General features: G+C 39.8%; 4 protein-coding genes across 5 annotated transcripts; 2 read left to right on the top strand and 2 right to left on the bottom strand.

The window, feature by feature from the left end:
- Positions 1-29,371: 29,371 nt before the first annotated feature.
- pnpla3 (patatin-like phospholipase domain containing 3) lies at positions 29,372-44,435 on the bottom strand. The gene is made up of 9 exons (XM_072377406.1): positions 43,890-44,435; positions 43,154-43,386; positions 42,999-43,064; positions 41,173-41,382; positions 37,196-37,256; positions 36,635-36,808; positions 36,414-36,546; positions 30,834-30,941; positions 29,372-30,378 (listed from the first exon to the last, which is right to left on the bottom strand). Exons 1-9 carry the CDS (start codon positions 44,074-44,076, stop codon positions 30,138-30,140), a joined length of 1,413 nt encoding a protein of 470 aa, XP_072233507.1. The 5' UTR covers positions 44,077-44,435; the 3' UTR covers positions 29,372-30,137.
- Positions 44,436-47,229: 2,794 nt separating this feature from the next.
- sult4a1 (sulfotransferase family 4A, member 1) lies at positions 47,230-98,591 on the top strand. 2 transcript variants are annotated; one of them, XM_072377219.1, is made up of 8 exons: positions 47,230-47,639; positions 57,349-57,479; positions 57,962-58,042; positions 61,006-61,132; positions 61,241-61,335; positions 86,991-87,129; positions 94,775-94,834; positions 95,214-95,296. In XM_072377219.1, the coding sequence occupies exons 1-7, from the start codon at positions 47,471-47,473 to the stop codon at positions 94,801-94,803; spliced, it is 771 nt and encodes a 256-aa protein (XP_072233320.1). In that variant the 5' UTR covers positions 47,230-47,470; the 3' UTR covers positions 94,804-94,834; positions 95,214-95,296. The 2 variants fall into 2 exon arrangements, with proteins under 2 accessions (XP_072233320.1, XP_072233319.1); XM_072377218.1 differs by lacking the exon at positions 94,775-94,834 and having other exon boundaries at positions 47,231-47,639; positions 95,214-98,591.
- Positions 98,592-107,918: 9,327 nt separating this feature from the next.
- b2m (beta-2-microglobulin) lies at positions 107,919-111,306 on the bottom strand. The gene is made up of 4 exons (XM_072377220.1): positions 111,166-111,306; positions 109,464-109,736; positions 108,728-108,762; positions 107,919-108,065 (listed from the first exon to the last, which is right to left on the bottom strand). Exons 1-3 carry the CDS (start codon positions 111,230-111,232, stop codon positions 108,749-108,751), a joined length of 354 nt encoding a protein of 117 aa, XP_072233321.1. The 5' UTR covers positions 111,233-111,306; the 3' UTR covers positions 107,919-108,065; positions 108,728-108,748.
- A 4,924-nt stretch (positions 111,307-116,230) lies between these two features.
- Positions 116,231-140,901, top strand: hspa14 (heat shock protein 14). Its single transcript, XM_072377213.1, has 14 exons — positions 116,231-116,354; positions 122,848-122,928; positions 124,336-124,418; positions 125,606-125,654; positions 126,086-126,191; positions 126,263-126,353; positions 126,452-126,556; positions 130,381-130,542; positions 132,075-132,230; positions 134,052-134,154; positions 134,230-134,445; positions 138,491-138,655; positions 140,588-140,655; positions 140,733-140,901. The coding sequence occupies exons 1-14, from the start codon at positions 116,298-116,300 to the stop codon at positions 140,809-140,811; spliced, it is 1,521 nt and encodes a 506-aa protein (XP_072233314.1). The 5' UTR covers positions 116,231-116,297; the 3' UTR covers positions 140,812-140,901.
- Positions 140,902-144,179: the final 3,278 nt, after the last annotated feature.

Raw genomic sequence — 144,179 nt, 5'->3', positions numbered from 1 at the left:
TGATTCAACAATAAAACTACAGAAGATCAGTGCACACATTGTAATTACTGGGAATGTTGATCAAAGTTAGTGCATCAGTGTGTTACTGTGATGAACAGAATCAACATACTTGCACAATGTTCCCCTTCATCGTGAGGAGGCCCTTGGTCCCCTTCACGTCCTTTATGGATGTGTGTGAAGACGGGGGAAAGACATCTGACCACCAACCAAAGAGTCAACAGCAGTTTGTCTCTGCTGGAGAGGAAGATGATGACATGCAGCCATGAAGGTGGAACTGATCCTGAGGAAACAACACAAGACAAATATTGTCATGAACTTTAGTCTTTAAAAACACAAGGTGAAAGGTCACATGATGCATGATAAGTATATACCTTGAACAGTGCTGCAGAGCACAAACCATCTCCTTTCAGTGAGGTTTAACATGTGAATGTTTCAGAAGTGTTGATGATAACTTTCTGTTCATCTGTGAGGGTCTCAGCTATGAAGGATTCACAGGACAGGAAGGCCTAAAGAAAGACAAGGGAACTGTGAATTAGATACTGTGATCTGTAATATGAATGAAGAGATTCATAATCATGATATTAACAGACGAATAAACAGCATACTCAGAGTATTTCAGTTAATATTTTGTCTTTCCAAAGAGAAGATCTCCACTCTACCTTCTGTCAGCTGAGAAGAACCCTGGTCTCTGGCAGGAGGAGGACATGTCTCTGTGTGATGCAGCAGTGCTGAGTTCACTGTTGCTGGTGGTCTGAGGCAGCATGATGTGTGGTTTTTCTCAGGGTCAGCCAGGTGGTCGGGTGAGGGTTAACAGGGGCCATTTTATCCTCTGCTTTGAAGAAAGGCTGGGATGGCAGGATGTGGAAGTTGCTCTGTGATGGCTCTGGTTTGGACTGACAGTTCATGAATATGATGTTGAAGTGTGTTGTTGTGCTGGAGCTGGTGCTGGAGGATGTTGTCATGGAGGATGTTGTCATGGAGGTTGTTGTCATGGAGGATACAGGAGAACATGTCTCCTGTCTGGAGGAATAAAGCTAAACATCTAAACAGTTTTAGTTATAAAACATAGTTATAGTTCTTTGACCGCCCACCCCACCCTCAACCCACTTTACCCCCACCCCAGTGGGGTATCAGCTGGTGTCATCAGAAAACATGAGCTCTAGATGCAGCTCATGTTTTCTGATGTTTCTTCTATGTTCTGGTAAATGTAGCAGCTTTTATAGAGCTGATCAGACAGTTGTGGCCTATGCATTTATCAACCCTGACCCAACCCACCCAGATAAATGCACAGGCCACAACAAGGTGATATATATAAATATATAATATATCATTTAATATATATCATCATCATTTCATTTATAGTAACATTTATATTATAACTATTATATCAGCTGTAAATACTCTGTTATGAGGAGAAACGTTCCATATTGAGAAAAATGACAGTATCTGATTCTGTTAAATATCAATAGCATAATTCAGCTCTTCAGATTTTGTGATAAAACTATTCTTTTCTTTATACTTTATACTTTCTATAACATTATCTTTTCACCAAAAATTCAAACTTCAGACAATCGTTTTTTATATTTTTCATGATTTCTAAGACTCACCGACCTCTTCATGGTTCACTGGTGGACAGGACACAGAACACCGGGTTGTGATAGCTGTAATACGTTCTCATGACACCTGACTGGAGACATCGCTGTGGCTGGGAAATTAAAATGAGATCAAGCAGTGTGTTCTTGTCTGTGGTGGCAGAGGTGATCAGCTGTACATATCCCTTAGACTGAAACAGCTCTCGAATTGGCTTTGTTGACCCGTGCAAATGATTCTCATTGAAGTCTCCACACACAATAACAGGGTGACAGTCCAACACCTCAAGTGCATCCAAAAGGCTTACCAGGTTTTCCAGGAACGGTCTCAAGACTGTAGTCAGGAGGTCTGTACACAGCTGCAATCACTGCACAGAATGGAGCCTCAACCTTCAAAGCCACAAACTCAAGATCAGTCACATTATGCAAATACTGTCTTTCACGCACCTGGATGTGGTTTCTCACATAAACAGCAACTCCACCACCTCCTTTGCTGGCCATCTGAGGATAGTTAGTGTAGGACGTGTGTCTGTTGCGTTTGAACATGTTGTAGCCGTCCAGCTGAAGACTGTCTGCAACAAAAGAGCCTTGCAGGTGAGTCTCTGTCAGACACAGAACATCTGCTAGACACAGCTCATGATGTCTCTTGATGTCACCGATGTGAGATGGCAGTCCCTCTGTGTTGTGATGAACAAGGGTCAGAGTGTCGGGCCTGTTTACTGTGTCTCTCACCTGAAGAAGAGGCATCATGTGATCCACATGGGCGTGTCTCATGGTCTCGAGCGCTGCAGTCACTTCAGGATTGGCGTATATTTTCTTTTCATCCAAATCTAGTAAATAAAGACCACTGAGAGACGTCACTCTGCTGAGAGATACATAAGCCATACCTGCTTCAAAGATTTTCTGCAGTGACACCACAGCTGCATGTGTTGTGAGGCCCTGGGTTTTATGGACAGTGCACGCGAACGCCAGCCTGACAGGAAACTGTCTACGTACCACTCCGTTCTGTTTCAGCTTCTCCTCTGCTCTCTCGATGATTGGCAGATTCTGGAGCTCCACTCTGGTTTCTCTGATTATCCATCCTCAGGCCCAGCTTAGTGATGTGTTGATCATCCTCAGAAGTCACTACGCTCATCAGTGTGGCAAAAGCACCGTTAACCAGACCATTCTGAACATCAAAGTTTCTGGTGAGCATGACACGAGCGCCTTCAGCAACTTTCAGAGTGTCTGCTAAATCATTTCGACCTCCCTTACATGGCGTGTCTTTTCGTGCCATTCTGCCTGTTCGGGGATCTTTCTGGAAGTCATCTGCATCTATCGTTATAATATTGGAATGGAACAAAGCCAGTGTTGCTGAGTTGTGTTCATCAACCAACTTATTTGTGGGGAAAATGTGCAGAACCTCAGTGGGACAACGCGCTGGTTCAGTGATGGCCTGTGACAACAAATCTCTGTCAGCCTGAGACAGCTCATCTGCCTTTTGTTTCACCCGAATCCTATTCAGCACGTCTGCAAAAGCAACATCATCTTTCTGCCTCATGATCTCAGTCAGAGTGATCATCTGGAAATGTTCCTGCCACAGGTCAATATCTGCTGGATCGTGTACACAGAGCGGTTTAGACTGTCGCAGAGGTGGCAGCTGATAAAAATCTCCAACAGCTAAAACTGACATTCCACCAAACGCTCTCTGATTGCCTTTGATCTGTTTCAGTCGTGCGTCCACATAAGCAAAAAGAGGCTTTGAAACCATCGAGATCTCATCGATTATGATGATTTGAGCATTAAACAGTTCAGATCTGAGTTCATCCAGTTGGTTACCAAGTCCTTGGATTGGTGGTTTCAGACTGCGTGGAAGCTTCAGGAGAGAGTGAAGTGTTGTGCCACAGATGTTGAAGGCTGCAGTTCCAGTGAAAGAAGAGAGTAAAACAGTTGGGTTTGATATGTCAAACTCCTCTGAGTAGAGCTGCAGTTTGCTCTGTATCTTAGATGCCTCTGAGTAAATGCATTTGATCAGGTGTGACTTTCCTGTTCCTGCACCACCGTTAACATAGAAGAAAAACTGCTCTGGATTTAGGCCACACACAAGTTTATTGCACCAGTCTCTGATCGCATAGAACACACAGGCCTGCTTCTGGTTCAGGTTCTGATACATCTGTCGTAGCACAGCTGGATCCATAGCGGGGGGTTCTCTGGTGGCTCTCATTTCTGTTACAGCAGCAGACTGAGGACAATAGTCGGGCACATTTTCCTGTTCATCGTCTGGCTCTCTTTCCTGCAGTTCATCATCACACTGCAACCTCAAAACTTCAGATTCAGGAGCAAGATTACACCATTCATCAATCACATGGTCTCTGCTCTCCTCAAACTCTACAAGTGCATTCTCAATCTCCTCAGTGTTTTTCTCATATTTGTCTCTGTTTGCTTTGACAATACTTTTCACACTCTCAGGACGGTTTGAACCTGGTAGCTGGACCCAGCCAGAGCTGTAAAAAGACTCGTAGGTTGGAAGATCAGCACTTCTTATTTCATACTCAGATCGGTGAGGAAGGTACAGTCTCGGTAATCTGGCATAAAATTGCTCAGGGTGTTTCTCCTTTGAACAGTGGTAATATCTGATGACAGAGGGCTTATCATTTTTCCTCCTTTAGACAAATCCCAGCTCATTCAGAGGTGGTAAAACACCATCACGCTTTGAGTGGTCTGCACTGACAAACCTGCAGGTAGCAGCAAAATCAGCCAAGCACATCTCCTCATACTCTGGTGTCTCAGGTCTGGCTTTGTATTTGTCACTCAAACTCGTCATCCACATATTACAAGACTCTGACGGGGTGTCCTCCAAGAATGACATGGGGCGGCTCATTTTCACTGGATTGTCATCAGTAGGAACGAACACAACACTGCGTGAACACTTTTTCAGCTTTATTCCACATGCATGAGTCACACACTCCTGAGCACTGATCTCTCTCTTTTTTGAGTAAGCCTGCATGACAGCTCTCATCTCATCACACTCATTAACTCTGTCCATGTTGGAATGCTCCATGACAGTTTTCAGGTACTCTGACAGACCACTTTCCTTCTTTGTGATGTATTTGGTCAGATACTGTATACACGAGTAAGCATTCAGTATAAAGGACACATCGATGTTACTGTCCCAGGCTTTAAGCAGATGTGGGTTGTACCCGTTTATCCAGCTGTCTTTGGGATCACGCTTCAGGTAGATTGCAGTCTTTCTGTTCATACTCTGAAGGCACCGTTCATACTCTGCCAGCGTCAAGTTGCATCGAGAGAGGACCTGCTCTAGACTCAAGGAAGCAATTTCAGGTTCATTCAGCAGCTGCAGCAGAGGTCTGAGTTTGCTCTTTGCAGTTCCAGTGTTATCATCCTCACCGGATCTGGTGATCATTGTGTTTGTGCAGGGTGGCTTGGGAAAACCAAACTGACAACCAGAGTTCACACTCTTGAAGCAGCTCTTAGTGTGGTTCTTACTGTGCTTCTGAACTTCAGAGACTTTCTGGAACAGTTGTGTTTCTGGGTCAGGCAGCTGTGCTGAGATGTATCTGTCTACAAAATCACACACAGTCTGATCATCACAAACATCCAGTTCAGGTGCTCCATCAACCCAAAGCATTGCATGAATATGTGGACTTGCTCTGTGCTGAAACTCAACTCTGTAGAAAAAGTCAATCACTTTCCCCAGTGGCTGAGCATCTGAGAGCAGCAGATCTCTGAATAGTGCCTCAACACGCTTATCAAACAAACGCATGCAGGTGACAGGGTTGGATCGCAGAATCTCACACTTTACAGTCCAGTCAAGTGATTCAAAATCAACCCGTTCTCCTTGCTGTCTCTTTATTGCTTCAATCACTTCAGGCCATCTGAACTCAGCAGCTGAAAATGTGCAGAAGAACGTCGGAGTTCCCAACTGTCTGATCATGGCAAACAGATCTTTAGTGGTTTTCTCCCAGTATACTGGAGTCCCTCTCAGTGGCTGCATGAATCTGACTGCATCTTTATTTCTCACCAGTCTCTCAACCTCTCGTTTGTCTTGTAACATGCCCGAGGTTATCATGCGTCCATCTCTGGTCATAGTTTTACCTTTTCTCAGCTGTATCATCATGCTGTTATTAGCCAAGTGTATCTCTATCACAAACTGTGCAAAGAACAAGTAGTTTGGGTCTCTGGCAAAACGATCATCCACATTAAAAAGCCTTGACTTGAAATATCCACTTGGACTGACTTTAATGTGTCTCATTTGGTCCAATGTGTTCTCACCCATAGGAAATTGGACAGGGAATGACATGGATTCCAAATTTGGAGTCCTGAAGAAGCTAACTGGACTATTTCTTTGCGCAGGTGCCACACAATAAGTGTTATCACTGTAACAGAGGATCTCTTCTGATATGTCAAGAGGCTGAAGGCATGATTCTAAAGCAAACCCTCCATTTGGCAGATCACCTTCATCTCCATCATCTCTCTGCTGCTGTGGTTGTTCACATTCACAGTTCTGATCATTTTCAGGCTAATTTTCTGCCTCACACAGTGCATTTCTCTCACACATGTCAATTTGCATCAAATCTGCATCATCATAGTCATCCTGCCCCATGCTGACATCACTATCCTCATCATCATCATCATCAGGAAGTGTTGGGTCACAGAGTTCCGCTTCATCTCTGATAGTAACGTCCTGATACTCTGGATGAACCTGCTTCAGTTTCAGTAATGCAGAGACTAGTTTAGACCAGGTTACTGTCTGAAAAAGCTGATGCCCTCTGTAAGACAAACGTCTTTTCAGTTTCACTCTCATCACCTGAGACTCACTCCTCATTCTGGGTAATGCATTGACTGTTTCTTGGACCTCAGATGGCACACACACAACATTTCCCCTGATCAGTCTTTGTCTGCCTCTTGGAAGAGGAATGATCTTTGCAAACGGTATGCACTTAGCAATCAAATGTCTTTCCAGAATATTCAGATCTGACAGTTCGCTGGGAATTTCAGACAACTGGAGCTTATTAGCTGCTGCGAGGCTTGGCATGCATTCTTTTTTTAGATGAGCGTGGCACTTGTGACAAATCCTTCTCTCATCAGGAACTGTGCATGGTTCATTTCTGCAGGCTTCATCACAAACATGAACATAATTTCCTGTCAGACACTGTGTAACCACATTAGGATTTTTGCCATAAATTGACCTTGTGCAGGTTCGTACCTGGTTAGGAAACAAGGCCTTATGACACACAGTGCAGACATAAGTGGGACCAGCCTTAATATTAGATCTGAACACAGATATGGCTTCATTGATCAATCTGTTCTCAACTGTCTCATGTTGCAGACTCTGTGCTTCTCTGGTCTCTGTTTCAGTGTTTCTGTTAATCCGTCTGTATTTTCTTTTAATGCTCATAGCACGTCTGATGTTATCCATCATCCTGAATGACAGACTGTTCCTGTATCTGTTTCTCATTAGTACTTTCATCAGCTGTCTGTGTCTGAGCCTGAATACTCTGTCATTTGCATAACGATGAGTGATATAAGATCTCCGTTTCTGTCTAAAAGCTTCCCTTTCACTGTATCGGTTTCTGATGTAGATCATCTGCTTCTGTCTAAAAGCTTCACTTTGACTGTAACGGTTTCTGATGTAGATCATCTGCTTCTGTCTAAAAGCTACACTTTGTGTGTAACGGTTTCTGATGTTCATCTTTTTTCTATCTCGAAACACTTTGTTTGTTCTATAATTATTAGAAACATACTGCTTCAGATACTGTTTTCGTTTCTGTCTAAATTCAGCATTTTCCCTGTAGGAACTCCTCATGCTCTCTCTCTTTTTCTCTGACTTTCAGATTTTTCCTGTAAGAATCTCTCATGTATGATTTATGTTTTTCCCTTAATTCAGAGTTGTGTTTATACTTATTAATATTGTGCAGGGTTTTCTTCTGTCTCATATCAAGATTATTTTGATATGTCACGTTTGAGTAAGATCTTTTCTTTGCTCTAAAAGTTTCATCTGAAGCATACTTTTCCCTTTCCTTTCTTTTTTGATTCTCTTGATGTAGTCGAGGTTTTTCTTTCATCATTAGTCTCCGCTTCATTTTTTGTCTGTGTTGTTTTCCAACCTTTGACAGTTTACAGGAGATTCCCATCAGTACAGTATCAGAGAGCTCAGTGGACGCATTGTTTCTTATTGAGGGTGAAACGTTTGATTCACAGGTAGCATCATGTGATGCAAGGAAACTGGATTCAGTTGTCGCTTCTTTTTCAGCACTAGTAGGAGGAAATGTGATGTTTTGTTGTGTAACAGCAGATGTTAAACTGATATCAGTGAACACACCTTCCATTACATCATCAGAAAGATCATCTACAACAGGGTTCATCACTTCTGCTGTCAAGTTAAACTCATGTGCAGGAGAAGCCAGTGTTAGGAGGGTAATTTCAACTTCTCGTTGAACAGCATTTGTGTCAGTTTCTGGTGAAATGTTCTCAGACTGATCAGTGGCAGTGTGTGTGTGTGTGTGATTCATTGACAGCTTCATCTAACAGAGGAGGTGCATCAACAGCTGTGTGTCTGCAGTCTGTGTCTGAAACAGCATTTCTCTGGTTGGATGTGTTCACACTGTAAAATGACAGAGGCTTGAGTTCATATATACAAGATGACTGGATGTCAAACATTGTGTAGCACAACTTGATCCTGTCAATCATGCCTCTCAGATGTGTGAATTTCAGCATCACAGCAGTACCAAAGTTCAACAGCCTGGGTGACAGTGGCAGTCCATCTTTGTTCCTGGAGTGTGGGTCAAAGTATCCGTACTGACCAGATCTGCATCTGAAAACTGCGACACATAACCCTGCCATGATCAGCAGCCCATACTGTACATCTGATGACAAAAAGCTCAGTCCATGTTCAAGGCTGAGAAGCCTCTCTCCACCTCCAAATGTTCCATACACAGACAGCTGAGTCAAGTCCACCTGATACTTTGACCTGCGTGCACTAACTTCATCTGGAAGTTCATCAGATGCCAAATGGACACTGTTAGGAAACCTTTCTCTGGCCTGTCTGTACACAGCATCACCTTTATCTAGAACTAGGTCAAGATCTGCTCTGCTAATCTTTTCATTCTCATGATGAAACGACAGAAACACCAAACTGTTGGCCACACACTGACTGTTCCTGTATTTTCCATATTTTAATGAAGCCTGACTGCGTGAGGCACAGACATGTGTCACTGATGGCTGAGGTTCCACATTCACACTGTGTTGATGAGACGCTCCAGCTGCATCACGTCTTCTCTTTACCATGTCAGCATAAGACACCTGAGGCACACTCTGCTTTACCTGTTGCTCTTTATCATGCTGGAAAGCATTCATGACAGTGTTCCTATCAGAAACTGCAGTCTGACCTCTGCTGTTTCCCTGCTGTCCATCAGAAGACTCTCCAACACACACATCATCACTGTGATGATCTCTCTTTACAACCTCAGCATAAGATACCTTCTGTGACACCAGGGTGCTGCTCTGACAGCTGATACCTTCTGCTTGTTCACTCCGAGATTCTTTCTCCTTCTGCCACCTGAGCTTCTGAGCCTGAGAACGTTGACCATTCCTTGGCGTTGTTACTGTGCTTCAAAGCCTCAAAACTTTATTTGTAGTGATGTCACCAACAAACTCAGGGTAGGACAAGACGTTAGTTATATGAAGATGTAAATAGACCAAACTTTTCGTTACATTTGGTTTAAAATACCAAAGAAATATACAATTAGGAGAGTTGCAACTTTTTACAGTCAGTGGTTCTTGGATATTTTATTCCAAATATCAAGTATGACACTGCGAAAACTGTAACACTGAAATGGAACTGTAAAGATCTACTCTGAAAATATACAATCAGAAAGTAAATTACACCAGAATATACGGTCTGTCAGATCCACAATCACTATCTGTGAGTTAGCTCACATGTTAAGTGTAAATTGTTCTTGTAGAACAGAAAAGTAAAAATATCTACAGTTCTGTGTTGTTTAATATGTAATATGCAGCAGATCGTACTCACTTTTAAAGAACTCTGAGAAATGTATTAAGTGTATAAAGTCTTGTTGAACACTGGTAAAATATTTATTCTTCAAGCCTTCAGTTTACCAAACTTACTTGTATAGACACTTTTTCTACCTTTTCACACTGATGGACACTGCTTTAAACTGTATTCAAATACTTCTGTATTTGGAGAACAAAATATTGGTTAATCTCTAAGCAAACCAATCTGGTGGAATATCAGCTTTTCAAGTTTAGGTCCAAGTGAATCAGTTTACTGAAAAATGCTGTCTTTAAGAAGCAAACTTCAAATTTATTTATTGGCCAATATAATGTTTTCAACTTTATGCCAAGAGTGGAGGAGTAATCTATGACTCGAGAAATGTTTCTGATCAAATTCAGAGATCTCAATATGTGGTGAGAGAGAGGGAAATATGACAGAAAAGGAGAGCTCAGATGCTCTCTTATCAGACAGTCAGAAGTCAAGTAAAGTGGTAAAACCCAAATCAAGCCCTTTTACACTTGATAAAGGTTGATCTGCAAAACTGTTCTCTTCAACAGCTGGTTTCTGAAAAGACTGGTTTCCAGTAAAACTGGACTCTGGTAAAATCAGTTTCTGGTGAAACTGGACTCTGGTAAAACTGGACTCTGGTAAAATCAGTTTCTGGTAAAACTGGACTCTGGTAAAATCAGTTTCTGGTGAAACTGGACTCTGGTAAAATCAGTTTCTGGTGAAACTGGAGTCTGGTAAAACAGGACTCTGGTAAAACCAGTTTCTGGTGAAACTGGACTCTGGTAAAACAGGACTCTGGTAAAACAGGACTCTGGTAAAAAAAATTCTGAGAACACTGGTTACTGATAAACTAGGTTTTTGAAAAAACTGGAAACACTGGTTACTGGTTTAACCAGGTTTGTAGAAAACTGAAAACACTGGTTACTGGTTTAACCAGGTTTGTAGAAAACTGGAAACACTGGTTTCTGGTTTAACCAGGTTTGTGGACAACTGGAAACACTGGTTACTGGTTTAACCAGGTTTGTAGAAAACTGGAAACACTGGTTACTGGTTTAACCAGGTTTGTAGAAAACTGGAAAAACTGGTTTCTGATTTAACCAGGTTTGTGGACAACTGGAAACACTGGTTACTGGTTTAACCAGGTTTGTAGAAAACTGGAAACACTGGTTACTGGTTTAACCAGGTTTGTAGAAAACTGAAAACACTGGTTACTGGTTTAACCAGGTTTGTAGAAAACTGGAAACACTGGTTTCTGGTTTAACCAGGTTTGTGGACAACTGGAAATACTGGTTACTGGTTTAACCAGGTTTGTAGAAAACTGGAAACACTGGTTTCTGGTTTAACCAGGTTTGTAGAAAACTGGAAACACTGGTTTCTGGTTTAACCAGGTTTGTGGACAACTGGAAACACTGGTTACTGGTTTAACCAGGTTTGTAGAAAACTGGAAACACTGGTTACTGGTTTAACCAGATTTGTAGAAAACTGGAAACCCTGGTAACTGGTTTAACCAGGTTTGTGGACAACTGGAAACACTCGTTACTGGTTTAACCAGGTTTGAAGAAACACTGGTAAATCAGACAGAGTAGATAGAAGAAAGACAAAGCCTTTCCAAATTAGAACTGGATGATGGGAGGAAAGAGAGAGCACCTGATAGTGATGGAAAAAGGGAGATGATGGTCCTCAGAACACCTGGAAGACACAAACAGAACATCCATTAGACACCTATGTTCATCAGAAGTATTTCAGTGAAGCAGCTTCATGTTGAGATATCATTTCAAAGTTCCCAAACCTTGAAAAGGTGTTTAAGTTGTATTTTTTATCAAATAAACTCAGAAGTGTAAAGGATGAGGGGTGAAGATTTGGAGTAACTTCTGCCTTTTTCTGCAAATATTCCTGCTTCCTGTCTTATGTCCTCACCACCAGCAACGGACCGCCCACACTGGATTTTTGCCCGGTGGTCCGAGACCTTTTTCTTTTTTTTATTCATCTATTTATTGGTGTCGCTTGCCCATAAAAGTCATAGCTCGGTAGGTCATTTGACACTGGACTAGTTAATTTCTTAGCTGACTATAGGCTGGCCAGATTACATCCCCTAACCTCCCCTTCTTATTCTCTGGTCCCTGTGGTGTATGATTTTGTGTGTGTGTGTGGAGGAACGCATCCATCAAGAAAGTAAATTTTGGTCCTCACCAGTCAGAGCAGTAGCAGGGGTCACAGTTCAGTCAGTCTAAAGAAAGTTGTCAGTTAAATTCTTCCAGCTGAGGACAATGTAGAGGGACGCAGCTTCATCTCGCTCTGCGTTCGCCATCTTTCTGAATGCCTGAGTTTGTTGTTGTTGGTGGTGAAGACGTCAACAGGAAGTGGCTCTATTAGCGATAGTTGAAACGGGTACAGCGCCACCTATCGTACCGGGGTATGACATGCTTTGTGCCAATGATTCGATTCATTCACCGCCAAGGATAATTACCCCCAGATAAGGACCAGAACCCAACTGTAGCTATAATCCAGTTAATCTCATCATGACACATCCCACAGGAACAGTACAGTAAAATGGGGATATCCAGAAATAAGAAAATACTTTCTGCTGACATGGGAGACCCGCTTTAACTGGAAACAGTTTAAATATTTCAGTCTGAATGGAAAGTTTGAACTAAAATGGTCTGTAAAAACATACATTGATAACTAGGGGTGGGCATTATGACGATATTAAATCGTGAACGATTGCAACGCGAAGACAATCCGTAACGATCTGTCAAACTGCAGAGATCGTCTGATCGTCTCGGGCACATTCCATAAATTGCAGTTCTATGCTGATGCACCGACACACCAGAAGCACAAAGGCACTCCGTATGACAAGTCAAGCAAGCGATAGAAAGCAGTAACAGACGCAGTTACCTTTTATCTTGCAAAAGATAAGGTACCGTTCAAGACGGTAGAAAAGTAGGTGGTTCGAACGTCTGCTTCAAGTAGTTGACCCGCGGTACAAGCTGCCCAGCCGAAAAATACTTCTGCAACACTGTCTGTTTTTCACTTTTTAATTTAAGACTATGATAAAATCGAAATCGTGATTTTATTTTTTTTTTTTAAATTGCAATATGATATTTTTGCCATATCGCCCACCCCTATTGATAATGCAGTATAATCATCACCAGTCAACACATTCATTCAGTATTTCCAGGTGACAGTAGCTGAACACAACAGTGGTGTCAGACAATCTACCAACAAAGTGAAGATATTTTCTAAAAGCTTCAGTAAGTGTGGACAGAATATTTTTGTGTTCATTAAATGTCTGTTCAGGAGGAAATTCACTCCTTTCATTAACTCCGATGTATCCCAAAATTAAGTTAATCTAATCATAGTTCAATTATCTTTAAAAACAGAAGATATTAACTCAGATCTACAGCCTGTTTAACTTTACTATAACTCTGTATTACCAGCCAAAGCAGGGATCACTTTCGTATCTCAGTGTGAGAAAAGACACACAGACTGTGTCCGAAATCACTCACTCATGCCCTACTCCCTATACAGGGAAATAAATGTAGTGCACTATATCGTGAGCTCAACTGAAAAATCTTTCGGACACTACTCTCGGCGCTGGTAATTACGTCATCGCTGTCGCAAAATTAAAACGTACCACATTAATGTCATCTCACACATCTTATTACTACTGGAATGTTTAATTATGTTCGTTTTACACTTTTTTTTCAATGAATATAATTTAAATCCCCCTGAGCTGTCACCTTATCGTGGTGGGGGAGTTTGCGTGCCCCAATGAGTCTGGGAGCTATGTTGCCCGGGGCTTTAAGCCCCTGGTAGGGTCACCCAAGGCAAACAGATCCTAGATGAGGGACCAGACAAAGAACAGCTCAAAAGACTCCTTATGATTAACAAAAAATTTGGACCTCGTGATCCCTTGCCCGGATATGGGACACCGGGGCCTCCCCCCGGAGCAAGGCCCGGGGGTGGGGCCCGGCAGCGGGCGCCTGGTGGCCGGGCCTGTGCCCATGGGGCTCGGTCGGGCATAGCCCGAAATGATGACGTGGGTCCCCCTTCCGACGGGCTCACCACCCGTGGGAGGGGCCAAGGGGGTCGGGTGCGATGTGAGCTGGGTAGCAGCCGAAGGCAGAGGCCTTGGCCGTCTGATCCTCGGCTACTGAAGCTAGCTCTTGGGACGTGGAATGTCACCTCTCTGTTGGGGAAGGAGCCGGAGCTGGTGCGCGAGGCTGAGCGGTTCCGGCTAGATATAGTCGGACTCATCTCGACACACGGCTTGGGCTCTGGAACCAGTCCTCTTGAGAGGGGTTGGACTCTCTTTCACTCTGGAGTTGCCCGTGGTGAGAGGCGCAGAGCAGGTGTGGGCATACTTATTGCCCCCCGGCTGTGTGCCAGTACATTGGGGTTTACCCCAGTGAACGAGAGGGTAGCCTCCCTCCGCCTTTGGGTGGGGGGACGAGTCCTGACTGTTGTTTGTGCCTATGCGCCAAACAGCAGTTCAGAGTACCCACCCTTTTTGGAGTCTCTGGGGGAGGCACTGGAGAATGCTCCTACCGGAGACTCCCTCGTTCTGCTGGGGGACTTCAATGCTCAGGTGGGCAATGACAGTGAGACCTGGAGGGGTGTGATTGGGAGGAACGCCCCCCCCGATCTGAACCAGAGTGGTGTTATGTTGTTGGACTTCTGTGCCGGTCATGGACTGTCCATAACGAACACCATGTTCAGACATAAGGGTGTCCATATGTGCACTTGGCACCAGGACACCCTTGGCCGCAGTTCGATGATCGACTTTGTGGTTGTATCATCAGACTTGCGGCCGTATGTCCTGGACTGGAGTTGTGGCCGTAAGGTGGTCGGTGCCTGTCGTGGCGGCAACCCTCGAACCTGCTGGTGGACACCAGTGGTGAGGGAAGCCGTCAAGCTGAAGAAGGAGTCCTATCGGACCTTTTTGGCCAGTGGGACACTAGAAGCAGCTGATAGGTACCGACAGGCCAGACGAGCCGAGGCAAAAACTCGGGCCTGGGAGGAGTTCGGTGAGACCATGGAGAACGATTTCCGGACGGCCTCGAAGAGATTCTGGTCCACCATCCGGCGTCTCAGGGGGGGCAAGCGGCTCACAGTCAACACTGTTTACAGTGGGGACGGGGCTTTGCTGACCTCAACTAGGGATGTTGTGAGTCGGTGGGGGGAGTACTTCGAGGAACTCCTCAATCCTACCAACACGTGCTCGGAAGAGGCAGAGTCGGAGAGCTCGGAGACGGGGCCTCCCATTTCTGGGGCTGAGGTTGCTGAGGTGGTCAAAAAGCTCCTCGGTGGCAAGGCCCCGGGGGTGGATGAGGTCCGTCCTGAGTTTCTCAAGGCTCTGGATGTTGTAGGGCTGTCTTGGCTGACACGCCTCTGCAGCATCGCGTGGACATCGGGGACAGTGCCTCTGGACTGGCAGATTGGGGTGGTGGTCCCCCTCTTTAAAAAGGGGGACCGGAGGGTGTGTTCCAACTATAGGGGTATCACACTCCTAGTAAGGTCTATTCGGGGGTATTGGAGAGGAGGATCCATCGGATAATCGAGCCTCGGATTCAGGAGGTGCAGTGTGGCTTTCGTCCTGGCCGTTATACAGTGGACCAGCTCTATACCCTCGGCAGGATCCTGGAGGGTGCATGGGAGTTCGCCCAACCAGTCTACATGTGTTTTGTGGACTTGGAGAAAGCGTTCGACCGTGTCCCTCGTGGAGTCCTGTGGGGGGTGCTCCGGGAATATGGAGTGCCGGACCCCTTGATAGGGGCCGTTCGGTCTCTGTATGACCGGTGCCAGAGTTTGGTCCGCATTGCCGGCAGTAAGTCGGATACGTTTCCGGTGAGAGTTGGACTCCGTCAGGGCTGCCCTTTGTCACCGATTCTGTTCCTAACTTTTATGGACAGAATTTCTAGGCGGAGCCAGGGCGTTGAGGGTGTCCGATTTGGCGACCTCAGAATCGGGTTTCTGCTTTTTGCAGATGATGTGGTTCTGTTAGCGTCGTCAGGCCGTGACCTTCAGCTCTCACTGGAGCGATTCGCAGCCGAGTGTGAAGCGGCTGGGATGAGAATCAGCACCTCCAAATCCGAGACTATGGTTCTCAGCCGGAAAAGGGTGGAATGCTCTCTCCAGGTCGGGAATGAGATCCTTCCCCAAGTGGAGGAGTTCAAGTATCTCGGGGTCTTGTTCACGAGTGAGGAACAAATGGAGCGGGAGGTTGACGGGCGGATCGGTGCGGCGTCTGCAGTGTTGCGGGCTCTGCACCGACCCGTCGTTGTGAAGAGGGAGCTGAGCCAGAAGGCGAAGCTCTCTACTTACTGGTCAATCTACGTTCCCATCCTCACCTATGGTCACGAGTTGTGGGTAGTGACCGAAAGAACAAGATCGCGAATACAAGCGTCCGAAATGGGTTTCCTCCGCAGGGTGTCTGGGCTCTCCCTTAGAGATAGGGTGAGAAGCTCAGTCATCCGGGAGGGGCTCGGAGTAGAACCGCTGCTCCTCCGCATTGAGAGGAGTCAGATGAGGTGGCTCGGGCATCTGGTTAGGATGCCCCCTGGGCGCCTCCCTGGGGAGGTGTTCCGGGCAAGTCCCACTGGGAGGAGACCCCGGGGGAGACCCAGGACACGTTGGAGAGACTATGTCTCTCGGCTGGCCTGGGAACGCCTCGGGGTCCCCCCGGAAGAGCTGGAGGAAGTGGCCGGGGACAGAGACGTCTGGGTTTCTCTGCTCAAGCTGCTGCCCCCGCGACCCGACCCCCGGATAAGCGGCAGATGATGGATGGATGGATAATTTAAATTGCCTCGTTTTAAAATTTGTAATAAAATAAACACTGGGATGACTGTTGTACTGCTCCACAACTCATTAGATTCTACCTGCTCAACTAATTCTAACAGTGTTTGCACAATTTGAGGGAGCGCCATGATCTGTGATGCGTCCTCTAAAGACACTGCAATTCAATCAATTTCCCGGCACATTTGCAATGTAATGCAATGCAGATGTACACACCGCCCCCTACCGAACAAGATGGGTAGCTCACTCTGCTGCGTCGCTCAAAAGCAATAATGTGCAGTCTTGAAGAAGAAAATGCAAATGCAAATGGAATGATTGATTACTAATTTTATTTATGAGTCCAATAATGCGGTCACATTCTTAAAATGAAAAAGCATTTCTGCAAATGCATTTTAATTTTCAAATTTGACATTTCAAATTGAATTTTGGTATCTATTTGCTGGGGCATATTTTGAAAATTAAATCTCAAATGTCTATTTCTTTTTCATTTTAATTAAGTGAAAGATAAGTGAAAGAGCGCTCTTGAAGAAGAAAATTAAAATGCAAATAGGATGATTGATTACTAATTTCATTTATGAGTCAAATAATGCAGAAACATTCTTAAAAAAAAAAAAAAGGCTGCGCCAAGAGTCAGACATATGTACCTGTTAGGAGTCGCCATAGAGAATGAACAGGGAGAAATACAATTGACGGTGTTTAAAGTATAGTGCGGGAGTACCATAATACATTACGGACATACTTCGGAGGGACATAGAAAATTATTTGGCAGTCCTTGCCCAGCCGTCGTGCCCAGCGGAACGTAGTTTGGGGACAATTGTATTAACATGATGTGGTTAGTTTCATAAAGTCCAGTTCAAGTGTCTTGAGCCAAACTCACTATCAAATACAGCTGCTTCGTCAGCTTTACCGGGTCTGTGTGTATTATTTTAATTCACAATAACTTTCAATGACACAGACACCTCCATGAAGAGACCTGACAGGTTTGGCTTTAACTGACTGAGACACTCGAAGCAGACATTACTTTGAATATTATTATTGGTTTCCCTTTATTAACTGAACAGAGGCTTAAACTACTTGTTCAAATTAACGAAGTGACGAATTTAAATGATATTCTTTGCTATTAAGTCATGGTCCGAACAATGGGAGCCGTTATTAGACACTAAAAAGCTACTTTTGAACGTTAGCATCGATGCAAACGCTAACGGCGCTAACTGTAGCTAGCCAAAATCGTACATGTTACATGTGGCTCACAGAAGAAGATATTTTGCTGCTTCTTACTTTATTTTCATTCGGCTGCATCTTCAAACTACTTATGTAAGTTATTTAAACAACAACAGTTTCACAGTTCATATATATTCAATTGAGATAGACCGAGTTAGACAGCTCCTTATATGAGGAAACTCAACGAAGAAGAGTGATATTTCCTTCAAGATGCACTTGAAGTTCAGAGACGTTCAAGGGCATTCGGAAAGGTCCGTCAAGTGACGACTGTGCACATTTTTGTGAAATATTTGAAGTTGAGCACATATAGAATTTCAAATTTTGTTAAAAGTACAAATTTTTGATTTATCTTTCAATGAAATCAAGTGTCAGGTTTAGTATTATTACAACTTTCATCTTTAAAAGTGTTTTCCACTTTAAATCCTGTCAATTTAGCACTGTTATGTATAACCTGTACCTCTTGTAGCTGTTGTACTGTTATTTAAGAGTCTTAGCCTTTAATTTCATCACTCGTCACATCACTCCTGTCTTCAAGAGTCTCCACTGGCTCCCAGTTCTACAGCATATTCAGTTCAAAATCCTTCTCCTCACACACAAAGCCCTCCATAACCAGGCCCCGTCCTACCTCACTGACTTGCCCCATCGCCACTATCCATCCCGCAGCCTCCGTTCATCTGATCCTAACCTCCTTACTCTTCCATTCAGAACCAAACACGGAACCTGGGGCGACAGAGCCTTCTCTGCAGCTGCCCCTTCCCTCGGGAACTCTCTCCCCAAACACATCCGTGACTGTACTGACTTGCGTACCTTCAAATTTCTGACGAAACACACCTTTTTACAATTACTTTTAATGTTTAACCTCAGTCTGTGTTTTTAGTGTACTATTTGATATTGTTTTGCTGATTTTCAGTTGTTTTTATGTAAAGTGTCATTGAGTATTTAGAAGAGAACTTTTTAAATCTAAATAAAGCTGCTTCTTTTAATTGGTTCTGTGTCAACTGAACCAATTTGGAATTGAATAAATTGGATTTAATTGGATTGGGTTATGATTGTATCACCTTGAATTGGACTGGATCTTTGAAGTGCCTGGAGATGACTGTTGTGATTTGGTGCTTTGTTTTTTTTTTTTTTTTTTTTTTTATTTCTTTTTTTTTTTTTTTCTTGTCCTGTTCAGCATTATGGCAGCAGAATTGTAGTCTGAATACCTTTGATGCCAAACAGATTTGCTTTGCCAAGGGAAGTTTTATAAATGTAAAGCTCCCCTTGATGCCCATTTATTTATTTTTGTTTACAATATATAACATGTAATAGAACTGAACCGGACCGGGGGACAAGGAAAGAAGAAGAGGAAAGAAGAGGAAACAGAACAAAAATAGAAACAAAAACCAGACAACCAGCTGCTACACCTGTAAAAACAAAACAGACAACAATCCATGGCCTCTGAGGGGAATCCAGCCTTAGCGCCACCAGGAGCACCTGAAAGCAGACAAGCAGAGAAAAAACAAACACACAAACAAACAAAAACAAGCACAAGAAGCGGCAATCGCATACAACACAGCTGTGGATATAGATGACCTGAGACGACATGATAATACATCAACTGCTTAGCGAGCATGCTACTGGGCTAATAAATGTGTGTGTGTGTGTGTGAGAACATGCAACACCCATGGCACAGGACCTACATGGTAACCGTGCTTAGTTATGAGTGTATAAGTGTACAGGGCCACAATCCACAGCCCCCCCCAGCAATCAGAAGCAGGCAGAGAGGGCCACAAGACCCAGGCCACCAGCAGCCCCCACGGAGCACAGAACCCAGGAAGCCCACCGCAGGGACAACCACGCATCCACCCAGAAGACTGCAGAGGAAGCCCCCGGACAGAGCCCCCATAAGCATAGGGCAGAGGCCCTCAGAGAGCCAGGGGCAACAGCCCACCGACCCCGCCAGGTCCCAGCCGCCCAGACATGGGCCGTGCACTGGACCCGGGCCCCGGGAGCCCGAGCGCCCCCAAACCCCCCGGCAGAGGCCCCACCCAATACCCAGGAGGGCCAAGCGCCCCAGACAGCCACACAGTGGGTCAGCGCCTGCCCCAGCGCTGCCAAGACGTGCCCACAGGTGGGTGAAGTCGCGAGCAGCGGGGAGAGGCAACGCCGCCCCCCCATCGGGAGAAGCACAGGCAGGCCAGGCGACAGCAAGTCCCAGATCCAGGCCCAATCATTTCCACACACACTTTCACGTCCCATACATCCACACGTCCTCCCTCCCTCAACTCTGCTGGGGTGTAGTGCAGCGGGCACACCAGGGGGCCAGCAGCCCCCCAGCCACCACAGACCCCGAACCAGCAGAACAATTAATTAATCCTCTTGGCCCCTCCCGCCCCGAGCAGCAACCAGGAAGCAGGGGTGTGGGAAGAAGACCCTCACCCTTCTGGCTCTTCAATATTTTCTAATAGTGAGATTTGGTGCTTTGTAAATAAAACTTAACTGAAATGACTAAATGAACATGTACATCTATACTGTTACATGTTACATTAAAACGGAGTACAGAAATATATCTTTATTGAATAGATTAATCAATCAATCTGATGTCGGACTCTGTCCAGAGTTTCTTCAAGGTGTCCTCCCTCTGTCACCATCTCACATCTGAAATTCCTGTCAGTAGTATTACAAGAACTGAACCTTGTCTGGGAGTTTTTATCTTCACAGACTATATTACCACAGCAATACAACTGAGCCAAATGCTGAATTTAAGTTGATTTTTATTTGATTTACAAAAAAACTTCACTTAATAATAAGCAGAACATAGAACCAAAAACAATATCAACAACAGAACTATTTGTAAACTATATACATAAAAGACACATTTTATTGTGCAGAAGGACAGGGTCTGTCCTCTGCCTCTATTTCAATTATTTTTTTACCAATAAATTTAATGTTGACAAAAACTTTACCCTTTCCAAGGGCAGCGTCAAATGGCTCCCACAAGTCCTGGGAAACATGGAATACCTTGCTGTTGGAAAGGAGGAGCTCCAGCACTCCGCTTGTGCTGCTTTCCAGGACACCCATCACCTCCACTCCAGCTGCCTCATCAGTAACAATCAGCACCTGCTGAAACAAACAGCACTTACGTCACATGATTCCTTGCAGCTTGATATTAACCCCTTTCTTACTCCTCGTTTATTTCTTTAATCTCTTTGTCAACTGTGTCAGATCATTTAATGTCTGTATAATATACACTATATTGCCAAAAGTATTCACTCACTCATCCAATTATATCAAGGTTCCCATCACTTCTATGGCCACAGCTGTATAAATTCAAATTCAAGCACCTAGGCATGCAGACTGCTTCTACAAACATCTGTGAAAGAATGGGTCGCTCTCAGGAGCTCAGTGAATTCCAGCATGGTACCGTGATAGGATAACACCTGTGCAACAAGTCCCGTCGTTACATTTCCTCACTACTAAATATTCCACAGTCAGCTGTCAGTGGTATTATAACAAAGTGGAAGCGATTGGGAACAACAGCAACTCAGCCACAAAGTGGTCGGCCATATAAAATGACAGAGAGACAGCAGATGCTGAGGCGCATCGATTGACTTTTCTGCAGAGTCAATCGCTACAGACTTCCAAACTTCATATGGCCTTTTACATTTTTAAACCAGAGAGAAAACAACTGCCGGCAAAGAATTCCTTGTATGTGTCTACGTACTTGGCAAATAAAGCAAATTTTGATTCCAATTAGGATGTCTTGGTCTTTACCTCTACTTTGCTGTAAGTCCCCTCTTGCATCCATGTTGCACTTCATGTGGCTGATCCTGCAGTGGCTGCCAAGCTCCATTTCCACAACTGCAGCTTCACGCCACAGCGTGAGGGAGACAGAAGCTTTATCCTGTACAAAACACAGTATGATATGTCAGAACTATAAAGGCACCAGAGATTACTCTGTAATGTGCAGCCTACAAATGACCAGAGTAAACATATGAACAACCAGCGCCACAGAAAGAGACAGTTATCACACAATCATTGACTACTGAGATAATCACTGAATAGTCACTTGGAAACATATCTTATCTTATCTTATCTAGAAACTACAGAGGTTGTCCTTCCTCTCCAGTCATCACATTCTCTGGTCTTACCTGCTGCAGCTTCACCTCACGCAGCGGGACCTCCTCTCTCCCACTGCGGACCTTCTTCACAGCTGAGAGCTAAATAAGAACAATTTCAATTACTTAGTGATCTAATTAGACCTAATTATCTAATTGCAACAGCTTTTCTGTAATAAAACATTTAAAATACTGGTCATTAAACAATAAAGCTACAGAAAGTCTGTTGTCTCTGAATTACAACAGGATAAGCAAAGAATACAAACTAACTGAGAACGTTAATTACTTGAGTGTATTAGTGTGTTATTCTGATGAAGAAAAAATCTAAATACCTGGACAATGTTGCCCTCCAGCGTGAGGAGGCCCTTTGTCCCCTTCACATTCTTTATATTTGTGTGTAGGGACGGTGGAGCTTTTGCCTCCTCCATTGGCCCGTCCCTACACACAACAGGCGAGCTTTTAAAAAAGCTTGTCTCTTTGGTCACCAAAATGTAATAGGGGGGTGACTGTCCCCGCACACTGTAATTACGCATTGCGTAATTTTTTCCCTCTTTTAATTTGGAGGAAAATTCCTCAAACAAGGTGATTTTAGTCACCTTTTCCCCATCTGTAATTACAGCCACTTTATTATATTTAACCATCTTTGGCACAGTTGTGTTCTCTTGAAAGTCCCAGGTGAGGACACGTGACTGGTCAACCATTTTTAATACATGAATCTGTATTGTGGGGTGATTTTTGTATGGTCCAGGTCTCCCAGCTTCCAGTACAGTTCTGAGTGACATTCTAAAAATGATAAGACAAAAATACAACACCATTAGTGTCTTAGGGCTTTTTGTTTATCATAGACAATCATAGATTTATCATAGATAGCTAGGTAAATAACCCAACTGCATTTCCCAACTACTTGACATTCTTTTTATTTATTAAACTCATATATGCTGTGAAAAACAAGAATATAACCTTCTATAATATTTAGAAATGTCTGAAAATGTATAAAACGGTTTATTTTGTTAATGAATTGTGTATTTCCCATGAGCACCTGGTAAAACATTCTTCTGAAATTTGGACGGAAATGATCGCCTTCATTTCCCATCATACATTGCTGCACTGAGCACTTTATTACAATTCCAATTGAAATTGCCTGACAAGAAATTATACCGAATGGTTAAAGGCTTCCCTAATGTGGCAATACCGACATATATTCACTCTAACACTGTTCACTTTGGTGTTTTAAAAAAAATTATTTTTCGTTCCCTCTATGTTGTACCGACCTGTCTAGTTAAATTTATCAGCCGGTTGCAACTGAAGAAGTGAGTACGTCAAAATTCCTGTCATAATGGAAACCTTGCCACCTAGTGTCAGAAATAGTTAATTCACACTCTCGGACAGTTCATTTTGTATTAATCATTAACATCATAACATACCTTATTAGGACAGGTTTCATTTTGTCACTATAGCTGAAGTTTAAAGTTAGTTAAAGTAACCGGGAATTCCTTTGATCTGAATCAGATCAAACCCTGTGGAAAATTGTTGAAATAGTATATATATATATATATATATATATATATGTGTGTGTGTGTGTGTAACTAATAGTTTTAAAAAACAATGCTTACCTGACAAGGTCGTTAAACTCCAGCGTTGAGAAGAATGAAAATGTCCCCTGCTGTGACTGTACATATATCACGCGCTAGGAGCAGTCTTTTGATCTTCAACGGCGGGAAGCACGTTCTTACAGAGTGTGCATATGGAATATTTTCTGTGTCTGTATTCTATAATTGAATTATTTAATAAGAATGTATTATTATTATTGCTAATATTATTATTTTTGTCATAAACAAACGTTAAAAAAAATAATAATTTTGACTTACTTGACTAATTTTGAATTTCCCCCAGTGAGGGATGAATAAAGTATCTTTCTATGCTACAGACAGATAGATAGATACACATATATATATATAGAGAGAGACAGATGGATAGAATACACACACATATATATAGAGAGAGACAGATAGATAGAATACACATATATATAGATAGAGAGACAGATAGATAGAATACACACGGAGGACATTTATCACTTGCTCCTGGATTGATCGCAGCAGTAAGTGCATTAACAGCTATGGCCCCATGCAAAATCCTCCACTGAAGATCTCCTGTCAGTTTTGTCAATGGTGGTTTGTATAGAACCCTCCAAGCTGGCTTAATCTTTCCATCAATTTGCAATTTTTCTCTCCAAACCATATCAGGTCTATCTTTTAGTTGTTTCTCATTCAGAATCTTCACCATCATTTTGTACATTACTTTCCCATCAGCTGAACGCAGGTTAAGGTTGCCACAGATCCCTAGGTCCAGCAGTGGACTAGTGTAGCTGGACTCACGGAAACCAGGACTAAAAATAATGTCAGGAAAAGGATCTTCATCTTTTGGCTGAAGGTTACCTGAACAGTACTCCTCTAAGAGGGCCCTCTCCCCACCATTCAAAAGTGCAGCCATTTTTTCTAAAAGCCTATGAGCATACCTCACAGACCTCAGTCCCAAAGAAGAGGCAAAAGCCTCTGCATCCTGTAAACTGTTCCCAGCTTTTTCAAAGACATGTCGCAATTGAAAGCAGTTACACGCACACAATACCTTCTTCAGTCCTGGGGTGTCATCCCCACACAAATCAAAACGAGCCCCCAAGATGACCGGTTCTTCAAGCAACCAATGTAGAGAAACCACTGGATTCAGCCAGCGGTGCTTGATCAGGCCCCGGACCTTGAAGCAACTCTGGTAGAAGGGTGACAGTCCACTTAAAGCAAGTCTCTTATGATCCACTAGGAACAAGGCACAATCCATTCTCAGCGTGTCCACCTCCCACAGAATAGCCAGCGACAGGGGGCGGCAAACCATACTTTCTGGCCCCAGCAAAAGCTTCTGGATGAACTGTAGGCGGAAGGTGGCCTTCCTGCTTATCAAATTGACGAGGCCCTGCCCGCCCTCATCCTTGGGCAGGAAAAGCACACTCTGAGGGACCCAATGTAGCTTGTCCCAGAAAAAGTCAACCATGAGTCTTTGGATTTGGGCCAAGAGTCCAGCAGGCGGTTCATCACAGGCTAACCTGTGCCACAGCGAAGAAGCGACCAAGTTGTTGATCACCAAGGTTCGCCCCCTATAGGACAAACGGGGAAGAATCCATTTCCACCTCTCCAGACGACCCTTGACCCGATCCACAGTGCCCTCCCAGTTCTTCTTAGGAAAAGCGTCATGACCCAAAAAAACCCCAAGGTATTTAAAACCATCCCTTTTCCAGTCAATCTCATTGACCCCATCACTATGTGTTTCCTGCACAAAACATACATCGATACGCCTCAATTTCAGAAACTCATAAAGCATCATTCTCTTTTTAATGTCCCTTGCACCATTTAAGTTAATAGTTCCAATAGTGAAGTTCCTCACAATGTTGAAACAAGCCTAGTGGAGATGTTATGAACCACGGTCAACCGATAAACCTAAATGTCACTTAGAAGCATCTTTACCGTGCAGTTGTTTTCAAATCTGGCTAACCTTTGCTCGAAGCCGATAAAATTCTGGCTTGGGAATGACACCCTCCCTCATCCATAAAGTCGCATCATTAACAAACTGTGGGAGATCAGGGAATTTCTTTTCAAAGTCAACACCTCTTTCCCCTTTATGGGTTCTAAGGAAACTCAATATTCCTTCAGACGTATAAACGGTGTTTGATGCATCAGTCTGTGAACACTCCGACCAGCTAGACTCCCCAGTGTCAGAGGGGTCAACACTATCCTGCCCCCTCGTCATTTTGCTGGCATTTTTTAGAGTTCTCTGTGGCTTTCTCTTTCTGTCGGGTGTCACCCGCAAACTTCATGGCCATGTTCAGGATCATTGGGGAAGATGTTGAGTCCCCTATCCGCACCACCTGAAGCCTGTTGCCCCCAGAAGCACAGTGATGCTGACCAGGTTGTGGAGCTTCATTACCAGCATGAATCAGTGTTAAAGGCTGAACTGAAGTCCACAAATAATATCCTGACATAGGTGTTGGGATGCTGCAGGTGAGTCAGGGCCGTGTGAAGTGCTAACGTGACAGCATCCTTTGTAAAATGGTTATCTGGGGATCCTCTCGAAGCACTTCATGATGACGGGTGAGGGCGACAGGACGGTAATCGTTGAAATGGATGGTGGCTGATTTCTTGGGCACAAGCACAATGGCACAACATTCTATGTAAGGCAAGGCAAGGCAAGTTTATTTGTATAGCACAATTCAACAACAAGGTGATTCAAAGTGCTTTACAGAGACATTAAAACAGAAGAAATAAAAAGCATGATTTAAAATTTAAACAAAAGAAGGAAATAAGAACAATAGATAAAATCAGAAAAAATTATATATATGAAAGATAAAATCAATAGTTAAAACATGATTCCGTTTTGAAACTCAAGCTTATTCAAATGCAGCTGAAAATAGATGTAGGTGTCTTCAACCTGGACTTAAATACACTGAGTGTTTCAGCTGATCTGTAATGTAGTAGTAATATTTTGAAAACACGTTGAAAGAATGACAATGGAATGTGTATGCCAGCTTAATTGGAACCTGAACCATTTAAACACACACAAAGATGAACAGTTCTCATGAAAAAGGTCAAACGTTTAATGGATCACCTGAACACTGATCTGAAATGGGAAACAGAGAAACACACAGAGAAGAAAAAAAGAAAGAAATGGTTTAATTCAAAGCAGCTAATGTGACACTGTGTCCGTCAGTGTGACATGGCTTAAGTGGTAGGAAACAGTTCAAAGCAGTGTCCATCAGTGTAAAAAGGAAAGAACTACTACTTTCAAAAACTAAAAATAGTGAAAGTTTAGCAGAAAGCCAGCTGCTGAAATCCTGGTTGAAGCAGTTTAAAGGTGAAAATAAAATAGTGCAATAATAACCTATTGGAAAAAACTGCAGAAGTCTGAGTTGAAGAAGTTGAAAGGTTAAAACCAACAAAATTTCAAGCAGACAGAAAAACAGTAAAACATCTTGAAATTTGAGTAATTTTAAAAGGGTGAAATGGAACGGAAACAGCTTAATTTGAACCTTAAATTTAATTTTAAAAGACTCCAGAAGTGACAGTTGAAGAGCACTTTAACACAAATGAACAGTTCCCATGAAAAAGGTCAAAGGTTAAATGGATAACCAAAATACTGATGTTAAATGGGAAACAGAGCAGCATGCAGAGAAGAAAGAAATGGTTTAATACAAAGCAGCTGATTTGAACAATGGGCTGGAATGAAATGGACAAGATGGAAGTAATGAAGACACCTGAAAATGCCAAAGTAGCAAAAGAAAAGCAAAAAAAATTTAATGAAGGGTTGAATTCATTTGAATGTTAAAATACAACAGTGGAATGATTTCAAGCTATTGGACAAAGTGAATAATTAATTAAAGAGTTGAAAAAATGCAGAAGTCTCAGCAGTAAAAGGTGAAGTGTTAAAAACAACAGAGGGAGAACCATGTCACTATTGCTGGAACCATATTCAGTTGGTGATCCGAGTCCTGTGAGCATACACGATAACTCCATCAAACAGGTGACATTTAAATATCGGATCAGTGTGCACATCGATACTGACTTCAGCTGGCACACACAGGTGGAAAAGGTCTGTACCAGGGTTCATCAGCGCCTCGAGTCGACTTGGACTGTTTGGCGTCTGTAGAAATATTATGGCTATTTTCTACAGAGCAACAATAGAGTACATAATAAGGTATGGCATAAACTGCTGGTTTTGTAACCTCACAGTCAAATACAGATCTCAGATCAACTCCCTGGTGAAGACAGCTTGGAAGATCATGGGCCCACCTGCCCTTTCCTCTCCACAAGACCTTTTTGAGCAGGCTGCTATCAAGCAGGCCAAAAACATCCTCACTGACACATCACATGTGCTCAGTCCAGAATACACATTATTAAAGTCAGGAAGAAGGTACAGGGTTCCACTCTGTAAACATAATCACCTCAAATACTCATTTATCCCCCTGTCCATTAAGATCATTAATGAGCAGCTAGGGGAGGAAGAAAAGGAAAGGAAGCTGAGGCCGAAGTAGTGGTGTATGGGTGTATTTTTCTGAATGTGTTTTGCACATTGTGTCAAATTGTTTTGAGTATATTTATTATGAGTTTTTGAGTGTGTGTCTATACATATGTTTTAGTGTTTTCTTTTTTGTATTGCACTGCAACACTGCTCTTTTGTCCAAGACAAATTTCTCCAATGGAGACTAATAAAGAAACCTTGATTTTTACCTTGAATTTTTAGGACCTGGAGCCAGTATGGGTTAAGAAAAATTTGGCATAAAAAATTAGGCATAAAAATTGAAAATTTTGTAGAAAGTCATTTGCTCAAGTTTCAAAAGGTCTGAAAAGTAATAAATTCTGAAGGCAGAAAATTGAAGCAACATGCAAAACAAAAAGGGAAAAAATTCAGAAAGATGAGAAACATTGCAGCACCGTTGCCTCACAGTCCTGGGTGGGTGTAGGTTGGGTGTTTGTGAAATGTGGGATGGAGATGTAATAAGGTATCAATTAGTTTAAATTAATATCATGTTCTTTTTCAGTTAATTACATGTTCAGTACTTGTATAGTTGCCTTTCTTTAGTTGCACTGGTTTATTGATATATGATAACCACAATTTTTTTTTAGCTTTTTATACTAGACATGAGTTGCAGGAGTGCGGAATTCTAACAGGTGGAACTTTCTTTCGGGAGTCAGTTTCAGCCGGTCGGACATTCTTTGAGACACAGCTGAGCTAAGCTCGAACGTTAGCCTGCCCAGGAGCAGGCTAGTTCAGCGGAACTCTCTTTTAAATGAGCCAGAATGGTCGAAATAAGCAAGCATTACTGAATCCAGCTTCGTTGAACACCTGGTCTGGTTTAAGCTGTTTGTTGTCCTCTCTCAAACCCCAGCTGTTCGAGGCAGATGGTCACCCTTCCCGAGTCTGGTTCTGCCAGAGGTTTCTTCCTCTTAAAAGGAAGTTTTTTCTTACGACAGTTGCCTCATGACGGGGGATTGGATCGAAGAGATGTTTCGGGGCTACTTTTTTAAAATTGACTTTTTAAAAAAAATTTAAGTTAAGACTTTATTTGTCTTGAAGATACATGAAATTTGTCCTCTGCATTTAACCCATCCAGGTTGACATCTGTTGAACATGCACAGGGTCACACACTCATGGAGACAGGTGACATGGACTGCAACAGCTGTCAGTTCACCAATCTTTGAGCAGTGAGAGTGAGAATCGAACCGCCAACCTTCAGGTTATTAGATGTTATTAGATGACCACACTCACCACTGAGCCATTTAATGAATGAATGTGCCCGTAACTATGAGTTTGACCGTCTCCTGCAAAATTCACATAAACATGGGCTAACAAATAGAATTTTTTTTACATTTTCTATAGATATTACTATAATAACATTATTGTCAATCTTTTGTCTACACTAATCATGCAGTGAAAATGCAATATCATGCCAACGTAGGTGAGATTGTTGTTATCTGTTTTATATAAATAATGGCAATAGTAAAATATTTCTTTGTAGTTCTCTAAAGCAAACTTGCACAAAGCAGAGCAGGAGCACACTCCACACTTATCTGTGTTTTAAACAAAAATTCATAGAAGCGTGTTTTCATGTGGTTTTTAATAATCAGCTAACTTAATGTTGACAAAAAGTACTCAGAGCTACTAAGTTCCAATCCTGGTAAGGATACGCAATGTTCGAAATGTTACAATTACTGAAAGATAGACTTCGATTAAGTAAAACTTCTCTGTGCTGCAGATCAAAACAGCTTCTGAAATACATCTATAACATATATATATATATATATATATAGATGTAACCTGTGAAAATGTGTTCCAGATAGTTTCTGGACATACACTGCCTGGCAAAAATAAAACACACCCACACACACTTAAATAACCAAAATGATCTGGGGTTACTTCAGTAGGTAAGGATTAAGCAATGTCAAACTTTTTTTCAAGATGACAATGTTAGGATTACTCATGCTCAAAATTTTGAGAAAGGGGTTCAGGGAACATGGGACATTTTCACACATGGATTGGCCACTACAAAATCCACACCATAATCTCATTAAGACTCTTTGGGATGTTACTTTACAAACGTAACTCTTCCATCATAAACAATCACAAGATGGTGGCAATAAATGAATGGAGCTGTGGATGGAGAGGAATGTTGCAACATTGCATAAGCTTTTAGAAACAATAGTATACTGAATGTGTGCTATAACTGAAGACAGTCTAAAAACATACAAATACGTGATTTTTTTGGGCCAGGCAGTGCATCACTAGGTGCATTCTGTCGTGTTCAGAATCAATTTGATGAACAGCTAAATATATAATATTGATAGGTGGTATCAATCCACCTGAACCTCATCCAGACAGGACATCACTAAGGTCATCCTGCGAGCTGACGTAGAAGCAAACTTTTTGTGGGGAGGAGGGTGCAATGAGAGGAGGGTGGTGATGGGATGTGGAGGTCGATTTTGGGATCTCCCAGTAGTTGCCATGAAGGTCAATTGATGAAAAAGCAGGCAAGATGTCATTCTGCTTGGGGTTTTCACTCTCTGAAGGTAGTGGCATCACACTCATGCATTTCCTCAGGCATGGCTCACTGCATAGTCAATGACAAAATGTGCTATCATATCATAGGTTCATGTTGTTCATGCAGAGCAGCAATAGGCAACTAAAATGGATTTAGTTGCAAATGGATTCTTTCAAAGACATCTACAAAATTGAGCATCATCACCATAAAACCTGTTGCAATGAAAGCTCCAAGCTGACAATGCCCTAGATCAACAAAACTGTACCAACATCTCTGACTCATGTAGTAAATAATGATATTTTATGCATTTTCATATACAACTGACTTGTACATCGTTGGTTAATATGTATATGTCAAGAGCTGTAAGGTATATAATGTTTGACAGTTATAATATAGTAATGTATAAAATTTTCATTTGAACTGTTCCTTATGATGTAGACCTGTGAGAGAAAAAAATATATTCTTTTCGTGTGTAATCCTAAGAATAAACCACTAGTATTTGAAAATCATCTGTCATTTATTACCTGGTGAAGCTGGCTGGTTTTGCTTTCCAGGCCTGTCTATAGACATCACCTGCCACACCAAACAGCCAGCGCACATCAGCAGGCACCTCTGGTATCCACTCCACAAACCTTTGGAAGAGCATAAATTATATACAACAGAAGTTTGATCATAAATCAGACTTTTATTCCTTTGGAAGTGCTGACATAATCTGCATGAAGGTCAGATGTTATCAGATGTTATGTGTAGCGGCAAAGCAATATTCCAATAGTAACCCGATTAAGACCTTACCCCAAGGAAGACACTCCCATGTTAACGACTTTTTCTGATCACCTTAATCCAAATAAGGTTATAGTCAAGAGTAAGCAATAATCTAATTAAACTATTAATCTCAATCACATTTTGTAGGCATATACATAGGCATGTGAGCAATGGAGAGAGTGGAGCAACTGCACCCCCATTATTCAAAGTGGGGGATACAGACTCATGTTTTTGCTCCCTCACTTTTTGTATACCAGTGTTTAAACCTGTAATTATAAAATGCAGTCAAGATCTCTCCCACCCAGTCTGATACAGAATGTACAGTGGAGCAGGACAGACATTAGCCTGCCAGCTTCTGTCTCTGACCCCCCATTACTTAATTTGTAAAGTCAACTTTACAAAAATCAACTGATCTAAACTCCTAAATAATAGTAATACCGAGTAACCATCTCTACGTTGTTGGTTGATAAAGGGTTGCCAAGATGTTCAAACATTTCTTAAATCAATCTATTTAAACCCACATCTGATAATAAAAAATGTATTTATTTTTCATAAAAACAATATATTAACAATTCAGTTCAAAGAATATATCTTCTCTCCGTTTCTTGGAAATCTCTTTACACTTATAAATTCTGGTTTGTTTTATGGACAAAATTTGTGTCAGTGGATGCGTTCTTCTCCCTGGTTTGCCAAAGAACATGCCAAACAAAATAAAGTACAAAGTGGAGGGAAAATAAATAATTCATTAGTTAACAAAGAAGACAACTGCAAGCATACAACATAATTTTCATATAAACTTCATTTCTGGTCTGCATATCTGTACCGAATCAGTTCCACATGTACCTTAACGACTGATAATCAGCACACTCCACCCATGTCCAGTGCAAAGCTGGTGCAAAGGCGCATGACAGATGTGACTGCTAAGCGAATCTGGCGACATGTGGACAGATCCAGTACAGTGTGGACTGCTCCCTGGGGAGTGTCTCTCACATAGGATAGTTTGCCGTAAGAGCCTGTCTTTCATTAAATGGCCGTTTAAGTTTTGCAGAGCAAAAGAAAATCCAAATTGACAATAGTTGATTTTCTGTAATAGATTACAAATCGTTGGCTCATGCAGTTATTAGTTATTATGATTGTATTTGTTACATTTTAGAGATAGCCTTTTGTGAATAAAAGCACTTATGTGAACATTTTTGGGCAGCTGTAGCTCAGGAGGCTGTAGCTCAGGAGGAAGAGCAGTCACCCAGCAATCAGAAGGTCGGTGCTTCGACTCTGGCTTCATATCGAAGCGTCCTTGGGCAAGACACTGAACCCCACGTTGCCTCCCGATGTATCCATTGGGGTATGAATGTGTGTATGAATAATTTGAAAGCACATAGTTATGTGTAGTATCCTAAGACGTGCTGTGTGTGTGAGTGGGTGAATGTGGCATGTAGTGTTAGAAGCGCTTTGAGTGGTCAGTTAGACTAGAAAAGCGCTATACAAGTACAAGTCCATTTACCATTTTTTTAAAACCATAGCATTTGTATTTTTGGTGGAGAATTATTCAAAATATTACGTATATTTTTCTACTTGTGATTTTATATGTTGATCTAAGCACTCTAATGTTTTGTAACACCCACAATCAAGAACAGTGTAGTCATTTTCCCAGAAGGTATGGGCAAAATCGGCCCCAGAAGCCAAGGCAACTGTAAAGATTCCTGCCACCTACAGATCTGAATTGCTGCTCTTACAGGTCTCATAGAAAGTTGTTGTGTGCTATATGACGTAGTTTGTAGTTTATGAGAGTGTATAAGTAAAGTCGTCAAGCATGTCTCTTGATGATTTTTGAATGTGCTTATTTCAAATCTAACCTAATGTATTTGTGTGGAATGTTTGCATAAATTACAAAACATAGCATGGACTGATAAAGTGTCTAACACAAGCTTGTATGTGTACATATGTCGGTGAAATCCCTTTTAAAACACACACCCCTGTCCCCATGCGCACATCCTCTCCCAGTAATTTTCCACACACCATGCCACGGCAGGCAGTATATTACCAAGTATGCTCCTGCATTTACAACAAAATCCGGTCCCCATAGACACATCTTTATTGCATCATTTCATCCTTTCATAGTTTTTTCAAACGTTCTGCAACACATGTCAGCTACTTTATAATTAATTCCCTAGAGATGCATTTTATAGCAACTGGAAGTGTAAATTGACAATGTTTCACAGGAAAATATCAAAGAAAGCAGTCCACTCCATAACTTGAGTAAAGTTTGCCAATTCAATAATCTCAGTTCAGCCATACTTTATTAATTCCGAATGGGAATTATATTTGTGCAGCATAAATTATTGTTATGAATATGTCGTCTTTATAGATAGTTAAAATTAAAAAGGTAGTGACACAGTTTTGAAAGGTTGATGTGTAGCAGTGATCAGAGATCACCACCAATAGATTAAATAACTGATGCTGACAACATGAACAGAAACTCATAGCTTATAGCTCAGAATCCTGTATGTAGGAACGGTTCTCAGGGCTCTCAGGTTGTCCTTTTTAATTTAATTTAGTGCTATTTTGTTATTCGTGATCTAATAAACCAGTGGATATCGCAATTCCAGTCCAGTCTGCTGTCTGTATTCCTCAACCACCTCCACCTCTCCACTCTTCACCTTAGATGGAGACAGCATTTAGCTTGCTCCTTCTACAATCTTCTAGATCTAGATCTTCTAATCTATTTTATTTTGTTTGTGCTTAATATGAGTTGATTGTTCCCACACCATGCCACAAAGTGATTGATCAGTTCCCTGTACTTAAAACCTTGTTCATCACTGATACACCCAACAACTGCAGACATCAGTATTTCTGTAGATGACAGGAATCCAAGTTGTAATTTAAGTCTGAGGTGTACAGAGTGAAGACAAATGGTGAGAGCACAGTCCCCTGTGGTGCTCCTGTGCTGCTGACTACCCTCTCAGACACAACCATTCAGTCTCAAAATCTGTGGACTGTTTGTCAGGTAATCAATAATGCAGGTGGTTTTGGAGGTCTCGACCTGTATTTTCTGGAGATTTTTTACATAACAGTGCTGACTGAATTGTAATTGTGGAAGAACTAGACAAATCAAAGAACATGCTGCTTGTTTTGCCCAGATGAGTGTGGGATCGCTGAAGCAGGTAGACGATGGCATCTTTAACACCAACCCCAGGATGATAAGTAAACTGAAGTGGGTCCTGAAAGGTTATCACTTGCTCATTTTGGTGAGCAAATAACAGTCTCTCCAGGACTTTTATGACCAGGGATTTTAGGGGACTGGTCTGTAGGTAGAAACATCTGAGCTATTTTTTTTTAGGTACAGGAACAAGGCAGGATGTCTTCCACATAACTGGAACTTTCTCCTGACTCAGACTGAGGTTGAAGAGGTGCTGTAGAATCCCACAGGTCTTTAAAACCCTGGGGCTGACACCATCTGAACCTGCAGCCTTGTCCTTGTTCTTTCCAGTTGATTCTTCACCTGACAGCTTTGGAACAAAGAGGCTGGAGGGGGAGGAAGAGGAAGAGGAAGAGGAGATTTTTAGTGAGTCCTGATATGGGCGGAGATGTTGGTGAGGCTGTGTTAAGAGCCATGACTGAGGTGGAGGGTGACATTGTACATGTAAGGTATGAGGTCTGTTGCTGGAGGTAGGGGAAGAGCATGCAATGTTGATTGGAGCTGAACCTATTGAAATACAGGTTCAGCTCATTAGCTCTGTCCACGCTTCCATCAGTCCGATCCTCTTTTATTAAAGCCTGTGATTTTTTTTCATATGACCACACACCCCTCACATTATTTTGCTACCGTTCTTGTGGGAATAATACTCTCCACGAAGAAGTCACGGCATTGATATATGCATAGAATGCATTCCAGTCAGTGGACTCAAAGCATTCCCGCAGTTCATCTTCAGCCTCCTGAGAACTTTTTAAAAGTTCGCACAGTGACAGTTTGCTGCATAACAATGGATGTAGTTGGAGGTGAGGAGAATCAGATTGTGATTGATTTGATTTTGGTTAGTCTGATTTTCCCAGTGGACAACGGGCAAAGGAGCTGTATGCATCCTTGACAATAGCATAGACTAAATCCAGCTTTTTGTTTTCTCTGGTGAAGCAATTGACAAACTGTTAAAAGGTTGGAAGTGTGGAACAGAGGGAGACTTGTTTGAAATCTACAGAAATCACCATAAATGCATTGGGATGTTTTGTTTGTAGCCTGGCAACGACTGAGCTGATGACATTATAGACTGTATTGACAGTGACTGCAGGTATAAACCAATACCAGAATAACACAGGTGAACTCTCTTCGTAGATGAGACTTAAACTTACAGCTAACAGTTTAATATCCTGGGTACAGATCCTCTCCTTCACAGTGACATGTCCAGGATTAAACCATCTGTTGTTAACAAGCACTGTGATACCTCCACCTTTGCTTTTGCCAGTAATGTCTCTGTTGGCTTGTACTGTTTTAAAGCCGGTGCGAGATGCATTTGAGTGCCTGAATATCCTCCTGCAGCCATGTTTCAGTGAAACATGCATTCTCAATATTCCTTCTGAATCTAAGCTCATCCTCATTTGTTAGCCAGTGATCTAGTATTTCCCATCAATATCAAAGACCTGGGGCCTCATGTATAAAGGGTGTGTACGTGGCGTATGCTCTTTTTCAAGTCAACGATCAGATGTATCGAGAGTGACATGACCATTGAAATATGCTGTGCCTCACACCAACTTCGTGGCTGAGGTTACGTACTTTTCTACAGTTGTTGATTCTTTGGCAATACTTAGAGGTGACGTTGGGAAACTGTTATAATAAATAAATATGAAAACAATTAGTCCTTAGAATGAGTGATGTGCACATTTGAGACACATGAACAATTAACACTGATAAACAAGTAACACACCCATGTGTCTGCAATTACACGAGTGGATATAAAAAAAGTGTGCATAGTGGTGCAATGCATACCATTAAAAACAATGGCTACTTTCGCGGTATTAGAAGAATTTGCAAATGGTACAATTCGAAGAGAGCGTGTGTTCAGAGCGGCAAGCGGCTGATGAGCCTCCTTGAACTGTGCGCAGAGCTGTGGCCGGGATTGGAGCACAACACAGCGAGGAGCCACGCGTTGCTTGTACCCACAGGTGATGAACACACTGGGGTTCCTAGCAACCGGGGCACTCCAGAGGGAACTGGCCAACCGACTGTGCCAGTCGACAATGCAGTTGAACACGCCAACATTAAAGCGCAATTTGCAACGAGAGCTGTAAAATGTAAAATTATTGTACAGCCATACATACAAACATAGTCATTAATGAGACATACACCTTACCTCTGGGCCACTGAATAAGCTGACTGAACAGGAAGAGTGTATGGCATGAGCATATAAGAAGCCACTCTCATTGGCAACATCCTGGACACCTTGGCGTACAGGCCTGTTTTGTCTTGGCAGGCCTTGCAGAACACTGATGGGCACAACAAACATGATCAGTCAACAACACAGCTTTTTTAAAACCATCACCATTTTTAAAACACTCTGGGAAGACGTCACACCTTTTTTTATTGGGGTAGGCAGAATTATCTGTTCATCCAGCCACCAGTGATGCTTATGCAGTAGCCTGAGTCTCCGAAGTACCCACTCTCTGGTTGTTTCAGTAGATTTGCAACAGCTGATGGAGGTCTCTGGCACAGAGGGGCCGAAGGTAGGACACACTTGCATCAGCAGATCTGGCAACAAAAACCATGGCAAGAAACACAGGCTTTCAAGATTCAATGGAATGTGGACTGAAGTTATTTCACTATTCTAGTCTAGTTAACACCTCAAAGCACTTTTACACTACAAGCTGTAGCCATTTACAAACACTACAACACTTCTTAACCTATACAGTATTTTTTAAACAATATATTTTTTTACTTTATCAAACACACACACCAGTGAATGCATGGGCAACGTGGAATTCAGCGTTTTTCCCCGAGCACACTTGAACATGTGTTCTGGGGAAGCCAGGGATCAAACCACCAATCTTCTGATAGTCAGATAACCGATAACGCTTTTGAGCTCCTTAATAAATTAATATAGAATATCTTGCTACGTCACAACAGTAGAGTACTCACTGTTCTCCTCAAGGAAGCGTAGCGCATCCTTATAACCGCTCTGACACATCTCTGCCAATACCTGTAGAGAGGAACACAATATAGGGGGTAGATGTCCATATATAACATTCATCAGTCCCTGTATTTTGTGTAACTAGAACTTCAACCATTAAGGTTGCCATTGCTTATTATTTCCTTTGTCATACTCAACTACAGTTAGGTCAGCTATTTTATTTGTTGCACAAGTTATATTAATGATTAACAACTTAGATATTACTTCTTTAAGATAAAAAAAACCCTGAAATTTCAATTCAAATTTTTTTTCCTAATTCAAGCTATTTTCATATTATGGGACATGTCAATGAACATGTGACCTAAAAGACATATGATAACACGCAGGCAGGACTTTCCAAAATAACATTCCCTCTCCAGCAAATATATACAGTATATACTATATTTGTGAAAAATTATAATGTAAGAGGACATTTTACAGGGATAATGTTTAAATATCTGAAAAGTTCAAACTCATCTGGTTTTGTAATATCCAATTAACAATAACCCTTATTGCTCGAGGCAAATGCCATCTTGTCTGTCAAAGCTCATTGTACAGAGTACACTGACAACCTGCTGAAAACTTTCTACAGCTAGTCTGCTTCCTCACTTTGCCACAACCACAAGTGCCAGAAAACTTGATAATTTTCTCTGTTCATCTAATGTGGACATATTATAATTGATCAGGAATTGATAGTTTTTCATGTGCAGGGACATTATGGATGAAAATTGACAGAAGAATTGCAGCTGTTTTAAGGTGTTGTTTTAATTTGACACATAGAAGGCCAGAGGAAGAAAAAAAGAAACAGAAGTGTAGAGCTGAAATATACTTTTAAAATATTCCTTCGATTAACAGAACTTGTGCCACCAAGAGCCTTATCTATCCTCTTTAACCCATTTCAAAATATCTTTTATAGTATTTATAGCACAAATCCCTGAGACACAAACAATGCTGGATGAAACAGAAACCCAATGTGGATGGTGCCTTCTTGGCGGTTTTCCTAGTTTCTAATGACTTTAAATATAATCACGTATTTTTTACAGTATCCAGTGTAGTTACGCTCTGTAACTTAGTTCTACCAATGCACAGTTAAGAAAACTTTTTTTATTTTTAGATTTAATGATACTTTGTGACAGTTTGCCATTCAATTAATTTTAATATATTTTTCCAAAAGGATAATGCATTTTTCCTAGCTTCTACTTTTGTAATTAGTACTTTGATCACACTTTATCGAATTCCTTTTCCACTTTGGTGGTATTGATAATCAGTGTTGTGCACGAATGAGTTTATAAGAACATGTTCATTGAACAGGTTCGTTTCCTTTTTTTGAATTGGCTTCATATATATATATATATGAATTGGACTAATTTTTAATTCAATTAATTAGATTTGATTGGATTATGATTACAAGGAATTGGACTGTATTATTGAAATGGCTTGAGATAGCATTTGTTGTGATTTGGCGCTATATAAATTAACTGAACTGAATTATACAGGACAGATTGAAGAAGTGGCTGATACTGACAAGTCCTATCAATAGCTAGAAAAGGCTAGTCTAAAATACAGCATAGAGACATTCATCATGGCAGCGCATGAGCAATTGCTGTGAACAAGCACAACTGATCAACAACACCAGACAGGACCCCAAGTGTAACCAGTGCATAGAGGCCTCCAAGAGAGTCCAACACAGTAGAAGATCGTAAGATGCAGGCAAGTATGGAATACATGGAACGCCATAACCAAGTGGCTGGAATAGTGTACAGGTACATTGTCACGAGGATGGGGTGGAAGCCCCCACAGAGTCCAAACACCCATGAAAAAGATGATTTACAAGGTTGAGATGATTTGGAGGTTAGCAGTGAGCTAGGTTATTGACATCTACAAATGATACGTTCTGAGCAGGGCTGTCGTGCAATAAAACAATTGATTCAATCAGTTAATAGCTTTGTAGCTAATCAAAATTGACTGCACATATTGGTTAACCATGATAAACAATGTTTTAGAGATTTAGTAAAATTTGGCTAAATTGTTAGCTAGCTCTAGAAAGTTTGTAGCTTATTTAAACACTGTACTGGAATTGATTTAAGGTGTTAGGGGGAGTATTAAATTGCTTTCAATTTAGGTGCAAGCTGAGGGTCAGTTCGTGAGGTACAACACCTGCAATTGGCCTATTGCAAAAACAAGTGATATCATTTGGCAGTCTTGTTGATTTGAGCTGAGAAAAATGTGCGATATACTTATGTGGAATGTGTCTGGGAGAGGAAATTGTTGCCAGATTGTCTAAGATGATACCACAAATTAAGGTTAGGAGTTAATTTGCAGTTTATGTTGATATTTATTTGCTTAACATTGTAGTTTTATGCTACTGAATTCTGTAACAATTAATTAAATCTATCAAAAGGTGCTAATATACATTTGAGGTAATTTGTAGTACAGTTTCTTAGTCATGTTTTTTTTTAACTCGTACCTTTGATGTTTTAGATTTGTCTGCTCCAACACACTTGATTGAAATAAATAGGGCTTTTGCAGGATTCTGACAGAGATTGCTAATAATTTGAACGATTGTACAGAGAAACATTACCGTAAATTAATTGTGGCAATAAAAGACTGTTGAGAATCTCAATTGCTATAGGAGTAAGCACTGGCATCCTTAACAAAGCCTGGCTGTTTTTTTCTGGGATGGTTGGATTTTGAGCCTAGAAACACCTCAGGTACAAAGCAACATTACTATATAGCTTTATCAAATTCCTGAAATTGAGCTAAAGTCAATCCATGCCAGATGTCTGCGTCAAATACAATGTCAAAAGTTTATTCATTTTTCATCATTTGCACCATAGACAATTGATATTGTGTATGTATACGCATCCTGTCACGATCTATGTATTTTATGTTTTTTTTCCATGTCTGGTCTCAGTTTTGCCATTTCCTCACTTTTTTCCTCAGTTCCCTCCTGCCAGTCATCAGCTGTCTCTTCTCGTGTACTGTTCCTTGTGCCTATGTCAGTCTAATTTATCCAAGTTTTCTCAGTGTTTGGATTTTTGTTTTCCCTGGTTAATTTAGTCCTTTCTGGTTTTGTCTGTATTTTGTATTGTTCTCTTCCAGTTTGGTTTTTGTGGATTTACGACTTTACCGCGCCTTCTGTTTTAGATAAATAGTTTTCTTTTATTTTGCCTCCTGTCTCTTCCTCAGTGTCTGTGTCTGGGGTCCTCCTTCCTCGCCCCCTCCCAAACGTAACACATCCCTTGCAAATCTGATAGTTTGCTTTAATTACATTGTGGCACAAGTATATCGACATGTCACTGTAATAGTATAAATATCTGTGCTTAACTTTCAAAGTAGACTCTCCTTATCAAGACATTTGATGGGTTGATGTTCATCCCATGTTATGTCCAAGCTTAAGGCAAGATTCATGATATGATGTTCATCACAACTGTTTTTATCCATGTCATGTCAAAATGGCTGTTGTGAAAAAACTTAGTTTGAATAATGTGATTGCTTTTACTTGTACTACTAAAGCCATTTTTATTTTTGCTTTTCTTATCCCCAGAAACGTTTCTTGAAATGTGTCTTTATCTAAGAATTATATCTTACCTTATCAACTGCAACCACTTTGTATTCTCTTCCTCATCACATGGAAATTGGTAGAATGACAACAGACAAGTACTTTTTCGCTAAGACCTATTCAAGCAACTCAGGACACAGCACTGGCATATTCAAAGCAGGGGACTGTGGCCCTGAAAATGCTGACATCATAACTTAATAATGGGAGTGGTTCGTGGAACTTGAAATCATCTTGTAATGTGTACAAAGAAAATATTAATACCAAGTCAGGATTCAGAATTATCACTGTGTTAAAAGTGATGTCATATTTTCCCATGTTATCAGATGCACATTCCATGCTATATAAAAAAGCAGAATGTCCCTAAAAAGCTTGTCTGTTACCTACCTTAGGTTCTGGTGGAAACAAAGCCTTGCTAAGGCGGTACATGTTGCCCATGTTCATCTGGATGCTGGTGTTAGTCAAGCGGAGCTCATGGAAGCTGGTGGAATTGTCTCGAGGACAGATGTCGCTTTCACCAGAAAAAGGAGAGATAGTGATGGTGTTCTTCAGCTCTGACTGTGGCAGGTTATCACTAATCCCACCATCCACATAACGCTAAAGACAAAAAAAGGAATAAAAAGACACACAAATAATGCATGTACATACTTTCATCTAAAACTTAAATTTCAAAACTTTCTTTAAAGCTTTGACAGAGACGACTGCAGCAGTTAACTGGACAATATCTATGAGAAATCTCAGTGATACAAAAGGATATGGTAGACAGACTGCATTTTGTTTTATAGTGCTTTTCTAGTCTTTTTTTTTAACCACTAAACAGTCTTTTACTGTCGTTTTCTGTATCACACGTTTACAAAGCATTGGCTTGAATTGGACAGTATTACTGAAATCCCTTGAGATGACAATTGTTGTGATTTGGTACTATATAAATAAAACTGAATTGAATTGAATTGAAAGCAGTTATTACGTTATTCAGGGGATGCAGGTTAGGATGTTTAACTGAGCACACATGCTCTTTAGTCATTTATATACCCAAGTCTGACATAGGATGTGTGGCATATGGACCCATTTTACATAGTTTAAACATTAGAATTATTTCGCAGTCGTTTGATAGTACAAAAGTCAGTCCTGTCAGAGATATGAGATTGGCTCAAATTTAAATTGCAGCAATACAGCAAAGCCAAAAGAAACAAAACTTCTGAGCCTAAAGAGGCACAAGCAGTCCTTGCAGACAATAATACCTAAATATCGAGACCTTATCCTATCATCATTAAGTTATTCTACCTGGTATTAACTGAGGAGACTGAAGACACTAATACAGCTTGAATACAGAGATGAGCAACAGAAGTTGCAAACATTTTCCTAAAACCTTGACAAATTTGTCCATGACTTTTCATTCCTCACGTGAATGCAGAGTATGGTATAAAGTTTGTGAGAGACACAAAAGTGGACTGAACTTGCAAGACCGTTTTTGAAGCTGAAAGTAAAAATATCCATACATAATACCTGCTGGCAGTATATCTTTACACAACGTTTATAAACACATATTTGTAATATGCAAACTGTTGAACTGAATCTGATAGTGGATGACTTGTCATGTGTTCCTTATAGTGTTTTGAAGCTGAAATCTGACACCAGGACAAAAGACAACAGGCTCTTTTAAGGGTGAAGTGCACCAAGATGTCTACAAAGAGGGTGTTTGTCCTTGGATCTTGTCTGTGCTACATAAGACTGTAGTATGATCATTCCATAAATCTTCATCAATAATTTGGTTGTCATCAAACACATTACGGTAATTTGTTTACATCTTTACTTTTTTAAAGTTAAAGTAAAGTAAAGTGTTTTAGTGTTATCGGAGAAAACTTTCAGGGCTGAATTTTTTAAAAAACTTTTTTTAAACATTGTGTCTGATGGTTAATCATCATCTGATTTCACAACAATGCACTGTACTATAAAATGTGATCTGAACCCAAACTGAAAGACTCGGGTATGATAGGGTATTTCCTGGAAACAAATGATAGGATGTTGGTTTGATTACTTGATGATGTCATCAGAAACTAGGACTTGCAGCTTGTATTATTATATTATCATATTTATGTTTTTAATGTGCAATGACACTATATAAAGAAACCAGATATGATCATAAATGAACTAACAGCAAAAAAAATAAAAAATCCAAACTTTTATTGGTACTGATTCAGCCAAACACCTACCACTCCTCTGAAGGATGGAGGAATCAGCCCGCAGTATACCGGAATAAATGAGCTACAGATCAGCGCCTGTGAACACAGCACAGGGTTAAACCACTGAAAATCAAAGCATTAGAGCATTTCTGGTGGCTTGCAAGACAACCAACAACTCCAACCACCTGTATGAGCTCCTCTTTGGAACTAAAGTCAGACACTAACACGTTCTCCCCATCTGAGACTCTGGTAAGAGAGACACACAGTCTCCCCGAGGCCAGGACATGTGCATCAGAAGGCAGGTCACGATTCAGACCAGACCTCAACACCTTTACCAGGTTGAAAGTTGGATGAAGTGGGCCCAGATTTCTCTTCCTGGCTTCTTTTGCCACCTCAAGCACATCTTCACAGCATTTAGCTGGAAAAGGCAAAGCAAAGATTAGCACTTTGAAGCTACATCTCTGCCTGGAAGGTTACCTGAAACAAAAACCCATTGATTGATTGTGTGACTGGATAAATATTTTGTAAAGCTAACAGTGGCCAATTGTGACCCGAGTAGTCCCTCTTCCTATTGTTGAGGTCACTGTTGCTTCTCTATCAGTCAGTGTACATAGGTCGATCTGAACACAGACAGTTCTGATGATTATGCTTATTCACGCAAGGGAAAGCTAAAGAGTCCCTCTGACTCAAGCACAAGTATGTCACCATATCATATGACTAAATACAGTAACTCCATAACAGCATTTACTTTAACATGAACAACCAGCCGGCTTTAAATACTTTCTTACGTATCTAACAGTGTCTCATAACTCCAGTTTATGTGTTGATTTTGTTTGTAATGAGTACATTATCCTAGAATTTAGTGTAAATTATCTTAAAAATTGTGCAGTGCATCAAATTGTAAAAAGCGGTTTGTTTTACCTATGCAAGCCTGGCTTGCGAGCACTGACGCAGTCAGAGCACCGGCAGAGGCCCCATACAGCTTTGTCGCCCCTTTGATAAGGTAGGGGGCTTTCTCCAGCAGGCAACTGGCAACTCCTATGTGGTAAATCCCCAGAAACCCACAGCCGGCAAAAGACAGATTCCAGCCATCGTTTAGGCCGAACATAGTGGTACATACCCCAGCTGGGACTCGGACAGGTCGTTGAGGAAGAATTATACAGTTGTCACTACCGCTAGACTAGGAAATGTAAAATTCACACGAGAACTAGCTCTATAAAATGCCCAAGATGCGTTCGTGTACTGTCAGAACTATTACAACTCCGAAAGTCAACAAATGGTTAGACTTCAATTATGCGTTTATCTTAAACAGACACTTAAACTACAGCAGCTAGCGTGAAGTCAAACTGTTATATATTGTGCCGCGAGTTGGTCCTCTAACGATAACCTGTTTCCTTTCCACTAAACGCACATTAGAGGGCATATGAAGTGTAGTTAACTATTCAAGCTTTACAAGTCACAAAAAGGAGAGTTGTTTATATGGGTCGCGCATGCGCAAACATGTACGGCTCTTTCGCAATCGGTTGCACACTGTAAAAGTTGATGGACTAATTTTTCTCCGTGTGGAGATGCGTTATCGAAATTCAGCTGCTAAATTCAGTACAGGAGAAATGAAGGAAGAATCCAAAGAACTTGTCTTTATTCATAATACAGTAACGTTGAACCTTAAATTGTACAAAGAAATGTCAGTGTTGCAGTAGCAATTGCCATAAATCAGAAAAATCACTTGTATTTCTACACAGTGAGCTACATCCAACCATTTTCGATACCTGCTTATTCTAATTCAGGGTCGCTGGAGAGCTTGGAGTCTATCCCAGCTGTCATTGGGCTAGTGGCAGGGTACACCCTGGACAGGTCGCCAATCCATCAAACAAGATACTAAAATAACACTTCCTAGATCACAATTAATTAAATATTCCAGTTGAAAATCGTTATTCATCGCATAGTGGAATGTGTTGAGAACAAAATAGCATAAAATTATCAAGGTCTGGATTTGGAATCCTACTCAAAATAGAAGTGGAAAATCACGTTGCAGGCTGATCCAACTTCAGTGGAAATTTCTCAAGACAAGTCAAAATGAGGCTCAGTAGTGTGTGTGGCCTCCACAAAGAAATGCCTCCACACACCATTACTGACCCTCCGCCAAACCGGTCATGGTGGAGGATGTTGCAGGCAGCAGAATCTTCCAATCTTGGTGTTCTCTGGCAAATGTCAATCACCCTGCACAGTGTTGGGCGGTAAACACAAGTCCCACTTGTGGACATCAGGCCCTCATACCACCGTAATGGAGTCTGTTTCTGACAGTTTGAGCATTAACATGCATGTTAGTGGTCTGCTGAAGTTAATTTTTCTGGGCTCTGGCAGTGCTCCTCCTGTTCCTCCTTGCACAAAGGAGGAGGTAGTGGTCCTGCTGCTGGGTTGTTGATCTCCTACGGCCCCCTCCACGTCTCCTGATGTATTGACCTGTCTCCTGGTATCTCCTCCATGCTCTGGACACTGTGCTGAGAGACACAGAAAGACTTCTTGCCACAACTCACTTTGATGTGCCATCCTGGATGAGTTGCACTACCTGAGCAACTTCTGTGGGTTGTAGACACCGCCTCATGCTACCCCTAGGGGTGAGAGCGCTGACAAAATGCAAAAGTGACCAAAACATCTGCCAGAAAGGATGAGAACGGAGAAATGGTCTGTGGTCACCACCTGCAGAACCACTCCTTTATAGGGATTGTCTTGCTAATTGCCTCTCATTTCCACCTTTTGTCTGTTTCATTTGCACAACAGAGCTGAGATTGATTCACAATCAGTGTTGCTTCCTAACTGGACAGGTTGATTTCACCGATGTGTGATTGACTTGGAGTTACATTGTGTTGTTTAGGTGTTCCCTTTATTTTTTTAGCAGTGTATATAGCTACAGTATGCACCCAGTTTATTTAATACGTCAAATTTGTACAGTGAAGTGGTCTGCACTGTGGGCAGCCAAAACTTTATATGTACAGTTGTTTAACTCCAGAGCCCCTCAGCCGACATGAGCCATCTTCACATGAAACATATTTCAGAAAGCTAAAAGTTCAACTCTCATCTAGTACAGTTATTAGTCTTAACCCATGGCAAATTCGGATTTACAGGGGCTTTATTTTTAAAAAATTTTGACTTCTGCAGGTTATTCTAATATCTATGTAATACCGTATGTCTTAGATACACACATTGGACAAAGTAACAAAGACAAACCATCAGAGTGACTATAAAAATACAGCTAAAGGCTACAGTAATACAAATTTAAGAAATCTTGAAAAAAAAACAATAAGAACACAACCAAACCATAAGCCAAAATGCCAAATAAGAACACAAAACAGAGTAAAACAATGAACTAATAAATAATCAAACCATGAAAAGACCAGAAACCTAAAGGACAAGAAAATCAAAACACAAATAACCATGGATCATGACAATAAAGAACAATGGCGAAAAACCTTACTGCAACATTATAATTTCTTGCTAGGATTAATAAAGTATTTCTTTCATTGAATGCAATTGTAATCATACACCATGCACAGGTTACCTCAGATCTGATTTGAAATGTATTTAATCTGAATTTACACTGTTTTTAGAAAAAAAAAAAATTTAAATCAACTGATGTCTCTCATTTACAAAAGTATTTAGACTTAATATTCTTGCTCTTAGCAGCATTTACAAATTTGTCTTTGTGTAGGCCTTAGTCTGTACAATCTTATTTGTGATTTGTGCCATTTATACTATTCTTCTTGGCAGATCTTCTCTTTCTCCATCAGAGAATGATTAGCTGTGGGTGGCCCACAGCCTCAGGTTGCTGAACTCTTAACCAAGCTCTGTTGAATGACATCAGAAGTTGTGTTTTTCTCCTGCCCTGAACTCTGACCAATCTTTCTAAAAAAAAATAATAAAAAACATTTAAAAAAGAAAATAATGATTTAAAAAATCCTGAATTTCTTTCTCACCTTGTTGTAGCATAATCTATAATATATAATTGAGTATTACACTAGTAGATAACTCTCTTATATCCTTTTCAGTACATTTGATTAAGTTAGTATAGTAAATAATGAATTGCTTTAAAATAATACAGACAAGATAACTGAACTGACTGGGATATATGCAACACTGAATCATCATTAGCAGTTCTGTACTTTTCAATAGTGCGTGTAAGCATATGTAATAGACTGTATCAGGACGCATCCTTCCTCTGCAGGCGCTTGCAATTTTGAGAGTGGTCCTGATGCTTGTATCCGTGTGCGCGCATTGCATCACTTCTCCATCGAATGATTTGCTGTATAGGCCAACTCCGACTGTTGAGCAGCATCCAGTGTGAGCCTTAGCATCCTAGCTAAAGTGGCAACGGCGTTTTAAGTCAGTTCCACCACCACCGCCCCCATATTCATCTTTGGCTTTATTGAAAGGAAAACCGTTTGTGTGGGATACCGCATTTTTTTAAATTCTTTTTATTCTCGCACGGGTGGATAGTTTCGAGGATGGCCGAGAGCGAGGCAGACACGCCGAGCACACCGATTGAGTTCGAGAGCAAATATTTCGAGTTTGATGGAGTGCGGCTTCCGCCCTTCTGTAGAGGAAAAATGGAAGAGATAGCTGACTTCTCCCTCAGAAGCAGCGACATATGGATTGTCACTTACCCCAAATCAGGTAAACGAATCTCTCTCTATCATTTTTTTTACGGTTTTGGCTGTGTTTGTCTTCCCTGTGTGGTGCTCATATCTGTTTCAGTGGTCTCAAGAGGTTCACCTTGTTGTTATTATGGAAGTTTTTACAATATGAAAACTACTGGTGGTCAAATGTACATGACAACAGTGAAACAGTTTATTTTGCTAAGGCTACATGTTGCAAACATGATTTAAGTTGTTGTGTTCCCATATTTAAAGTGGCCATGTCTTAGTCTATAGTTATTTAATAATGGTGCATGGATCGAAATATTTCTGTATCAGCATGTGCAGCAGAGTTATGTTATGTAATGCCACCAAATGAATAGTAATGTATTTAATCAGCCTTTACATGCAATCTTGTTTTCTGCATCAATCTCAATGACATATGTATTTGTGGAGGTTGATGTTTACATACACTTGCAGACTGGCAATCTGCAGTGCAAGAGCAGGCTGATGATTGCCTTGTGTTGTGCCCCTCTGGTTCGGGTCTGGCCATGAAATGGCTGGTGAGTTGCCAGAACTTTCTGTCAGTGCATGCAAAGAATAGGAAAGTGATTATTGATCGTCTGGATGAAGAATCTCAGTAAGGTACATTCAGGAGTGAGGATCTTTGAAGGAAAGTAAACTAACACTTATACAGTGATCATCAAACTGACACCTTGCAATGAGAGAACCTTCATTATTGACATTTCCTATAACTTTAATCTGGAGAATGAATTTTGAGGCCTAGTATAATAATGATCATATTACTATTTAGACATATGCTCTGACGATGATCCATCTTACAAGTTAAACAGTTGTTTGCTGTCTAATTAATGTTCAAGATATTCAAGTTTACACTTAGTTCTCTCAATATTCTGAAATTGGAGGACACAACACAAATGTATGTTTGCGGGGCAAAAATCAAAAAAGAAAGTGGCATGCTCTGTTAGACTCTGGGATTTGGCTCTCACACTCTCTTACGCTGTATCATCTGACAGAATTTGCACAGTAGTATGGAGCAACAATACTCCACAATCACCATACTTAAACATATATGCATCCATGCAAACCCTGCACTTTAAATGTTAGCTCAGTCATGTGTCTGTCATTTCTGGACCAATTTTCATACCCTTTTATCTTTCGCCATTGGCATGTTACAACATAACTTCAAATTTAAGCTAACATTCTTAATAATGTAGCCTCATCACCAAAAATGTGTTGTTGTTCTCCATTACTATACTTCAAGCTCTCCAGCTGTATTTCATATTAAAGATCAGCATGGTCAAGATGCCTTGTGTCAAGTGTTATTAAAATTAAATCCAAGACATAAAAAAATGTGGTTTTGCTTCATCCTAATACAGTAGAATTTCTCTACTGTAATAGCATCTAATAATTACATATAAAGTACAATAATTACATTATATAATTACATCTTTACTGTAATAGGTGATATAATTGGGTTAGTAGCTTAAATTTGAAGTTATGTTGTAACACGCCAAAGGCGAAAGATAAAAGGGTATGAAAGGGAAGAGTGTACAAAATCTCTGAATGGCTGCTAGTGGAGGGTCAGTGGACAGTAGATCTCTCCGTGGGGATTACTGCTCGACAGAAAAGGTAAGGCCAAACAAGGAGTGAGGTTGACTGAGGTTGAAATGGTGGAGTGTTCATGAGTTCTTCAACATACACCTCTGGGGGAGTTTTTCTGACCTGCCAGAGGAGGTTAGGGAAATTAAATCTGAATGGATCAAGTACAAGTTCAGGATCTCCACTGCTGATGCGGCTTCCAGGAGCTGTGGTCAGCAGGTCATTAATGCCTGTCATATTAGCAACCAGAGTCCCCGTTGGTAGACACTGGTGGTGAGGGAAGCTGTCAAGCTGAAGAAGGAGGTCTTTCAGGCCAGGATATCCCAGGGGTCACCTGAAGCAGCTGACAGACACAGTGTGGCCAAAAGGGCTATTGGTTGGCCTCAAAGATGTTTAGCGAACCATTTGATGACTCAGAAAGGGAAAGCAGGCCTGTCCCAAGCTTTGCTTGACCTGGGTGAACAGAGTTGATCCTCATTTACCTGTGGTTTGAGGAATGGGAAAATTGAGATAGTCAGAGGGAGTTGATTGATTAATGCTAACATGATCCTCCTGCTTTAGCCAGGTTTCTGTAAGACAAAATATATCAATATCATGATCACAAATCAAGTCTTTCACTAACAGAGACTTGGAAAGGAGAGATCTAAAATATTCAGAAAACCACATTTAATAGTTTTTGCTCAGTTCAATTTGTTGTCTTAATTTTTTTAGGTTTTCTGGCTTTGCTCCTCTTGTGTTTATTGATTTATTTAATTTGGGTGCAGACACAGTCCATATCCGGTTTTGGGGGGGTAGCAGCAGGTGGGAAGCTGCAGAGAAGTGCATAAGATAACTATAACTATAACTATATAACTCTGCATCCTGGTCTCAACCCTAGGTTGTCATGTTTTTGAATGACTAATAAATTTGTCCATATTTTTGGCTGCCCCTTCCTAAGTGGGATGGATGCCGTCTCTCCTAATCAGATCAGGCTTTCTGTAGAAAGATTGACAATTATCTATATAGCACACTTTGCTTGTTGGACAAAAACTAGACAACCAGCGGTTGAAGAATGACATGTAGCTAAACATGTCATCACTGGTCAGATTTAGCAGTGGTCTAGTGAAAATACTGAGTCCGACATTGTTTTGGTAAACAAACAATGGGTGTCATTACCGTCGATGTGAATAACTATTTTACTGTATTTACTTTTATCCCCAGCCAGCAGTTTCAAATAGGATTCAATGTTGCCTGCTCTGGCCCCTGGAATATATTTGACTGTGGTCGCTGCTGTCTCTAATGCCATGTTTCTGACTATAGAGCTGCCGTTTACCTGAGGTTTGTCCTCAGCGGGTGTGTCGCTGAGTGGGGGAAATCTGTTTGAAACATAGACGGGTTCATGGTGAACCACATGCTTGACTATAGGGCTATGCCTCCGCTTCTTGACACCCACACAGCCAGCCTGGGGTCCCGGCTGCTCGGGTTCTGCCAAGGGGAGGCAAGACTACATTTGACTACAGAAAGACTACATTTGTTACATGTGCCATTATAGGAGGCAGAGGAGTAACCAATGGCGTCGAAACGGGGGGCCAGGGGGCCACTCGGGGGGCCAGGGGGCAGCGGCTGGCCAATAGAGAACGCTATGGTGCCGCCCTCCCAACAGAAAGCATCATTCATAAGAATTTTACAAAAATGTCAAAATTTCAAATTTTTGTGTTTAAAATATTTATATACCCAGTAGCATGTGTCAAATATAATTTAAAAAATACAAACTACTGTGTAAAATCTGTTTTTTCTGCACGTCCACTATCTGTAGTCTCAAATTCAGCGATGGAGAAATAGCCCGAGGAAGCAGCATTTTGTAGCAGTTTAGCCAATAGCATAATCGTATTGTCAAAGGTATGATACAACCTTATCCAAAAAGCACTGTCAAAATAATTCCACTCAACTAAAGGTAGTTAGACTCTCAACAGGCGCCATTTTTCTATATGACAGCAAGCAAAATGAGAACCCTGATAAGACCGAGTCCTAACTCCCTAAGATCTCTCCTTCAAGCCCCATTTGAGAGGAGAACTTTGATGGAGAAGCTTCTGGTAAAAAAAAAGTTGGACCCAGATCCACCTGACCTCGCTATTAAACAGCCGGCAAGCTAGAAGGGCAAGAGGTACCTGAGAGATTTCTCTCCTAACTGGTACACCAGAGAGGCTTGGCTAGCTAGATGCAGCCATGCTTTTTAAAAAGACTGGGACACATCCCGCCTGGACAGTTACACGAGTAAGGAATATGAAACATCTTCCTGAGAAAATAGGGAAACACAACACCAGAGCACACATGGATAACTCCGTGAAGCTAAGCCATATTAGGATGGCAGAACATTGCTACGCAGCTGGATGACGGTCACTGGCTGGCGGTGAGAAACTGTGTTTAAGGGGACGTTGAAGACGGTCCAGAACGAGCTGCTCGACTGTATGTTGTTCGTGGTGAGGAGTTATATTCAGGAAGTGAAGAACGCTGTGGTCGATGGTCAGGATGCTACACTCTACCTGATGGACAACATCATGGCCTGTGGCTGGAGGGCTGTTGATACCTTTTATGTCAAACTATTTGAGTCAGCGCTCACCGGCTAAAACAAATAAAAGCCAACCCCCAGCTGCCTTAACGAGGTAACTCTGGGCTTTCAGTATCACCAAGTTGGCTAACTTTTTACTCAGTGTGTCACCATGGCAACGTGTACTGCAAACCTAACCTGCTCCAGAGCAGGTTTCACAATAAGAGATCAGCACATGTCGAAGCACCATCTCTGAGTTTGTTTCCTCTCCTCTCTCTCTCACAGAATGAAACTGTTGTTTGACTTTCACAGAGAAGCATCTTTATGAGACATGTGCCTGAAGAAGAAAACAGAGACTGATTACTGTACAGCTTGTTTCTGGTGACTTTTAATGACTTGAAAAAGATGTAATTTTTTTCTTTATCAAAATTACTGAACTATAAAATATTTACTTGTTTTAGTATACAGCCTTTCATAACCACCAACTTACATAAAAAATGCCTGCATACTCAAAACTGATTAAAATGACTGGACAGTTAAAACTCTTTTTGTGAACTTATTTTTTTTCTTTGATGCAAAGAGCCAGTGTTGTAATTGAAACTTTTTCACATGTTGCAAGAATGCTCCTGCAGCACATTCATTTAACATAATACAAATGTATATTGTCAGATGTATTCATTTCTAATGTTATATCAGTGATATTCACCATCTTATTGATTTACAAATTGATACAGTCTGCAGGGAGGTGCTAAGTGTATTCACAAGTCTTTCAGCCTTCCAGGTAAGAGTGTACATATTTAAATATATAATCTGTCCCTTAAAATGCAGCAAGCGGGAAGGAAATGTTGAACTTCTGAATATTTTTTCAATTCATACAATATGCCTATGTTCAAAATGTTGTTTTATGTATGATGGGAACTTTTTTTATTCTAAACAATTTAAAGACTGCATATTTTTCACTTTTAAAGCAATAAACTAATGAACTGTTTGTGTCTTGGTCCATGGTTTCTGAGTTTTTTGTGTAGTGGTATCCTGTCTTTTGGTCTCATATTCATTGCTCTGGTTTACTTTTTTTCTCCATGCCTTGGTTTAGTCTTTGTTCAGGGTTCTTGTTTGATATTTTGCGTGAGGTTTCTTCCTTGTATACTGTTTTAATTTTAAGTTGTCATTATTAGATTCTTCTGTGTTCTTGTTCCTTGTCATTACCTCTACATGTCTTGATTTTGTTTCCTAGTAATCACTCATCTCTTGTCACTCGACTCATCAACCCTTCCAGGACTCATACCTCTCTGGTTACCTCAGTCAGTTGCCAGATCATTGTTGTATGTTGCTGTCATAATTTCCCTACAGTAACTGTCAGTCTATTAGTCTGTCCATCAGCCAGTCCCCCTTTGTTTCTCTTAGTTGATTAGTTGGTTGAAAGTTGAAAGGTGGTTAGTTCAGTAACTGTTTGTTTTTAGTTTTTATTATCCTGCCTCAGCAGAGCCCTTAGTTGTTTTAATAAAACCGCCTTGATCATCTGTGCCTGTCTTCGCCCCCCGTCATCTGACGTCCTGCGTTTGCGTCCTTTTTCTCTTTTCAGTTTTTCAGCAAGAACTCTGACAGTGACAGAGTGGACTCAGTGGACTATTCTGCTCCAAAGGCACAGCCAAAGGTTGTCACAGGGGGTGAGACGATTTCTCTTTGAGTATTTCCGCTGGCTGGCAGTCAAGACAGAGAGGGAAAAGTTCCTAAAATCACAGCAGGAGCTGGCCCTGGCCCTGGCACAGCCCTCTGGGAGATGTTCCAGAAGGAGGCGAGGTTCTAAGTGGTTTTGCTTCACCTCCTCTGCAATGCATCCCACCTGAGCCACAGCCAGTGCCAGTGTCTGTGACCCCGCAGTCAGCACCTGCATGCAGGACCACACTGGAGCCTGCAGGCATTCTCTTCTTCATGTGTCTGAGGGGGTCCGCAAGGGTGCTCCTCCAGTTTTTGCCAGTCGGATTCTCCTTCTGTTCATGCTCCTGAGGGGGCCAGCTGAGCGCTATTCCTTATCCGTCTCATATGGTCCCCAGCCAGGCACTTCCACAGTTCCTAGTAGCGATGGCTTCTCTTATCCTCTAAACCCCCCTACTTCTTCAAACATTTTGAGGCTATTTCTCCAGTCTTACCAAAAACACACTACCTTTAAATATAGCTACAGACAGTTACTCTATTGATCGGAAAAGGAAATAGTTTAGTGTTGTAGCTATAAGTAAGTAGCAGATGCTAGTGAACAATGTTATACTACTACTAATGATAATAATGATTAATTTAATTTTGCTCTTAAGATGGCATTACATGATAATAACATTGTTAAAGATAAAAATAAAACATGATGAAAACAGTCAAGAAAAAATTCCATAAAACCCCAGAATAAAAATACACAAAATGGGTTGAAAGTGCTGTAGTTGTAGGGAGGAGATAAGGATCATGTGAGGTACACCAGGTGGATTTTGAGACATGACTTGAACATGGGCAGATATGTTGATTTACGAATGTCCAGATGGAGTGCATTCTAATGTCATTGGGCAGAGTGGCTGAAAGATCTGAGTCCCGTGGTGGACAGATGTGCCAGAGGAGTGGAGAGGAGGGAGGCAGAGGTGGACCTGAGCATATGGGACTGAGTGTATATTTGAAGACGTTCAATTCCATTCTATTTAATTTTATTTATGTAGCACCAAATACAACAAATGTCATCCCAAGGCACTTCAGAGATGCAAGCCAATTAGAATCCAATTCATACAATCATAAATCATGATTGTAGTTCGTGATTATGAAGGACTTTGAAAGTTCGTAGCAAGGTTTTAAAATTGATACGGAGGCAGACTTGGAACCAAGCTGTTTAAGGACAGGGGTGATATGTTGTGTGTAGGAGATTCTGGAGATGATACAGGCAGCAGAGTTTTTGACCAGTTGAAGTTTATGGAGGAATATTATGGGTAAACTATATAAAAGAGTAGTAGAGTAATGTTGATGAGAGGTGACAAGAGTATTGGTCTATAACTAGTATGGCAGTGCTGTTGAGGGTGAGTGATAGCCGAAGGCAGTTGATATTACAGAGGCGGAAGTAAGCAGACCAGGTGATGTTTTTCATGTATGCAGTAAAGGATGACACCCAGACGCTTGACCTGAGCGGAGGGATGGACAATAGGTAATTATTGTTATCAATTATTATTATCAATATTGTTACCTAGTTATAAATAATGAAAAACTCTCAGATTTGGAGAGTGTAGATTTGGTACCAATTGTCACATCTGTTGGTTTTGTTATGTTTTTAGTTCTTGATTTAGTCATCAGTTTTGTCATGTTTTCCTTTGCTTTCCCCTTGCCCTGTCATTAAGTTAACTCACTTCAACTGTGCTTTCCCCCTCAGCTGCATCACTGATCACCTCCTTTCAGTATTTAGTTTCCAGGTTCCCCCATGCACTCTGCCAGATCCTCACCGTCTTTCATGTGTGTCAGTTTTGTCATGTCAAGTTTGTTCCCATGTTTGTTATTCATAGTCACAGTCAGGTTTTGTTTTTCCCAAGTATTTATTTCATAGTTTAGGTTTTTGTGTATTCTGGCTTTTTGTTTTGTCTAAATAAATCAAGTTTTTACTTTTGAAATATCTGCATCTGGGTCCAACTTCTCCATGCCACGCACCCGACATCACCATTCCTGACAGAATGATCTGGCAGAGTGCATGGGGAAACCTGGAAACTAAATACTGAAGGGAGGTGATTGGTGATGGAGTGCTGCCGAGGGGGAAAGCACAGGTGAAGTGAATGAAGCTGATGACCAAGAGTGACTGAGGGAAAACATGGCAAAACTAATGACTTAACAGAACCCTAAAACATGAAAAAAACTTTAGTCGTGACACCAATGAGATTAAATTCTGTTATATTTCTATTGAGCTTGAGGAAATTGTCAGAAAACCCAGTTTGAATATCTTGTAAGTAGTCAAGGAGGGAAGAGGGAGGAAGTGTGATCGACTGTAGTGAAACAAGCTGGAGATGTACACAGTGTAATTTTGTTTATATTAACATGATTTAACTATTGTACTTGGAGACCTACATCTTTTTCAGAAACTTGCCAGTAATGTAATGCAAACACACCAAGAGTGGTACACAGCATTCAATGTATCAACAGTGAGAAGAGGACAGGTGTGAGGTTGTTTGAATTTACAGTTGCAGGCTGTCTGAATTTACAGAATGTAAAAAAAGCATTAGATTAACAAAGTAACGGTGTAACAATAAAATTTATATTTTTGAAAAATAAAACCAAACTTCTTAGAAGTTGGTTTATGTCATCTTCATAACATAAGCTGTTAGCTACAGCTAAATAATAAAATAAATTGATAAGCAAACCGTGAGGAATTATTTCTCAGATACTTGCATTTCCCTCATTTGAAGTTCAAACTAATCCCTCTTTGTGGCTCAGTTTCTTCATTCTAGCGTTGAACTGAACCAAGTTTGTTAAAACAGTCTGATGAAAAGTAGTTGCTGCACATACAGACTCTTTAGCTAACTCTTGCTGGAACCATGCTCATATATAGTTTATTCACTGAGCTCAGTACAGCTGACAGAACATTTCCAGGAGAAGCTGGCTTAATCGGTCTAGCAAGGTGAATTCCAGCAGGCGAGACTCAGAGGTCAAGGCTTTGCAGAAGAGGTGGAGTTAACTTAATTTTTCATAGTATGTCATCTTTAAAAGGGGAGTCAGACTAGTGGAAATCTGTACGGAATCAATAAGCTGATAAATTTTCAATAGGTTCACTCAGGACAACACTCCTCATATAGCTCCAGCTACACAGACTTACACTCTCTGTACAGACAGCTTCAACAGTTTGACCCTGCACATCAGTCATGGATCTTGACACACTGTCCCCAACGTATCCTCCCATATCAGGATATACTTTGACCTCATCATCCTTATCAGTCTGCCTCCAGACTAAAGGCCTGTCCGTCTAAAGGTGAAGAAATAACGAGATACTAAACTGGATCAAGGCAGCAGAAGTGAACAAGTGAACACCTTTCACGACCCACTACAGTTTGCTTATCATTCTGGGGATGGTGTTTCAGATGCCATCAAGTATTTGCTTCAGTGAGCCCAATCTCCCACTTATGCTGTCCACATGAAGGGACAGAGCAGACTGTACTTCTAAGGAAGCTTAGGTCCTTAAGTGTTTTCACCAAGATGCTGTATATATCTTTTGTGATCTGCTTTGCAGTCATCTGTCTGGGCAGCAGCATAAGAGCCTGTGACTTGAAGACACTGAACAAACTGAAAAAGAAAGTTGTGTCTGTGTGTGGGATTTAAAACCCCTACGTTGGCATGGAGACCAAATGTAGACTGGGTGTGGTGCTCTGTACTGCTGGACATACCGCATGGTGACATACAGGGTATGCTTGTACAAACAATGTGCCCAATATTCAGTGAAGGGAATTGTTGACACTCCCTTAATAGGAACGTTTGACTTGAATTGTGTCTTTCTATACTAAGTATATCATCTGTGTACCCAGCAATGACTTACTGTGTTCTTTTTCTGCAATTTTATTTCCTAATTGTCCTGTGGCTCTATGTTCTTTTCATGCAGGCACCAGTCTACTTCAGGAAGTAGTTTATCTAGTGAGTCAGGGAGCAGACCCTGATGAGATTGGCCTTATGAACATCGATGAACAGCTGCCTGTTTTAGAATACCCGCAACCTGGGCTGGACATCATCCAGGTACAAAGATGTTACTAACATTGGATTAGCATTTATTAAGTACCATAGCCAGGTTTGGACAAATGGAAGCCTGAATCATCTCAGGCATTTAGATTATGATTTTCTACAACATAGTGAAATGTTGAACAGCTGCACTGCCATGGGTATAGCTAGTGGTGGGTGTGAAAGTATGAGAAGAAAACTCCACCGTTGAATGTCAACCTTTTTTGGTTATGGTAGCAACCTCTAATTGACTCCAGTAAAAATCTCAGAGTGTAATCTAGATTCTGCTATTTGATTTGGAATCATTCCCATCACTAGCAAGTACATAATGTGTTGATATTGAGCTAAAAGTTATGTTTGATTCCAAATGCAACACAAGGTTGTTATAAATTTTACTGAAATTTAATAAACAAAAATGTGGATTACCAGTAGAAGGTTGTTCATTCAGGATTAGTCAGAGTTTGGTATAATGTAGACTGACTTCGTTTGTGCTTCAACAGGAGCTGACATCACCTCGCTTGATAAAAAGCCACCTTCCCTACCGATTTCTCCCTACAGCCATGCACAATGGAGAGGCCAAGGTCAGTGCTCTGTCTCTGGTTTCAGTCATATGTAATAACTGTGTAATAACCCTTTACTGTAGCAAGAAGTTAATCTCAAAGTTTTCAGCTGAATTTACTGTCTTAATATTTAGATAGATGTTGCATATCACAAATCTCAATTTTATGATATTCAAAATGGACATGGAATGATCATGGCATAGTCATTTAATTCTTAATCTTGAGTGCCACTACATTAGCTTTGCAGAAATTGTAAGTCCAAATAGTTTGTAATAAGTTCAGAATGAGGGAGAGCTTTTTCTTGCGGGAAGTTTCTTCCTGAGAATTGGAGGTTCCGCTTGTCTTTTGAATGGTTGTATACCTGGAGGTTTGCCAAGGGTGCAGGGAAGGGAATGATGGTGACTTGTCAAAGCACACAATTACAGTTGCTGGCCAGGAGGCTACAACAGAATACAACAAGAAAAAACTATGAGAAACAAGCTACATTCTCAAGCATTACAATGAATTAGATCCAGCCCTTAGTTTTTGAGCCAGGATCCATCCCCAAATCAAAGTAAGCAGCATAATGGACCTCCACAACAAGGATTAGAGCAGGATGTCTCTGTTTAGTAAATATACCTGTGATTTTGCAGTTGCTTTTGGGGGTAACTCTGTGTTTCTGAGTGGTTGAAAAATCAACGAATGAATACTTTAAGTTGTTTTTTGTATAAATCTATGAACACGAAGTACTGTTAGCCCCTTAGTTGCCTTTTTACTCAGTGTAACCCTGATGGTTGTTCTAAAATCCATTCATGTGTCTAATACCAACACAAGCTCTGTCACAGCTCATGTTTTGTTAACTCTTGTTTTCAGGTCATTTGTATTGTTTTCAGGTTTTCTGTTACGTTCTTAGATTCAGGTCTTGTCATTTTTCTCCCCTGCCATCAGCTTCACTCACATCACCTGTTTCATTGTCATCAGCTGCACGTCATTCTCTAATCACTCCCTCCACAGCATTTAGTCTTCTGGTTTCCTTTCACTCAATGCAGATTCCTCACTAACCCTTCATGCCACAGTCACGCCGAAGTTAAGTCTGGTTTTGCCTCATAGTCTTTGTTCTAAGTATTTTTTTCATAGTCTTGTTTATTTTTCATAGTCTTGTTAATTCACAGTTTGGTATTTTTGAGATCCGACTTTGCCGCGCCTTTTGTTCTTGCTCCCCTTTTTGTGAATAAACCTTGTTACTTTTGAAAGAACTGCATCTGGGTCCTACCTTCACCACCGACCCTGACAGAAGGATTCTGCCAGCATGGACCCAGCAGTCTTGGAGGATCTTCAGACCCGACTCGCAGCCATGACCCAGACGGTTGAAGCTATGAATCGGACGGCTGCAGCCATGTCTCTGCCGGCCCTCCAGCCGGGTTCCACGTCTCTGCCGGTCCGCCAGTCGAGTTCCACGTCTCTGCCGGTCTCCGCCGAGGTCGTCCTGCCGCAGCCGCCCGCTGCCGCCGAGGTCCATCCCCAGCCCACGACCACAGTTCCTGCGACCACGACCACAGTTCCTGCGACCACGACCACAGTTCCTGCGACCACGACCATAGTTCCTGCGACCACAGTTCCTGCGACCACGACCCGTTCCTTGAGGAGGGGGCTATGGGCATCGCCAGGGGTGGGTCGGGTGGGCGCACTGTCATCCTCACCGTCGCTCACGGAAGCCCAGGTGGGCTCATCAAGGCCCTCTCCCGCAACTATGGAAGCCCAGGTGGGCTCATCGTTGTCCTCGCCCACACCCAAGGAAGCTCGGACGAGCTCATCATTGTCCTCGCCCACACCCATGGAAGCTCGGGCGAGCTCATGCCGTTGCCAGTGGGAACTTGGGTGGATTCTCCACCGCTCTTTGCCGGTGGGTGCCCGGGCTGGTTCACGGGCTCTGTCACAGCTCATGTTTTGTTAACTCTTGTTTTCAGGTCATTTCTTATGTTTTCAGGTTTTCTGTTATGTTCTTAGATTCAGTTCTTGTCATGTGTCTCTGTCCCCTGCCATCAGCTTCACTCACGTTACCTGTTTCATTGTTATCAGCTGCACGTCATTCACTAATCACTCCCTCCACAGCATTTAGTCTCCTGGTTTCCTTTTACTCATCGCAGATTCCTCACTAATCCTTCATGCCACAGTCACGTCGAAGTTAAGTCTAGTTTTGCCTCAGTCTTTGATCTAAGTATTTTTTCATAGTCTTGTTTATTTTTCATAGTCTTGTTAATTCACAGTTTGGCATTTTTGAGATCTGGCATTGCTGCGCCTTTTGTTTGTGCCTCCCTACAAAGCCTCCCTACAAAGGGAGCTTAGTTTTGGGCTTAGTTTACTAAACAATTGTCTGTGAAGTGTAGTGAGCAAATCTAAACCTTTTTCACACCGGCACCCTGGCTAATAAAAACAAATTTCCTCCACTGATGAAAGATTGCTGGCCCTTTGGGGAAGATGAAATGGGTCAACTTCACTAACAACCAAAAACACATTTTCTGATACCGCTGTCTCGCAAAAACAAAGTACAGTGCTTTAAAAAGTACTGGAAGTGCACATTTTTTAAATGCTTCTTGTGGATAAAATGCAGGCTCTAGCTCCCGTGGGTGCACACTGCATGGAGAATTTCACCATAAAAGAAAATCAACTATGTGAAAGGGGTGTAGAAAAAAGGAACACAACTGAGATAAAACAAGCTCCTTCTACATAAATCTAGTACTTCACTTGAAAATACATCATTTTAACACTGCAGATAAAAAGACAGAAAACATGAATAACTATGTCATGCGACATTTAAAAGCCTTGGTTCAGGACTTTGCAATGTCAATCAATTTGGGTTTATATAAGTAATGTAACTTTTGTCACAGTGGTTGTGCTAACTTTGCACTTTCCACCTCAGTACAATAAAGAAACCCAAAAGGACTGAACAGCACAAAGCTGTTTAGTTACCAACTACATGGAATGTTGTTGTGACTCTTCTCCAGGTTATCTATATGGCCAGAAACCCTAAGGATCTGGTGGTCTCTTATTACCAGTTCCATCGCTCTTTAAGGACCATGAGCTATCGAGGAACCTTTCAAGAGTTCTGCCGACGCTTCATGAATGACAAATGTAAGTTTATCATTTACTGGAAGACTAAGGCTTCACTTCAAATAACTAGAGTACCATTTTGTCTTGTCCAGCTCTCTTGCTGAGGGATTTCCTTCCTTTTTTACACAGTGGGATATGGTTCCTGGTTTGAACATGTTCAAGAATTTTGGGAACATCGTATGGACTCTAATGTCCTCTTCTTGAAATATGAAGACATGTACAAGGTAATATCTCAGTCTCCTGTGACTTTTTTGTATGTTGATAGTATCCCTTTTTTGTAGCACTTTGTAACATTGTTAAGAAAATTGCTATAAAAATGTGTTTGTTTTATTTTTTATTGCTTATATAATGATGTTGACAATATGAAACTTCAAATCTTATAATCATATGATTACTGGTTAATCTGTTAAGACTGTTTTGGGTAATAAAAGTTTAACACTTTTTAAGGCATATTTATGATAGACATACTCTACATTTAAAGCTAAACTTAAAACCTGCTATTCACACTCGGTTAATTTGGTTAATTGTCGGTGCATGGTGCGGTGTGTACTGTACATGTACTGTTAAGTTTTAATTCAGTTTTCTACATGTGCTTGTACTTCAGTTTCTTATTGGGGGTTATCTACATATATATTTATATACATATGTTGTCTTTTTTATTTTGTCTTTGTTTTTTTAAATGTACACTTCTGAACTTTCTTTGTACTGTTGCCTTTGCCATTACCAATACCTATCTGGAGAACTGGTGGCAGGAGATCAACCTCATGCAAAATGTCAGAAAAATTTAAAAACTGATGGTGGACTTCAGCAAGAAGTAACATAATAACTTTCATCTACATAGGACAAATGGTAGCGGGTATCTAACCATTAAACAATACCTTAAACTCTTTATGCATCTTTTTTTGTAGCCTAAGAGTTTAAGAGATACAAACTCCAAAGATGCATTTACTTTTAAAAGTTAATTTAACTTAAATTTGCCCATTGGGGATGATATTGGATATGGATCATGGATACTGTGATCGGAAGAGAATGTTTTATCCTGGGGCCTGTTGTTCAAAATTAGAATAAAGACATCCAGGATAAGTTGGAAAGCCATCCTGGTTTAATTGGTTGTTCAAACTCCGAGCCAGGCTGGGGAGGGGCAGCATGGGTGCAGTCCAGTGCACCAATGATATTATGGAAAGCAATTATAAAAATAAACCTTTGTGAAAAACATAATGTGCAACCCATCCATCCATCCATCATCTGCCGCTTATCCGGGGGTCGGGTCGCGGGGGCAGCAGCTTGAGCAGAGAAACCCAGACGTCTCTGTCCCCGGCCACTTCCTCCAGCTCTTCCGGGGGGACCCCGAGGCGTTCCCAGGCCAGCCGAGAGACATAGTCTCTCCAACGTGTCCTGGGTCTCCCCCGGGGTCATTCCATTTTACCTACACATTTTTCTTTGTGTGTGTATTTCATATGAATTGCGATTTTGTAAAAAACCTCCTGGATGTAACACAGTTGTCTGTCGCCAGGGGATGTTACAAAAATGTGCACGACTGATTTAAGTACCAAATACACGTGGCGGATGGCCCGGCACACAGCTCCTTTTTTACAATTCTCAGCATCCTCGATGGAGTAGAGAAACGAGACGCTTGCAAAAAAACGGAGCGCAACACAGACCATCTGTGGAACCGTCATTGCGCAGCTCTGGGCTATGCGCCGCTGGATTTTAGGACCCAGTATTCCACACAGGTAGCGGATGCCCTCTCCTGAAAATCTGTATATTTCTAATAGATACTCGTCACTGAACGCCAGTGGTTCTGGCCTGTCTCTAACCACTCTCTGAGGTCGAAATGCCCACCGAACAATTGCTACCTCATCATCCACAATGTCCTCCAAAATAGGACACGCCCTTGCGAAGGAAAGGATACATGTTCATGGGACAATATAGTACTGTAGGCTATTACCCTAATCGTTGACTTAATTGCAAGCACCTTTGCAAGTGCATCCATTTCTAATTACTCTAATAACTGCAATAAAATAAGATTTGAGCTGGCAAACAATATGACGTGTGTTTATCTACAATGACGAACACAAGAATAGACTCCAATTATGAATTATGAATTGAATTATGTATTGTTTGTATAAAAACGAGGCCAATGCGTAGCCTAGAACACATCAATTTCTGATCCTCGCAGTAGCAGATTCCAAAGATAAGACAACAGAATCAACTAAGCCTGGCATTTAGGCTGGACTGGAGTAGGCTTGCTGCAGAGAATAAATCACCATGGTAACTTGACCAGGATAAAATTATCCAGCTTTTGAACAAACGACTGCAGGCTAAATTCAGCCAGGATAACCAACATATCTAGGCTTAATCCCTTATCTAGGTTTCGAACAACAGGCCTCTGATAGTGTTGCAAGAAAATTACCAAAAAACTGAGTTACATTTAATCTAATCCTCACACCTTTACAGTATATCTTTTTTCACAGACGTCTTCTATTGTAACTCCAGACTTCATAAGTTTTGATTTTCCTCATAGCTATTTTTGTACAATGTGGCAGACATGTATCCTAACTAAATTTTTCACCATCTATTCTTGTCAAATCAATATTCACTCTTTACTTTTGTCAAGTGGAGCGGTGATGACGTGATAGGACCTGGATGCAGATATAAATTAAAAAAACTGGATTTATTCCACAGAGCTGTAACAAAAAGTGTGGCTGAGCTGGAATTCACAAACCTTAATAGCTGACCAAAAAAAAAAAAACTACAACTATAAAAATAACTTGGATCATAACCCAAAAAACCTGACAAAACTTGACAGAACCAGACAAAACGACATCAGTGATTGTAAGGATCTGACAAAGGACATGAACAAACCTGGAGACTAAATACAGAGGAGGGTAATTAGTGATTCAGTGCAGCTGTTGAGAATGAACACAGGTGAAGGGAATGAAGCTGATGACCAGACCAGAGGGAACTGAGGAAAAATGTGAAGACATGGCGAAAGACTAGACATAAATTTCAAACACAGAAGATGACAAAAAAAATGCAGAACATGACCGAAACATGACAACTTTGCTAAAGGTCACTCTTTAGATGATCTTGATCTATGCTTTTACAAGGTTTGGACTCTTTTGAAAGGCTGTATCGTTCCATGTTTTGGGGGTTATTTATTGTCTATATGCAAAAATTGCAATAAGTGATGCAAATACAGGAGCTGTATTTGAGACATTATACATGGTATATAAACATGCAGTCTATTGCATTTTATTTCATAGCCTTTAAAATCAATATTTCAACATTGACTCTGTAAGGATGTCTCTCATAGTTACATATCCATAAAGGGGACTGCTTTGGAGCCCCTGGTACTGATCGTTAAAAGAAGAATGCTGCACAAATTGGTTGATATCAAGAACAACACTGACCATCCTCTTCATAACATGGTGTAATCAGTTTGAGGCTTCCTCAGCTCTGATGCAAAAAAGAAAGATACAGGTGGTCCTTCCTGCTAGCAACAAAAAGTGTTTATAATGAAAGATTTAGTATTGATTGCTTTAAAAATTTTAGTTAAAAACATACTGCAACTATATAATTTTCTTTTGGGATAAATTAAGTATTTTTTCATTTAATTTCAGCCAAAGAGGACTTCCACATTTGAGGTGTGAACTTAAGAAAACTGTCAGACATTATATCAAATGGTATCCCATGAGGATGTAAAACATGATTCATGACTAACTCAGTGATTTTTTGGGGGGTTATGAGTAGCTTGGATAAGGATATGAAGTGAGAAGCCTTTAAATACCATGGTGAGTATAACTGGCAATCTACTGACAAAATCCATAGCAATGTGGACATGCAAGGACAGAACAAGGCTGAGGAAATCCCTGCACTGGATCAGAAAGGCGTCCTGTTACAACCAAAATGAGAATACACTGACACAGTGATTCAACAGCAAAACTGGAGTGGAGGGCTACAGTTGCAATTTGATTTATATTGCACAATTTATTATATGTAAATCCAATGTGCTGAATAAAGTCTGACAGAACTACACACACAAATGAACAACACAAAAGAGAAAAATAGCACAGGACAATACAATACAGATTCACGTACAAAAAATCTAACAATTAGTTATTCGTTCTAGACTTGTGAGAATATGAATGGTTTTAGTTTAGTTTTGAGTGTATATATAATTGTAATGAACCTCAGATCAGCAAGTAATTTGATCCAGAGAACTGGATCACAGTAACTGAAAGCATCATTAGCAGATCTGGATTATTTCGGGGTCCAATTAAATTCTGGAAACAACTAAAAGACCTGCATTTGATGACCTGAGAGAGTTATACGCAGAGAGCAAGTCAGAGATGCACTAGGGTTTCAAATTATTAGGTACTTAATGGAATAGTAAGAGAATTTTAAAGGTGATTCTGTAATTAACAGCTAGTCAGTGGAGGGGTTAACGCTTGTGATATGCTCAGTTTTCCGTGGTTGTGTAAGAACTGAAGCTGCTGCTTTCTAAACTAGTTGAATGAAGCCATCCTACTGATTGTTTGGATAACCTTGCAAACAAAGCATTGCAGTAGTCCAACCTGCTTGATATAAATGGATGAATTGATTTTTCAGTTTGAGATGAAATTTTAAAAAATTCAACTTTAGCTATATTTTACAATAATCTCTAAATTGGTCACTGTGTTTTAAACACTGTTAAAACAGATTTGAACAGACAGATTTTCTGCCTCTGACTATTTGGACCAACAACACAAATCTTTTGTTTTGTATCCATTAAGCTAAAAACAAAGTTTCTTGACATTCAGCATTTGATATAATTAATACGGTTTAGCAAGTTGTGAATAGAAGTCAGATCATCTGATGAAAAACACAAGAATAACAGTATCATTAGCATGTGAATGGTAAGATATATCATGATTCTTAATTGATGTTAGCAAGAGCAAGCATGTGAAGTATCTTTCTGTTTATTTAAAACCATCTATTGAAACATGAAACTCCTCTATCGAGGATAGATGCAAACCAGTTAAGAACCTGACCTGTTAGACTAACTGAATCTGTTAGACCAACTGAATCATGAAAGCCTTTAAATCAAAATGTCATTATCAACATTAGTATTCAGATTATAAGGCCATTATGACAATATAATTCAAGAAAACTGGATATTCTTTACAGCATTGTGACAAGAGGCCAAAACTAAAATTATAGAAAAATAAATTCTTCTCATAGCCAATGGGATCCAGGAGATGTAAAACTGAGGCTTTTTGTGAGTTACTATTGATCAGATCAATGATTAATTAAACTGTCCCACAGTTGGCTCTGAAACTTGAGTGGGGAGTATGTTGTTATTCTAAAAATATTCATCCAGTTGTTTGTAGACAATTTCCTCATATATTTTACTAAGAACGGGAAGATTGAATGCAGGTATATAGTTAGTAATTAATCAAGGTTTGTCTTCTTCTGTAGAGGTGTGAGTATGTCACATACTGAGAGAAGAAGGGAAAATGCCAGTCTATAGAGAGTTATTGATGCAATTTTGTAAGTAATATATAAACCAATTACATACAGATTTGAATGGTTTAGTGGGGTTATGATCAAGGGAAGAGTTGCATGACTTCAAGTAATAAACAACATCTTCCAGATTTCTGGAAATTACAGGCAAGAAAGTGAACATTGAGCTTGTGGCAGTAATTTAGTAACAGGTTGAGGTAGCTAAAGGTATGTGATACCCACAAAATAAGTGTTTTTGTTGAGATATTATTGTTTAATTTCCTCTGAGAGTCACTTTTTAGTTTATTGCTATTGTATTATTTTATTATAGTCTGTCCAATTCAGAATTCAGAATAAGAAGTCATCCAGAGAAACACACAATAACATGCTGTTGCATGAAATGGACACTAATTTACCAGCAGCGTCACCTGGGCTCTTTGAAATGCTTCGCGAGTGAGGCTCATAATCCAGATGAATGGAGAATGAGCAACAGTTGTCCTGCTTCGCTGATTTCTGCCTGATATTTCCAGGTTGGTTACTCATCTTTTCTGTGACTAAAGATGTTTATAAGCTAATATGAAACCCTGATTGTTAACCCGATTCTTTCATTGGAAGCCCAAGAACAAGCTGGAGAAATCGTTTATTGAATAAAGTATTTATTAGTGGTCACAAGTAAAGTATATTGCAGCGCTGGACTCGGAGTAACAGAGCTCCCGCAGGAAATCCGTCAGGCCTAGCCCCGATATCCGGAAACATTTAATATTTATATTCAGCTTTATCTCACAGAAGTTGTATTCAAACTTGTCAGAGTATAATTGGCCAGTTTTTAGTGCCATGATCAGGCCAGCCGCTGTCCTTGTTGTGTTCTTTGGATGTGATAAACAATGTGTGTGTATGTGTGAGTGCTGTTTTAGGCGTGGATCCAATGTACCAGACCTATCTGCCCTAATAGAGATGTTTTGTCTGACCCATTTGTTTATGTCATTCTAAGGTCTTGGACCATTTTAAGGTCATCAATTGTGCAGCATGAGCAGAGTGGAAAAGTACCAGCTAGGAACATAGGAAAATACAGAATATGAATACATAATGTCTAAGAACAAAGCCAATTATAACACTGGTGATGTGTGGTCCTTAAGCTAAAAGATCGCTAAGTGTGTAAATAAAGTAAAGTGTCGCTGTACGTGATGATTGCATTGGAGAAAATGGCGTCCGACGCCGTAGCCAAACGGTTACTTTCTTTTGTTTCTTTCGGCTCCTGGGCATTTGTGGGTTATTATTGTATGTGTGTAAATTAGTTGTGTGTATGTGTGTGTGGTACATTGCTCGGAATGTTGAAATGAATGCTAATGTGAAGTCAAATACCAGCTACGGCTGTATTCTTGATGGAGAGCGCACAGCTAAAATTGGAAACAATGATAGAGTTCGAGTTCACAGTTAAAGCGGCAAGCTATGAGCCAGCCATGTTTATTTTTTAAGTTTGTGTTCATATAGAGTAAATGTGAAATAGTTTAACTGCAAGAGAGATTCATTATGTTATATTAAGTGAGCGCTTAATGTACTTTGCGTACTTTATGTGCAGTTATATAAAGAGAACACTCTTTTAAGGAGAGGATAAAGAGGATGTGTGTAAGGGTGAAGCGCATACATGGTTGACGATAGACTGATGACATGATTAAAAGGGAAAATGTTTCTTTGGTGTAAAACTAATTTTGATAAGTCTATTTTGTAGAAATATGTAAAAGTAGACATTTAATGTGAATGTTATCTAAAATGGTTCATCCTAATGCTGTAATGCAGACAAAATAACAGAATTGCAGTGAAAAAGTAAAAATGAATGTGAGAATAAAACGATAATCCAGATGAATGAGCAACAGTTGTCCTGCTTCACTGATTTCTGCCTGATATTTCCAGAAAACTCCTATCAGAGAGTTATCGTTTTATTCTCACATTCAATTTTACTTTGGATAAAAGTGTCAGCCAAATAAAAGCCAGAATTATACAGATTATCTATTTGTTTATTTATTTGGCTGACACTTTTAACCAAAGTGACTTACACTCATATCCCAGGTAGGCAAGTAGCGTAAGGGGGTCGTGCCTAAGGAACACTACTGAAGGTAGTACCTTTCTTGCGGGTTAGGATTAGCTATTACCACTACACTATACAGTCACTTTGTATGTATGTTTTGCTCTCCTGACTTTTTCACAGTTTCTTCAAGGTGCTTTTGGTGGTCCACATATTTTGATCAATGAACCATGGCATCAGTAAAGGTTTAAGATTAGTTTTAGTCCTCAAGTGACTCAGCAGGTCAGATGATTGAAATGGCCCCATTGGAGAATCTGTGATGAAACTAGTTCAGGAATTAATCAATTTCCCAGGTAAGGTCTGCAACAACACATGTGGGTGAAGGATTTCTGTTTCCCTCCTTCATTGACATAGTTAGCATAGGGCATCATGCCTCATGTTGCAAGAGCCTGGGAGAAAAGTTTAATTGTTTAAAAAAAAAAAAATTCCCCTTCACTCCGTTCAATACATTCACTTCCAAGATGAACTGCCAGTTTGTCTTCTGTTGCATTAGGATGAGTGCAGTAGTAAGCACATTACTTTAAATTCTTTAATACAAACTCAGTCTCAGTTGTCCATCTGAAAGGTACAGCTTTAGTAACAACTGAACTCTAATTTTGAATGGACCTTTTGTAGAAGTTGTTAAAACCCAAAAGCTGTTTCATCTACTTCTTGTTGGAGGAAGTAGGCCACTCAGAAACCTGTTACCTGAGGTGCCTTGAAGTACAACTTGTTGAGGCTGGTTGTACAGAGACTGAAGATCTTATCGCAGCTGGCCTAGTTTCAAATCCCAGTGGCACTTTGCTGCATGTCATGCCTTACTCTCTCTATCCACTCTCCTGTCTCTCTAACATCACTAAATCAGGACTACGAGTAACTAAAAAATCTTTTAAAAAGTAACTGCAGTCACCTTGGCTCTATTCGCATCTCCACTTCTGAAATGGCATAACTCAAATCCCACGTCGCCTCCGACACCTCCCTAGTTTCTCGGCCATGAAGTGAAATGTTGGATCTCTTAGGTAGACTGACCTGGAAGATGGGCTACATCTTTATCTCTTTTGCTTACAGTTATGGCAGCAGATCCAATATCTGTGTCCTTCCTGAAGTACTCTTGGAAAGTAAAGGATGCATGCAAAACCGTGAATAACAAAATAATCTTTATCTATAAAAATGTCATCTTTAACAGGCAACAAGCAAAAATACAAAAAATTTAAATAAACAATTCTCTTTCTACATTTTCTTCATACAATTTCCAATAAACATGGCAAGCACGGTCAAAAAACTGTTTTGATCCGTGATTTTGATTTTGATTCTGAGATCCTTCCTTCGTATCAGAGTTCTTTTCATAATAAGCGGATATATATGAAGTAATGCTTTAAAAATGAAAGTCGTAATTTCACAATACTTAATAACAAAATGTAAAGACAAAATGTTTGTACAAAATTAAATCTATATAACCCTTATTTATGTCTCTAACACTCCGGCCCCTAATTGTATCGGCAGGATGCTTAACAATTACAACTTAAAAAAGAACCATATACCTATCATTTCAACATCTACTGTACATAACTCAATGATCAATCAGGTTTTCTTTTTATCAGTCAGCAGTCTTTTTCTTGACTCATTCAGTTTATTTGTAGGTCTATTTTACCAGACTAGACTTGGTTTGAACTTGAACTTGATTGCACAATTCCTCTTGAGTCTAGGAAGGTGTCCTGGATTCTTCCAGTCACCCAGGCATTCCTTGGGGCTGAACTGTCAACAATGAGCACAAGGTCTTGTGAGTCTGCCATTTCTGTCGCTCTTGTAGTAACGTAAGGTATTCCTGCGTCCATCTTTTTTTTTTTTTCCATGACCTGTCCAGCATTATGGCAGCAGAATTGTAATCTGAATACCTTTTATGCCAAACAGATTTGCTTTGCCAAGGGAAGCTTTATGAATGTAAAGCTCCCCTTGATGCCCAATCAACTGCTCATTTATTTATTTTTGTTACAATATTTAACATGTAATAGTGCTGAACCGGACCGGGGGACAGGGAAAGAGGAAGAGCAAAGAAGAAGAAACAAAACAAAAATAGAAAGAAAAACCAGACAACCAGCTGCTACACCTGTAAAAACAAAACGGACGACAATCTCTGTGGGGAATCCAGCCTTAGCGCCACCAGGAGCACCTGACAGCAGACAAGCACACAAAAAACAAACACACAAACAAACAAAAACAAACACAAGCTCCCCGTGTATTCAAATAGTCTGCATTTCCCTTGTCTTGTGCCAGTGTGTCGCCACAATCTTATGAGAGTTCGTCATCCTAGCCATTTCCAGTGTTCCATAGTCACGATTACCTTGTCCTTTGAAGTTGAGCGTTCCTCCTTCAGGGAGATCTTTTGTTTGTAAAGTTTTGAACCATAGTTTAGATTCGTTTAAAGTTCATAGTCTGTTTTGGTTTCCTCCATTTGGGAGTGATCTTTTGTTTATGTTTCATAGCACCTCCGTTAAAGGAGCGGTTGCGTTTAGTGATTTGTAATTTCATAGAGCCTCCATTAGACGGAGAGTGTTTTGTTTTCTGTAAAGTTTCATTGTGCCTCCGTTTTCGGGAGAGCGTAATTTGTTTGTTCCGCCTCGTTAGACGAGTGCGCAGACTTTAAAGATAATCTTTTATAGTCTTTCGTTTTCCTCCTGGCGTGGAGTGAGTTTGATTTTCATTAAGATTTATAGTTACACTAGCCTCAAGCCTAATTATTGAGGATAGTGTATCAGGATTTAATAGCCCCTTGTTTTCTCTGTCAGGAGACCCATAAGAGGTTTATTTAATAAACTGTCTTATACTGAAAGATCCTGCATCTGTGTCCTGCCGGGTTCTGACATATCTATGGCAATCTTTGCTTGTCTCTCGATGTAATTCACCAAGTCCACAAACCTTCGCTCTTCTTTTTCTGCTCTCTTCTATTTCAAATGCCACACTACACCATCTCTCTCTCATCTTATTAGGCAGTTTGGACAGTATGACTCTCATGTTCGTTGGGTTCTCCATTTCATCCATATAGTCAATATTCTGCATTGTGTTTTGACAACCAATCAGGAAGACAGCATAAACATTTAAGCCCTTACCATCATCTGTCTTTATCTGTGGCCATTTCAAAGCTTTTTCAATGTAAGCCATGGCTAATTTCAAATAATCGCCATATTGTTTATGAAGCATTAGCCTGGCTTCTCTGTAGCCTTTCTCTGGAGGCATGTGCTCACAGATTCTCACCAGATCTTGTGGCGTGTGTACTGCACCAGAAAGAAGAGTTTGTTTTTGTAATTTTGCGTCTTGCTGTCAATAGCATTATCAAAGGCTCTGAGGAAAGATCTATATGTGAGCTGATCACATGAAAACACAGGGATGTCTCTCTTGGGTAACAGAGACAGGGTTTGCTGCTTAACCAACATCTCAGTAATCAGATTTTGATGATGCATCACTTCGTAAATCCTTTTACCTCTTGACGTGGGATCCTGAGGATCTGCAGGTAGGGCTCCATCTGTGCGATCCTGATGACACAAATATGCACAAGACGAATTATCTGTGATCTGACAGCATTCGTGTCAGCAATTTGATTATCTTCATCCTCCTCATCATTACGTGTTGTTCGAACATGAACTGCACGTACAGATTAGGCTCAGGAAACGCTGGACAGTGTTCCGGTGGAACATTCAAGGTAAACACAAGAAACTTGTGCAAAAGAAAAAAATGGACCAGACTCGGTGAATCATTTCCTATAATCCCTATATAGACCAGTGAGCAGTGCTGACCAACATGTCATTTGGGTCATCAGGTGTGAACCTCCTTTCATCAGTGTTTCATCTAGTTGGGCCCACAGCACCTCCAGGAGGCTAGACAGTGATCACTGGCGTCCCAAAGTCACTCCCCTAATGCCAGTCATCACTGCTCCTCACACCACAACAGCCATCTTTTTTTTCCACAACCACAAGCTACCCCAGCCTCTCACCAACTGCACACCAGTCATGGCGTGGTCGGGATACAAAGCCTGGTTCAGGTAGGGGTAGAAATAGAAGCGGTCATGATAAGTAGGAATGGGATTCAAACCCTGGTTTGGGTAGGGGGTAATGAAAGTAAAGAGGGTGCCAAAAGTAGACGCAGGACAAGACAAAAAAACAAACAAGGCCATACAGGCCAACTCACCAAAAATGGCCACCTGGTTTCAAAAGGCTCACATGGGCCACACCCTCCACTTAAATATCCAGAATTTCTTCCTTTCTTCTTCCAAGAGTATGTTTACTCTAAGTGCTCCCCTGCTGCCCCCCCAGCTACTATTGCTTCTTCTACTCCAAATCCACTGACTGGACTTTACTGCCTCATCTGACACTTCCTTCACTATATTCCTCACACTCTGTCCACTTACACCCAACTCCCTCAACAATGAGACAACAGACTTTGCAACAAATCGTCTACAACCTACTTCCACTGGACACTGAACAGAGTACATCTTTGCTTGACAGCCTGGATTTCACATATTTATTCATTGCATCACGAGGACTTTCATAACTCTGAAACACCTTCAGCTTGGCGGTAGAAGTGGCTATTACAGTTTCTATCTCTAACTGCTCTATCTCAACTTTTAGTAAGTTTTGCTTCCTGGAGCTGTATTGCTTTCTTCTTTTTTAGCGATTCTACTTGTGCCAAAAGAGCTACTCTGTTTGCCTCTTCTTTCATGCGTGCCACTGAACTAGTGCTTGATACAAATGAAGAACGCAGAGTGCTGGAAACAGCTTTGCTCTTATACCTTAGATGAGAATTATCAGCTACTACTGAGACACTGTCATGTGAAGCAACCCCATCCTCTTCTTGAACATTGTTGTGTTCTTGAATCTTGAATTTTTCAGTCCTAAGCAAAAATCCTTTAATAACAGCTGCTCTTGGCTCATTCCAATTACACTTATCTGTACTAGCTTCATCTTCTGGTAGCATCTGCACAACATTGTAATTGAGCAAAATGAACTCTTCGTGCAGCTTATAGAAACCTTGTAGCATTTCTGATTCCACTTTATCAACATGCTCTTTATTTTTTTTCATGTTGTCTATTCCTTTCATTTTAGTTGTAATCTGAGCCATTTTTGTCCTTCTTTGGCCAATTAGCCTGTGGAGCTTCTCTGCAAGTGCCTTTTGCTTATACTTGGCCTCCCTCTGTTGGTCACCCACATCATATGTGGTGTGTCACATGCTGCATCAATCAACTGCTCATCTGCCATCTTTGAAACTCAACAATGTCCACTTAATTATTAAAAAAAAAACTTTGACACTCACAAGAAGCTCCTGTAACTCAATAAACTTGCAAAATATTCAGTAGCTTTCTTTTCAACACTCAAATAGGTAGTATGAACTCCTTACAGCTCATTTAGCATCGTTATTAGCTTGTTAGCTACTTACAACACACACCATCCTTGCGAATGGCTCGTATCCTTTCATCCTCGAGCAGGTTCATCCGACCCGTTTCCTCTTTCCAGGTTAATGTCCATGTTTCCATTTGGAAAAGTTTTTTGACTACTGTAATGCATTCCTGAAGCACTCTTGGAAAGTAAAGGATGCGCGCAATAGGTTGCTTTCATGTGACGTCACATTACTGCATAGAGAGAGCGGGAAATTCAGGACAAAGTGAACTGAGGATCTGTCGTCTGAAAAAATGCCTATGTTTTGTGTGGTTTACAGTTGCTCTAATCGTTCTAATCAAGAAAAGGAGAAGGTTTTTTTTAGTACCAAAGATAGTTGTTCACAAAGGTGAGAAATTTAAAAAGCTCACAGAACAACGCCGTTAAAAGTGGATTTTAAATCTACGTCTGCGGTCGGGAAGAGCAGAGACTGCTAATGCCTGTGTCTGTAGCAACCACTTCGTCAGAGGTATGTTAGCTTGCTAACTTGGTTTTTGTGGGTGTTTATATCGCATTAGTTTGTCGTTAAATGCTTACTTAGTAATGATTATGAAGTTACCGGTAGTCTAATATGGGCTTCATTGGGACTTTTTAGGATGCCCTAGCGCTTTGGGTAACGTTGAGTCGGTAGAATGGGCTCCGACTGTTAACATCGGTCACCAAAAGAACTACGCCGAAATCAGAGTAATCTTTTCAACGAGAACAGAGGCTGAAGCTCAAGGAAGACCAACAAAGACCGTCGGAATGTGCAGAGGCTATGTTGGATCTGGAGCAGACAGCTGAGAGCCCGGGAATGAACCCGGATCTGAAGCAGACAGATGAGAACTCCGAACCGAACCAGCCAACTGACAACCCACAATCAGAGAACATCAGTGATGAAGGTAATTTATTGTACTAAGATGTGTAACCAGCATTATTATTAAATATTACAAATGTGATTGTCAGAAAATCCACGCAAACCTCAAATTAGGTTTTCAAAATAGACCCTAATAGCCTTCCTCCCCCCTGACAGACAGGCCACATATTAACGATAAGGGTTAGTATGTGGCCTGTCTGTCAGGGATGCACATAATATGGGTTAGGAGTTAGATACTGTATAAAAATAAGAACTTAATAATAATACAGGGTGACCATAAAGTCTCTTTACAATTTAACAAATGTATTACAAAAGCAAATGAATAGACATATTTGTGGTTAATTTTTTTGTCTCATTTAATACACCTCTATATAGTATTTGGCTCGAATGCCTGTCAGAGTTGGACTTTGTATTGTATCAAATCTGATAAACATATCTCAACTGCTTTTGTAATACATTTTTTAAATTGTAAAGAGACTTTGTGGAAACCCTGTATAATTGGACCAGAGAACTTGCATGTTTGTAAAAAGGTTGTCGAAAAGATAACTTCACATCAATTCACATAATTCATATTCATGAATTAACTAATAATGCTCCCCACTGCTATATTGCAGGCTATGCAGATGCTGGATGCCAGACCGAGCTAACAATGGCTGACATCAAGAAGATGGAGGATGTTCTGAGACAGAACACAACAGAACTGGGAGATCTTCAGACCAAGGCACTTTACACACAGTTCAACGAGGAGTCCTTTGAAAAAAGTGAAGACAAGACAAAGTTCTACACAGGGCTCCCCAACGTCTTAGTTTGAATTCAGATTTTTGAGCTGTGCGAGGCCTACATCACCTGTGGCCCTATGTCTGTGCTGTCTACAACTGAACAGTTCATTTTAGTTTTGCTGAGGCTGACTAAATCTCCCACTGAAAGATTTAGCTTTCAGGTTCAAGATCTCTGCCCAGTGCTTCTAGAGTTTGGGATAAAGTCATTGACATACTTCATGAAAGGTTAGAATTTCAAATTTAAATGCCCAGAGCAACATGCACTTCAAGCTACAATGCCAATGGCATTCATACAGGCATTTGGATGTAAAGTTGCTGTGACAATTGACTGTCAAAGTTTTTATTGAGAGGCCCTCTAATTTACTAGTCCAAGAACAAACATGGTCCAACTACAAGCATCACCATACTGTAAAATTTCTGATTGGTGTTGCACCCTAGGGCTATGTCACTTACATATCTTGTGCCTGGGGAGGGAGAGCCAGTGATAAACAGATCAAAATAGAGAGTGACCTACTAAAAAACCTATTACCTGGAGATATTGTCCTAGCAGACCGTGGGTTCAATATTTCCGATAGTGTGGAATTTTACTGTGCTTCACTACAGATACCTGCATTTACCAAGGGGATAAAACAGTGTATGAGGTAGCAGAAACTAGAAAAATAGCTAATTTGCGTATTCATGGTGGGAGAATCATAGGTTTAGTTAGAAGAAAATATCAGATACTGCAAAGCAGGGCTCTGCACATAAAGCACATGGCAACAAAACCAGGTGAGGCACTAGCATTGTTTGACAAGATTGGGGTTATTTTCTGGGTCTTGTCTAATCTTTTGGAGTCTGTCATCCCATTGGAGTAAGGAGGAGAGGAGGTAGGGGTGGGGGGAAGGGAGAATCAATCAGTTCAGTACCTGAGCCCTCACACATGTTGGTCTGGAGCACCTGCTTGGCTCACAGGAGGGGGGAAGGGGAGGAGTATAGTAGTAGTGTCCGGTACCTGATCTCTGATGATGATGATGAGTAGGAGGACAGGGTGGAGTAGTAGTAGTATCTCAGCCCTGTCACACATCATTCTGTAAATATGTTTGTAATATATGTACATATTTTTCGCCATTAGTCCAATTCTACTGGCAATATGTATTATATATAATGAAATGGATTCCAATTTATTATTGCACTTGCACACCATGTTCTTGTAGGTATTATAACAATTGTTGAAAAATCTAATTTGTAAATAAACCACCATGTATTTTTCTTTCTTCTCAATGACATTTAATCTTTCCAGTACACAGCTTCCAAATACTCTACTCAATACTACTACTACTCAATATACAACTCGATGACAATAGGTGCTCTTCCAAGATATGAACCTATTCTGATATCTAATGTGACTATAATGACTAGAATGTAAAGGTGGGTGTTCGCCCAGGGCGCACAACAAGGTAGGACCGCCACCGACCAGAACTCACAAAGACCACACTCAGGTCATAACAATATTCAAAATGTCATCTTGTCTCATACAACTGTCACGATTTACGTTCTGTTCCATGTCTTGACTCGTCATTTCCTGTTTTATTTTGAAAAATTAACTTCCCTCTCGTTTCAGGTATCTTGCCCTTCCTCCCGTGTCAAGCGTCTTCCCTGATTCCCAAGTGTTTCCACCTGTTCCCCTTGGTCCCTCATGTGTTCAAATAGTCTGCGTCTCCCTTGTCTTGTGCCAGTATGTTGTCTCTTTCCATGAGTCTCATGACTAGCCTCTTGATCCATACTTTTCATAGATTTCACAGCCATAGAATCCTCGAGCCTGCAGTGAGCGATCATCCTGCAGAGTTATCTTGCTTGTAATTTATTCCTAGCCATAGTTTATTTATTTATCACGGTAAGTTTTACGGCCTTGGAATGTTTTCTGTTGTAACCTTTCATACTCATCTCCGTTAGCGGAGCTTTTGCGTTCGTTCAAGGTTAATATTCATAGTTCCTCCTCTAGTGGAGCATTTTCTGTTTTTTGTTCTTGTTAGATCTGTCACGCCTCCATTAAAGGAGTGCTTTAAGTTTATAGTTAAAGTTTCATAGTGCCTCGGTTTTTAAGAGAGCATCCTTTGTTAAATCCGCCCCTTTAGGAGAGCGTGTCTTTGTTTTGTCATATTTAAATATGTTTCCCTCCCAGACTGGAGCGGTTTATGTTTGATAACTTTCATAGCAGCAATCTCCCCAGCCATAGTTATTGTGGAGAGTGCTCTGGGAGTTTCACAGCCTGTTACTTTGCTCAGCTTGGAGATCCTCATCCTGCCTTGCCTTGCTATGCTCGGTTTATTTAATAAACATCATCTCTTTGCATCTGAACCGACCCTGCATTTGAGTCTTGAGCTTCCTGACAACAACGGTATTAATATAACGAGTGCCTGGACGTAAGTTAATATCCTTTCATCACATTACACATGTAAGTTTGTAACTTGCTGTCCCAGTATTTCTGGAAGTACATCGTCTCTGAAAAAGCATTCAACTTTAGTAATCACATCATCTCAAAACTCAAGATCAGGTAAAACCCTTTCAACAAAAATGTCATTGCGGTTCCACACATCCAAGTCGCAGTACTGTGAAGCTGTGCCTGACCTTGGTAGTAGTAGCCATGACTCCGGTCCAGCATGACATTATCCCCATCATTGATGAGCGGTGTTGGGGGTAATGCGTTTTTAAAAAATAAAAAAAAAAGCTTAGGCAGTAACGGGGTAATATAACGTGTTACTAACTATATTTTGGTAATATTACAGTTACTGAGTCCGGTAACGCGTCACAATCCAAGCTGTTGCGCAGGCGAGGTTTCGAAAAAAACAACCCAGGTGCAACAGCCGTAAATAAAGAGGAGAAGAAGACTTTTTTTTTTTAATAAATAAACAGAAGAAGACGGCAATATGGCAACAGCAACTGATAATTGAACGTTTTCTAAGTGGTTATACTCGCACTATTTTGAATTTGTCACAGAAATGTATAAGAACCTCACCCTAAGGTGCACTTTATGTGCATGTGGGACGCTGAGGGAACTATCTGTGGCTAAAAAATAGTGTTTTAAAAAAAAATTTAAAAATTAAAAAAAAGTACCTTCAAGTCACACCGGGAGAGAGTGCACAGTAACCTTAAGCTAAAGGATAAACAACCTCTTGCTTGCAAACAGACGGAAGATGACGGCGCGAGCAAATTGGATTTCTCCAGACCAGAGGTGAAGATGTTTGACCAAGGAGAAGTGAGCTGGCTGGTGGCTGAGTATAGTCGCTTGCTCAAGCTTCAAAAGCTTGTCCGCAAAATCCCTGTTCGATCAAGTGACAAGGTAAAAACAAATCTATAATGATATAGTCCTATTAAGGTTTAAACACATTTCCACAGATGGTTAATTTAAGATGAGACACTACAGGTGGTGTTAGAGGTAATTCCATTATTTAAAAATGGTTTTAATTTGTTAAGTCAGTTGTGTTTGCAGAGGGATTTTTCATGGTTGTTATTGTCACATCATCTCAGAATACTTCAACAGTTAAGTAAAACAATAATACATCTCCTTGTTTTACAATACTAATAAATGAGACTGTGGGTGGTAATGAACAAAGCCCTAACTAAGAATATGGATTGAAATGTATAAAGCCATGATTCACTTGAGATTTGTGTCTCAGTGTCTGAGAATAAGGAAAATATCGCGCATCTTCATTTTGTAATGCCTTGTCCTAAATATTTATTTTAGGGTCATGTCTGCTTTGCCAGATTCTAACATAATTGTGGGTAGGAATCTGAATGGTGTATTAGACCCCGTTTTAGATGGGCAGCACCCTCAGCTAGGCTCATTTAAAGTTAGTAGTACTTTCAATAACCTTATGTAATCCTGATATATTTTAGACAGTTGGAGGCTTCTTTATCCTACAAGAAAGTATTCATAATCGTATTCAAGGATTGATTAATTCCTGCTAGATTCAGCTAGGATAATGGGTGTGAAGTCACACTGCATGTCCCTCACAGACAGGTCTGAGAGATGTTTGTGAGTAAGTAAGGAAAGAATGGAGGGGAATTGTGAAAGACAAGGCCCGTGTGGTTTCTGTACACCAGTAAAACTCATCTGCCCCCATTGTCCCCACTCAGAAGTTTCGTATGTGAGCACAACTTCAACACTTGTGTCTCTGTGTGTCTCTTTAACTGGTAGACTCGAACAGCTTGGCTTTACATGGTATAAAACAACAATAAATACCCAGCGACGTGAGTACAGTTAAAAAGCTCAAGTATGCAGTGGTTGACAAGCTACAGCAACAAAGGAAAAGAAACACCAAACACTGTATCTATCTATACTCCACTAGCTATACGACCCTTCATTGCAACCCGGCATTGTGTTTTGAACTAGTGTTGAAGGAGCTCTGTCCAAAGTTCATAAGCATACATAAGTTCATACAACTGATTGTATGATAGCTAAAAGACTGAAAGCAGCAAATTGGAAGGTCGTAGATCTGACTGAAAGAGGGACTTTGTGGCTTCATGCATTCCTAAAAATGATTGCTATGGAAGGGGCCCTATCCCATCTAACTGAACATTAAAATGAGAAACAATAGTTGCGGAAAACTTCCCTTAGAACATTGTTCCTAATTTTCAGTAATTTTTCCAGAACTCTGAAACAAAGTGTAATGTAAACGGTCTATATTCCACAATGCATGGCTCTAAACCATGGATGCAGATGGCGCTGGGGACATGACCAATTTACATTGCAGCGTTCTTTGACAGCCCAGCGTTGTGTGCTACAACTAATGTGTTTCGGTTGTACACGGATGTCGGAATTTCCTGGATCCAAGTGAGATTTTTTTATCTGAACCCCATGTGAAGTCGGATCTGGCTCGGAAAGTTGGATTAATTTTAGAATAGAACATAAATTCTTTATGTATCCCAAACAGGGAAAATTCTTTGCAGTAGCAACATATGCACATGAGACGATGAAATAAACGTAGAAAGCATAACCAACCTAGATAAATAAAAAAGCATCTACTATTAAGTAGTAGTATAAATAAAAGTATAACATTCAACCTTTTGAAATAGAAATTACAAAATAAGATTCAAGTAAAAAATATCCATCCATTTTCTATACCCGCTTTATCTGTCGGTCGGGTCGCACGGGGGCTGGAGCCTATCCCAGCGGTCATCGGGCAGGAGGCGGAGTACACCCTGTACAGGTCACCAGTCCATCACAGGGCCACACAGAGGCAAACGAGACAAACAACCACACACGCTCACTCAAAAGGACAATTTTAGAGTCACCAATTAACCTAACATGCATGTTTTTGGACAGTGGGTGGAAGCCGGAGTACTCAGAGAGAACCCACGCATACATGGGGAGAACATCCAAACTCTACACACAAAGGCTCCAGGTGGGGATCGAATCTGGAACCCTCCTGTGTAAAAAATAAATAAATAAATATCGTAGTACATATATACAACAAAATGTGCAGTTGTGCAGTTTTAAAGTGTACCATCAGCAGTTATATGTACAATAAGCAGTATGTTTAACAGATGTTAAAGTGCATATAGAGAAATAATGACCAATGATTTCAGCTTTTATTAAACCGTGTGATGGCATTTGACAGGAATGATTCCCTGTATCTGTCCCTTCGACAACAGAGCTGAAACAGCCTGTGTGAGAAGGTGCTCTGCTGTCTGACCACTGTGTGACTGAGAGGGTGCTGTTTATTATCCATGATGGACAACAGCTTATTCTGTGTCCTCCTTTCCACCACGGTATAAAGACTCCAACCTGAGACCAAGTGCAGTGCCAGCTTTCTTAATGATTTTGGCCAGTTTGTTAGTGTCGCTGGCTCGTAAACAGTAGTTACATGCTTTTTTTGTATGTTTGTTGGGCTGGGATGAGCTGGGAGCACACAACTTTGGTGTCACATTGTTCTTTACTTCAAATTCCGAGTTTCATTGTAAATTAACACACCAAAGGGATGACTGTCACTCCCCAGGGTCCTAAAGAGGAACATGTTGCTACACGTGTCATTGACGGAGTGGATGATTTCTAATAGTAATTCCTAATAGTACCACTAATGTCATTAAAATGTGAGTTTCATTGACAGTATGCATACCTATTTTTATTTATAAAAAATGTTGTTTCCACTCCTGAGTTCACACACAAACATTTGAATAAAATGTATTTTGCGTAAAGCACAAGGTTTTGGTTGGTAATTGGTATTCCAGACAGCTTCATAATGTATGGCTGGTGTAAATCGTGTAGGCCTTTGTTTGACGGTGTTCATTGTTGTTTACCCATGATTTCAAATAATTCTACAGTAACACTTGTGTGAGAGACCGAGCTGGTCAAGCACGAGGACGCAGATAGATTAAAAAAGAAACAGGTTTTATTTACCCAAAGAACATAATATCAGGGCCCTTAAAAGAGGTCAAATGAACAAAACAAAGTAAAATCATAATAACTTCAAACCAACTATTCAAATGATAAGTAACTTAACACAGAAACCATACTAACTTGACAAAGAACCAAACTGACCTCTCAAACAGGAAACAAAGGAGAACTTAAATACTGGCTGATCAGACCACTTTTGAACACAAGAGGGGGTAACACATACTAACAAATAAAGAAACAGAACCTAACAGTTAATTTAATAATTACTCAAACAAAGAATTAACAAAATAACTAAATAAACAAATTACTTAAATCTACTTAAATCTAAAGGAATACATCTTAACATCTAAATGATGTAAACTACACCATGTGTCCCCCTGATGAAGCTGCCTTGGTACAGGCTCATTGCACTTCCTGTGCATGTAGCTTTGCCTGCAGCTTGTGCTCACTTTTGCCCCCCCCAGCTCTCATATGGCTCCCCCCAGCACCGATAGAAGAAAAGAAAACAGGTTTAACATAACACAAATTTAACAAAGTTGAAAATACAATTAGATCTAAGTGTGCACGCTTACAAACAGAAATAATGATTTCAACTTAGTTTAAACATATGTAAACAAAATGATATCAAGGAATACACAGAACATAACTGAAAGTGTCGGTGTATGGGGTTACCGACTATTTAGCTGTGCGGCTGTAGGTGCAGCCGTCACAACTTGGTACCCCATTCTTTTTTCTGCTTTAATTTCTTTGTTGAATTTAGTTAAGAGACAGGGAAACTCGTGGTTTCCAGTGTGGCTTGGTACAGTTTGTCCCCACTCATATTGTCTTTATATAATTTCCTTTTCTTTACAGTATTTTGACATCTGTTGTTATATAAATGTAGCACTCCAACATCTCCTTTTTCTATTTGTCGAAAATAGGTCAAATTGAGGAATAACCTGGGTGATGTCACAGCTGAGTCAGGGATACAGTAGACTATCAGGCTTCCTTGCCAATGAGGTGTATTTCACACCTAGGTGTAAACTGCAAAGTCTTCCCAGACTTTCAGAGCCTGTTCACACAAGTACGCAGCCTCACCCAATATGCTGTCGTTTTGAAAAAAGTCTTCATAAACACGGCGTCGTTTCCAGAAATATCGACCCCAAAACGCTATAGTACATATGCCAGGCCTGTATATGGAGCTGTGACGCCGCCACACCAATACACTAAAACCGGAATAGAAGCCATGGAGCATGCGTATAAAGACAGACATTATAAAGAATCTTTTTAATGTCTATATATAAAGGTTGTACAAGCCTGTAGTCTGCCATTGTTGTTGTTATGACCATAGACATAATAAATTTCGGGAAAAATACAAGTATAATGGACTTGTTAAAGTTTTATTCTTTATATGTCTATGGTTATGACGCGTCTAGCAACGGCGGCTGAGGTTAATGGTTAGAGAGGCGGGGCTTATACCTCATCGTTTCTGAAAAAATCCGCAATCGCCGTCCACACGACTTCGGGCTATCTGCCGTTTTAGGATTTTCCCACTCTGGGACCCATTTTCAAAAGATACCAGTTTCACACCTCGAAAAAGCCGGATCCGTCCAGACACGAGGCCGATAAAGTATTTATGCGGATTTGACAAAAACATTCTTGTGTGGACAAGAGTCAGACTAGTTCTTTGTCCAAACTTTAATTGCGTGACACTTACCAGTCTGTCACTCAAATGCAGCAGCCAATATAAGCAGGTTGCGGCTGAAAATGGTGTGAGTGTGTGTGCTCTCAGCTGTACTTTCCGCCCTCTTCCTGGTTGCATAACCTTGGACATTGCTGCAGCATGTTTCAGTGTAGGCCCTCTCTTGGATGATAGTGGATCACTGCTGGCCTAGCTGGTTGAGCTCAAGCTCTTTGTCTCTCCCTGGAGCCTGGAGCTAATTCTGCTGTGGCCTACACCTGTTAATCTGCAATTGAACTTTGCTTCTGTTTTTTCTTTTTGTTTTAATTTGTTTTGACTCCCTTATACTGATGAATTGTGTGGCAGGCTCGCATAGCATGCGATTGTGAATGACTCATAAGTGGCTATCACTGTGTGGAGCTTATGTCTGTTTGAACCAGAGTCAATCAGTGGGGTTACATGAGTGTCGAAGGAGACAATATTACTGTTGTTGTCGCCACCGTCGGAAAGAAATAAACAATGCGATGGAGAATGCGCCATTGTGCATCGCGTTTGTGCCATAACCATGCTCATCATAAACGAAATGTAGAGGGACGTAGTTTCATCATGCTCTTCGTTCGCCATCTTTCTCGAATGCCTTAGTTTTGTTGTTGGTGGTGGTGAAGACGTCAACCAGAAGTGGCTCTATTAGCGATAGTTAAAACGGGTACAGCGCCACCTATCGTCCTGAGGTATGACTTGCCAGTGATTTGATTCATTCACTGCCATATAGCCAAGGATAATTACCCTTGCTCAGATAAGGAGCATAACCCAGCTATAATCGAATTAATCTTATCATGTAAACCCACTGAATGAGCTACTGGAGAGGTTTAACCAACAAGGCTGCAACAAGACATCAGTGAAGGGTTAGTTTCTGTATGTTTGTAGGTTGGCCAAGTACACAGTGTCATGCTAGCTGTCGCGGCTGTCTCTGACAGATCATACATTGTGTTTACGTGCCTGTCTGTTTTAATGCTGAACTTGGAGGTGAATATGCTTATACCTGTTTATAGCTCATATCAAGTTTTTTCAGTGCGCATGTTATAGCATTCTGATATTGGAATTTGTTTTTATAGTACAGACTCAGAACTCGTACCATTGTGGTGAATTTTTTTCTCCTAAATTACAGCTCAATGAGTTCTGAGAGTTCCAAGAAGAGATTCCATTACCATCTGTATTTCAAACATTTTTGCGTTGCAATTTCAACATGAACCTGTCTTGATCACACATAGAAGCACAAACTGTATGTCTGTATCTGAGGGTGCTTTCACAGCAGAGCTGTTTGGTCTGCTTTAAATAGACCAGAGTTTGTTTCCTCAGATAGTCTGTTTCGTTTGGGCAAGTGTGAGAGCTCATTCAATCTCTGGTTTGGAACAAACAAGCAAACTGGTCTGAAAATGTGGATCTTGGTTTGCTTGCAAGTAAACCCTGGTGCGGTTCACTCACAGTGGCAAATTCTTTCAATAATCCAAAGAGAGAAAGTAATGTACTACGATGACATCTGTGTAACCCAAGCAGCACATCATAGTCTCTCGCTCTCCCCCGTCTTTTTTGGTGCTGCTGCATTCGTCTCATGTACAGACAACATGCTGGATAGCTCACTGCCTTGCCTGCTATGAATACTGGGTACCTTCTTTTGAAAAAGCAGTTAGGTCCGAACAACAAAGTAAAAACAGAAACCCTATGACTGCATAAATTTGGTGTTGCTCCATTGTTTGCTTTTGTTGTGAACAAGCTAGCAAGGGGATGGATTTCTGTTTTTGACCCTGACTAATCGAAAAGCTGGGTTTTCTTCTTCCTTATACTTTTTTCCTGTCCCAAAAAAGCAGCTGTTGTTACTGCGTAACATTGGTCCACTTTCAAAAGTGCTGTGTGAAAATGAACCAAACCAAATAAAGGTGTGAAATTTTTCAGCACTATCCCTCCAATCGAACCAAGTCCCCCAGACAATCCTGGTGTGAAATTGGAGTTCAATTCACTGTAATCATAATCCAATCAAATCCAATTAATACATTTCAAAAATTTTGAAATTTTGATGCAGAGGAGCAGTTACTCTACTCTGAGCTCCTCATAGATGACTGCGCTCCTCGCCGTCTTCCCTAAGGGTGAGCCTAGCCACCCTTTAGAGGAAACTCATTTTTGCAGCTTGTGTTTGCAATCTCATTCTTTCCGTCACTACCCACAGCTCCTGACCATAGGTGAGGGTTGAAACACATATTGACTGGTAAATCAACAGCTTCTCCTTCCGACACAGCTCTCTCTTCACCATGACAGACCAGTACAACATCCACATCACTACAGACACTGCCCCTTGTCCATCTCCCACACCTTTCTACTCCCACTTGTAAACAAGACCCAGAGGTCCTTAAACTTTCCCATGTGAGACCATGACTCAACTCCAACCTGGACTGGGCACCCTTTTCCAACTGAGGACCATGGCTATTGAAGGTGCTACAAATAATCCTGGTTGCCTCACATTTGGCTGCAAACCGATCCTGTGTCTGCTGGCAGTGTCTGATCAATGAAGCCAACATGACCACATTATCTACAAAATATAAAATCCTAAGCTGACTGAACAGGAAACCTCTGGCTCTTGGCTGCACCTAAAAAGTATTTCCATAAAAGTTATGAACAGAATCAGTGAAAAACGGCAGCCCTGGGCAAGTCCAACATACACTGGAAATGCGACTGACAGACTGCCAGCAATACAAACCAACAGGGACCGAATGACCCATAAAACAGGCCAGATATTGCATACAACTGGAGGGCGAACTCCCATGCAGCCTCCAGTATCCTTTAGAGAGTAAGTAGAGAACTTGTCCAGTGTTTCCTGACCAGGTGTCCATCTGGTTTGGGTGTTGCTATCTTGACAAGCATTAACCAGCTTATTTTGAGCTGCATCCATAAGGATTCAATGGATTCAATATATCCTGCCTCTCTTGGAATGTGGGAGTAGCTCTGCTGGAGATAGGAGTTATTGGATCTCCTGGACTGGGCCCTCAGCCAAACATTTCCAACTCACCTGAACTAAACTATTAATATTAATGTTGTTATATCTGCAGTTTCTCATGGTTTATTTGGTCTTCGTCTAAATTCAGATAGAGAGAGCCACAATTCTCTCATATGCATGTTGGTGATTATTGCTTTTGAGTATTTCACAGTTTACTTCTCTTTACTTTTCTTTCTCTTTTCTCTAGGACCTTGGGTCAATGGTGGAACAGTTAGCCAGGTTCTTGGGTGTCACCTGTGACAAAGCTCAGAGGGAGAGCATGGTGGAGAACTGCAATCAGCTGATCGAGCAGTGTTGCAGCTCAGAGGCACTGTCCATCTGCAGGGGTGAGTGGAAGAGGAAACAAAGGCAGACATGAATATCTTGGCACGGACTGCTCCCAACAAATGTAACTATGGATGAAAAGGTCTTTGTTTATATCAATTCCACTAAAATATGTCTTAAAGTGGATGTGACATAATAATTTTCCCTTGGGGGAAACATTTTCCTGAGAATTAGAAGATCTGGCGTAAGTGTCTTCTGACTGGGCAAACTCCTGGGGGATTACCAAGGGGACGGGGAAGAGGGTGACCGTGATTTGTGTAATGCAGACTACTTCAGCTACTGACTAGGAAACTGCGACAGCACATGACCAAGAAAAGACTGAGATGTTTTCAAGCATGACAACACATGAGATTCTGCTTTACACGTTCGAGCCAGAATCCCATCCTGAATATCAAAGTGAGCAGCAAGACGAACCGTATTTAAGTTTACAGCAGGAGGCTACCTGGAAAGCCAGCATTGGTATTGGTCTTGTTAATAAAACTGCCGTTTGTAAAGTATGGCAAATTAATTCAAACCTTTTCCAGACTGTGTTGCTGGTCAGGAAAAAAAAAAACATGTCCACCAGTTCAAGATTGCTGTGTGAACTTGAGTGAAAACTCAAACCCCTCACTCTAACATTGCAACTACCACGTAGTTTAGCTGAAGCCAGTATGATGTTGATCCCATTAGATCCCATGGATGTATGGAAAAATGCAGCATCTGGAAATGGCAAAAATATCAAATTGTTGAACTTCTTGTTAGAGTCACAGGATACTTCCAAGAGGATTTTTTGTAGCTCTTGTGTTTCAGAAATTTCCAAGAAAATTTCCAAGAAAACTTGGGCATCAATTATGCCATTAAATGCAGTAAACGCAAACATTATCAAGCTATTCCTCCAGTCATGCCAAAAATAGTCCAGCTCGAAATATAGATATCGACAGTTACTCTATTGATCTGAGAGAGAAATAGTGTAGCAGTGTAGTTGTAAGTTAGCAGCAGATGCTAGTTAACAACATTTTGTGATCAACTGTGGTGAAGCAAGCCATAGATGTACACTGCAGAACTCATAGTAATGCAAGAGTGCCATATATTACTGTGTTTAAACATTTTGTAAACAATTGTACTTGGAGACCTACATCTTTTCAAAAACATGCCAATATTGTAATGTTAACACACCAAGAGTGGTACAAACCATTCAGTGTAGCAAAGACAGTGAGGAGAGGACCTGTGTCATGTTGAAAACATACCTTATCCACACAGCTGCAGGTTGTCTGAATTACAGAATGTACCTGTTCAACCAGAAAGCATTTAATTAACAAAGTAATGGTGACGCATATACCTACTAAGAAGTTTGTGTAAGTCATCTTCATTTCCTAAACCATTGGCTTCTGCTGAACAAAAAAAATAAAGAGATAAAACAGTCATTAGCTAGCTAGATTCACTGTCTTTGCACCGTGCAATGAACCCACTGGTGCGGCCCAACATAGCAGGCACCCCCATCAGTTGTGATGGAGATCAGCTTGAAGAGTGGCAGTTTTGTCTCGCTAGCAAATCCCATGAAAGCATTGAAAATATCCTCACCTCTAGTGTGTCCTTTTAATGGCAAAATGGTGAGTAGCTCTTCCCTGGCGCTTTTCCATGTCTTCAAAAACCATCCTGATGAAAACACACAATTGTGCCACATCCACCAAACGCACTCACGCGTGAATATCCTTCCTCAGTTGCTCCTCCACATCCACAGCCATTCCCTCACATCTCCTTGTAATAGTATTGCGGGAGAGTTGCACTTCTTTAATGTCCTTCATGAGCTCTGTTTTATTTTTAAAGTCATCAAAAAGGCTATCTGCTGCCTTGAGAAAAGCTTCCTTCACAAGCCGTCTTTGAATGGCTTCTTGTATTTAGCAAGGTCGTGACTGACGCGATAGGAAGCAATAGTTGCAGCCTTACCCTGGGTCTTCGGTTTGGTGAAAATTGACTGCCGTGCTGCAAGCTGTGCTTTCAAATCCCGCACTTTTGTGGAGCGTGAAGGCGTTTTTGCAGGGAAATCCCTCTCGTAGCTCCCGTGTACCATTTAAAATGCCGCTCCAGATTCCCTTTCTTTGCCAACGCCACCATTGCATTGCAGATCAAACAAACAGGCTTTGAATGAGAATAAACAAAAAAAATAATCTTCCTCCCATTCTGGGTGAAAATGGTAGGTCTTGGTAACAGTTAAGTCCTTGGAGAAAGGAGGCTGAAGGTTGTCCTGTGTCCAGTTAAGGTCCAGTCTTTGTTGCAAATCTTTTGTGCTTGCGAGAAGAATTCTGGTCACTTCTACAGGTCTTGGTGGAGTTAGTGCTCAAATTAACTCTAGGCTGCCTCTCTTTATGGACTCTTAGCTGTACGCTCATCTTAGCGTGGTCAGCTGCAGAGCGGTCCATGCAGACTTTGTGTTGCTGCAAGAGGGGGATAGGGGCCACTGGCAGGCCACACCAATCCTGAAGAATTTGAGCCTTTGTTGTCCCTCCTCACTCAGTGGGGTTACATAGCACTGTAAAGAATCGGATTAATTGTTAAATTACAATAAGATTAAGTTCATGTATACACCTTAGTTTGACTAAAAATTGGACCGGATCGGGTTACTCGCAGTCGGATTAAGACCCCGGGATAACTCTGTTGATAGTCACACTAAACGTGCTTGTAGACAGAGAAGCACGTGGTGAATTGGATTTTGAGTTCTGTGCATGCTTGAGATTTCTTCCCGTCAGTCAGCTCCTAACTGCGCTCCCTTTGCTCGTGATTCTCCCTCTCAACTACCTCTCGAATTCCCTTTCTCTTTCCACTCTTGTTGATTCTGGTGCTGAAGCAAATTTTATTGATGAGGAGCTAGCTGTTAAATATGGTCTTCCTATCTTTCCCTATTCTCAGACAGTTAAAGATCAAGATGCACAGGTTATCGCAAATATAACTCATTCCACTGATCCCCTGTCACTGATCCTCTCTGGTAATCATCAAAGGAAGTTGAGCTATTCCTTCTACTTCTAGTACTCCCTGGTGTTGTGGTTTCCTTGGCTTAAGACCCTCAGTCTCCACATACACTGGCAAGCTGGGAGAATTCTTGCTCTGACTGAGTTTTGTCATTCCTCCTGTTTGCGTTCAGCTAGTCCTCATCACTCTGTTTCTGGTTCTAAGATTTCTGTGGATCCCGATTTGTCTGTGGTACCAGCTGTCTATCATGATTTAGGTGAAGTCTTCAGTAAAGAAAGGGCTCTATCTATCTTTTGAGACCCTGGATGGTGTCCAGATTTTCACCAAGTTAGACCTCAGGAACGCCTACCATCTTGTTCGCATTTGTGAGGGAGATTAATGGAAGATGGGTTTAAATACATACCATGGCCATTTGGAGTGCTTCGTCATGCCTTTTGGAGAAACCAATGTACCAGCAGTTTTTAAAGTCTTTATTAATTATGTGTTAGGAGACTTTGAACCATTTTGTTTTTATGTATCTTGATGATATTTATTTATTTTTTCTTTTCTTGAAACAAGACTGTACATGAGGCACATGTCCACAGACTTTCGGCATCTTCATGAGAACAAACTTTGTTAAAGCAGAGAAATGTGAGTTTCATGTGGAAACTGTATGCTTTCTGTAATCCAACAAGGTGTAATCCGACAAGGTTAGATCAAGGCAGACCTGACCTTGTTGGATTACGTACCCCTCAAGTTAAAGCAGTTGCAGAGTGGTCAACTCCCAGAAATCGCAAATCGCTTCAGAGTTTCCTGGGCTTTTCTAACTTTTACAGGCATTTTGTCAAGGGCTTTAGCACCATCGCTTCACCCCTGAATAGGTTGACATCTTTTAAAGTTTCATTAGTTTGGACTGAGGAGGTGGAGCAGTTAAAGAACCGTTTCATCACAGCTCCCATTGTAACCCAATCCGACCCTGCAAAACAGTTTATTGTGGAAGTGGATGCTACAGAAGTTGGGGTTGGTGCCGTTCTTTCTCAACGAACTGAAGCAGATCAAAAACACCCTCCTTGCGCCTTTTTCTCACGTCGTCTCACATCCACCGAACAAAATTATGTTGTGAGCAATCGAGACTGTAATGGCTGTCAAACTGGCATTGGAGGAATGGACAGGTACTTCAATGGGGTCAATAAACCTGTCTGATTTGTCATGAGAATCCCTTGAGGGGGATGTTAGGGAATATATCACTGTTTCTTCAGTCTGTTCCCAGAACAAGAATAATTCCTAACCCCCCTCAGGTAAATTACAACCTTTGGCAAACTCATGCAGTCCATGGTCGCATACAACTTTAGACATTGTCACCGGGTTGCCACCTTCACAAGGGAAAAACATACGATCCATAATCGAAAAGATTTTCTAAGACAGCGCATTAAATTACTTCCCTCAGCCACTAAACCTTTAGTCGAGCATGTTTACAGGTTACATGGCATACCCTAAGAAATTGTTTCTGATCCAGATCCTCAGTTAATTTTCCTCACTTGGATTGGGAATTGTATAGCACTCTAGTGTTGTAATTTAGCTATCGGTGCAATTAAGTTATGTTTTATTATGAACTGTAATAGACTAATCAGAAGATGTGCATAGTATTACACTTAGAAAAGCAAATATTTGGCATATATATGAACATCATTGAATGATTGTATTTGGAGACTGACATAATTCTGGAACATGCCAATAAACTACATGTGCAACATTAATATACTGACAATGTCATTCAATGTAGTGTAGATTGAGAAGACTGGGCACTAGTGAAGCAGCATTGCTGCAATGAAGAGAGCCTCGTAATATACCTCTACACAATTTGAAACTGTGTGAATAACACAGCTACAGGTTGTCCAACTTACGAAACATAACTTATTGTTTACAAAGCAATAATTTATCAAAGTAATGGCATGACAATCGTCAATTAGTCTTTCAGACAGTAACAGTCATAACTGCATGGACGTTTGTACATCAAATGCAGCTGTAGAGTTTGCAAATGCTAAAGAGTAAAAAGAAAAACAATAAAAAAGTCAGAAAGGAGACATATAATATCCTTTTCAACAAGTTGACACAGTTCCCTTAGGTCTTACTGAAATGTATGAGACAGGCTTTGGTCAATATATCTGTTGGTTTAAGCTCTGTGGCCCTTCTGTCACACCTCTGCTGAGACCAGTGGAGAGTGAGCAACCTTATTCACACCGCTGTAGTTTGTCCGAATTCCAGAACCCTTCAACTAAAAGTATTGATGCAACGATAATGGCAATATTTCAAAAAGTAAGAGCTCCTTAGAAGTTAGTGTAAGTAATCCTCATTACCTAAGTTGTTAATGTTGGCCACTGTATAAGCAAAACATTTTTAAAAATCCCGATTAATTTTTTTTCTCAAAACATAGATTTCCCTTGCATGAAGTTCTGGCACAAAGAGTTAGAACTAATCTCTCTTTGTTGCATAGTTTCTTTGCAAGTCCAGCAATGAACTGGCCCAAGTTGGTAAAACAGATTGATAAGAAGTGGTTGCTACAAATACACAATGTTTTACTGACTTTTACTGGAACATTACCAGTAATGAGATACATGCTGTTCAGTACAGCTGACAACAGAATGTTTCCATCACTATAGGAGGTTGGGTGTAAGTGGGTGGGCCTAAGAGGTCAGGCTTTGGAGGGGAAACGGGGTGAACTTGACAAGTGACATAAGTTTGCAGTAAAAATCCAAATGTCTTGTTGTGTATAAAATTTTCAAACCTAGGAGGTCAAAAACAAAATGCCAGTGTTGTGTTTTTCTGAGTTTTTGAGTTGTTAGTTACTTCACCTTATGCTGATTGAGGTCCAATATTTATATAATATTTATCGCAATTTACTATTTATAACAGCGATACATTGCTGTAAACGACCAGAAATCATACCAACATCAGAATTTTGTGGGTTGGTGGTTTAAAGAAATAGAATTTTTTTTTTAAAATGTTTTCGTTTCGTTTAATCTTTTTCCCCTGAACAACAGAAGGGGCAACAGACTTTGAGTACACAGACCTTTAGTGAAATAAGTTAATGTTTAAAGTAGGACAATGAAGCTCTTTCTTTCAAATATTATACAACATGTCTCCTCATCAGAGTATCAGCAGCTAGTTCAGCTGTTCCCCGTCTTCGTGTTTCTTACACCAACAAAACATATAGACATAATGATAAGACAAGGATTTGACAGAGAGACAGTGACCGAAGTTTCTCAAGACCAGTTCATAAATGTTGTTCACCTTTGACCTCGCTGAGCTGTAATGTTTTATCATTTAAACACAAACACAGGTTGTCCAAGAATGTCAAAGTTAGCATGTCAAGCTTCTTAATAGCAAGGATCACCAGCTTCAGAAAGCTTTCTTTGTTGTTTAGAATATCATGGCTATTGGTTGTTAAACAACGTAGGTAAAATAGGATCTTTGGTAAATGGACTTGTACTTGTATAGCGCTTTTCTAGTCTAGCTGACCACTCAAAGCGCTTCACTACATGCCGCATTCACCCCACTCACACACATTCATACAGCACGTCTTAGGATATAACTACGTGCTTTCTAAGTATTCACACACATTCATACCCCCAATGATACACTGGGGGAGCAATGTGGGGTTCAGTGTCTTGCCCACCCCTTTGGGGTCCAGCCATAAATAATGGGTGTCATATCAGACAAGGTTATAAGTCTCATGTCAGACAGAGCTGTCATCTCATTACTTTATTTTCAGTCAACTGTAGTAGTAGACAGATTCATAGGTCTGGACTTTTCAAACAACGTTTAAGATGATTATAGCACCATTTTGTGGCTAAATGTCACATATGCACCAGTGATAAAGGGATTCAACCTGTTGACTTTTTAAAATTAACCTTAGTTTTAAAAAGTAGTTTTATGTCCATGCCACTTACATTTGTTTCCTACTTGCATATATATCTTTCTATTGTTAAATTTCATGTTGCTATTCCTATTTAACTTGTGATTTCTTTCTGTTTTCTTGGTAATTAGTCATTTAGTGCATTAAAGTCTTGTTTACTATAGATTTTACAGAGCTGGCCATATCATCTGTGTCATACATGCTATAGCAGGTGAGTGGAGTAACTATGGGGGTAAATCCCTATCTTTAATCAAGAGCATATGTCTTCGATTCAATGGAAGGATTCCTTGTTTTCATGCTCAGATTTTGCTCTGCTCACTCTTTAAAGACTGTCCTCATACTCAAAACCTCTTCTGTTCATGAGCACATCTGCTCTGCTCCCGTTTGAGACCTTCCTCTCACACTCAGATTGTATCTGTGCTCTCATGATTTTTCTTCGTGCAGTTTTTTTTGCTCCTCGCAAACCGTTTTTTTTCTCCTCGCTTGCAAATTGCAACGGAACAAAATCTTAGCCAATAGAAAGCCAGCTTTAACGCTGATCTCACTGTCTCCTTAAGGGTACGATCGTTTTACTTTAGCGTCCCCACTAGAAGTTGAGAATGATCTGGATTTAGATCCTTTCATCTAGGGGTTTTATTATCATTATGATCAATTAACACTTCAGGGAATTTTAGAGATGTTAAAATTGTTTGAAATTTTCTTTGAATGAAAATAAATACCCAATAGACCCAAAGACAAAAGTGATCATGTTGTGTAAACTAAGGAGGAAATTACGCCTTTTCTGTCCTTACCCATGTTTGGAATAGATGCAGGAGTCCAGCTGCAGCGGATCTGACAATATGGATCAAGACAGCCAAGCAGCTCAAGTAAGAATTTAATTACAAATGGTGCTGTTTTTGCCGTCATTTGTAAGAAAAATCGCAAGGGCACAGACACAATCTGAGTGCACGGAGGAGGTCTTAAATGTGAGCAAACCAGATTTGCTCACGAACAGAGAGACTTTGGGTGTGAGGGCAGATTTTTAAGAGAGAGAAGAGCAAAATTTAAGCATGAAACAAGGAATCTTAAACATATGCTATTGATTAAAGATAGGGATTTGCATCCATAAATAACTGCTGTGGCAAGATCCATTCACTCGGTTGGCAGTTGTAAAATGTTAAATGAGATGGGATGTTTTTAATGTGTAAAAAGTGTAGTGAGTAAATGTGTTGGTGAGAATTCTGATAGTCGCTCCTGTCCCTGCAGGTCGTGTTGGTCTGTGGAAGGACATCTTCACAGTCTCTATGAATGAAAAATTTGATGCCTTATATAGACAGAAGATGGGAAAGTCTGATCTAACCTTTGACTTCTATCTGTGAGGAGCACTTGACCTGATCTTCACCATGGACTGCCACTTTGCTGCTCTCACTGTCCTCTACAAGTGCTAACCCTCCTGCTATAAACCACTCTCCTACATCTCCATTAAGTTATTTAGTCTAAAGTTCAAAAGTGTAGTCTGACTGTGGAATCACATTGAAAGACTTTTTCACAAAATGCATTCTTGTGAAACCCTTGTGGTCTGACAACAAAAAAAACAAAGTCACTTTAGAATTGTACAAATGTAACTGAATTTCTGAATACTGAAGTTATACCAAACCTCCCTCAATCTCTACCTACACTATATATTCAGTCTTCTGTGTACATTATGTGTTTACACTGGATATTCTTAAGGATTTTGCCTATGTCCACATATTTACACTGGAAATCACATATTCATATGAAAGAACAGTTAAAAAAACAAAAAAACAAGGGAGGGTTAGCATAGTTTAGTGTAATAATGTGTCTAAGCCCACAAACTTCTAACCTCTTGAACAGTTCAAAAATAGCTGAAACAAAAATCCCAAGGGCATTTTTTAGCTATTTTGCAAAGTCTCACTGTGGCACCTACAGAAAAAAAACTCACATTCAGATTCCTTTGATTTATTTGAATATAGTCAAATTCAAGCGAATAGTCAATACATTAATATCACATTGATTGAATAATTAATCTAAGTGTGTCTAGGCTAACAGAGTAACTTGTGAATAGTATCAGTGCTGAAATAATTCTAGACCTAACTGTAATTCAACAAGTAGATATTTGAATATCTCAACAAACAGTTGCCTATTTCTTTAGCAGACATGGTGGAACATTTATTTATGCTTTGGGACATTTGTCAAATGGAAGCTGTCCTTGGACCTCTGCTTTGGTCATTACCAAAATTACATATCTAGTGTTTTGATCACTTATTACAGAGTGCATCGTGTTCAGCAGCTACTGGTTAACACTGTTTTCTGTTAAGAGCTGGGCATGTTGTGAGAAGACATTTTTTACAGAGCTTGAGATGGTAGATAATTCTCTTGGAGTTCTATTAAAGTACACATGAGCAACAACTTTCACATTGCAAATATGTTTTTATCTTGTGCAAAAATTACGCTGTTTGACTCTCACTAGTCATGTTTCCATCCAAAAGTGATTAGAATCACTGGGGAATGCGCATTAAAAGAAATTAAAATCGTGTGGTTCCATCAAAAGTACGGACTTTAGTGAAATCTTCTAACTCGCACGAGTTTCCCACGGGTTGGCATGACAACCAGCCTGTAAACGTTTGACCAAGCCGGGGTGTATCACCATGGAGAGAGGACTTGAACTTTTATTAAGAATCGGGCAAGTGGTGTTGGAGTTGTCAGCCCAGTTAGTCCTGGCAATTAGAGGGGCGATCATGAGGAGAAGGCGGCAAGAGGTGTTATTTATTTATCTTAATTGCCCAAGAGATCGGGGTGAAAGTGCACTACGTCAGACTTGATGCGAACACAGCTGTTTCCATTCCTTTCAAGTCAACCAAAACCCGGCTCTAGCAAACGTATTTTCATTTGTGCGAATCAGGGGATTTTAATTCGAATTATGGTGTTTCCATCATAATTTTCCGATGCCATACTTCTCGATGCGCATCTAAACAGGCTGATGGAAACGCACCTACTGAGAAGTCTCCTTAGCCATTTTCACACATGCACTAAAGTCCTGAAATGTTAAAGAGATGTTCTGGAGTGATGGCATGTGAAAATATAAGTGTCCATAAGTGTCTGGACTTTCTGTGGAGATTTTCTCCACAAACCATCATAAATTTTCCAGAGTATCAACAAGTGGGACAATTTATGATCATGTTGGCAAATATGCCAGAACATTTGCAGCCACTGTGCAAGTAAATGGACTGTACTTGTATAGCACTTTTCTTGTCTAGCTGACCACTAAAAGCATTTGTAGCACTACATGCCACATTCTCCCATACAGCACGTCTTAGTCTATACAGGTACGTGCTTCCTACTATATTCACACACATTGATACATCGGTAGTTAATGTGGGGTTCAGTGTCTTGCCCAAGAATGCTTTGACAAGTGACCCGGGGTAGCCAGAGTCAAATCACTGACCTTCCGATTGGTGGGCACCAGCTCTTCCTCCTGAGCTACAGCCACCCCAGTGAGCATCTGTGTGCTGGTGAGAGTTTCTCCTCTTTACTGAGTGCTGATTTCCTATCACTCTCTGCCATTGTGGATATGTAAAGATACATGCAGTCCTCATATCAACACAAAAAGGAACCTCACCTGCTATTCTCAAACAAAAAATAAATATCTGAACAAAAAACAGTGATTTCTGCAGCATAATTTCTGCATCATGTGCTGTATCACGTGCCTCCTCCTGAGGCCTTTAGACACCTATTCTTCCCCCTATCTGACATTCTAGCCAGGACAGTGTTTCTCCAGAAGAAAGCTTCTCACTGTGATGTGCTTGTGTGGACAGCATCTGCAAAAAAAACAAAGGATGAAATTGTCCACAATATCTCCAGTGTTAATGTGTGAAAACAGCTTTTAAGAGATATATATCAGCCGTAAGGAATGCTTATGTAGCTTAAGACAGACTAATATCTCTAGCTACTTTGTTCCCGCTGAGATATAAAGATATCAGCATCCATCTTATAATTTTTATAAAAAAATTTAAATAAAACAACTTGTAACTTGCTTGCATAATGCTGTGGCAGTGATAATGATCAGCTTATAAATAAATAGTTTCATATGTTTGGCTTTCTGCTCTGCTTTGCCTGCGGCAGTTGTGTTGCTATTCAGTCTGCGACAAATATGATATATGATTGTACACAGAGCCGTGATATAGCTTTTGACTGCAAGAGGCCTATTTACATAAAATATAACATAAACTGATGGCTGTAGCTGATGTTTATCTAACGTTGCATTGACTTTGCACTGAAACTGACAGGATTAGCCTGCAGCTGCAGGATCTAAACATATCCAATAGGAGGCAGTCTAATTCCATAGCATGCAATACATCTTTTAGAAGAACATTTTGTATGGCCAATAAAGTACTGAAAAATCATTATTAGACAACAGTTGAACAGGCTCGAAGGGGTTTTGAAATTTATTCTTAGAAAGGAATTTTTCTCATCAAAGGTTATAAAAAAAAAAAAGGTACATTTTTTATGAAAGAATTTGTGCTCATTCAAAGAAGGTGTAATGAAGGGCTGAAAAAGTAACTGTTCCATTTCTTTTTTTATTATCCATATTTTATTGTTTCACTGAAATTAAAGGATAAAAAAAAAGTCCGCCAAATTATTGTGTTCAACATTTGTATCTGTACTCACAATTTTACAATTGTTACATTTCTATTTGTGATTAGTTGTTTGATATAAACTTCTCACATATATGAACATGTACACATTCGGAGTTGGGTAGCTTGGGTTGTCTTACCGAGTTGATAACCAAAATCATCGTACCACTTCATCAGATCTATATTGTAAGGGTAAGATAAGCCATATCACCTAAAGATACTCTGAAAAAGTTGAACCTACTTTACAGTACAAATCTTTGTTATGGGAAAGAAGAAAGAGAAACAGCCCAGCCAGCCATAACCATAAGATTTACAAAAAAAAAAAATTGAATGGAAGCCTAGTCTTCAGGTTTGAGAAGGTGTCTGCCTCTGGAACTCTTACTGGGAGCTATAGGTCGAAGGAGGTATGGTATTTAAAAACTTCTGAATCTACTTTTGGAATCTCTGCTCTGTTGGAAAAATATTGAGGTATGAGATATTTAAGATACAATGGCGCTTGGTGATTGAGAACTATATTTATGAGAAGAATAATTTTGAATGCTGGATTTATAGGTAGCTAATGAAGAGAAAATAAAATCTTAGAAATATCATCTCTTCAAAAGGAGCACAAGTGTAATGGTTCTTGCATATTTAATTTTTAACAGTAGATTACCTTCAACAATTGTATCTAAATATCTACATATTACAATATTTATTAATAAAATGGAATAACACATTTTTATTATATTCAAATAACTGTAAGTGGACCATTACACTCATGCTGTATGTAAAGAGTATGAACCTGATTCATACTATTTAGGAGTTTATGCTACATCAGCATAATATGACATGAGCATATACAGTCTTCAAGGCCAATCACATTAAGAGTTATTTTCATAATTTGAGCTAGTGTAGGTAGTTTAGGTACTCTGTTAGGTTGGTGCTCATCAAAGTGCCTTAGTGGCACAATCTTAAATCCACCATGGCAAATTTTCTCCTGTAGGTTGTTGACACAAAATGGTAAAGGTTACTATCATGAGCTCCTGAGTCTAGCATTAACATAAAAACAGTTACACAAAAGGAATCTGCAAGGGAAAAAAAAGAAAAGGAATAGTGGGCTTAATTATCGCTAACCTTTCAAAGATTAAAGGAGGAATGGAGCTCATTTATTCATTTACAGCTTTTGCTGGTGAGAAAAATAATAATAATAAAAAATAATAATTAGTGAGCTCCAGCCCTTTGTCAGTCCTTAGTAATGATGTCCTTTAGCTGAGATTCCAGTTATTATCACTAACCTTGGTCTCCCATCTCTAATAGATGACTGTTTACCCTGTCACTGATGCGTCAAAAGTATCTGCACCTATTCTTATGTGTGAGGCTCCTACCAGTTGTGGTGGATTTTACTTGGGAGTGACACAATGAACAGCTAATGAAATTCTGAAAACCACAATATGCAGGTTGAGAGGTGGTCTCTCCTTCCATATGGTAAATGTAATGCGTAAAAAGCGTCACAGAGAAGTAGTTTAGCTTCTTGAGTTGCAAATTATGCATTGTACGTAATTTCAGATTCTGCAGTTTATTAATTTATTTTTAGGTTATTTCAAAAACAAAATACAGTAAGGAGGACGCCTCGGAGGTTTGTTTGCGATGGGACAGTGATGCTCCTGACGTCAGAGGGGACAGTAATAATGACTGGAGGAAGCATCTGTAGAGGGAAACGTTGCTGTCGACAAGTGAGTATCATTTATATTTAATTGTTATTTTACTTATGTTTATGTTTATGTATTTAGCAGACGCTTTTATCCAAAGCGACTTACAAATGAAGATATAACAAGCTATATAAAAAGCTAACAATAATAATAATAATATAATAATATTATTATTGATTTTTCAGTCCACAGCCCCATGCTAAAGTCACTTTTTTATTTTTTCCCCCTTGTCCTATCCAGCATTATGGCAGCAGCATTGTAATCTGAATACCTTTTATGCCAAACAGATTTGCTTTGCCAAGGGAAGCTTTATGACTGTAAAGCTCTCCTGGGTGCCCATCAACTGCTTATTTATTTATTTTTGTTACAATATTTAACATGTAATAGTGCCGAACCAGATCGGGGGACAGGGAAGAGGAAGAGCAAAAAAGAACAAAAATAGAAAGAAAAAAACAGACAACCAGCTGCTACACCTGTAAAAACAAAACAGAAGACAAACCACGGCCTCTGTGGGGAATCCAGCCTTAGCGCCACCAGGAGCACCTGAAAGCAGGCAAGAAGAGGAAAAACAAACAAAAACAAGCAGAAGAAGCGGCAATTGCATACAACACAACTGTGGATATAGGTGACCTCAAACCACAGGATAACACAACAACTGCTTAGCGAGCGTGCTACTGGGCTAATGATTGTGTGTGTGTGCACATGGCACAGGTCCTACATGATAACTGTGCTTAGTTATGAGTGTATAAGTGTACAGAGCCACAATCCACCGCCAACCAGGCCTCTACTCCAAGTGGTTCAAGAACAGCTTTCAATTTACTTTTGGTATGCTTTTTTTTTTTTTAGGAGTTGCAGGCAAAAATTGCCCAACTGTTAAGGGGTTAAAAGAAAAGGCCAAGTCCGAATATTATTTATCAATCAGTGAGTGATTAAATCTCAGTCCTTTCCTAGTTACATTGGAAATGAGATATCTATTGTTGTAGATAAACATGATTGTTTCAGTGAGCACTTCATACATTCTGGTTATACAAGAAATTCTTGTCCTTACAACTGTATTTCACAGCCAAGTTCCTGCTACAACCGACCAGTGTACTTTCATCTTTCAGCCCATTATGGTTGGCGAAGTACATGAAGCGCTTAAACTCCTCGACACCAAAAAGGACATGGTCAAGATCTTGTTGACCCATATTTTTTTTAAAGTTGCTGCTGACTTTATAGTAGAACCCTTCCTTACATTTTCAATCTCAATTTATTAAATAATGAAATTCCTAAGATATTGAAATCTGCTTTTGTATTTCCTATTTTTAGAAGGGGAGACTCTTCTGATCTAAATGACTAAAGGCAATTTTCAAAATTGCCTGTTTTATCTCAGATTTTAAAGGTTGTGATTAATGATCAACTAAAGGATTACTTAGATTCATGTACTGCAAAACATCAGTCAAGGTTTAGGAAAAAACATGGCACTATCACAGCAGCATTAAAAGTGGTAAATGACATAGTTTCTGCTGTTGATAGAAAGCAGCATTGTGTTTTTGTTTTTTTCTGTCAAAAGTGTTAGATGGACTCAGTGGACCATCTAATAATGAAACAAAGACTTTTTTTAAAAAATGGGACTCTCAAAAGAAGCAGGCTGGTTCTGCAACTATCTTTCTAAAAGAACTCAACAGTGTCAAGTGTGGCAATCTCTGTTCTGTCAATTCAGTCCAGTTTTATTTATATATCGTCAAATTACAACAAATGTCGTCTCAAAGCACTTTAATAATATAGTCCAATTCAAGCCAATTGGAGTTCAATTCATTGTAATCATAATCCAATCAAATCCAATCAATTAATTTCAAAATAATCCAATTCATTCATACAAAGCGAATTCAAAATCAATTTCTTAGCTAAGGAAACCAATAGATTGCACCGAAACTTCTCTTCAGTCCAATCTCCCGTCCTGAGCATGCCTGAGGTGACTGTGGAGAGGAACGACTCCCTTTTAACAGGAAGAAATCTGTGGCAGAACCACTCAGGGTTATGATCTGACTTGGCTGTGGAGGTGTTTCTGAGTTTCAGGCTGGGTGAGCTGGTTTCCCTGGTTACCAGGACGGAGTCTGGTTGCTGCCTGCTGTCACGCCTGTTTATCATCTACAGTCATCAAGAACCATACTTAAGGAGCAGCAGGAGCACCAGTCTTCGCCAGATCGCTTTACCATTTCCATGGTAATCAGGCCATCTAATTCTCTCCGAGTTTAAGTAAAGACTTCAGCTTGTACATACCTTATTTCCATAATTTCAGCCAGGGAAAGAAAAGTGAGGAAAGGTGTGACTGATAAGGCCCCCCTGCAGTCTAGGCCTTTAGCAGCTTAATTATGGGTTGTTTCAGCCATCCCTAACTATAAGCTTTATAAAAAAGAACGTTTTAAGCCTAGTCTAAAAGGTGGAAAGGGTGTCTGCTTCCCAGACATTTACTGGCAGCTTATTCCACAAGAGAGGGGCCTGATAACTGAAGGCTCTGCCTCCCATTCTACTTTTAGAAACTCTGGGAACCACAAGTGAACCTGCAGTTTGGACGTGCTCTGTTAGGAAAATATCTTGCAATGAGATCTTTAAGATATGATGGAGCTTGGTCATTAAGAGCTTTATATGTGAGGAGAAAAATCTTAAATTCTATTCTCAGTTTAACAGGGAGCCAATGAAGAGAAGCTAAAACTGGAGAAATATGATCTCTCCTGTTAGTTCTCATCAGAACTCTGGCTGCAGCATTTTGGATCAGCTGAAGACTTTTCAGAGAATTTGTGGGACAGCCCAATAACAAAAAAATTCAGTAGTCCAGTTTTGAAGCAACAAATGCATGGACTAATTTTTCTGCATCACTCTGAGACAGGATGTTCCTGAGGAAAGATGTGCGAGGAGGATTCTTCATTTACAAGAACAAACTGAAATCTATCAGACTTAAACCAGCCTAATGCAGTTCCTTTAACCCCAATAACATGTTCAAGTCTCTGTGACGGAATACTGTGATCAACCTTATCAAATGCAGCACTGAGATCCAACAGGACAAGTACAGACACAAGTCTGCTATCAGAAACGGAGACGAGATCATTGGTAACTTTCACCAGTGCTGTTTCTGTGCTATGATGCACTCTGAATCCTGACTGAAACTTTTCAAACAGATTATTTCTACGTAAATGATCACAAAGCTCAGCTGCAACTATTTTTCCAAGAGCTTTAGACAAAAAAGGGAGATTGGATATAGGTTGATAATTAGCCAACACTTCTGAATTAAGAGTAGTTTTTTAAATAAAGGTTTAATTACAGCAACCTTAAAGGTCTGAGGTACATATCCTATCAACAAAGTCAGATTGATCAAATCCAATATGGAAGTGTCAATTAAGGGGAAAACCTCCTTGAACAGTCTGGTTGGGATTGGGTCTAAAATACAAGTTGATGGTTTAGAAGAGACTATTTATTGTCTAAATACAAATCAGGTTCTAAAGATACTTCTAAAGCTGCTGTACTTGATGATACATCAGTGATAATAGTGGGAAGGATTCCATTAATCTTCACTCTAATAGAAAAAAAATGTATTGATAAAGAATCTCATGAAATCATCACTGCTGAGAGTTAAAGGAATACATGGCTCAACAGAGCTCGGACTCTTTGTCAGCCTGGCAACAGTGCTGAAAAGACAACCTGGGATTATTCTTGCTCTCTTCTTCAATGATGAAAAATAATCAGTTCTAGCTTTACAAAGGGCTTTCTTATACGTTTTTAAACTATCTTTTCAGAATAATTGAGACTCTTGTAAATTAGAGGAACGCCACTGTCTCTCCAGCTTTCTTGCAGTCTGCTTTGAAGCACACAGCTGTGAATTATACCAAGGAGCCAACCTCTTCTGACTGATTACCTTGCTTTCAAAAGGGCAACATTGTCCAGTGTTGTACGCATTGAAACTGTAGTGCTGTCAACGAGAGAGTCAAGTATTTCTGGTATAAAATTTGGGTAGTCGTCATATTTGCAAATGGCAGTGAAGAAAATGATAATGGAATTAAGTCTTTAAATCTTGCCACAGCATTCTCTGATAGACACCTTCTATATGTAAATTTCTTCTCAGAAGCTGTATAGTCAAGTAATGTAAACTCGAAAGTATTCAAAAAATTGAATAGACAAGACAGGGTTATGAGGGAATACTGTTAACTGTTAACTTGTCAGCACAAGATCAAGGGCATGATTAAGGCGGTGAATAGGTCTGTGAACACTTTGAGAAAGTCCAATAGAGTCTAATTTAGGATTAAACTTAATACTTAGGCTGTCATTTTCAACATCTACATGGAAATTACAGTGACCCACTACTTTATCTGTACTCAGCACTAACTGGGATAAAAACTCTGAGAATTCAGACAGAAACTCAGAATAAGGGCCAGGTGGACGATACACAACAACAAAGGCAAGAGGTTTTTGTGATTTCCACTGGGTGTGAAAAACTAATTTTGGCTCTAGGACTGATGAGTAACCGTGATCTGAAAATAGCTGCAATTCCTCCTCTGCCTGTGGTTCGGGGAACGTGATCATTTAAATAGTCAGAGGGAGTTGATTGATTAATGCTAACATGATCCTCCTGCTGCAGCCAGGTTTCTGTAAGACAAAATATATCAAAATGATGATCACAGATCAAATCATTCACTAACAGAGACTTTGAAAGGAGATATCTAATATACAGCAAACCACATTTAATAGTTTTAATAGTCCACCTCTGCAGTGGCTCGCACCGCCAGACCTCCTCTGCCCAACTGCACCTCCACCTCTGGAGCAACTCCCACCGCCAGACCTCCTCTACCCAGCTGTTCCTCCACCTCTCCATCAGCTTCCACCGTCTGGCCTCCTCTGCCCAGCTGCACCTACACCTCTCCAACTGCTCTTTCAAAAATATCATCTCACAGTAACTTCACCCCCACCCCCATCTCTGGTGACTGACACCAACATCAGTTTTGCCTCCATCCCTCCGCTACAACCTCAGCAGCTTTCCTTGTCTCTAACTATAGAGGAGGTGAGAGTTGAGCTCAGGAGACTTCAGTCAGGCTGTAGGCCCAGATGGAGTGTGTCCAAGGCTTCTGCAGGACAGCTTGCAGTCCCTTTTCAGAGGCTCTTCAATATGAGCCTTCAGATGGAAGAAGTCCTGTGCTGTGGAAGACTTCTCGTCTATAACCGGTACCCAAATTAGGGCAGTTGGTGGAACTGAGAGGGCAGCATGGTGGTGTGGTGGTTAGCACCATCACCTCATCGCAAGAGGGTTCCAGGTTCAACTGTCACCTGGGGCCTTTCTGTGTGGAGTTTGCATGTTCTCCCTGTATATAAGTGGGTTCTCTCCAGGTACTCTGGGTTCCTCCGACTGTCCAAAAACATGCATCTTAGGTTAATTGGTGACTCTAAAATTGTCCTTAGGAGCGTGTGTGTGGTTGTTTTTTGTCTCTGTGTGGTTCTTTATATGGACTGGCGACCTGTCCAGGGTGTACCCCACCTCTCGCCCGATGACCGCTGGGATAGCCCCCCCGCGACCCGACTGACAGATTAAGCAGGTATAAAAAAAATGGATGGATGGATGTTGGCATTAGCATTGGAAAGGCTAAAGACTACAATCTGTATGCCGGTGGCTCACTGGATTAGACACAGACTCAGCTGGGCATTAGTTTAGAGAGTTCATTATTCTTAGTATATGCTTCAAAATTTAGATATCTTCTGGAATTTGTCATTTTTATTATTTCTTCTATTAGTCTTGAAAGTTGCAGTGGGTTATTGGTTGTATTTATTTATTTTTAATTATAGGTAATGAGGGAACCTTTCTTCCCCAACTCCAAGCTTACGGATTATTGTTTTGAATGATAAGTTATAATTGACTGATTGTGCTGCCATGAAGAAAATTGGATGTTGCAGTTGTGCAACTGGAAATCAGTGTTATACCAAATTGAAGTGTATTTGAAATTCAATGAAATTCTATTAAATTACTTTTTTATATATATCCCAAAGAGAAATTATTTTGTTGCAGTAATTTTTACAGTAATTACATTCTGTTGTTTCATCATGATGTTACGAAGAGGATGGTCACTGTTGTTTTTTACTAATCAACTTGTTCAGCATTCTTCTTTTAAGACTCATCTCCAAGGGAGCTTGTTTTTTTTGTTATTCTATCTAATAGTTGCTATTCTAATTTTGAATCATTATCACTATATATTGTTTATTTTCTGACTCTAGGCTTCTTGGTGAGCTATCATTTTATGTCATAGCCAGACAAATTTGTTTTTTTTTTTCTTCACCATTCAAATTAAGATACCAATTAATTAATTGGCTTAATCTAGATACTCTAGACAAGATAATATAGACACTGAGATATTTGATTTGTTACAATATTAAGACACTATAATCAGACTTATCACTGGCAGTTTAAATTTGAATTTTTAATCTGCATTACAATTGCAATAGGCTTATCTCAAATTTAGTCTGAACGAAAACTGCATTTTGTGCAATGGCAAAATTAAAAAAACAAATGCATGCAATTTGTTAGTGGAATCAGACGCTAAAGAAGAATTGTTGCTCAAAGTAACATTATGGTACAAGGTCATGAAAGTCCAAGAAAATTTCAGAAATACTGGTATGTAGGTGGCATTTTTGTTAAGGTTTTAAATGCAAGCTCATTACACAAAACAGTGATTTTTTTTTGCAAAGTAAACCAAGATGTCACATGACACTGTTTATCGTGAATCCACTAGATACACTATAAACTTTAAAAAGATTTTAAAAAGTTTACTTTGGAAACTTATTTTTAAAAATCTGGATTTCTGATTTAAAAACATAATTTTCATGTGGATGATAGGATGAGAGAAGAAAAAGTCTGTGATAGTGTGGATGGTGCCAAAGATGTACTTTAGGACCAAAAAATTAAATGTACAGATTTCATGGTTTTTTTTCCCACTCAATTAAGTTGAAGCAATTTGCATAGAACTCACCCCTTTGTAAATACATGTCTTAGCTTGATCACTGGTCAGTCTCTTTAGCCTGAGCAATTCTTAAGAATCTGTTGGGAGTTTTCACAATAAAACCCTTAGAAATGTTAGAATCTTATGTAGTTCCTTTACCAAAACAGGAGACCAGTTGATAGAATAACATGAGGCTATGTCTGTGTCTGATGTAAGTGTTCATCACTGTTTTAAAGAAAGTGGAGCCCCTCTGTGTTACTAAGTCCAGACGTTGCCAAACCAAGTATTTTGTACCAATATCCCTCAAATATAAAATCTTAAATTGTAAAGGTTGGTAAAAAAAAAAAGAAAAAATTAGATGTCAAAACATTTTTGAGAGAATTTTATTTAGTAGAGAATATTGAAAAATGACAACTTTAATAATAATAATAATAAAAAAAACTGGAAAATTAGAAAGAAAACCCAATACAGTCTGGTAAAATATATATAATTCCCTCTGATTTGTATGAAAAACTGCTGAAATTGTTAAAGCTAAACAAACACTTTGCTCAATAAAAGATCATTTTGGCATTTCATGCCTTTCAGCAGACAATTCAAGTCAAGCAATTTGAGTAACACACTAAATTGACAAATGACTACATGAGTTGCATTCAATTCAGTGATTGCATTGAGTCACACAAATAGATGAAAATAAACCATCACCTTAATAATTTTTTTTTTTTTTTAGAAAGTAAGAGAAGAAACTGTCATGAGAAATTATGTTGTGGTTGATTGAAGACATGAGTAGACTCAGCAGTAGCTGATGCATCTGGGAGCACTCTTTAAAAAAGAAAAAAAAATACATTATAGCATCATACATCCCCATCTTCTTTGACAATCATCAAATTCTACATTCTGGTGGAGAGACAAAGTGTACGGTTGGATAGTCAAATAAATCAGTTTGTAAATGTTCTAAAACAATTTTACTAGACTTTAATGAAAAATGGCAAGCTTAGAAGGAAAAATGAAAGGGGTCACTCATAATGACTAAAAAAGAAGAACAAAAACAAGCTGCAAGGGCTGTCCAACTCCCTGCGGTGCTGTGTATATGCAGTATGAAAAAATAAGAGCTTATAAAAGACAACTACTCTACAAAATAACAAAATTCAGCAGTTTAAAAATTATTACTTTTTCTAATTAAATAAATATCACTTGTTGTTCATACCCATATAATTTTTCTTACATTTAAATGCATTTTTTAGTCGGTATGACAACATGAAACTAGCATTGCATTGAATGTTGCAGCCGTTAGGAAAGCAATTGTGGGACGACACAGTCCTCTTTCATGGTTCTGTGCCAAGAGATAATAAAAGCATTGCACTTTCACTAGCATGAAGAAAACTTCACCAGTTCTCATCACATCACATCTCATAAGCAATCAAGACAACTTGATCACACCCATGGAGTAGTTTCAGTAGCAGCAGTCAAATCAGTAAACTCACCAAGGCAGGCCTCCATGACAGTTACATATTTGACTCTGTAAAAATACAAACAATAGTTGTCAGAAAACAAAGATTTTATTGTAGAGATTTGAATTTGTCATTTAATTGTATCTGTTTTTAGTATCATCATGAACAATATAATTACGTTTTGTAGGGCCTAATGGCTATCAGGTTGCACTGCTATTGTTGTATACAAATGTAAATAAAAAATGCTATGAAAAATTTCTTCAAATAAATCATCTTAAACCTTATTAAAAACAGTATGAAGCCTTAAACTGAGATATAACATTTTGTATTTTTGTTCAGTAAATATATTGTCATGATAAAACTGATGCCTAAGACTTGCACAAAGACAACAAGACCGGAAAAGTTGTGTATTGCAGTAGAAACAAAATAACTTATTCAACCTATTCTCACTTTTAGGATTCTATTTTCTCTTAATTTTGTATAATTTGTATTTAGACATGGTTTAAATAATTCATATATTGACATAAACTGTTTATATTCACATTTATAAAACATCATCATTTGGAAACAAGCCTAAAATTCTATTTACTTTTTGAAAACATACCTTTGTCAAGGTAAATGCATTCTTAAAGTTTATCATAATGTCAATTTCTTCCGTCTTGTTATTTTTTCTTTAAACGCTTACGATTTCTTTTTTTTAATATTTAATCTTTAATCTTTAAGAAATCTTTAATATTAGACACAGATATTTTAAGTAGCCACAACTCACCCCAAGCATATTCTTTAGTAGTCTTCCCATGAGTCACCCGGCAGTTGTACTTGTGTCCATCCACTGGTGTAAAGGCAACACTCTTGGTCAGATGGAAGTGCCAGTCCTGCTTGAAGGCAAGGTCTGTCTGCTTGGCATCAGGGAGAACGTTTCCATCCTCCGTTAGCTCGATAGTAATGTCAGGGGGATGGAAGTTGCTCACATGACAGATCAGTGTGTTCTGCTTTCCAAACTCTCCTGGGTCACGGCTGTACACCTGAACCTTGGGTGGAGCTAAAGGCAATATAGAAAAAAACAATTAGATAAAATTAGCACAAGCCACAACTCCCAGTTGGGTCATTTCTGTGTGGAGTTACACTACCCCCACTGTCCAAAAACATACATGTTAGGGTAATTGACTCTAAAATTGTCCCTAGGAGTGAGTGTGACCGTGTGTGTGGTTGTTTGTCTAGTTCGTCTCTGTGGCCCTGTGATGGACTGACGACGCCCGATGTATCATTAACTTGAGTGAAAAATGGGGCAATGGGAGAAATGCTTTTGTCTTTCAATTTTAAAAAATAAAAGGAAAAAAAATTAAACATCAAGATTTAATCAATTCACGTCATATTGAAGCCAATGGGGTGTAGTGTCGCAGCAAGTATTGCAATACTGAAAATCGAAACTAACTCAAGACCGAGGGGAAACCCATCCCACAGTCTGATGGGATTGGCTTCACCTTGCCCTGTGACCCAACCTACGGATTAAGCAGGTATATACAATGGATGGATGGATACCACAAACCACATAATTTTTCCCTTTATCTTAATAATGCACTGAATTAAGCAAGAAACGTCAACATTTATGTGCATAATAGCTTTTTGATGGCACTGTCACAGCACAGTCTATCAGAGGAGCATGGATTTTGTAAAATGTTTTTATTTCCTTGGCTCAATAGGTTATTACACATTAATGTTTAAAACTGCACTCAATACAATATTAGTTTGTATTAGCACCCATTGCAATGTTACATTATGTTGGCATCGTGCCAGTCTGTTAATTTCCACAGTTGTTAAATTGAACATCATATCTGTCCTGACTGTATATCACATATGCTTGCACAACAGGAGCTGGAAAAATAGGCTACCTTAAATTAGGTAATTGTCTTTATTGGTCTCAGATAATCTGCTTATTAGAATTTTACATATAGTTTTTTCCCTAAAAATAAACCTGGATTTAACAAAGGGTCATTCTGACAATGTATCATTAACTTGAGTGAAAAATGGGGTGAAAAATGAAGTCAATGGGGTGTAGTGTCGCAGCAAGTATGGCAATACTGAAAATCGAAACTAACTCAAGACTGAGGGGAATCCCATCATCAGATGTGTATTCGTCTTTATTTGCTTTTAACCCTAATATTCTCAAACACTCTTTTAATTTTTGCTTTATTGACCTACTGTTTCTTTAAGTAAAATGCGTTTTTTTCTGTTTTGTTGACTATTATTTTTAAGTAAACTGCGTTTTTCCTGTTTTGTTGACTTTTTCTTTAAATAAAATGCGCTTTGTAATCAAATGTAGCATTGCTTCGATTTTAGTAATAGTAATGACAAATAGTTTTCTTCGACTGAAAATATTTAATGTAGCAATGAAGGATGAAGGACGTATGATATTCGTCGTTGAAATGATCGACTTAACAGGAAGCCTAGATAAAAAATAAGGTACTTACTTTCCTTGGAGTCCACTGAACTGAGGAGAGTTGCAAAAAGAGCTACAAGACACAGAATCGGCTTCATGTTGAATCAACTTTCTTTTCCTGTTCGCGAGAGTGAAAATGCGTTAAGAAGAAGCGACTGCCCTCGTTCTACCAAGGGAGCTAAACTAAAGTGAAACAATGAGGCAGATCAAATTAATATAGCGCATGAAGACCGCCCACTATATGACGCTCGCCAATGATTATTTTGTATCATGTTGTTACTAGGTAAAATACGAGCAAACATGTTTGGTTCACTGTGGACAGAGAGGTGGAATGTCAGCAAGACCCAGTTACCACTTTTATAAGATTACTGATAATCTGATATTTTAGTTAATAATACAGTGAAGACGTTTATTGCAAAGTTGGGGTTACAAATATTGGGGTTATTTGTTGATACTGATAATTGTGCTAATTATAACATAACAGTGTGGTTATTGTTGTTGTTATTTTCATTAACAACACATATGTCACCAAAAGACACTAATCTTAATATATTATGTTTTCCAGTATTCCAGAGGGCTTTGGTATAGATAGATAGATAGATAGATAGATTTGTTGTGATTTGGCACTATATAAATCCAACTGAATTGAATTTAACTGAATTAAAGCAAATGAAAAGCGCCTGCAACACCAAACAGCATGATCATTGTGATTGAACACCTTACAAAAGCACGGTTTTGCTCTACAACTGTACCACCAGTCCCGCTGCCAAAAATAGCTAAACTGATGACCTCTTGCTGCATGACCTACAGGCTAACATAAGTACAAAAATGACAAGCTAGAAAGCCCGATAAACTCCAATACAACTGGAGAACTCAAAGGGTCAACAGAGTTCATATCAGTAGAATTTCATTACACTAAACAGGAAAAGAACATAGTGATTGAAAAATCGAAAAAAACTGCTAAATGCGATCAACGCCCTGACTGACATTCTGTTTGAAATAGAGCATTACAAGATTAAGTTTGTGGTTGTATGCATAGACATTATAAAGAGTTAGAATTGTTTATGTCTATGGTTGTATGGTATGGGCTGCATTGGGATTGCAACTCAAATATCGCGTGAGCTTTGCTGCGGGCGAGAAGATCGGGATGTAGGATAGAGACAGGATGTCAATAAATGATGTGTAATTGAAGCTTGAAGAAGGTCTTTACAGCACAAAGATAAAGCAAGGCAAGTCTGACATTTGGAAAAGTTTCTCAATTCTCTGTGACAAAGATGGAAACGAACTGGACTTTGTTAGTTAGTATGGTTAGTAAAATATATATACAATATAATATATATGAAAATATTAGTCTACAACGGACACAAATCCAGCACCTCTGGGTTGAGGCGATGCACCTGCTCTGTTCTCCCCGGTTAAAGCAAGCTGCTTTTCAAGAATAAACAACTTCTCCCTACACACATTAAACAAGAAACTACTGAGAAGTATGCTGTCTAGACATAAGGTCATGTATGACTTCGTCGCCGGAAAGCGTCTTATAAAATCACCTCACGAGAGCAGACACAAAATCCATGCATGTCTATTATTGTGCGGGCATAAATTCTCAAAGTTTTGCAGGAGAGGGCGGAAGTGTAAACACCAATGGAAAAAGATGAAAGGGCTTCTCTATGGTCAGCCGTTGAAAACGCATGCAAGTAGGATCGGAGGGCTTAGTTTATTGTACCAAAAGCATTCAACAAAGGAAGAGCCTCACCCTGATCAGTATAAAAGAAAAAACAAAAACTTAGCTCCTTAAATAAGTACTGAAACGATTTGCTAAACCCATCTTTAATTTCACTTTCTCTTCTTCTTTTTTGGATGAAAGGTTATGTAGCCTAGCGTATTCTGTAAGATGATAGGAGAACAACAACATTCTCTTGTAGAATTCCAACTCTTACAACATATAAGCTGAAGAAAAAAAGGCAATTGATTTGTCACAAAGTTATCACTTATTTTTTCTCCCTATGTCTGTATTCAAAATGGAAACTCCTAAAACACTATAAAAGTTCAGTGTGCATTCCATTATGTGTTACTGCTTAAAACAGCAATTTATTGATAATATAAAAGTAAGTTGTTGTTTTTTCACGTTTTCAAACATTCACCTTGAAAAACAATACTTAAAAACTCGCTGAAACAATCATTTTTGGGCCTCGACACTATCTGTAGTAACTTTGTGGCGTTAGCGCAGTACATTGGGCACGCGCTTCTTTAGCCGTGAGGACGGGGCGGAACTGGAGGGGAATGGACCTCGACGGGTAAACAATCCTTGACACAGCACTGGTATAAAATGTTATGGCATTGTATTGACTTCACAAGTCGCTCTTGCAATTACCAGTACGACGAACATAATCACAGTTGTCAGCTAAAGCTCAAGTTATGGTATTCAGAAATATAATTTTCCCTTATTTCCGGTCATGTGTCAAGGTATGTTTCCCCGTTGAGATCCGTTCCCCGTCCAGCTCGCGCTCGCTGAAAAGTCGTTCCCGACGTATTGCGTTCTTACCAGGGCGCTACCCTGGAAAGTGTGAAAGCCAAAAGTTTTCTACAGCTGTTAAAAAAAAAGGAACCGGACTTTCTTCATTTTATATTGTCAACAAACTGCTGTCTTTAGCAGTGTGACAAAATGTAATGTTCACAATACTGTTCACAATAAATGTGTACTCAAAAAAATAAAATTTCTCCTAGCTAAACATAGCCTTGTTCCAAACCATATGTTGCTTTTTTCCCTTCAGCTGATATGTTGTGAGAATTATAATTTTAAAATAAAATCTTGAATTTAATTTTTTTCACGAGTTTTAAGCTATCTTACGTTTTGTCTTAAAACATCACTTCCTCCCTCACAATAAATAAGTGTAGAGATTGTAATCCTTTCTTTTGTCCATTTAAGCATCCTAATAGCTGTGAAATTTGCGATCAGACACCATTTCCACGAGATTCACACACAAGTTTTACGATATATACATCTTACTTGTTACCTCTCCAGTTATTAATCCTGAAATTGTCATTCTCTTATGTCTGAATTTATCCATTATAGCTGGGGGAACACATCCTGATGGTTGGGAAATTCACGATCAGATATCGATCAGAATGAAAAAATTATTGCAGTCATATGACCTCCCATCTATGTCCAGACAACACATCCCATTAATAACAGTTTATTCTGTCCAAGTGTGCATTTGCCTGGATACATTCAGTTACATTACTTAGTAAGAGCATTGTAAATCTTCAGATTTGTCTATGAATATGATTACCTGCAACTGTCATATTAAGAAAGAAATTGTCCTTTATTTGTCCAAGCTTGTTTCCTGGTGTCTTAATCCATTATCTATTAAATCTCTTGAAATCCTGGTTTATACTATCTAATAAAATAAACTTATTTCAGTGTACAGAACTGTGAGTTTTATTTGATAAATTTGTCAAATGTACCATTTCTCAGTTTTCCATACAACCTTTCACTGTATCAGTATCTTTTGCAGTTGAAAGATGGTAGTTAGTACGGCAGGTGAATTTGCACACTTCCCTTCGCTGCCAATAAAACATTTAAGCCCTGTCAGAGTCCTAATGACAATTAATACATTTTGTAAGACTGCATTCCATTCTGTTAGTGTAAAAAAAAAAGGATGCAGTATTTGTTTTCATTGCTTTGTTTCTGGCTCATATAGTCAGTCTACCCTTCCCCTAACATTCTGTATCCTTTCCAGTGACCTGATTTAACTGCAGAACACTCCTTTCTTTTCAGACTTACAGAAACTTAGAGGCAAGATAGCACTTGATTTCTATAGGATAACCTCTTTATACTGTCAATGGACAGTGTAGTGGTATGATTGCTACCCTCCATGTGGGAGACCTGAGTTCAAATCCCCTGCATCACTCCAGTAGGGCTCCTTAGGCAAGACCCCCTTACCCTACATGCCTACCTGTAAGTCGCTTTGGATAAAATGCCATTTCTTTCTTGATCTGTCTTCTGTCTGGGCATTTACGCTACATGATACGCTACTGGATAGTGTAGTGGTATAATTGCCACTTTTCGTGTGGAAGATCTGAGTTCAATTCCCCTGCATGAAAGGTACTGTCTTAGACAAGACCTCCTTACCCTACCTGCCTATCTGTAAGTCGCTTTGGATAAAAGCATCTGCTAAATGCATAAACATAACAGTACCAAGGCGATATAAACTCTTCTATACTATGATGGCCTACACAAACATGATGAAACCAATCTTTCAGAGACTACACCAAGCATATGGCTCACTGGGATCATTTTGCTGCTTACAAACATAAAATTTAGAATCATTGCTCATTGCTATTAACCTCGATGTATTCAGTCATTTCATCTCAACTGACTCAACAGTCTCTTCTTTCTCTCCTCTGTATCACATTCAACTTCATCCATCTATATAATTTCTCCTTGCAAATAAATTGTTTTTTCACATTAGCCATATTCTGCATTTTGTTCTCCATCCCTTGTTTGAGCATTGTCTTCAGTATCTATTACATCTGCATTGTGACTTGTTTCTCTATTCTCTGGCATGATGTGACCATCAAGAATTTGAACATTGTTTTTGGCAGAAAGAGGGTCAGCTATGGTCCCCGCTGGAACTACATTTGTGTCATCTTGACCCTTCTCTTCAGACATCTGCATATTAGTTGATAGTGTTCCAAATCTTAATTTTTAGGTATTTCCTGAAATATTTTTTTCAGCCTCAATAGTGTTCTTGATCTCATAAACTTTTCTGTCACTTTGCCAGTGCACAGGCATTTTTTAAACTGACTTATGCGAAAATCTTATTCCTGCATAAAGTATGTTTTAAATAACCTATATCCTCTGTAGAATAATTCAGTCCATATCTGACCAGTCTTACTATTGTGGTTTTCATACAGGACCTAGTATATGATAAGCTACATGCTAAAACGACTTTACATAAAGCCTTTAAGTCGTGAATCGGAAGCTGTAAATCAGAAGTGAGGGAACGCGAAAAGAAAAACAATATCCTCATGTCCCTTAAGGTGCTCCGTAGTTCATATATTTGTTAATAAAGAAAAAAAAAAAAGTTCTACCGGAAGTTGATACTCTTTGCAGAGCAGTCGCCGCGTGGATAAGCTGCCACTGAGTCGATATTTTACAATATGGCTGCGATCGGGGTTCACTTTGGGTATACATGTGCCTGTGTAGCGATATTTAAGGTGAGTTCCACTCAGTTTGCAACTTGACTGGATATTTACGTCCCTTATTATCGACAGCGTAGTCTTCAATCTAGTCTTAAAATCGTATAGCCACACAAATGGCGTTGGCCGGTAACCTGGCGGCGAGCTGCATAATAGAACGATAATTCAAATTATATTAGCCTCATAATGTCCATTTAAATCCCACTTGGGATATGGTAGGATGTCACCAGTGCAATAACTTGAGAAAATATTACATACGGTCTTCCTGGCTGGTTCATTGGAACATCAGTTCGTAACCAATTTAAGGCCTAGTGTGGAGAACATTTATTGACGCTGTTACCGATGTTATAGAAACGCTTAACGCTCCCATCAATTCCCTAATTTGTGCCTCCTCGTCTCCTCCCTCCTCCGTTTTTCTGCATGTAGCCCTGAAAGAAATTTCAGCACAACAAAACAAAAGTCCAAATTTCTGAAGTTTACCTGGAGGAGAGATGATATTGAATTGAGGACCTTGTCAGAGGAACTATGAGCATGGATAGACAGGTGTATTCTTGGAGGAAGGTCTTTCTGTATGTGTGGTTTGTGAAGGAGCATGACTCATTATTCCCAGCTTTGAATGGAATAAAAATGCTAACAAGTTGTCAAGAGCATCTTCATTCTCATCTGGCAGAGATCATAGAATAAAGCAATAAGATATAATTAAACAGTGATCAAGTGATGCCACTTTGCTATTCATTAATGAAATCTATCTTAAATGACAAGTGAAGGTAAGGATGTCTCGTTTTATCAAAATCTTGTTACCTCAACACCTCTTTCTCCATTCTGTGGGGGAAGCCTAAAAAGTCAGCACTTTGGGATGTGCAATTTAGGAAATGGAAGGAGCCAGTCCTTGGTTGTTGTTGTTGTAACAAAGTCAAAGTCACATTTATTTGTATAGCACATTTTATGTACAAAACAATTTCAAAGTGCTTTACATAAAATAAAAGCATTGCAGCAGGGAGTGGAAGAAGCATTAAAAATACATAAAAGAATATAAAGAGAAAGAAATGAAATAATGTAAATGAAATTAAAACTAGAAAAAAAGCTGTTCCTGCGAAACAGCTGTGAGAATGCTTTTTAAGTTGAATGGATTAGTTGACCATGCTCAAAAAGTTGAAAATAGGGAAAATTTAGCAGAAAACCAGTTGCTGAAATCTGGGTTGAAAGAATTTGAAGATTGAACATTTGAACATTGGAATGACTTGAACTTACTGGAAAAAAGGCAGAATTGATTAAATGTCTTAAAAAAAAAAAGTTACAAGACCTAGCAGAAAAAAACTGAACGTTTAAAGAAGGAGATGTGAGATGAATTCTGTTCATAATGCAGACAAATGTGAATGTTTAAGCCACCTGAAGCTAGATGAAGGCATAAAGGTACAGGAAAGAGAAGAAAAATGCTAAACTAAAAGGGGAAAAAGATCAGAAAGATGACAAACAATGCAGGAAAATGTGAATATTTAGCAGAAAATGATTTGCTGGAGTTTCAAAAGGCCTTAAATGTATGTTTGAAAGGACCTGGAGCTTGTTTGCAGCATAACAGTTAAATGCTTCTCCGTGTTTAGTCTGCGCTCTGGACTGGACCAGCTGACCTGAGTCCTTTAATTTTGTTGATATTTCTGAGTTGTTAAAAAGCTGCCTTGGTGACAGCTTTGACATGGCTGCTGAAAGTCAGATCTGAGTCTATCAACACTCCAAGGTTACGAACTTGGTCAATGATTGTAAGGGCCCCGAGTCTCAAGATATTTACCAGTGCTGACCCTCTTCTCTTTGGTACCAAACAGAATGATCTGTTTTGTCTTGATTTAAGTGTAGAAAATTCTCTCTAATCTTGTGTTTATTTCCTCTAGACACTGATACAGTACATCTGCTGGGCTGCAGTCGTCTGGTGACAAAGACATATAAAGTACCACCTGTCTCTCACTAACTAAAATGTCTTCAGGTTCTGTTAAATCTTTTGGCCAGCTTTTGTGTAGATAAAGCATCTTATCATAAGAATCTCTCTCTTGAGCACAGTTGAAGATGAGTACACGTAGATTTTCTTTTCTCCATATGGTAGTGAACGTCAACTGGCAGCCCGTGAGCCACATCTGGAGCGTTCCATCCAGTCCCCAGAATATTACTGACTAAAGGAATAGCCTAATGTGTACAAATATATGACTGATTTAACATTTCTTTTATCGTTTCACATGCTCATTTTATCTATAGTTTTTCACAAATGTCCTTGATTGGGCTATTTTCCCCCCATACAATTGCGGTGTTTCAATAACGACCCTCAACAGAGAGGAGCATGGTAAGTGCAAGTCTTGCATATCAGCAAATACATAAGAATGACAAATAAAAGCGACAGGCCTCAGTTATTAGAAATGTTACTCTTTACATCAAATTAAAGTAGTATGTGTTCCAACAAATAAATAATACCAAGAAAATCACATGACCAAAATACTCAAGTGTGATCAATGGGAGAAATTTCCCTTCCGACACTATTCAACATCATGCTTGACAGCTGTCAGGCTTATGTGGAAGCATCCTCCATAGACTGGTTTGAGAGTCTGCTCCTCTCATGTGTTTTTCATAGGGAGCTCCCTCCATTCAGGAGGCTCTGTCTTGGAAATATTTGCACTAATTGTTGTTGCACTTTGTGTCATTTTATGTATCGCACTAGGAGTCCACATGGACCGACATTTTGTTCAACTACATGCTCTATGTGTAGGAGAATGACACTAAAGCTTCTTGATTCTTTATTTCATGATCATTTTTGAGAACGCAGCTTCATGCACATGATGAACACATACTGGTACTTTGATGCGCCGTCCTCCACACATTTCTCTGTTAGGAGTTATTGTCTACTTCAGATATTGGGACTGAACTAACCTTTGATTAGTTTATCAGTCAGGCTAATAAAAAAAGCCCTGTTGAATTGGCTAGCAGGTTTAGAGATTTAGAATCTGGACGGGTCGGGGCAGACAAGCCCGACATGCTAGTCGGCATCATACAAATAGATTAGCCTGGTGATAAAGTCAGAGATAACTTTCATGGATCGAGGAAATGTTGTCTCAAACTGTACTGACATGTGACGCTAAGTACAAGAATTTAACCACCAACTGCTAAAATAGTTTAGCTCACATAGACATTAACTTCTGCTAACAGAGAAATTTGTGGAGGACGGCGCATCAAAGTACCAGACACAAAAAACGTTATCTGAAATGATCTGAAATACTGGCTGTCTCATTATAATCGGATAGTAAAGCGAGCAGATTTAACTTACTTACTTCAGAGGGTAGTCCACTGTGATGCCCCGCCATTACCGTCATCTTGCTTCCCGATTTGACTGTCAATTTTTCCCAGCCAAAGAGCAAGTCCACCACCAAGCGGTCGTTGCTTTAAAACATCTAATTACATTTGTAAGGCTCATAAATGCGTATCTGTCCATATAAGGCATTTTAGAATATTACAAAGTAAATGTGTTATAACCATGGGGTGCTAAGATATTCTCTTTTACACAGATCCACAAAGTTTAGAGGGAACTAAGTATCGAGGGAAATAACGCTTGACTCAGATGAAAATTCAGATGACCCAGCTTTCCACCAGTACTTAAATACACCATGCGTGAACGAATCTGTGAGGCTTCCCGGAGGTGTGAAAAGAGTCTCAAAACCCTTTGTGCTGATCTATAGCTTTGTGCGTGTGTATTTAATGATTTGTGTGTGTAGGAGACTTTTTGAATGCCTAATTATCGTTTTGTCCGTAACTTCGAGTAAGTTACACACACACAAATCAATTAGTACACACAAATCAGATAGTATGCACACAGAAGTCAAGTGCTACGCACGCACAGATGTTTTGAGTCGATTTTCTCTCCATATTCATTGTGTCATACTCTTGGGGACAAGCCACCCAAAAGGCACTCAAGCTTTCAGCACCATGGAGAGAAGCCTTCAAGTCACCAGCAGCCTGGTTGTCAATCAGTTCACTTTGAAGAGTCACCTCATCCAGCGGTATCACCTTTCTCACCTTTAGTGAAGAATTCTCCACCTTGGCCGATGGTGAACGATGTCATGTCTTTACGTTGAGGGTGAATACACAATAATCAGGCATAAACTTCTGGTATGTTTCTTTGTGTACCTTATTTACTTATAACTTGCTACCCCTACTGCCGGTAATTCAGTATGTAAGTACTACAACAGCGCCTTCACAAGATAACGCAGGTTCATCACATCACAAGGGGTCGCACACAAATCCAATGACATCCCTGGAAATGGCAAAGTCATCAAATCTGGCAGAGAAATTCATCATCTGTGACGACTAGGTTGACTAGAGTGCCTATTCAGTTTTGTATACTATGAACCTCTCTTTGTAAGGGTTTGTTGTCATGAGGGGGTTAACCCTCCAAAATCTTCTACAGCTGAAAAATCAACTCAAGTGCTTTTCTACAGGTTCTCACATTTTCTGTTTTATGTGCGACTCCAATTCAGTTCACACGTGTGAATTTTCTTTACAAGAGAAAAGTTAAGCACAAGTTTAGATTTTAGTTGAGCAAGTTCTCGCATTGTATTTTACAAGCTTATTCATTTTAGCACATATTTACCTTCATAGTAATGCCCTCCATTGGAATCAAGGCCAACAGCTCCTCTTTAAAGTCTTTGCCATCAATTACAAGTTGCTTGACATCGTCAGCCAAAACATGGACATGGCAAACAACAGTTTTAGCAGCCAGAGGAATGTTTTTAACAGACGCCATTATTCTATCCATAGATTTGTTAGTGTTCCTCCAGAACAGCCAGCATGCATTCACTAAAAATCTCAGCATTGGTAAATGGCTTGTTATGCTTGGAGAGGACCCAGGCAGCCTGCAGAGAAGCACTTGTTGTCCTCTCTTGTTCAATTGGATTTCGGTTAATGTTTCCGCTGTCATGGTAATATTGAGATTTCAAAGCAGCATTTTTTCCTCTGATGTCCCTCTTACTGTTCAGAATATGACTCCTTGAAGCTTGTATGCTTTGTGTTGTGGTGATGCCTCGGATTATATTCCTTCGCAACAGTTTAATTGCAAATGAGGCACAAAGCTAGAACATTTCTAAAAGTTGGCACTATGAATACATACTTATCAGTCCATTCTTCATGAAAGCCGTGGTTTTCTGCATCACCTTTCAAGTGCCGTTTTTCATGCTTGAAATACATTTAGGAGGCCTTTCTCCTGTCAATGTTCTCGACAAACTACGACACTGCATGTGATAGTGATGGACAGCTCGACAGCTCAGGTTACTCCCAACGAGTTGCCTGCAGTCACTACGCTTCGATGATGTTTGGTTCGAGCGCTTTTTCCGACTGGATAATTTTTTATTGTCTCTGTAGACAAACAGGCTTGTATCATACAGCTCTGAGAAACCAGAGACTGCAGTAATGAACTTCTCCATTGTTTTCCTCTCTTTCTGCCTTTTACTCATCGTCGCCAGCGTACATTGAAAATGAATGGCAGCTGGCCGCTGTCCATAGATTTAAAGCAAGACGCTTTTGGTGTGAGCGCCCAGTAATTTATTGCAATGGCCCCCTAGAGGCCTGCTGCAGTACAGATAATATGAGTCTGTTAACATCGACAAAAGCTAAAAGAATAACACATTTGTAAGGAAACAAATAATATATAAAATAATGATGTATTATCTGGGATTTTATTTAATTTAATTTTATCTTATATTATGAGAGCATCTGGCCCTCACAGTGTCTGCCGAGAAAGAGTCTGTTCCTTGAAGAAATGTATTTGATGACCACTGTGATATGGCATATTGCTCACTGTATTCACACCTGTATTTAGTGCTATCCACTTGTGATCGGATCACCCTGGATGCATGTTAATCACAATTGTGAAAAAACCAAGGAATCATAATTTTTATGTGAATCCCAAATCTTTTATAATCTCTATGTATTATTTCTACTGATATAAATTGCTAAATTACGTAGGTGTCACACACTAACACACACTCTCTCACACACACAAACACACACCTTTCTTTGCAGTTTTTTTAGAATGTAGTTTGACACACTATTTGAGTTCCCATAATCAAACAAATATCCAAATTAAATGTGCCAAACAGATATATGACCTTTGCCAGTATCATTTTTTTAATAGGTAAAGTTTCTCAGGTATTGTAGACAAGAGCACCTTGTAAAAATGGCACATGGCCTTTGTGTATCGCCTTTCAACTTTTCTTTAAGGAGCTTATTTTCTATGGAGCACTTTACAATATTATAATGCTTTCACGTAACATTGGTGCATATTCAGTCCTTGGTGCATATCATATGCAGTTGATCCTAAAAGTATTTTCAATCTAATTTCTCACTTTATTAGACAATGTGAGTGTATGAGCAGTATTGATTAACAAGCTAATCTGTTGACATTCTTCTTGTTGTTTTTCTTTTATTTACTGCCCAGCTCGAGAAGAAGTAACCAGATTGTAATGTTCTGTGTATTATTCAGGATGGACGGGCTGAGGTGGTGGCTAATGATGCAGGAGACCGTGTGACTCCAGCTGTAGTGGGCTACAGAGATACTGAGCAGGTAAAGTTTATATTTCTCACAGGAAAATTCTGATGATTAAATTGTTTGAGTTCATAGTCAATACACACCATGAATTGAATTTCTTAGTATCCTAATGATTTAGAAAAGGACAAAGTTTTGTAATCCAAAAGTAGGATAACAAACACAGGATAACTTAGTGAAGCATTTTGTCTGGAGGCCAGTCAGCAGTTTTATGCATGTATGCGTTAAAATGAGCATTTTCATGAGTGTTGGTTTGTATTTTGTATTAGTTTTTAACCAAATAAGGCTGTTTTAACTGATAAACATGAAGTGAGTGTAGCTCGATTGGGATTGAACATAGTTCTTGTCAACAGTGAATGTATCATGTGAAATTGTGCCTTCAGCTGAGGTGAGTCTTTGGGTGGTGTCCTGGAGGTGGTGCCACCTGGACATTCCATTGTTCTTCTGGGGGATTTCAATCCAAATTCAATGTTGGAGTGGCCCAGAGAGGCATTATTAGGAGGAACGGCCTCCCTGATCTGAACCAGAGTGGTGTATTGTTTTTGGACTTCTGTACTAGTCATGGATTGTCCATTACAAACACCATCTTTTAGCATAAGGTAGTACATAAGTGTACCTGCTACCAGGCAACCTTAGGCCAAAGGTTGATGATTGACTATAGTTGTGTTATCAGACCTGCAGCTGTATGTCTTGAACACTCGGATGAAGCGATGGGCAGAGCTGTCAAGCGATCACCAGAGTTGTCAAGCGATAGTGTTTTCTATTTATTCATTTGATTTCTATACCCGCTTAATCCAGTTCAGGGTCGCAGGGGGGCTCTAGCCTATCCCAGCCACCATCGGGTGAAAGGCAAGTTCATCACAGGGCTAACACAGACAAATGAGACAAACAACAATGCACACTCACGCTCTCTCCTACAGTCATTTGAAAGTCACCAATTAACCTTCTATATGTTTTCTATAGATGGAACTTCTCTGTTTGTATTTTCATTTTATGTGTCTATTTTTAAATGATTTACATGCTTTAATGGTTCATACTGCATATTGCTACAACCCCTTTTTTGTTACATGCTTCAACATTGCATCTGTCTCTGTAAGGCTACTATTAAGAAATGTTGTGTCTGCTTTAATTGCCTGCTATTTTGAGAAAAGTAGATGCTCATTTGTTGAGACATGCTTAACCACCCCCTTGATGGATTTTTATGGAAATATATTTCATAATAAATTTGTCAAGTAAAGGAAGTAAAGTTTGGACAACAAGCAAGAACTTTGTTATTTTCAGGAGCACAGTTAGTTAATGTTATACCTATTATAGTTATAAAGTTTTACCTTGTTTTACTCCCTCTATAGTATTTGTATATCTGATATTTCATATTCTGAGAGCTCTGGCATGTTGACACTCAATTTTCTTTTCTTTGTTTTGCAGATTGTAGGAATAGCTGCAAAGCAAGGACGGGTCCGCAATGCTGCCAACACAGTTGTTAAAGTGAAACAAGTACTGGGGAAAAGGTGACTTGATTGGTTCACAAATGTCCAGCTATAGTATGATAGTAATGTAGCCCTGTTGTGTTATATTCAGTTGACATGATGATTTTGTTAAATTCAGGTAATTCTTTTCTACTTTTCCTACTTTAAAATTGTCCTTTTAGAAAAAGCTTACAGTTGGGGATGGCTCAGATGACCCTGAAACATCTGACCTAACAGTTGAATGAAAGTTGAATAACTGGCCTTGGTGGTGGTGGAGATCTTAGCTATGATTTTGTTGTTTTAGCCTTTCACATCAAAGATATGAATATGAAACCACCCTTTTATCACACAGATGCATAGAGTCCTAAATCAACGTGCACTTAAAAGATTCTCTTCATGCATAACTGGAGTACAGAGTGGGGGGGAAAATGTCAAAGAGGGTGTCGCAACAATTTCTGCTTCAGATTAAATACTCTGGTGGCATTGTGCTTGCGCCTTTACGCACCTGCCTCAGATTTTGAGTGCAATCTCACAATTGGAAAATATTTTCTCAGTTCTTTAAAGTAAGCAAGTAAGTAAAAAAAAAAAAAGTATGAATAAAATAAATAAATAGATTTAATAAACAAAAATTGTCTCAGGTTTTAGTTACTCCCCTTGGTATTATTACTCGCTGGTATCCTCAAATCATGAGAGCCCATTTAATTGTGAGTTTGTCTCATGATTAAAGCGTAGATGGATAAAAACTGGTAGATGAATATTTTCATCAATTCTCATCAATATTTGTCTGCAAGTTGTTGTAGTCTACGTCAGTCTCGTGTGAAGCCTTAGGAATGGTAAACACCTTTCTGATTTCTTTCAAATGTGAGCTGTGGCTGATCTTGTTACCCTGACCACAGCATCCTTAATTAAGATTAATGATGCATCCAAGTGTTGAGTAAAAAGGCTTCAGAGGACATGCTCAACCTGTTAAAGTGGAAATTATACATTTTGTCAAAGGTGATTCCATTCTTAATAAAATGTCTTTTAAGTACATAATGCCTTTAGAACTGTTTCTAGGTTAACAAATTGGAAAGAATGCAGTCATTTGTTACATAAAGAACTTGAGCTGAGCTGGATGAATTATTTGACATATTTAGCCTTGTCACCTCATTGACACCCGAACATGATGCAACTATATAAATGAGTATGTTTTTCAATGGAATTTTTTTTTTTCTGTCTCAATTGGTTAGATTTGATGAGCCAGAGACACAAGCTCATAAAAAGGAGACCAAGTGCCAGGTGAGTCTGTTGATTTTGTTTCCTTCAATGATCTTTATTGTTCTCTCTGTGCTCATTTTTCAGATTCTGCTCATATCGCACAGCTATTCTCATCTGATTTAGTAGCAGCATATTATTAGACCCATTTAGACAGAATACAGTGGATTTTAAATTTAACAAAATGACAAACTTAGGTCATAACCTGCATTTGTTTTACGATTGAAAGACATTGCAGCAGATAGAATTTTAAATTACAAAAGCACCAGTAAGTTCACTAACAATTTCTGCTGTGTTGATTTACTATTGACAAATTACTAGATTGAACCAGATTAAAAACCCCACGTGCACTTGAGAAGTAAATGTGGATAAAATGGAGCTTTTTCTTTTTTTCTTTTCTTTTTTTTAAACTGAGAAAGCATTTAACCAGTCTAAATTGTGATTGCTGTGGACAGGTTGTCAGCAGAGAAGAGAAGCCATATTATGAGATTACAGTTGGAGATCACCCGGAGTACGTGGCACCAGAGGATGTTGCAAAACTGATCTTCAACAAAATGAAAGGTAGTCATTATAAAACAAATGCACACTTTGCAAATAAGCAGCGAGTTGATTGATCATTCCCATTTTCACAGAAACGGCTCAGTCAGCTCTGGATTCTGATATCTCTGACACCGTCATTACTGTCCCTTTTGAGTTTGCCCTCGCGCAGAGGCAGGCTGTGAGGTAAGCTGTTTTTTATTTTTTATTTTTTTAGATTTCTTCTGTACAGTATTGCTGTGTGATCGTGAAAAATCTTAGATTCTTACATGTCTTTTATGCAGACAGGCAGCTGAAGCTGCAGGGTTCCATGTATTGAGGATGATCCATGAACCCGCAGCGGCTTTATTGGCCTATGATATTGGACAGGACTGCTCCACTGGAAAGAGGTATGGTATTACCACTGAGTTTTTCTTTCCACTTGTAGTATCCTTTGATATCAGTCACTTTCTCAATATGCTGAAGATGGATCTCATTCAGGCGCTTAGTCCTCCAGATGGTTCCTCTTCCCTCTCATCACCCTCTGTTAAGTAGCAGAACACAGTTCATCCCAGAGGGCTCATCATGATGTGCTCTCTTGTTTGTTTTTTCATTCTGGATAGTAGCTATGACATTCATTGCTGGCACTGACTGTCTGAGCTGGACTGAGAGTAAGTGAATGCTGACAAAGCTGCCTTAAAAAAGAAAAATAATTGAACTGCTGGGTATTGCTGTCTCACTGGTTCCCCAGTCTCCCTCTGGGTCTCTTGAGGGAAACCTCAATGAGGAGATCTGCTTGAGACACCCATGCCTTGAGATCCATCACTTGAGAGTAGGGCTGCCACAAACGATTATTTTAATAGTCGACTAATCACCGATTTTCTTTATTTTTTTTTTATTTTTTCGATTAATCGACTAATCAGATCATACATATATTGGATGTAAAAGGTAGAGCTTATCGCACCAGGATGCAGCTGCTCTTATATAACCATAATTGGCTTTCAGCTTGGAGTGTTTTAGGTATATGCTAACTAAAAAAAAAGACAATTAATATCATAGTTCATTAACCCTTTGATGAAATATGCAGCTTGTTGCAAAAAACAATTATTTAACCATAGCAAACACACAAAAATAAATACTGAAGGTTTTTTACATTTTTTTTTAGGTTTTTCTTTCCTTCATTTGTCTCTGGCATCAAACATAGCTGCATTTAAATTAAATGAGGTAGACACCTGAAACTAAGGATTATTCACAAAAAGTTTTGTTCTCACTGACTCAAATATAACAACAACATGTTCAGTATGGACTCAGTCAGGACATTTGCTTGCTGAGGTGTGCATGTAGCTAGCTTTGTAACAAAGCTGTCCAGATGAACATACTTTTTTAGCACTGAAACATAACGTTAGAAAACATTAGCATTCCTATTCAAACACGTCACTGTTATAACGTTACAGAAAACACATGAAATATGTGTGCTAAGGCTAATTAATCAAATCGTCATCGCTAATATTAACGTTTACAGCTATCAATATGAGTAAGTAGCAAGTTAACTCTCTGTTTACGCTAATTTTAGCAGCTAACTAGCCAGTTATCTTACCAAGATGACAGTCCCTCTTCACAATCAGCCACAACAACATGCTTCCTTTTCAGGTGCTCGTGCATCGTGGTTGTGCTGATGTGGAAGGCAAATTACAGATATGCATTGCACACATTTGTCTTTAGTTTTCTTAAAATGCTCCCACACTTTTGAACTCTGTTGCCGGGTAGCCAGATACCAGAGCCCGTCTGATTTAGCTTCCTGTGACATTACAGCTGACCCCCAGTTACCACTACTGCGCTTGTGTGTCAAGGACAGAAAGGCAGCAGTGGAAGTTGCCGCACGAGTTTTGAGAGAAAAACAAAGTTTGAAAAAAAAAAAAAAACCGGCGCATCGACTATTAAATTAGTCGTCGTCGACGAATTTAATAGTCACCATAATCGTGACTAGTCTACTAATCGTGATAGCCCTACTTGAAAGCCCTATGCTGACTCCCTGGCTCCAAAGACGACTTTGGACTGGTGTCCGCATCCCTCGGTTATTGAAACCGGGGAAGCTCTGCAAGCATCTCACTTTAGATAAAGTAAGTAGAAGCAGATGAGGCTGTGAGAACTTAACTGTGAGACTATAAATTTCAGAATTCTGCTGTGTTCTTGTCAGGGGTCCCCATCAAAAGATTACATTTCTTACCATCTCCTTTTAAACTCATCAGGGTTTGGGGATCTTGATCCAGTCATTACTTGGTCTTTGGAAAGTTCAATTAGATGCTCCCATATGCCTCTAACTGAACATGCATCTCATCTCAAGATGCAAATAAAGACATGTCCACTGCCACTGCAGCAGGCTATTGTACTGCACTATTGTGGAATCTATAGTCCTGGGATTGGAGTTGGAAGATGCCATCGTTCATCTGCTTCAGTCTGTCCACTTGAATCTGGGAAAGCAGTCAGCACTGTTGGGCTCATGCTTGTTGATTCTTGATTTTTATATTTATTTATTTATTTATTTGTACTTTTAACATACAATTCACACTGGAATAATGCATGAGTACCTCCAGAAAATACAGGAGAATGTCTCTGCAATCATTTGCAGAGACACTGACAAAACAGACTACAGTTTTTTAATTTTTTGGGTTGTGTTTCTGAGAAGGTGGTCAAGAACACAGGTAAGACTACAGGGGACTGTACTGTCTCCATCTCTCTTCACTGTGTTAATCTCTCTAATTCCAGAAGCAGTCCTGTCATCTACAAAATACTCAGTTGCAGTTGTTGGTTCTATCAGTGATTGACAAGAGACTGAATTTGCTATGCAGTGTGGTGGGGCAGCAGTATCAGAATCAGTAACTCACAGATACTGAACAAACTGTGAACTACTCTGAAGCCACTAAAACTTATTGTACAAGAAGAATGCTACTCAAGTTGCTAATGGACATCACTACATGACAGTGATTAAACAATAGGCCTCATGCAAGAACATTTTCGTATTCTTATTCTAAATTTCTCTCACTTTTTTCGTAAGGTCTCGTATGAACACGCCATGCCAGATTCAACAAACGCTCTTAACTTCGGAAAACTCTGTAAATGACTAATGCCACCCATGCGTATTTAAATGCATGTGCACGCGGATAGTAAATTTGCATCCTCCAAAAATACTACTATAAATAATACCATATAAGGCTATGCTTCCTCTCTCCCATGCCAGGAAGTGTTGAGTATTGAGTCACGAGAATGGCATCAAAGCACAAAAAGAACAACTTTATGGGCTCTGAGATTGAAGTTCTGCTTTCAGAGATCCAAAAAGGAAAATCTTTTAGCACTGTCAGCAATGGAATTACGGGACCTGCTAAAGCGAAGAAATGGGAAGCATTTACGAGTGCTGTTAATTCTGTGTCACCTGTAGTTCGTAATGTCACCAAAATAAAGAAGAAATGGTTTAATATGAAAATAGCTTAAGAAAAATCGTCTCGCCATGGCCAGGCGCTCGATGACTGCAACTAAAGCCGTGCAATCAGTTGTTGCCTGATCATGATGGCACTCTGAGGGGTGGTCCATGAGGAGGGTTTTATGGCATGTTGTCTGCCTGGGCTGGCTCAGGTAGTGGGAAACTCTCGTTAATGGCAATATTGTGCAAAATGCAGAAAATTGGAAAAATCTGGCATGCATCAATGTCATCAAGCCATGACACAGAGTCAAATTAACCTTCAATTAGTGCATAATATAAGTCAGACAGAATAATGTCAGCATAATTATGGGCTTTAATGTATATAATCCATTAGTCAAGCAAACTTGATTCGCATAACGGCAGACTATTTTACGGCAGGTTTGTCCCACTCTAATATATATATATATATATATATATATATATATAAAAATAAATCAAATCAATTAAATGCGTATGCAGAAACAGACAAACAGGCATATATATATATATATATATATATATATATATATATATAGATAGATATATATATATATATATATAGATATATATATATATAGATATATATATATATATATATATAGATATATATATATATAGATATATATAGATATATATATATATAGATATATATATATATATATATATAGATATATATAGATAGATACAATATTGGTAAAAGATTTACCAATTTACCAATATTGTATTATTCAGTATCTGATGTGTTAATGTGTCTGTGTATGTTCATTTGTTTCACAGCCATGTCTTGGTGTATAAGCTCGGCGGAACCTCCCTCAGTGTAACAGTCCTGCGGATAAATGGAGGGATGTCTCAGGTTCTCAGCACATGCACTGACCACAGCATTGGAGGAGAGATTTTTACTCAAGCCTTGGCCCAGCACCTTGCCTCAGAGTTTAAACGGTAGCCACTATGACTGATACATGTTGAAACTTTTTCACTGCTTTATACAAAATGTAGACCTCTTCTGATATGAAATTATTTCCTCGGATCTAAGGATCTTTGAGTACACTTTTTTTTTTTAAAATGCTTTTAGAAAACTCTGCATGTACAGAGCCAAACAAGAACATAGTGGGAACATGATTTGAAGAACAATGGATTGATATAAAACCAGATGCCACAAATTGCAGCTTGATTTTTGAATGTGTTATTTTGCTTCACACACAGACTTTCAAAAAAATCATTTCACCATTTAGCAATCAAAATAAATTAATGGGGAGAAAAAAACTCACCAACTGAATCTTGTGGTAATCTCAAGCGGTCGCTCTGCTGATTAATGCATAGAGTTCTCAAATACAATGTTTTATTTTTTTTTGTACAGTGTTGAAGCCTAAAGAAATGGGGAAGAAGCGAGTGGTCAGATCCAAAAGTTATTTGTTGACCCAAAAGCCCTGGCCACAAGCCCCAAGGAAGCCCTAATCGAGTCCATCGTAAGCCCCAGAAGTGATAGTGGAAACGCTATTGGGTCTGGCACACACCCGCAGGCCCACTTTTGACCCAATAGTATAGATGAGCCTAATCTAGCCTGCCTTTGAGAAAGGTTTCTGTGATGGGGCCATAGCTGAAGTTGCCAGCCGCAAGCTTTTGGAGGCTTCTCACTGTGCCACGTGAACGTTGGGCCAGTGTTCCAGTTGGAGGAAAAAAAATCTACTTTGACATCATTATGTCACTTCATCTGCTCAAAGTGTTCATATTTAACTTTGTACAATTACAACTTTTCACTGTTGAGTGATTGCAGTAGATGAATTTCACCACATGAAGCAATTCCCTGTCCCAGAGGGTGACTGAAAAAGGTGACTGAGACCACACAGTGCCGTGTCACACTTTACTTTTTAATCCACACTTTTTAATCCATGATGCGGCTTAATGTGTAAAACTAAAAGATGTTTTCCAAGAAGATAAATGAGCATAGAATTGGCTACTTAAGGTAAAGAAAGAGATTGCTACAGGTCACTTAACTACTAATGGTGCTTTGTCAGCAGGTTGCAAAAAAATTTCAAATCACCAGTCACATGATTCTTAAGGAATTCTTAAGAATGAATGGGTCAGGTCTTTAAGCTCTGTAGAAGGCTGAGGATGACCCATTCAGTTGAATCAGGTGTGCTGGAGCAGGGAAATATGGAAAACATGCAGGGCGGGGTGCCTTGAAGACCAGGATAGAGAAACGCTGCTCTACCCAACTATGCCTTGATATCCTATCCATGAAAATCACAGACAGGGTTGGTGACGAGTGGTCGCCTTGGCGGAGTCTAAATAAGTTCAGCTGGACACAGCTCTTGCTTTGGCTACACCGACAAGCTTGCAAAAGCAACTCCGGTACCCAATACTCCTGCAGCACCCCCCGTAGATTCCACAACAGCACAAATAGGTTCTACAGAATTTGTTTGTAGTTCTCCCAGAAATCCTAATACTATATTTCTGTGTTTGTTTTATAGGATCTTTAAACATGATGTGAGCAACAATGCCCGAGCAATGCTGAAGCTGATGAACAGTGCAGACATGGCCAAGCACACGCTGTCCTCCTTGGGAACAGCCAACTGCTTTGTGGATTCCCTGCATGATGGCGTTGACTTTGAATGCAAAGTCTCAAGGTGAGCTGGCAAGTTGATATGAAGATCATAAAAAGATTAAAAAAAAAAAAAAGTAAGTAATGACATCCATGCAAGAAATTGTGATGTGCATTAGATCATGATTTAAAAAAAAAAGAAAAAAGAAAGAAAAAGTGTGAATTGATGGGGTTGCTGAGCCATGTTCAGAGTTTGGAACCATTGGTTTACATGTGATATTTCAGCCTTCAAGGGGCCTTCCATAAATTATTGAACTGAACGTTGCATATCATTTATAAAGTTGCTATTTGGGAAAAAAAATAAGATTAAAAAAAAAAACATGTAGTGAAACTATAACTGTTCAAAAGAATTCTCTGAAAAGTGTGTGAGATACTTTGTGTAAAAATCTGATAAGACTGCAATAGACATCTTTTATAATGGAGATTATGCAGAGTTTTATTTTATTATCAAGGCTCATAATTAAAGAAGGAAAGAAAAATTATTATTAGTGAAAGATATGTTGTTGATAGACTGCTAACTGTCCCTCATGATGTAAATTCAAACTTTCAAAATTCTGATCCTGGCTACTGCTTTGATACTTCCAGATCATTTCACTTAGTTAGGAAGGTTCCTAAGCAAAATAGACTATTTAACCAGACCCCAGGTGTGCCTCAGGAGCCAAAAGATGAAGAAGAGGAGGAAACTGTATCCAGTGTTGCCTGAAGCAAACAAACCAGGGATCTGGTCAAATAGTCTGTTTTTTGCATAAGAAAGTTCCGAACTAAAGTAAATGACCCAGAACTACCTAGGCAACAGCCATGATGTGAGCTGTTATAATTTTGACAGTCTCAAAGAAAGGAGCCTCAGTATTTCCTTTACAATCTCTTTTCGTATTTCTGACACTCGACCATCCTTAATGATGGAAGATATTTTGTCCCTCAATTCCTAATGGCTGCAACTTTTGTAGCAATGCTCGTTTTTTAAAAAATGTTATTTTTATTTTTACATATTTGAACTAGCCATGCAACGGGACCATGGGAGTGAGCAGCCAGTGCCAGTTTCCTTTAGTGAATTTGTCCTCCCTTTTTTTTTTATTTTATTATAAAGCTTGATAATAAAGTAATATTTGATATTATCTCTAATCTGATATTTGACATTCCCTTTGTCTAACAATGTGATAAGATTGGACAAAATAAAACACTTAAAGCACTTTTTGTAGAATATTGATTGAACAGCTGTAGTTCCAGTGCTGCCATGTACACCCACATCTTAGTGTGTGGTTGAATTCACATTGCAGTGTGGTTGTCTATTCGACTGCCACCAATAGAACATAGAGCTGATCATAAGTAATAATAACACAGAAATTGCTGTTGCCAAAGCTTCTAGCAGATGAAAATGACCTTCTATACTCTTTACTCGGACAAAGAAATTGCATTCATCAGCAAAGATGTGAAATGAAGAAGAATGAAGCCCTAGTAGTAAATCTGGAGAAATTGGCAACAATATTGAAATCTGGTGCAGAATTTGCAACTTTCTTTTGGGCTGGTATGTAAGCTGGTAGTTTACTTTTTTGAGCTGATTCTATTATGTTAGCTGACTGTGTGTATTCATGTAGTGCTGAGCCACCTTTGTACCTTGAATTTACCTGAATTTCCTCTCCATCTGATACTCGAATAAACTCATTAAAAAAATGCAAACATATGCCTCATCTGGTAAAATTGCCCCCTTGTGGTGATTACTTTTGATGACCAATGTTGCTAAATTAATGCAAGGAAATGCTGCAAAAACTGAAAGCACCACTTAAAATGACATGCAGAAGCTGCCAATAAAAAATTGGCATCTTTTTTTCTTTTCTTTTTTTGCCAGAGCTCGATTTGAGCTACTCTGCTCCTCACTCTTCAACAAAAGCATCCAACCAATCGGGTCTCTGCTGGATGAAGCAGGGCTTTCTGCTGGAGACATTAATAAGGTATGTTTTCTGAAACAACTTTAACAGTCATACTTTACGTGCTTGAATGTTGTGATAGGTATGTATGTGTTTTAGGTGGTTCTCTGCGGTGGCTCAGCCCGGATCCCTCGTCTACAGCATTTGATCCGTGAGATGTTTCCTGATGTGGAACTCCTCAACTCGGCACCTCCTGATGAGGTTATTGCTGTAGGAGCAGCCATAGAAGCAGGCTTACTTGTTGGCAGAGATGGCCTTACCTCTGAAGAGGTGTCTGTCACAGTGGATGTTTCTGCTGTTGACATACTATTGAAGGTATCCTGGTCAATTGAAAATATGTTGTATTTAATATAATAAGCACAAATGTATACATACCATGGCAAATATTTTATGTGTAATAAGTCAAATTTAGTTAATCTTAAGCTCCTTCATTAAGCAGACTGCAGAAAAACTTGACTTCCAAGCCAGTGGTTGATGTATACGTCCAAAGTGGTCAGAAATAGCTAACAGTAAGAAATATCAGCATTTTGACATTGCCCAGTGAGAGTCCAGACCTCAACCCCTTAATTCTGAGAATTAAACTGAAGACTATGTTGATGATGATAGCTAAGACACCCTCCAGCCTTAAAGACCAAAAGATGTTGAAGGAGTTTTTCCAAATCATAGTTTAGGCATTTAAGAAGCGCCTTATGATTTTTAATGCAGGTGTTTATTGATTTTTTTTTTTTTTTAATTTTATTTTGTTCTTCATTGATTACATAGAAGATATAACGGTAGATGTAGACATAAGATTTTTTTGTCAAATTGCAAAAAAAGAACAGCTTAACAGAGAATGTAAAGTTATTTTGTTATGATGACCAAAGACAATATCTTAGTATATTTTGTCACTGTTTTTGTGCCATTACCAGATGGGGTAAAACCTACTGGTCAAATATAACTTTTTAAGTCAGTACCCCATCTTTCAGGCCCAGGTCCTCTACCAGAGGCTTGGGAGCTTCAGGGTTCTACGCCGTATCTTAGTTGTTCCTAAAAGTGCTGGAGCCATTCTTTCAGTTTGCATGTCACGGACCTACGTGCTCCAATTCCCGCGTGTACTACTGCTGCCTTCTATTCCCACATCTTTTTAACCTCTTTCTTCAAGTTTTGGTTTTTTTTTTTTCGAGCAGCTTGTGTTCCTTTTTCTTGATGTTGTTGTCACTTGAAATTGTTTGGTCTATCACCACTGCTTTTTTCTTTAATTTCTATCACAATGTCCGGTTGGTTAGCCATCACTTTATTCTCAGGTTGAATTGGGAAGTCCCTCAGGATCTTAGCTCTGTAATACTCCACTACCTTTAGAGATGTCTCCCATTTTGACTTTGGGACTTCCAACCCATGCTTGGCACGGATGTTCCTTTACACAATTCCGACCACTTGGTTGTGGCACTCCATGTATAGTGTACATGGCTGCATTTTACACCACACTACTGTGTTGGACTGTCTCAGTGGCCTCTTTGCACAGCCTGCACCAGGGTCTTGTCCGGTGTGTTAGACCTCAGCCTTTATTCCTCATGTGCTCAGGGTCTGTTCTTGAGCTGCCATGATTAGTGTCTCTGTGTTGTCTTTAATTCCAGCCTTTCTAGGCACTGATTGGATTTCTCAATCAGCCGCTTCTTTGGTCTGTCAATGTACATGCTGTGCAAAGGGTTATCCTTCCTTGATGTTTTCTCCTCGTCTTCCCCTATGTTTCAGCAGCCTGAGATACTCACTTAGCAGTTCTTCACTGAGGTTCATCTTCCTTATGTATTCTTGGATATTTCTTGTCTCATCCTGGATTGTGGCTCTGACCCTCGTCACCCCCCAAGCACCTCTCCTTCCGCTTAGTGTACAATCTCAGGGTGCTTGAACTGGCGTGAAACAGTCAGTCTTGATATCAGTGGCTTCTATCCTCTCCTTTGGCCAGATTATTATGCCAGCAGGGTATCTGATGTCTGGCAGGATATATACGTGTTGATGGCTTGGACTTGGTAGCTGACACTTTGCGGTAAGACATATTGGATCACTTCCTGTTACCTTGATTATGTTCTGTTGAATCTTTTGCTCCACTTGGACTAGTAAAAATCACTAAATTTCTTCTTATAAGTTACACATTTATGCATAGTTAACTTGATGAAGGCTCTTAGTGTCCTGTTGATGTTGTAAAGTTCCAAGCATTCCAGTATCGTAGGTTCTCCTGTAATTAATCAAGGCAGTGCACAGATTTGTATGTCTGATCTTACAGTCTTGGGTGACAGTTCTTTCGATCAGTAATAATTTGATCCACTATAATGCCTGACAGTAGCTTCAATATTGTGCGGAGGAGGTTATTGGCCCATAGCTGATGGAACCACTCCCTTTTGGGGATCTTTCATGATCAGTACTGTCCAACCTTTAGTTAACCAGTCTGGGTGGGTCCCATCCATTAGCAGCTGGTTAATATGTGCTGCTAGGCTTTCATAGAGTGTTATTTGTTTCTTTAGCCATGTCAGTGTCTGGTGCAGTCCAGCTCTTCAGACTTGAGATTCTTTCAGTATGTTCTGGTCCCCCAACACCTGGCGTGGACTTTATTAATTTAGATGACTTCTAAGCTGGCATGGTGTTAATTCTATGTCTCTCCCTCATGTTAGTGTTGAGGTTGCTGGAGGCATGTCCTGACCTGGAATCAAACCACTGCTTTTCTTTTTGGACATCTGAAATTTCTTTGCACTATCAGATGCATTCTGGGGTCAAGTATCAGCCCAGTGGCATGTTGAAACACTATATTACCAAAAGTATTCGCCCATCTGCCTTTACACGCATATGAATTTAAGTGACATCCCATTGTTAATCCATAGGGTTTAATATGATGTCGGCCCACCCTTTGCAGCTATAACAGCTTCAACTCTTCTGGGCAAACTTTCCAGAAGGCTTAGGAGTTGAAATTAATTAATTGGATTTGATTGGATTATGATTACAATGAATTAAACTGCAATTGGCTTGAATTGGACTACGATATTTAAGTGCCTTGAGTTGCAATTTGTTGTAAAAGCGCATTTGTGAGGTCAGACACTGATATTGGACGTTCGGGCCTGGCTCGCAGTCTCTGCTCTAATTCATCCCGAAGGTGTTATGTTGGGTTGAGGTCAGGACTGTGCAGGCCAGTGAAGTCCTTTCACACCAAACTCGCTCATCCATGTCTTTATGGACCTTGCTTTGTGCACTGGTGCGCAATCATGTTGGAACAGGAAGGAGCCATCCTTAAACTGTTTCCACAAAGTTGGGAGCATGAAATTGTCCAAAATCTCTTGGTATTCTGAAGCATTCGGAGTTCCTTTCACTGGAGCTAAGGGGCCAGGCTCTGAAAAACAACCCCACACCATAATCCCCCCTCCAGCAAACTATACACTTGGCACAATACAATCAGTCAAGGACCCTTCTCCTGGCAACCACCAAACCCAGAATCGTCCATCAGATTGACCAGACAGAGAAGCGTGATTCGTCACTCCAGAGAACAATCTCCACTTCTCTTGAGTCTAGTGGTGGTGTGCTTTACACCACTGCGTCCTACACTTTGCACTGCACTTGGTGCTGTATGGCTTGGATGCAGCTGCTCGGCCATGGAAACCTATTCCATGGGGTCATTTTACGTTTCCTACCACTTCGTGGCTGAGTTGCTGTCGTTCCCAATTGCTTCTACTTTGTTATAACACCACTGACAGTTGACTGTGGAATATTTCGTAGCAAGGAAATTTCACGACTGGACTTGTTGCACAGGTGGCATCCTATCACGGGACCACGCTGGAATTAAACGAGAGCAACCCATTCTTTCACAAATGTCTGTAGAAGCAGTCTGCATGCCTAGGTGCTTGAATTTAAACACCTGTGGCCATGGAAGTGATTGGAACACCTGAATTTAATTATTTGGATGGATGAGTGAATACTTTTGGCAATATAGTGTATGTGGAATGGGGAAACTAGATGTCGGTGGCCTTTTTCAGTAGGATAATAAGCATCTGGCCAAATCTCAGTATGATCAAACATATGTGCTAAACGAGTCTAATTAGATGCTCTGCTTTAAGATCTTCAAGACAAGGATTTAACTCATTAAGATGCATAATATGAATGTTATTTCCATGGCTATAGAGCACCCTTTAGGTCTGAAATGGTTAAATTATCTATGGTTACGGTCTTTGTGCATGATACCAAGGGGCACCTTCAAAGATATTGTGGATTCTGTGGGGTGACGACTCAGTGCTATTCAGTTAAATAAAGAGAGCCTACAGAATGTTATATTGGTGATATTAATCTTGTAGAGAACAGTATAAACGCCTAACATCCTCTGTTTCTCTTCATGGTGTTGCAGGAGCTGGATGAATACGGAGCGGAGACGTTCACTGTTCTCCTTCCATCAGGCACTCCCCTTCCTGCTCGCAGACATCACCTCCTTTGTGGAGAGGGAAAACTGTCCTCCCTCTGTTTGGAAATTTATCAGAGATTTGTCACAGAGCAGCCAGAAAAGCTATCTAAGGTATGAAAAAACACACTTGGATCAAACTATTGCTGCTGCTGCGTACTGTGTACTGAGAGACAACCCCCCCACCCTTCCCAGTTATATACAAGTAAGATGACTGGGATTGAAGCTTAGGATACTTGTAGGTGTGGGAAATGTCCACTTCTGAACCATGGCTGAGAATACTGATCAATTTGGCAACAACTCTTACACTACAGTGTGCAGCCATTGATTCAAACGGCTTAAATAACCAAAGTTTGTCAGTGGCACATGTTATGTTAACTGGGAATCAAGTTAATACAGTGTATAAGAGGTGTCAAATAAGTTGTTGCAGTTCCCACGTTGCCTTCAGGAAATGTGGGATCCCTTCAGCTAGCGGTCACTCATGATTCCACACACCTGTTTTCTGAAGCTCTGCCACTCAGGCCAGAACAGTGCCAAAAGTTTAAAGCTGAAAAAACCTCATTTAGAAGTGAAGAAAAAAAACAACAAAAGAAAAAAAGAGGTTTTGAATTGAAAAGAAAGTGTGTGAATCTGAAAATGTGAAAGCTGAAACAAAAAAAGAAATCTTGAAATTTAAAAATTGTATAAAATTGGAAATAAAAAATATATTTGAAAAAAAAAATTAAAGAACTCTCCGTGTGTGCGTGGGTTCTCTCTGGGTACTCCGGCTTCCTCCCACCCTCCAAAAACATGCATGTTTGGTTAATTGGTGTCTCTAAATTGTTCTTAGGAATGAGTGTGAACGTGTGTGTGTGTGTGTGGTTGTTTGTCTCGTTTCTCTATATGTGGCCATGTAATGGACTGGTGACCTGTCCAGGCTGTACCCTGCCTCTCGCTCAATGACCGCTGGGATAGACTCCATTTAATCATCATCTTAATATCTCATCTAAAATAGGATTATGTGCATTGGTTTTGTTGCAACTGTTTTTTTGTTTTAAAAACATTTATTATACATCTGCATCTTTGTACTAAAGTGCTAAAATTGATTGAGTGATCAAGAAATTTGAAAAGGAAAATGTTTAGGAATTCTTTGCCAGTACAGTCGTTTTTTTTAATTGTTCTGTGATAAACTTTCCCTAAGCAATACATGGTCACTTTGGGGGAACTTGATGGGATGTGCACTTCTTGGAAGATTGGCAACTGTCTTGAATGGTTTCCATATCAGAAAAATCTTATATTTTTAGTTTCGCTAAATATATAATGACTCTTTATGTAATGTGTCAACAGTTGTAGTTCATCTGAAGCTATACTTATTTTATTTTAACTCTTCATGAAGACTAGAAGATTGTGTTACTGTCCTGGCACATAAAACATTAGAATTTAAAGACATTATTTTGTTTTTCACTTTAATGTCTTTTTGACTACCATTAGGCAGCTGCAAATTGAAGTCAAATGCTTATTTCTATTACAAGTAGTTCTCTACTTCCAGCATTGAAGTTGTCTTCTCTTTTTAAAACTATTTGACAGATTGAGTGCTATATTAATCTATTTGAATAATGTTGTAAATATGGACTTTCAGCTTTTGATTTTTGATACATGTGCAAAAAATTCTCAAACATGTTTTCACTTCATCAAAAGTTATAGATCGAGATGGAAAGTGTCATTTTATTTTTATTTTTTTTTAGATTTAAGATAAAATCTACAACCTACTGTATGAAGTGTTTGACAAATGTAATATTCCCAGATATCAACTGGTCTGACTTACTTCAATCAAGACTAGACAAAAATTGTTCTCCGAAAATGCAAGAAAAATGCTAAATTTTAAATGGAAAAATATTGTTTGGGTTTTATGTAACAGCGCGTGTTGTTTTTGGATGATATAATGTTCAGTATATTCAGTATTTAACTAGAAAAGCAAAAATGAGTTCAAACATATTTCTGATCAGTTATTTAGAATATGAATGCTCCGTTGACCTACTTGTGTGTATCTTTGTGCACAATATACAGATTATCTTTAGAGACCTGCCGCCCAAAGAGGAGAACCACAACATAGATGCTGTGTTAACGATGAAAAGGTATTTGTCCTTTCAGGATCAGTTTGTGTACTACTTGTCGTGATTAGTTGGTTTATCATTATTTCTTTATGTTGCAGGGATGGCTCTGTTCATATTTCATGTGTAGAACAGAACAATGGAAAGTCGGAGGTCATCACAATACCAGTAGCATCATGAAGACTGTGATCTACGGCCCAAACCACACACAAAATTTTAGTATTGGGATGTTTTTTTTTTTAACTCAATAAACATAACACTGAAACTGTATGTGTTGATGTATGTTAATGTATTGTCATGAAATATTCTAGATTGTAAGTAGATGCTTCCAAGCATATTTTTAAAGTATTGTAATATTTTTAGAGCTCAGACTTTTTAAACCAGGCAAATTGGTCTGTGGGCACAGACTAGGAAAAAAAACAAAAATGGGCATAGCCAGTGCTCCAGAGGATCCAACGAACGATGAGTGCTTTAATGAAAAGTTGGTGTCGTCCTCAGCCTTCTGCAGACCTTAAAGACCTGACCCATTCATTTGAATCAGGTGTGCTGGAGCAGGGAAACATGGAAAACATGTAGGATGGGGTGCCTTGAGGACCAGGATTAAGAAACACTGGTCTAACCCATATGTCAACCTTGCATAGTGGGAAAACAGTTTTGTCAGGACCAAATCAAAATTAGATTTCGAGTAGCCAGATGATACCCACAGGAAAACTTCCTAAGTTGTTGCACAGGCTTTAATAGCCTGAGACAGTTTCAAGAAGAAGAAACAAAGGAGGCTTGTCAAATGAACTATGAGACACAAAAAATGAGGTGGAGGAGGCAGCAGCCTAAGCAACTGTACACAGAACCATCCACATAATGGATTTTTAAAAGGGACATTCTTCAGATCAGATCATAACAATCAGTCCAATCAATCAATGCAACAGTCATAAGGAGCTATAGGAGTTAGATCTGAGTAGCCTGCAATGTCACATGAAGCAAGTACTGCTTTTTCAGCAGCTGCTACAGCACACAGACATTTAAAAAAAATCCAGCAGTTAAAGAGTGTGGAAAGACGATATGAACACAACTGCTGTGTTAAAATTATTCAACACAATAATTGTGTTCCTTTACACGGATATTGTGTTGAATAATTTAACACAGCAGTTGTGTTAAATTATTAGCACAGTGATTGTGTCGAATATAACACCAAATGTGTTGTCCTTATATAGACACATTGTTGTGTTGGGTTTTGACTCCATTTGTGTTGATATTAACACATCTGTTTTAAGAGTGTACATTTCCAGAAAGGACATGCCTTTTTCTTTAATTTTGGCTTGGGGTTCAGCTGAATTGCCTGTATGTATATTGGAGAGAGTTGTTCATTTTTAAGTGTGGAGAAATTTCCCGGAAAGGTCACCTGTTACTGCACAAACTGAAGCTTTGACAGGATGGCTTTGTGTCCTTTAGCTGCAATATGTTACAGGAATGTACCAGCATAGGAACGGGGGGAACGTGCTCCCGTCTATATTGGAGAGAGATTTGGTCACATTAATTTATGACATATCTATCAAGTTTTTGATATGTGCCCCACCCCAATGTTAAACTCATTCCTACACCCTTACCAGTGTCAGTTCCACACTGCAACTGTGTGGGGCAGCAGGGCCGAGATCAAAAGTGGCAAATGGTCACACTGTGAGCAGTGGCAATTAACTGAAAGGGCTCAATCTAAAGTCTACTACACAGCTACTGGATTAATCATTAAATACCAAAGTGTGACTCATCTGAGGAGTTACAGCATGCACTGTCAGAGATGGCAGAAGCCGTTGTCATAGAACGGTCAGTTGGTGTAAAACGGTAGAAGTCGATGTCAGAGAACAGTCAGTGAATGTGGGGTGACACCAGGTACAAAAAGCTAGTCTAAGGATGAATTATTTAAACAACTGTAGGTGTCCAAGATCCATTTCAACAGCTAGCTGCACAGATAACTCTGTAGACCTATGGCACCTTTTTTCATAACGTTGGGTGGTGGGTATAAAATTTGCATATGCATTAAGAAGGGTTATTAATGTAACAGTCCGTCGACCAGCCCACGGTGGAGGCCACTGGATGTGATACCGACTGATGAGAAGTGACTTTTGAGAGCAGACCATTAGCCACTTGAGGATCTCTGCGTCTCTTGAGTGAGAGTGCAGGGGCACCTGCCACTCAACAGTAAACAGTAAAGGCAAGCAAGGAAAATAAATCTGATCATTTGTTTTCTAAGTCTGACAAAAACATTTTTTCACTCTAAGCCTTTCAGGTCTTATTGAAACGTATGAAAGCTTTTGTATGCATTTTTTGACAAATTACTCCCTACTCTTGTCTTGACCTGAGTATTTATGATCCAATTACCTCATTTTTGCTCCTCAAACCCCTCCCACCTCAGTACCAATAATGCCAAGGTTTTCCTCTTACACCTTGACAGGTACATCCTCCATCCAAGTCTGCTGCTGGAAAAACTAGGTACTTCCTGGAAATCTTTTTATCCACCTTGCAACTGGCACCAATATTGGACGCCATTTTGTTGCGCATACCCTCTCCTCTGTACCCTCATTCTTGGGGCGAGCACAGCACTTACTGCATCCTAGGAGAAGTCACATGAGAAATCTGATGCTGTGGCCTGCCGTCTAACTGCAAATGTGAGACAGACAAAGAGAAAACATGCTTTCCCTACCGCTGATGGTGACTTCCAGATAAATGGCTGGAACAGGGTCTGTATTCATAAGTTAGAGGCAAGCTATTTTTAAGTAAAATTTTATAATTAGGGAGAGGGACACTGCAATATCTCCAAATAAACTCAATCCACTTCTGCTGTAGTTTAACATCTTTGGATGTAATATCAACCCATTAAGTGCCACCATTGTGACAAGCCACCACAGGATGAAAGTATCAACTCATCAAATCTTGTTTCCGCTCACTACCGCTAGTTTGCGGATATGTATTATTTTAATTCTATTTTAATTCAATGTCTTCCAATTCAAAATTTTCAAGTAAATTGGTGAGTATGTTAAGGTTTGTTCACAGAAAGGATCCAGTAAAGACAGGTATGTAAAACGGTAAGTTACTTATTTCCAGAAAAACTGAACAGGAAGAGGACAGGAGGAATTCCTCCAGGAGGGTGGCTTGAGTCTCTGCGAGAAGAGGTACCTGTTGACATTGAGCTCAGGAATTCTAGTCGTGGATGTGTTTTCCAGAAGGTAAGTACCGGTTGTAAGTTGTTGGTTAGAAACTGTTGGTTAGAAACTTGTAATACACCCTGTGGTGTAAAAACCTGTAGTGGTAATGGCGGTGGTGGTGCAGAATAGCAGTCCTTCTCATAGTTGCTTGTCGATGAACTGGCAGATCCAGTTATAGTCTTCCTGAAAAGTAAATAAGATAAATTGCGATAAAGTCCACAACAAAAACTTAACAAAACTTGAGGGACATTAAAACTTGCCGAGTGTTTTACCACTTAAGAGAAAAAACAAACTGGCGATGAGAAAAGACTTATATTGCTTATATTAGGAGCAGCAGGATCAGCAACATGA

This window comes from Leuresthes tenuis, unplaced genomic scaffold (assembly GCF_036924035.1).
Source record: "Leuresthes tenuis unplaced genomic scaffold, fLeuTen1.0.hap1 SCAF_23, whole genome shotgun sequence".
In the NCBI taxonomy this organism is placed as follows: domain Eukaryota; kingdom Metazoa; phylum Chordata; class Actinopteri; order Atheriniformes; family Atherinopsidae; genus Leuresthes; species Leuresthes tenuis.
The sequence above is the reverse complement of the archived record's forward strand: the minus strand, read 5'-3'. Positions and strand labels throughout refer to the sequence as shown.

Bases quoted from the DNA above. Each gene is read 5' to 3' on its own strand.
- pnpla3 (XM_072377406.1), bottom strand. From the start codon at position 44,076: ATGTTCGGCCTAAACGATGGCTGGAATCTGTCTTTTGCCGGCTGTGGG. The intron at 41,383-42,998 runs GTAGGTGTTTGG...TTTTGTCTTTAG, and splicing joins CTCCATCCTTCAGAGGAGTG to CGTTATGTGGATGGTGGGAT. The intron at 36,547-36,634 runs GTGTGACGTCTT...TGTGCCCATCAG, and splicing joins GCCTACCCCAATAAAAAAAG to TGTTCTGCAAGGCCTGCCAA.
- sult4a1 (XM_072377218.1), top strand. From the start codon at position 47,471: ATGGCCGAGAGCGAGGCAGACACGCCGAGCACACCGATTGAGTTCGAG. The intron at 47,640-57,348 runs GTAAACGAATCT...CTTTTCATGCAG, and splicing joins TGTCACTTACCCCAAATCAG to GCACCAGTCTACTTCAGGAA. The intron at 61,336-86,990 runs GTAATATCTCAG...TCTTTTCTCTAG, and splicing joins AATATGAAGACATGTACAAG to GACCTTGGGTCAATGGTGGA.
- b2m (XM_072377220.1), bottom strand. From the start codon at position 111,232: ATGAAGCCGATTCTGTGTCTTGTAGCTCTTTTTGCAACTCTCCTCAGT. The intron at 109,737-111,165 runs GTAAGTACCTTA...TATTGCCTTTAG, and splicing joins TTCAGTGGACTCCAAGGAAA to CTCCACCCAAGGTTCAGGTG.
- hspa14 (XM_072377213.1), top strand. From the start codon at position 116,298: ATGGCTGCGATCGGGGTTCACTTTGGGTATACATGTGCCTGTGTAGCG. The intron at 125,655-126,085 runs GTGAGTCTGTTG...TGCTGTGGACAG, and splicing joins AAAAGGAGACCAAGTGCCAG to GTTGTCAGCAGAGAAGAGAA. The intron at 134,446-138,490 runs GTATCCTGGTCA...ATGGTGTTGCAG, and splicing joins CTGTTGACATACTATTGAAG to GAGCTGGATGAATACGGAGC.